This window comes from Lactuca sativa, chromosome 9, assembly GCF_002870075.4.
Source record: "Lactuca sativa cultivar Salinas chromosome 9, Lsat_Salinas_v11, whole genome shotgun sequence".
Classification (NCBI taxonomy): Eukaryota; Viridiplantae; Streptophyta; class Magnoliopsida; order Asterales; family Asteraceae; genus Lactuca; species Lactuca sativa.
Window position 1 is genome coordinate 213,417,925 of NC_056631.2, and position 144,179 is coordinate 213,562,103.

General features: G+C 34.7%; 9 protein-coding genes, 1 long non-coding RNA gene and 2 other non-coding genes across 12 annotated transcripts; 7 read left to right on the forward strand and 5 right to left on the reverse strand.

Annotated features, from left to right (window-relative positions):
* Nucleotides 1-36,493: 36,493 nt before the first annotated feature.
* LOC122196021 (uncharacterized) lies at nt 36,494-37,680 on the reverse strand. Its single transcript, XR_006187249.2, has 3 exons — nt 37,433-37,680; nt 37,203-37,276; nt 36,494-36,771 (listed from the first exon to the last, which is right to left on the reverse strand). It is a non-coding gene; the product is annotated as an uncharacterized LOC122196021 (long non-coding RNA).
* A 3,255-nt stretch (nt 37,681-40,935) lies between these two features.
* On the reverse strand, nt 40,936-45,890 carry LOC111899031 (outer envelope protein 64, mitochondrial). Its single transcript, XM_023894913.3, has 13 exons — nt 45,462-45,890; nt 44,788-44,940; nt 44,410-44,534; nt 44,162-44,287; nt 43,842-44,024; nt 43,276-43,420; nt 42,614-42,782; nt 42,418-42,552; nt 42,141-42,341; nt 41,944-42,071; nt 41,783-41,834; nt 41,596-41,665; nt 40,936-41,197 (listed from the first exon to the last, which is right to left on the reverse strand). The coding sequence occupies exons 1-13, from the start codon at nt 45,719-45,721 to the stop codon at nt 41,115-41,117; spliced, it is 1,830 nt and encodes a 609-aa protein (XP_023750681.1). The 5' UTR covers nt 45,722-45,890; the 3' UTR covers nt 40,936-41,114.
* Nucleotides 45,891-49,365: 3,475 nt separating this feature from the next.
* On the forward strand, nt 49,366-51,480 carry LOC111899030 (uncharacterized). Its single transcript, XM_023894912.3, has 6 exons — nt 49,366-49,596; nt 50,019-50,080; nt 50,227-50,282; nt 50,374-50,835; nt 50,913-51,090; nt 51,176-51,480. Exons 1-6 carry the CDS (start codon nt 49,458-49,460, stop codon nt 51,323-51,325), a joined length of 1,047 nt encoding a protein of 348 aa, XP_023750680.1. The 5' UTR covers nt 49,366-49,457; the 3' UTR covers nt 51,326-51,480.
* A 20,239-nt stretch (nt 51,481-71,719) lies between these two features.
* Nucleotides 71,720-74,024, forward strand: LOC111899029 (L-type lectin-domain containing receptor kinase IX.1). The gene has a single exon (XM_023894911.2). The coding sequence runs from the start codon at nt 71,861-71,863 to the stop codon at nt 73,880-73,882; it is 2,022 nt and encodes a 673-aa protein (XP_023750679.1). The 5' UTR covers nt 71,720-71,860; the 3' UTR covers nt 73,883-74,024.
* A 6,696-nt stretch (nt 74,025-80,720) lies between these two features.
* LOC111899028 (tobamovirus multiplication protein 1) lies at nt 80,721-84,575 on the forward strand. Its single transcript, XM_023894910.3, has 11 exons — nt 80,721-81,042; nt 81,750-81,840; nt 81,928-81,980; nt 82,106-82,198; nt 82,320-82,391; nt 82,684-82,750; nt 82,846-82,891; nt 83,000-83,063; nt 83,573-83,626; nt 83,731-83,808; nt 84,245-84,575. The coding sequence occupies exons 1-11, from the start codon at nt 80,872-80,874 to the stop codon at nt 84,335-84,337; spliced, it is 882 nt and encodes a 293-aa protein (XP_023750678.1). The 5' UTR covers nt 80,721-80,871; the 3' UTR covers nt 84,338-84,575.
* A 1,874-nt stretch (nt 84,576-86,449) lies between these two features.
* Nucleotides 86,450-86,523, forward strand: TRNAI-AAU (transfer RNA isoleucine (anticodon AAU)). Its single transcript has one exon. It is a non-coding gene; the product is annotated as a tRNA-Ile (tRNA).
* A 407-nt stretch (nt 86,524-86,930) lies between these two features.
* Nucleotides 86,931-87,004, forward strand: TRNAI-AAU (transfer RNA isoleucine (anticodon AAU)). Its single transcript has one exon. It is a non-coding gene; the product is annotated as a tRNA-Ile (tRNA).
* A 170-nt stretch (nt 87,005-87,174) lies between these two features.
* On the reverse strand, nt 87,175-89,643 carry LOC111899085 (sugar transport protein 5). The gene is made up of 4 exons (XM_023894969.3): nt 89,532-89,643; nt 89,092-89,417; nt 88,273-88,908; nt 87,175-87,824 (listed from the first exon to the last, which is right to left on the reverse strand). The coding sequence occupies exons 1-4, from the start codon at nt 89,641-89,643 to the stop codon at nt 87,411-87,413; spliced, it is 1,488 nt and encodes a 495-aa protein (XP_023750737.1). The 3' UTR covers nt 87,175-87,410.
* A 19,428-nt stretch (nt 89,644-109,071) lies between these two features.
* On the forward strand, nt 109,072-111,347 carry LOC111899027 (mitochondrial intermembrane space import and assembly protein 40 homolog). Its single transcript, XM_023894908.3, has 2 exons — nt 109,072-109,211; nt 110,516-111,347. Exon 2 carries the CDS (start codon nt 110,540-110,542, stop codon nt 111,008-111,010), a length of 471 nt encoding a protein of 156 aa, XP_023750676.1. The 5' UTR covers nt 109,072-109,211; nt 110,516-110,539; the 3' UTR covers nt 111,011-111,347.
* A 3,437-nt stretch (nt 111,348-114,784) lies between these two features.
* LOC111899026 (copper-transporting ATPase PAA1, chloroplastic) lies at nt 114,785-120,860 on the forward strand. Its single transcript, XM_023894907.3, has 17 exons — nt 114,785-115,422; nt 115,507-115,560; nt 115,643-115,796; nt 117,082-117,156; nt 117,236-117,513; nt 117,604-117,840; nt 117,933-118,031; nt 118,108-118,257; nt 118,319-118,465; nt 118,587-118,637; nt 118,718-118,890; nt 118,969-119,101; nt 119,185-119,282; nt 119,382-119,622; nt 119,704-119,910; nt 119,989-120,069; nt 120,464-120,860. Exons 1-17 carry the CDS (start codon nt 114,991-114,993, stop codon nt 120,695-120,697), a joined length of 2,844 nt encoding a protein of 947 aa, XP_023750675.1. The 5' UTR covers nt 114,785-114,990; the 3' UTR covers nt 120,698-120,860.
* A 547-nt stretch (nt 120,861-121,407) lies between these two features.
* Nucleotides 121,408-123,410, reverse strand: LOC111899059 (receptor-like protein kinase FERONIA). Its single transcript, XM_042898273.2, is given in 3 exon segments — nt 121,408-122,650; nt 122,653-122,755; nt 122,758-123,410. Coding segments are annotated over 3 exon segments (1,035 nt in total). The 5' UTR covers nt 123,268-123,410; the 3' UTR covers nt 121,408-122,228.
* Nucleotides 123,411-125,078: 1,668 nt separating this feature from the next.
* Nucleotides 125,079-130,874, reverse strand: LOC111899025 (potassium transporter 7). The gene is made up of 9 exons (XM_023894906.3): nt 130,370-130,874; nt 128,090-128,318; nt 127,728-127,976; nt 127,492-127,542; nt 127,111-127,371; nt 126,846-127,013; nt 126,495-126,749; nt 125,881-126,403; nt 125,079-125,801 (listed from the first exon to the last, which is right to left on the reverse strand). The coding sequence occupies exons 1-9, from the start codon at nt 130,655-130,657 to the stop codon at nt 125,279-125,281; spliced, it is 2,547 nt and encodes an 848-aa protein (XP_023750674.1). The 5' UTR covers nt 130,658-130,874; the 3' UTR covers nt 125,079-125,278.
* Nucleotides 130,875-144,179: the final 13,305 nt, after the last annotated feature.

Below are 144,179 nucleotides of genomic sequence, written 5' to 3' on the forward strand. Positions count from 1 at the left end.
TTTTGACAAGTTTCAAAACTTGCCCTCAAGTTTTGGAATTTGTAAAGTCTCACTAATGAAACTTTAATTCCAAACCCTAGAGTTTTAAAAGTTAAAATTTAACCCTCGTACTTTATAATATTATAAGTTTAGTAATGTGTATATATATATATATATATATATAAGACAAGTTAGTCTTACCGTTAGTAAGCCTCATTCACGAAGCCGGTCTATAAGGGGGTATAAGGTTACTGCCTATAAAATGGTGGTTTAATGGGTGTCCACTCTCACCCACCGCTTCCTTGACTGGTGGAGGGTCGTTAGCCGAATGGGTAGGATAGGACATCAATTCTCATTAAAAGTATAATGATAAATATAAAGTAACTAAACTTTTATTAAATTCCCAATCTTAGTTACTTTAGGAAAATGTGAAGATGGTGCTAATCCATGAAATTACACTTTACACCCTTGTTAAGTCGTTAGTGGAGCGTGTGTGGTTATCCGGCACACTAATCTGGGACTAAAAATGTGTGGCAAAGGGTAGTTTGATGTTAATCATAGATCAATGGAGCGTGTGTGGTTAACCGACACATTGATTAGGTGATTTGTAACATTGAGTGCACCAAGCTAGTTTGCATGGTTATTCACACCTTGTTTGTGATCCTCGACATCCCAATCACAAACTTGAAGGGAACAATCGGGATTTAAACATGCCATTGAAAAGTTCAATGAATCTCAAAGGATCTAGGAATTTCAATCCAATTAAAACTTAATAATCTATTTCGTTTTTCATGGTGGAAATTGGATAATCGTCATTTACCTACCTTCAAATATTTTACAATTAGATTACGACATCCCTTTTACCAATTGTAGAATATTGTGTTGGGTCCTATCCTTGATATTTCATTTGGGTGTAATATTAAGGATTATCATCTAACCTAAACTTTGTTATTCTTATTTTTCAGATGTCTATTCCAAACAATGCTTCAACTCCAATCCCTTCAGGCTCTTTCTCCCTCATGAACCTATGTGGGAGGGTCATTTTCGATGGCTCGAACTTCAATGACTGGATTCGAAACATCCGAACGACTATTCGTTATGAGGACAAAGAATATGTCCTAGATAAAGAGCTTAAGCCTTAAGGAGATTGATGTCACCATTGCTACTCCTAAACAAATCGCAGAACATGCTACTCATGAGAAGGATGTGACAAAGATGTCAAGTCTAATAATTGCTACCATGACTGCTGAGCTCCAGAAGTCTTATGAGGACTACTCTCCTTTTGAAATGTATCAAGATTTGATGGAAAGATACCATCAATGTGCTCGGCAGGAGAGGTATGAGATCATTGCCTCCATGATCACAACCAAGATGAAGGATGGAGAACCCATCACGACCCACTTGTAAAAGATGCAAAGATATGTGGACCGCTTGCTTAAACTGAATGTCATTTTTGATGATGAGTTGGCCATAGATATTATTATACACTCTTTACCTTCTTGTTATGATCAGTTTTTTATGAACTATCATATGAACAAGGAGGATGTCACTCTTAGCAAGCTTCAAGGTCTTCTAAGAACTACAAAAAGCAACTTGAAAGGCAAGTCGGTTGTGTCTACACCTACTACTACTACTTTTTCCCCTGTTCTAGCAATCAAACATGGGAAGGGAAAGAAGAGGAAGCCTTCCTACAAGAGCCGCAAGGGAAAATCTCTTGATGGATCCTCTTCAAGTGGGACCAAAGTTGGTTCTGCTAATCCCTCGACCAATCTGAAGGATGAAAAGTGCTTCCACTATCATGAAAAAGGGCACTGGAAACGAAGTTTCCCCAAGTACTTGCAGGACATAAAGGATGGCAAGATCAATCCCTCCTTTACAGGTATTTACACTATTCAATCTAATAAGTCATCACATGCTAATTCTTGGGTCCTTGATACAGGTTGTGGATTTCACATTTGTTCTTATTTGTAGGTACTAAAAAGAAGTAGGGATGTGGAGCTTGTGAAGATAAACTTAATCATGGGAAATAGGAAAGTGTCGCTTGTAACCAAGATTGGAGTTTATTCTTTATTGCTTAGTAATGGTTTAAATTTAGATTTGAGTAATTGTTGTTACTCGGCCGATATGGCGAGAAATATTATTTCGTTTCACAGTTTGTATAAACAAGGTTTTACCTTTTCCTTTAATAATGAAATTGGTGGTATTAATGCTTATTACAATGGTGTATTTTATTTTGAAGCATTACCTTGCAATGGTATATATGAAACTGTGATGGTTGTAGATAACTTAGGAAATAATGTGTTGCACGTTGATTCTTCCAATGATTTGGATAAGGCATGCTTGTGGCATTGTCGTCTTAGACATGTCAACAAGAAGCGCATAGCCCAACTCCAAAAGGATGGAGTCTTAGAGTCATTCGACTTGAGGTCGGATGATCTTGCAAATCTTGTTTACTTGGAAAGATGACCAAGTCACCCATCACTGGTTCTTGTGAAAGGGGTGAAGGTATATTGGATCTCATACACATTGATTTGTGTGGACCATTCAGAACCACCACAAGGGATGCTAACCGCTTCCATGTGACCTTCATTGATGATTACAGCAGATACGGCTATATCTACTTAATCAAGAATAAGTCAGAAACCTTTGAAAAGTTCAAAGAGTTTAAGAAAGAAGTGGATAATCAATTGGGCAGGAAGATAAAGATGTTGTGATCCAATCGAGGAGGAGAGTATCTTAGCATCGAGTTCCAAGACTATCTTAAGGAATGTGGAATTGTTTTGCAATAGACACCACCTAGGACACCACAGCTTAATGGTGTGGCTGAAAGGTGTAATCGATCCTTTCTTGACATGGTCTGTTCCATGATGAGTCGAGCTTCGCTACCTATCTGATTCTGGGGGTATGCCTTAGAGACTACTGCCCATATCCTTAATCTAGTCCCTACCCAAAAGGTTTCCAAAACACCTCATGAGATGTGGAAATGGAAGGTTCCCTCGTTAGACCACATCAAATTTTAGGGTTGCGAGGCTTTCGTGAGATGCGAGACTCATGACAAGCTCAAACCTCAGAGTGAGCGATGTATTTTCATCTGCTACCCACAGAAGTCCTTTGGATATCTCTTCTATAGACCGAGTGACAATGTTATCTTTGTTGCGAAGAGAGGAATCTTTCGTGAGAGAGAACTCATATGCCAAGGGGACACTGGGCGGCAAATTGACCTTAAAAAGCTTCAAGAGTCAAGCGGTGAAGGAACCTCAAACACTAGCAATCAACCTGAGGAGGAAACTCCTGTTGTGCCAATTGACGAATTCGTACCTCTGAGGCGTTCCAGTAAAGTTAGTGTTCCACCTGTGTTATATGGTTTTTATATAACAGCTGAAGGTGATACATTTATCAATGATAGCACACTGGTAAATTTGGATGAACCTAATAACTACAAGGAATCCATGGCATTCCCCTAATCTGCAAAATCAAAAGAGGCTATGGACAGTGAGATTCAGTCCATGTATGACAATCAAGTTTGGAACTTGGTTGACAAAGTACCGGGTCGTAAGACAGTCGGGGGCAATTGGATCTTCAAGAAGAAGACTGGAATGGATGGGAAAGTACACATATATAAGGCGCGACTGGTTGTGATGGGCTTTACTCAAACTCATGGAGTTGACTATTATGAGACCTTCTCACCAGTAGCGAATATCAAATCTATAAGGGTTATGCTAGCCATAGCTGCATTTCATGACTATGAAATATGGCAAATGGATGTCAAAACCGGTTTCCTTAATGGAAATTTGGCTAAAGATGTTTATATGAGTCAGCTAAAGGGTTTTGTCAATGAAAAGTACTCTAATAGAGTGTGTAAGCTTGAAAAATCCATTTATGGATTGAAACAAGCATCTCGCAGATGGAATCTTTGTTTTGATGAGAAAGTCAAAGAGTTTGGATTTTCAAGAAGCGGGGATGAGTATTGTGTATATGTCAAAGCTAGTGGGAGTATAGTGAGCTTTCTGGTATTGTATGTAGATCACATACGGCTCATAGGAAACGACATCCCAACCTTGCAGGAGGTTAAGTCCTTGCTTGGGAAGTGTTTCGCTATGAAGGACCTTGGGGAAGCTGCTTAAATCCTATAGATAAGGATACTGAGAATGATGAGTAAAAGACTAATAGGACTTAGTCAAAGTACCTACTTGGACAAGGTGTTGAAGTGTTTCAGCACGGAGAACTCCCAGAAAGGTGACTTACCTATCCAAGGCAATGTCAAACTGAGTAAGACTCGGAGCCCGAGTATAGAGGCTGAGATAGCAGAGATGAGTCAAATACCATATGCTTCCACAGTTGGCTCGATAATGTATGCTATGACTTGAACTCACCTTGAGTGATTTCTTAGGATGGATGATGAATAGAAGAAGTTTCCAAGTCAAGAACACTTGGGAGATACTTGAAGATTTGAAGATCCTAAGCACAAATATGGTGATATTTGTATAAGATATTCATGATTTGAGTGAAGGAGTGTAGAGTATACAAATGTAGGATGAATATACTTACCAAGACTGAAGTGAAAAGCTCAAGAGCAACCTTGAAATATCAAGTTCTAGTGAGGGTAAGAGAGAGTGAGAGGTGTTTGCTCTTTGGTGAGAGAATGAGTAAAGTGGAAGGAGAGAGGAGATTTTTAAGCTTTTGATGAACCTTTACAGCTGGAAGAGGGGTGTCAAAGGACAAATAGTTGACTGAGGGTTGTCCTATGAAGGTATAGGGAGGGGGGTTGCTTGTGTCATACACTAGATAAAGTCAACACTCTATCACAAAATCTAACTTAATAGATTTTATTATTGGACAAGGATTTCCCCCAAAATATGATTTAAAATGAATATTTAGGGTCTATTATGTTAAAATACGAGTTTGGGTGAAAATCCCGCATTAAAATCACAAAAAACGGGCTTAAAATGGAGTCGTGGTCGAAAACCGGGCAAAGAGGCGAAGTTTGCGAGGATCCGAGGTCAGCAGTGCAGGTTCGGTCCTAGAAGGCAGAGGACCGAAGGGAGGTTCGGTTGTAAGAGGACGACCGAAGGCGAAGTTGTCAGGAGCGAACTTGTCAGAAGCGAAGTTGGGCGAAGAGGAAACGAGAGCGAGATGGACCGAACCCAAAGGTAACTTCGGTTCTTAAGAGGCTTTGGTTCTAGGAGGAGTTTTGGTTCTTAAGTTAGTTTCGGTTCTAATGAGAGGTTCGGCTCCTTAAGAGGGTCCGGCTCCTTAAAGTTGTTTTTCGCATAAACTTCCATTTTCGAGCGGTTTTTGACTAAATCAAGGGTCGGGATGCCCCGAGTGATTATAAAAGTTGAGAGAGATTTTGAGAGAGATTTGGGAGAGATTTCACATATTAAGAGAGATTTGGGAGAGATTTCACATACTTAGAGAGATTTAGGATAGATTTCACATACTTGGAGAGATTTGGGGTAGCGAGAGATAGAGCGAGGGAAATTTGAGGGAGACTTCGTTTGAGACCTTTTTGGATGTTTAGCTTCGCTACGCAAGGTGTGTAAACCCCGTTAAGCCTTGTTAGGAATGGTATATGTGTGACATCCCCAGTTTCACGGCCAGAAAAGACCGATTTGTTTATGCTTTGTTTTTAAAATCAGAGTAATCGTTTAAAGAAAACTGTTGCGGAATTTGTTCCCAAAAACAAAAATATGATAACCATTTATCCAGACATTTCTCAAAGAGAATGTATTTTCATTAAATAATAAAACCTTGGGATGTCATGTTCGATACAGACCAAAAGCATAAACAATATAAAATAGACCTTACAGTAGTTATTTATAACTACTGATCTATAATCCAAAATCTCTCGTCAAGTCCGCCAACTTATACCCTTGTGCCATTACCTGTAATGAAAAGAAAACTGAGTGGGTCAGGCTTGGGAGCCTGGTGAGCATATAGGGTTTTCAACCCACAATAATATAATTATTATATTTAATCAGCAAACAATCAACCCAATTACCCATCCCCATTATCTTCTTAAGGTTTTACCCTAAGAACCAACTATCCTTCATTCATTTATTCGTAAGGAATTGGCACGAATTCCATTGCTGCCAAAGTTTATTTATCAAGTACTAAATCCATAGTTATCAGGCGCTAACTCCATAGTCACCAAGGTTCACTTAACAAGCACTAACTCCATAGTCGCCAAGGCTTACTCAACAAGCGCTAACTCCATAGTCGCCAAGGTTTACTCAACAAGCGCTAACTCCATAGTCGCTAAGGTTTACTCAACAAGCGCTAACTCCATAGTCGCCAAGGTTCATCAAATAGGCACGAAGTCACATCGTCGCCAAGGTTTATACAATAGACGCTAACTCCATAGTCACTAACTATTCCATCTACCTATGTTCTACCCAACAATTTTGTAGATATAAATACTTACACAGTTTAAATCATTTAACACTTGTATAAAACTCCAATTTCCATGCCCATCTCAAATAGACAAATAACATATAAACACATTGCATGTATTTCATAGCAAATACTTCATATTTATGTGTTAGAAGAAAGTAACTACACGCTCACACATATAAACAACAATATACTTAATACACTCAACCCATACTTGTATTATTATCGTGTTTATGAAAGGTAGTATACACTCACTTGATCAGAAGATGATCAGACAGCACTACGGCTTGCAGAAGTAGTATATCTTCGCAGATCTGGAAGATCTTCACAAAAATTGAACTTCTTGCGGGCAGAGCTTCGGCTCGGGAATCACGCTCTTCGGGATTCTCGGGGCTTCAGATCTTGCTTCGGGACTCGGGATTGATACCGGGGCTTCGGGACACTTCGGGCACGCAAAACGATGCAAAACGGGAGAGAGAAGAGAGAAAAAGAGCAATTGAGTCGGCTGCCCTCGCATCCTATTTATAGGAGGCTGGAGCCTCGGAGTACGCGGGGCGTACGCGTCTGAAATGTCATTGCATGCGTCATCCGAAGAACTCGAGTGCGAAGGTCGTCATGCTTCGCTGTACGCGGGGCGTACTTCGGATGAGTCCGATGACTCGTCTTCGGATAATACCGGGATTTAATAATTAAATTTAATTATTAATTATTTAATAAACTTCGAAAATTCATATCTTCTTCATACGAACTCCGTTTTCGACGTTCTTTATATTCACGCGTAGGTGAGACTACGCTCTACGACTTTCGTTTATACTCCGTCGGCTAATTTTGACTTTTATTTTTATTATTTATTTTTAATAGGTCGGGATAGAAAATTTCGTTATAAATTCATAACTTCTTCGTTTGACGTCCGTTCTTGCCTAACTTTTCGTCGTTTCGCTACTAACAACGAGATCTCCGATTCTCGTTTAGATCGCTAAGGCTAAATATCACTCTAACGTAAATTCACTTTTTACGTCATTCAGCGTTGTGCCGGTTCTGTCGCGAAACTTCAACAAGTCGTAACTTCTTCGTTATAACTCGGATTTTGGCGTTCTTTATATGCACGGAAACCTTGTAACATATACTACAACTTAGTTAGGACTATTCATCCTAAATAATCTTCTATCAAAAATTCATTTTTGACGCTTATCGTCTCTAAGTTGACTAGCCCTGATCTACGGGCGTTACAATATGCCCCCGAGGGGTATGGGAAAGTGTTTTACTAAGTAGTTTCATCACTTATCCTTATTAGGGTTTGAGAATCCTCAACATATGGATTTTTCAAGTGATAACTTCTTATTAAAATAGCGAGTTGTACAGTAGTAACATAATGTATACCCTAATATGTAAGGTTAATTGAGTTGACCGGTTTGACTTGATGACTTTATTTGACTTTGACTTGAGCAGAAATTGACGGTTGTCACATCATCCCCCCGTTAGATGGAATTTTGTCCTAAAATTAGCACTTTGATCGGGACTTTAAGAGTTGGGGAAAGATGCGGGTATTTTTGTTTCATCTAGTTTTCGCGTTCCCAGGTAAACTCGGGTCCTCGTTTTATGTTCCAACGGACCTTCACAACAGGTATGCGACTTTGATTTCGTTCTCTTGATCTAGATCCATGATTTCTACCGGTTCTTCCACAAAGTGGAGACTCTCATTGATTTTGATTTCGTCGGGAGGTATCACAAGAGTCTCGTTAGACATACATTTATTTAAATTTGACGTGTGGATGGTTGGATGTACGTTATTAAGTTCTTGTGGTAGTCGAAGCTTGTATGCCACTGGGCCAATCCTGACAAGGATTATGAATGGCCCGACGTACTCTGGATTTAGTTCTCCCATGTTTACCCAAAACGTATCATTCTTTTCCACTGTGAGACCTTCGGTAGAAACTTGGCCACCAACCTGGAAATTCCAAGGGTCTGCGTCGCTTATCTGCGTAGCTCTTTTGTCGATCTCAAGACACTTTCAGTCTTTCTCAAATTTGTATGATCTTTTTCGTTGTCTCCCTTATGATTTCAGGGCCAACGAGGGTGCTGTTAGGGACTTGCCTCTTGGATAGATGTATATCTCTCACTTCAGCCCAGCGCAGTGGTGATCTGCCCTTGCGGCTATAGAGATCTTCGAACGGAGTGAACTTGATATTATGGTGATAGTTGTAGTTGTGTGAAAATTCAAGGAGCGGTAAGTGGGTTTCCCACTCTTTTATCGAAGCCAATCACACAAGCTCTTGCCTTCTAGGTTCTTATGATCGGTGAAGATTGTACATTTTGTGTCATGGAGATAGTGCCTCCAGATCTCTATGGCGAATGTTACTGCTCCTAGTTCGAGGTCATATGTGACCTAGCCGACCCAGTACATCTTTAGTCGTCTTAAGTCATAAGTAATAACTTCTCCTCGGATCGCTGCATAGGGCATGCTGTAGTGTTTCTCGTTTTTCGATTGGATCAGTAGGGAGCATGTGGGTTCTTTTACGCGACTAGATTAATTCGAATGGTAGAACTTCTACTCGCACCTCTGGGCAGCCTTGTCCCGAAGCTCCTGGTAGGACTCGTACCTGGTCCATCTATCATCAACTCGCGCATATAGGTCGTATGTAATTAGGGTTAGTAAGAAAGTTGGATGGGTGACTCTGACCCAAGTCCACAACCAGACGAGGAACAGGAAATAGGGCGGAAACACACATCCAATGTCCGTAGAATCTTAGTTATACACCACACTTCGCATATACACATGGCAGTCATAGGTTAACCGTACTTGTCCCATGTCTCTAGGCTTGACCTTAGTATGCTATACGAGTGATATTCTCGAAGGGTTTATTAGGAATACTTTGAAAAGGTTACAGAAGGTATAACACACCTCCAGAGAGTGTTTCGGGGTTTCGCAATGAAGGATGACCCGAGGGTTAGAGTCAGATTTAGGGTTATGAGGGATGAGGGTTTCGATATCCATCTGGTTAGGTAGAGGGTCTTCTCGTAACATATGTAATTGATAGGGTGATGACCCAAACCAATCCACATCAAATGTCGACATCGTATTTTCTCGATGACACATGCATTAAGTCGTATTTCGTAAGAGGTATTCGTTAGAGTGATAGCGCATCATGTGTTTCTTTTTAGTGTGTTCCGTTTTGATCGATGTTATTGTTATTGCAAACGATTCACACCACAGCAACTAGTATTGGTAGTAAGGGTGTTCTGATAGCTAGTGATGATACTTTATATCATGATCCCCGACCGATCATTCTATGATCGATCGGTATATGTAAGTCGTATGTCTTTTGATATCGATGAAACCGACGAGTGAATGGCTCTACCCTAATCCCATTACTAGACATGGAACAAGAATTAGGATGGAATTATTCACTTTAAGTCTGTGATATTTTAATTATAAGTAACCCTAATGAATACATTAGGTCATCACAGCTCACCGGTAATGATCCTAAGGTCATATATGAGTGTCTTTGATTTGATCGAATGAGAGAGTATTTTAACTACCTTTTGAAAGATGGTAATTTTAGAAAACATATCAATTTCATTAGAAGCATATGGTACTTAAACGTTTTTGTTGTTGGAAATACTACAAAAGTCCTAATAAGATTCATGTTGCTCCTGATGGTTTGTTTGTCACACTCCTCCTGCTCCCCCGTCATTCCTCTCAGTTGGACAGTCTCTCTTGAAGTGTCCCATTTCACCACATAGGTGGCATACTGGACTTACACTGGTATTGGTGATTGAAGCGATGCGTTGGGTCTGGGTCCTGCAGAAGCGAGTAGTATGTTCGTTCTTGTTGCAGTTTTTACAGTGCGGCACTCAGCAAACCCCATTGTGATGGTAGCTACACTTTGGAAGTGTCCCCATATATTGTATGTCCGGTGCTTGGGTGACAGATGTTGTGGCTGATGTCGAGGCATGTGTTGTGACTCCTGTCGTAATTACAGGGGCAGCCACGGATTATTGTCTTCCAGCGAGTTTTTGAGATGGGTTGCGCTTCTTTTTGTCCCAAATTAAGCTTCCGTTTCTTGCCCTTAGGTTTGTGGTCAAATGCATTTTCATTGGTAGATGCCCGTTGGTGTTCTTGATTGTTATTGCAGTTAGTATTCTCGGCACCGCCTTCACCTCTGCTGGCGTTGTTAGCATTGAGTTGCGCCATGACAGCTGTCACGGTTGTCGTGACCGCAGCTTGAAAAGTAGCAGAGTCTATCTGCAAGATTTCTGCCTTGCTTATTGGCTGGTTACCTTCTTGTGAAGACATAACCCTGTTGCATGGGGAGAAACGATGTCGTGAGTGGGGATGATTATCTCTAGTTATATCCTTACCATTTATATACACATATATATAAATTTCGCACTTTACTGAACTAATCTCGATTTTTCTGCTAACGTTCCTGTGACAGATTTATGGTAGTGGGTAGAAATAGATTTTGTATGGGTGTTAAGTTTTACCCATCCTAGGATTATGTTTGTCCAAATACGCTTAGTTGAGGAGTTCTGATGGAATCCGGTGCATTAGTGTTGGTATGATTTCACCCTATATGCCTACGAAAAAGGCACCTCTCAACCATGAGGTTTAAAAAAGTGAGATGATAATGAGTCTTGAACAAGGATTTATACGTCGTGAGTTATCTAACTAACTTTATCTTAGTTATGCGGGTATCGTGTTCCAATTTTTATGGTGTTCTGAAAACAATTCATATTGAGAGTCTAAATATAATAAACTTATGAATTCTTAGTAGTATTGCTCCAAATGGAATAATACGCATGCCCATTTCATTTGTATGATTCTAGAATATTTAGCTTTTAGTGAAAGGTTTTGAGCCTGATGCAGGTCTGCAACACATCATTGCAAGGAAAAGTTTGGACCGCAACTAATTCTCTCGACTAGTGTATTCACTAACTCGTAGGGTCGGGCCTACAAATGGAGGGGAGTAGCACCAACGCATACTCATAGACCTAATCTACAAGGTCTTGTGAGTAAAATGATCTCTGCTCATGACAATACGTCCCTGGTGGTGCTTGAAACGAAGTCGATGCGTCCTGTAGTTCTGCTAACCTATGATCGGCTTCGACCACTCTCTCTTCGAGTGTCGAGTGTCTATCCTGATGCTCTCTTACCTTCGCCCGAGTGGCGACAAGTTCCTTAATGAGTTGGTCTCTGAAATAGTAGTCTCTTACCAAGTCTCGAGTTTGTGAGATGATAGCATCTGTAACAGCACGTAGTTCCCTAACTCGAGGTTTGTGATCTGTTGGGTCATCACTGGGAGGGTTCTATCAACCGGTCCCCCATGGTTGAGGTCATTGCAACTTCGTTGGTCTCCAAATGGCGATTGTTGTTGCTGATGGCAACTCCACCCCTAGATCAATGCTGCCCAACGGGGCACAGGTTCGATATAGTCGAAACGGTTCGTGAGAGCCCTGGCTGTAAGGAGAGTTGTCGACCTCTGGCTCCACTTCCGACTCTTTTCCTAATCACCCGCTAACTCTCCAGGTTCGGAAAGTATGGGTCTCCTGGTAAGTAAAATCTTGCCATGATGTCCGTGCGAGAATAGGGGTGATGTAAGAGGCATATAATAATCATATTCCTAGAAATACTTATAGGGGTTTGATCCTCCTTAGTTACTTCTATAATGACATGGTGCACACCAGTTACATATAAAAAAAGATATGATAGACCTTCGAATAAGTGATCATACTTCAAAACCACAATCAAACAAGGAACAGGAAGTAAAGCAATGATCACAAATTCAAAATCTATGATATCCAAGTTATATGTAACTTTAGCGTATCCACTTAGTGATTGTAGATCTACTAGCAAGAATCTGTTTAGTTTTCACAAAATACTCCTATATTATTTTAAATGTTATATTTGGTTCTTAATGATTTTCTTGTATGGGAAGTTTTTAGGCTTGTTGCTCACTACGACCATTCCCCGGCATACATCAATCACACCTCGGATAAATATAGTTGATCAGGCTATATTCGTCCCAAGTCTGATTACATATCCCAAGGCTTACTCATAGTGTCCAACTCCTCATTTTACTTTTGTGTTTTCCTTAGACGTGACACTAAACAGATATGCATGTATGTACTTATACTTTTAACAAGAAAATATTTGTTTCTAAAAGTATAGTTATTTGAATATTTGTTTCTAAAAGTATAGTTATTTGAACATGTTTAAATCAAAGACTTTAGTCCCAATGCATTTATAGTTTGTATATCTTATGTGGTTCGATATATTTAGTTCACTATAAACAATGCTCTGATACCAACCTGTCACACCCCCAAACCAAGGATGGCAAAAACGCCCGGGGTGGCGGACTTCATGTGTAGTATCATAACAACGAGTATAATAGTGCTCAAAGTAAATACAACCATCATAAATATAATTGAAAAGTTACAATGTAGCATATGTTCACATATTTCAAAATCAATTACATTATGATGACAAAATGAAATGTTTGACGTCTGAGCGTCCCATCCACAAAAGCTGTTGTTTATCTGGTTCACTGAATTCCTGAGAATACAAGTAGTTTCGAAAAAGTGACAACAATTATGTTGGTGAGTTCATAAGCTTTTGAAGGTGATGCTAAAATCCTTTTCTTTGTGGAAGTGATGTTTGTTCAAGAAAAATCCAATATTTTCCTTATGAAATGCATTGTAGTCTTAAAAGTCAAGACTGACATGTACAAGTATTTTTTCCATACTTAAAGTAATTTATGCAAGTTTAAATCGACATAAACTCGTTTAATTTAGAAGTAAAACCCGTAAATCTTATGTTTTTTTAATACCCCATGTGAGTTATTATAACCATACTATAACTCAGACGGCCTCGTAATACGATGTGACAACCGTCAAATCCTAGTCAAGTCAAAGTCAAATAAAGTCAACAAGTCAAACCGGTCAACTCAACTAACCCTTGTATACTAGGGTTTACGTTATGTGATTGTTGTACGACTCGGTATTTTAATAAAAATTCATCACTTGAAAAGTCCGTATGTTTAGGATTCTTGAACCCTAATCGGGGTAAGTGATGTAGCAATACGATAAAACACTATTACATACCCTTCGGGGGTGTGTAAGATCCTTAAACATGGATTAACGAGGTTTACGGACCTTGCGTTACGAAGCCAAACACTTAAAAAGGTCACAAACAAAGCCTACTTCAATCTCTTTTTATTAATACAAATCTCTCCCAAATCTCTCTCAAATCCCTTTAAACTTTTTATAAGCATCCGGGTCATCCCGACCCTTAACCGAGTCAAAAACCACCTGCAACGGGAAGATTTCTTGAAAAATAGCCTATTAGGACCGAAGCCTCTCTAGAACCGAACCCCTCCTAAGGAACCGAACCTCTTAGGACCGAGGGTGCTAGGAACCGAACTACGACGGACCGAACCCGAAGCTGCCTGGGAGCCAAACCCGAAGGTCCCTTCAGACCGAACCTCCCCCTTCACCTTTGCTCCTTATACCTTCGCTCCATTTCGGCCTTGTTCGCCTTTGGGCCCAACAACAGCAGGGACCGAACCTTCGGCCCTATCCGAGCAACTTCGCTGTAAAGCCCTTTCTTCCCGGTTTTCGACCACTACATTGTTTTAGGCCCGTTTTTCATGATTTTAACGCGGGATTTTCACCCAAACTTATATTTTGACATATAAGACCCCGTATTTCCATAATCTAATCACATTTTGAGGGTAATCATTATCTAAGATTAAAATATAGTAGGTAAGATATTTAGGTGGAGTGTTGACTTATCCGTTGGGCAAAGACACAAGTTACCTCCCATACTCACTCCATGACCATTCCAAGTCACTATTCACCTATCCCTAGTCAATCCTTGTCCTTTTTACACTCATTTCTAGCCATAATTTTGATCAAAGGCTAGAAGGATCTCACTCACTTTTCACCAAAAAGAAAAACCCATTCTCTCTCACTTCCTCTCACTAAGAATTCGAGATTCAAGGCTGATCTTAAGCTCTTCACACACCTTTGGTAAGTAAATCTCTCCCCACACTTGATTACTTTACACTCCTTCACTCAAATCATGAGTTCCTTACACAAATATCATCATATTTGTGTTAGATCTTCGAATCTTCAAGCATCATCTAAAGTGTTCTTGAGTTGAACACTTCCTTTCTTCATCATCCATTCACTGAAACCACACAAGTTGAGTTCATACCCTTATTTTTCACATTTTTCTTAAGTTTTAAGGGGGGAATACAAGTTAAAACACCAAAAACACAACTAAACTCATCCAACAGCTTTCATCAGAAAATTTTAACTCCATTCGCGGACTATTTTGGTCAACTTAAACATTTTAGTTTTCAAAACTGTATTAGGTGCCAATATTTCAGGTTCATACCTTTAAAATGACTACTTGCACATCTCCATACGATTTTTTATACAATTTATGGTGATTTTTACAAAATTGTCTATCATTTCAAGAACAAATCCGGACCAGTCTGTGAATATGGACTTTTTCACACAAGTTGGAGGTCACTAAAAATCATAATAAAATTTATGAACAAACTAGACACATTTTCCAAACTCTCAGAATTTATGAATTCTGATTTGGATCTTTGATGATTTTTCTATAAATCTTCTAAGAACAGGAATAGAAATGTTAACACCAGAAAAATGTTATCAACTTCATTTACACCTTGTAACTTGTTGAGCAAGGAGTGTATCATTATGAGAATATATGTTATGACATTATATGTCATTTCGTCTTGATATATACACATACATCAGAAAACAAATGGATTTTTACCTTCATAAGTCTGGTAATTAATTAATGGTTATAAACAAAGTTTACATCCATTGTATACAAACATTTGATAAACTATGGTAGTATAGTTTATGTTTCTTTTACATTATAAACGATTATGATAAACTAGAATAGGTATAGTTTATGTTTCATTTACATTTCAAAATCATTACCTAAGGTTTTCAGTTCACGTAAATCTGTTAATGAATAAATTTGTGAGATATTCGCTTCGCGTTACTTCCAAAGTAACGAAATCAAAAGTCCTGTAAATTGTAACCAGAGTCTCTTGTAGGGAGAACGTGATAGTTGTGTGTAGATCTATATTGGGTTTGACAACCCCACACTTGAGTTGCATGCAACGGCTAGACCGGCAGGTCTGGGGTGACAAGTGTCATTTAACTTGCGACGCCTGAAGAACGTCGTATTACGAGGCCGTTTGAGTCATGGTATGGTTATAATAACTCACATGGGGTATTAAAAAAACATAAGATTTATGGGTTTTACTTCTAAATTTAACGAGTTTATGTCGATTTAAACTTGCATAAATTTCTTTAAGCATGGTAAAATACTTGTACATTTCGGTCTTGACTTTTAAGACTACAATGCATTACATAAGGAAAATATTGGATTTTTTTTTAACAAACATCACTTTTACAAGAAAAGGATTTTAGCATCACCTTCAAAAGCTTATGAACTCACCAACTTAATTGTTGACACTTTTTCAAAACTACTTGTATTCTCAAGGAATCAATAAGCAGGTAATCGGCCGCTTTTGAGGATGGAACGCTAAGGCGTCAAACATTGTATTTTTGTTAACATGATGTAATTGATTCAGAAACATGTAAACATATGCTATGATGTAACTTTTTCAATTATATTTATGTTGGTTGTCTATACTCTGAGCACTATTATATTCGTTGTTATGATACTATACATGAAGTCCTCCACCCCCGGATGTTTCCGCCATCCTAGGTTTGGGGGAGTGACATACGAAGTTCTTCAGGCGTCGCAAGTTAAATGACACTTGTCACCCCAGTCCTGTCAGTCTAGCTGTTGCATGCAGCTCAAGTGTGGGTTTGTCAGACCCAATATAGATCTATACAAAACTATCACACTCTCCCTACAAGAGACTCTGGTTACAATTTACAGGACTTTTGATTTTGTTACTTTGGAAGTAACGCGAAGCGAATGTCTCACAAATTTATTCATTAACAGATTTACACGAACTGAAAACCCCTTTTTGTATAAACCCAGTACTTTGTATTCGCACCCCGTTTATATGAACTGAAAACCTTTGGTAATGAGTTTGAAATGCAAATGAAGCATAAACTATACCTATTATAGTTTAACATAATTGTTTATAACGTATATGAAACATAAACTATACTTACCATAGTTTATCATAAGTGTTTGTAATGTAAAAGAACCCTTTTCTATGTAACTCGAATGTATAGCAAAAATATAATTATGTTTATCATGCCTTGTCTTGTACTATTGATAATGATGGGGGATTCTTACAAATCAATGAGTATTTTTTGTTATATAATTATACCACACAAGAAACACATGAACAATATAAAATTCTCAAATATTAACACTTTGCTCAACATGTTACAAAGTGTGATGAAAGTTATAAGTTGTTAAGTTGTTTCTAACATTCCTACACTGTTTTGGAAAAATCACAGAGAAATCATACGAAGTCGAAAACTAAGTTCGTAAACTCTGAGAGTTTAGAAAATGTGTCTAGTTTGTTCATTAATTTTATTATGATTTTTAGAAGTCTCTAAGTGGTGTGAAAACGTTTATATTCACAGACTGGTCCAAATTCGTAGCTACAGTGATAAGCAGTTTTGTAAAAATCACCATAAATTGTAGAAAAATCGTATGGAGATGTGTAAGTATTCATTTTAAAGATATGACCCTGAAATATTTTTACCTAAAACAGTTTCGAAAAATAAAAAGTTTAAGTTTCCCAAAAGAGTCCGTGAATGGAGTTAAACTTTTCTGATGAAAGCTAATGGATGAGTTTAGTTGTGTTCTTGGTGTTTTAACTTGTACCCCCCCCCCCCCCCTTAAAACTTAAGAAAAACATGAAAATATATGGTTATGAACTCACCTTGAGTGATTTCTTAGGATATCTGATGAATAGAAGAAGTTTCCAAGTCAAGAACACTTGGGAGACACTTGAAGATTCGAAGATCCTAAGCACAAATATGATGATATCTGTATAAGAGATTCATGATTTGAGTGAAGGAGTGTAGAGTATTCAAATGTAGGATGAGTATACTTACCAGTACTGAAGTGAAAATCTCAAGAGCAACCTTGAAATCTCGAGTTCTAGTGAGGGTAAGAAAGAGTGAGAGGTGTTTGCTCTGTGGTGAGAGAGTGAGTAAAGTGGAAGGAGAGAGGAGATTTTTAAGCTTTTGATGAACCTTTACAGCTGGAGGAGGGGTGTCAAAGGAAAAATAGTTGACTGAGGGTTGTCCTATGAAGGTATGGGGAGGGGGTTGCTTGTGTCATACACTAGATAAAGTCAACACTTTATCACAAAATCTAACTTAATAGATTTTATTATTGGACAAGGATTTCCCCCAAAATATGATTAAAAAATGAATATTTAGGGTCTATTATGTTAAAATACGAGTTTGGGTGAAAATCCTACGTTAAAATCACAAAAAACGAGCTTAAAATGGAGTCGTGGTCGATAACCGGGCAAAGAGGCGAAGTTTGCGAGGATCCGAGGTCAGCAGTGCAGGTTCGGTCCTAGAAGGCCGAGGACCGAAGGGAGGTTCGGTTGTAAGAGGACGAACGAAGGCGAAGTTGTCAGGAGCGAAGTTGTCAGAAGCGAAGTTGGGCGAGGAGGAACTGAGAGCGAGATGGATCGAACCCAAAGGTGACTTCGGTTCTTAAGAGGCTTCGGTTCTAGGAGGAGTTTCGGTTCTTAATTTAGGTTCGGCTCCTTAAAACTGTTTTTCGCATAAACTTCCGTTTTCGAGCAGGTTTTGACTAAATCAAGGGTTGGGATGCCCAGGGTGATTATAAAAAGTTGAGAGAGATTTTTAGAGAGATTTGGGAGAGATTTCACATATTAAGAAAGATTTGGGAGAGATTTCACATATTTAGAGAGATTTGGGAGAGATTTCACATACTTGGAGAGATTTGGGGTAGCGAGAGATAGAGCGAGAGAGAATTGAGGGAGACTTCGTTTGAGACCTTTTTGGTTGTTTAGCTTCGCTACGCAAGGTGTGTAAACCCCGTTAAGCCTTGTTAGGAATGGTGTATGCCCCCGAGGGGTATGGGATAGTGTTTTACTAAGTAGTTTCATCACTTATCCTGATTAGGGTTTGAGAATTCTCAATGTATTGACTTTTCAAGTGATAACTTCTTATTAAAATAGCGAGTTGTACAGTAGTAACATAATGTATACCCTAATATGTAAGGTTAATTGAGTTGACCGGTTTGACTTTTTGACTTTATTTGACTTTGACTTGACCAGAAATTGACGGTTGTCACAGTATTGATTGTGTAAATCAATGATCCTAAGTAATATGAAAGGTCATTAGGGTTTACAAATATGTAACCCTAGCACTATAAAAGGAACCCATCAAGACCAAAATCGGTTACACACATACACACCATCATTCTTAGAAGTTTGATATTGATTTTGTGCTAAGTAACTTATGCTCTCAAGACCCCTCTTGCATATTGGTGTTTGTGAACCATTAGAGGCCTCACACTTGAGGTGCTCAAGCTTTCAAAGGTCAAGAACTACAAATCCTTCTAAGAGGTAATTTATCTTAATAGTTGTATTGCTTAATTGTCAATTTGTATGCTAGTTAGGATGTATGCTTTTGAAAATTGAAAATATGCATGTATAATTAGAGAAAACATAGATCAAAAGCATTTAGGGTTGCATGTGCACCATAGGAGTGTTATAGTGCTCAAAACCCAACAGTTCACACATTAGATGTCATCCACATTTTAACCTATATATAGTAGTAAACAAAGAGAGTAAGAATGTACTAAAATGAAAAAGTCATAATGCAACAAACAACCCAGAAAATCCAAATCAAGAGAACAATATTAGTTCAAGTGGATTAGGACTAACATATCAAATAGTAATCAACCACGTGCAATGAAAATACCAAGCAAAATAGTAAATCAGATAAACACAAAGACTTAAGTGGAAAACCCAAGTATAGAAAAAACCACGGGCAAAGGAATCCAAAAACCAATCCACTTAAACATTACAGTGTTTACAGAGCTTGATCAGAGAGATTACAGTGAGCTAATGATTTTGTGATATAGGGTTAAAACCTAAAAAAGGTCGATCCAAAGGGGGAGAAAAGAACTCTCTTAACTTTTTTTCTTCTAATCTCTCTCATAAAAATCTTGCATTTAATTTAGGCTAAAAGAGTAATAGTTTTGTCACTTTGGCAAAATAGGCCCATCAACAATGAAGCTAATACATTTCAGGAACAAATCCTTTTTAGACTAAAAACATCCATTTTAGATTTGGTTCCCTTTTTAGACCTGAAATACCCATTTTAGAGTGCATTGCTTAAAACACAATATAGCCCGTGAACTAAGCAGAAGTTGTCTATTTTGGAAGCCATATTTCCCCATATATATAATAGTTTTATATTTTGAATGAACAAAATTTATTTAAATACAACTAACGAATAGGTTAATTATACTATCTGTAACGCCCGCAAATCTGGGCTAGTCAAATTTGAGGCAATAGGGGTCGAAAACGACTTTTCGACAAAAGATTATTTAGAATAAATAATCTTAACCAAGTTGTAGAGTATGTTACAAGGTTTTCGTACATATAAAGAACGCCGAAAACCGAGTTATAACGAAGAAGTTATGACCCGTTGAAGTTTCGCGACGGAACCGGCACGATACCGGGAAACGTAAATAGTGAATTTATGATAGAGCGAGATTTAGCCTTAGCGATCTAAAAGAAAGTCATAGAATATGTTAAACTAAGAACATCAATAAAAAGAACGCCCAAATCTGACTTCGTATGAGGAAGTTATGATTTTTCTAAGATTTAGCATAGCAGTGCACAGCCCGAAATCTGAATTTTAGATCGGTCGATTTTTAGCCGACGGGATCTAAATGAAAGTTGTAGTACTCGTAAATACCAACGCGTGGATATAAAGAACGTCGATAATAGAGCTCGTATGCAAAAGTTATGGATGAAGCTTAGTCCCTACTTTTCGAGCGCGGCGAATTCGATACAGTTTCATAAATACGAGATAGAATGAGAATTAGCCAACGAGGTCTAAATGAGAGTTGAAGATCTCGTTAATAGGAACTCAACGGTAAAAATACAGACAAAAATGGAGCTTGTATGCGAAAGTTATGGACGAAGCTTAGTCCCTACTTTTCGAGCGCGGCGAATTCGATACAGTTTTGTAAATCCGAGATAGAATGAGAATTAGCCAACGAGGTCTAAATGAAAGTTGAAGATCTCATTAATAGGAACTCAACGGTAAAAAGACAGACAAAAACGGAGCTCGTATGCAAAAGTTACGGACGAAGCTTAGAGACTACTTTACTATAAAACTCCTATAAATACAAGGGTGAACTCCTCATATTTTCTTCACACCATAAGCCTCTCTTTCTCTCTCTAACTTCTCTCTAGCCTCCCTAAACCCCTCCCAAGTCTACGGAACCTCCCTAGCACGAGAAGAAAGCCCCGGAGCGCCCGACGGCTCCGAGAAGAAAAGCTTTCGGCTTGGAAACGCTGCTCCAGCGAAGACCGGTTTTTAATAAAAACTCGCTGTAAGTGAGCTACGCCTATACTATATTTAATATAGATTTTATTTAATTATAGTAACATTATTAGGACCTTAAAATAATTATTTGGGCTATTATTATGAGTTATATTGAGTGTTATTTAACGCTTATATAATAGTAATAATAGCTAGACTATTAATTAGTCGTGGTTAACGTTAAAAACTAAACCCTAGTGGTATTGATACTAGGTTTTGTCGAGGAAAATTGTTTTGAGATAACGAAGTGCTGTCTGAGTTCGGAATCACCACCTAATCAGGTGAGTGCATAGTTACTTTCATCTTACACATAGATATGAAGTATTTTATTATAAATTTACGTGCTATGTGTGCATATTGTCTAAATACTTGTTGTCTATGCTGGTGAAAGATTTTTATACATGTTTTAAAAGATGTAAACTGTATAAAGTATTTTATATCTACAAAATATGTTGGGTAAAACATGGGTAGATGAATGATGATGGATAAAAGCTGAAATAGAGGAACATTAGTAGTACGGACCTAGTGCCCTATAGGTATACATTGGCAGCAGTGGACCTAGTATCCTATAGATGAGCACTGGCAGCTGCGCCACAACCCGTAGATGATTTAGATCTACGGTAAACGTCCTAGCAGCTGCGCTATAAGGATAGTATCGGCAGCTGCGCCTAATAGGGAGCCTTATGACCATGACAGTAGTGTTTAAAGGTCAATACCGGCAGAAGCGCCTCATAGAAAATGTCCTAATTCTGGCAGCTGAGCCTAAGTGACAATATTAGCAGCTGCGCTTGACCAATGTGTCATTGGCAACAATGGACTTCATGTTGTTTCCTTAGGATGATCCTTAGGAATGAATGAATGAGAAATAGCTGATTCTTAGGGTAGATCCTTAAGAATAAAGAAGATAATGGGGATGGGTAATTGGGTTGATTGTTTGATTGTTTAAACATAATAATTATATTATTGTGGGTTGAAAACCCTATGTACTCACCAGGTTTCCCAACCTGACCCACTCAGTTTATTTATATCACAGGTGTTGATATGAAGTGACATTACACTGAGAGATTTAAAGAGATGTAGATCACTAGTGTAAATAATTGTAAGTTCTGTTTATGCTTATGTTTATGTATTAACGATGACATCCCAAACGTTTTAAAATGAAATAAATACGTTTCTTCGAAAATGTTTTAATAACGTATTTACCATGTTTTTCTGGGAACAAATTCCGCAACATTTTTATAAAATGAAGTACTCTGATTTTTATAAAGCATAAACAACATCGGTCTTTTTTGGCCGTGAAAATGGGGATGTCACAGTTGGTATCAGAGCATTAGTTTAAGCGAACTAGGAATATGGATTTATTTCTAGACTTAAACTTAGAATGCTAAGCGATGATTGTGAGGTGTGAGCACTAGCTTATTTTAGGAATTATGCCTAAAATGCTTTTATGTGCTAAATGCTTTATGCCTTATATGCTGTTATTTATTCGGATCTATGGTCTGTTGCCGACCGGATCTGGAAACCTTATATGTTTAGGATTCTAAACGTACGACTACGATATTAGAACTAGCATGTAAATGTTTCGGAGTGATAAGGATGATTTAAACGTCAATCCTAAGTAAAGGTCTAGATTCACCTTATTCGGTGTATAGATCAAGATGGCAAGGACCCGTAGCGGAAACGTGAATGCAAATGAGAATAGGAACCAACCCCTAGTGGTTCAGCAAATACCTGTTGTAGAAGAAGTTGCACCTGAGCCAGTCACGATGGCTAGAGTTCAAGCCATGATTCGGGCTATGCGAACTAAATAAAGGGAAGAAATGAGGAGGATGTCGAATAGGGACGAACCTATTATGCCCAATGAGCAACCCGAGCTGATTCCCGAGCAATCGGAGGAAGGGAACTACAGTCGCCAAGTGAGTCAAGTGGGGACTCAAGATGGCCTGGAGAGGAGAAACGACAAGGATGGGCGAATGTACAAGAATTTCTTGGGTGCGAAACCACCAAGTCTCTCAGGAAGCCCAAAGCCTGTGGAGATTATGGATTGGATCTCCGAGATGGAAATGGTGTTTGAGAGCTGCGACTGTAGCGAGAAACAGAAGAATGTCTTCGCCGTAAGACAACTGAAAACTGGAGTCTTGAGCTGGTGGAAGCTATTGACAGATACGATGCCACGAGGAGAAGCCTTAAGGATGTCATGGGAAGAGTTCTTGGAACAGTTGAAAATGCAGTACTGCTCGGAGATAGATCTGATAGACCTAAACAACGAGTTTCAGAACCTGAAGAAAGGGAAGATGAGTGTTGATGAGTATGCCACCGCATTCACCAAGAGGATGAAGCTATTCCCCTACTTGGTGCCTTCTAAACTCTCCAAGATTGATAGGTTTGCTAACGGACTGCCCACTGACTTTGGCCCAATGGTCAAAATGGCAACTACCTTGAAAACAGCTGTTAGGGCAGCTAAGAACGTAGAGGCCCAGGTAAGAGAAAATGGTCTAGAAAAAGATAAGTCAGGAGAGAAGCGGAAGTTTGAAGGATCTTCAAGGTCCAAAAAGGAAAGCAAGACTACCAAAGAGAGAGGGGGCTACAAAGCCATATGTGCCGCCAAAGCAAAAGGCGAGAACATTTCAAATGATTCTTGACGAAGCAGATGACAATGCGAAGATTCAGGAGTTAACGCTTGACATCCAAGGATCTAGTTATGGAGTAATCGTGTAGATAGTACCTCGCGATGTAGCCTGTTAGGGGCATAGTTTAGGGTGAACTTGAACACCTATGTAAACATTTTAAGGAATAATATAAAACCTTCGTTTTGATATTTTATGTGTTAAACTGTTATGTGATTTTCTTGTATGGTGACTTGGAAAACTGCGAGACAATACTTGGGACGGGTATGAGTAGGTGTGGATGGTAGTAGAGGCCTATACTACCGGAAGCACAGGACTCACACTTGGATCAGGGAAAGTCACAAGGTTACCAAGAAGCTAGTAATTGATTTCGTTTTATTCAAGTGTGTTGTTACCATCGTTTCGGTAATGACTAAGAAGATTGTTGATATTCCGACCCTAGTGGTCATATCGAATCGAGTCCGACTACGATGAGTATGTTGTGTGGTTCAGAGAACCAAGTTTGATGTAGCGTCCGACTTAAACCAAACGGTTGAAATCAAAGCGATCAATAGAAGTATCGCACTCGTTGTTAAAGAAGTTGGTGGCTAGAAATGCCTAATGTTAAAGTGTGATTATATCACATTAGAACATGAAGGAAGGCATAGTCTGTTTTAGAATTTAACTCTAAGAGACCTAAGTCTAAGTGTTGCAACATACGATGATAGGTCATTAGAATATGACACATCGATCTATAGTAGTAATAAAAGAACTTATCTCAAGTCCGTATCCAGCAAGGATCGAGATTGTGACTTGAAGGTCATAATTTGGAGTCTAACCTGAGGTAGAGAGCAGGTGCACGATCGAGTACTCTTACAGTCAATGAGTTTAAGAGATAGAATTGAAGGAATGTAGAAGTTATAATTATTACCTAGGATGAAGAGATGACGTATGGAGTCATTATACGACCCTGTTTCATTGATGATTCCGGGACGTAATCATCCTAAGGGGGAGATAATTGTAACGCCCGCAAATCTGGGCTAGTCAAATTTGAGGCAATAGGGGTCGAAAACGACTTTTCGACAAAAGATTATTTAGAATAAATAATCTTAACCAAGTTGTAGAGTATGTTACAAGGTTTTCGTACATATAAAGAACGCCGAAAACCGAGTTATAACGAAGAAGTTATGACCCGTTGAAGTTTCGCGACGGAACCGGCACGATACCGGGAAACGTAAATAGTGAATTTATGATAGAGCGAGATTTAGCCTTAGCGATCTAAACGAAAGTCGTAGAATATGTTAAACTAAGAACATCAATAAAAAGAACGCCCAAATCTGACTTCGTATGAGGAAGTTATGATTTTTCTAAGATTTAGCATAGCAGTGCACAGCCCGAAATCTGAATTTTAGATCGGTCGATTTTTAGCCGACGGGATCTAAATGAAAGTTGTAGTACTCGTAAATACCAACGCGTGGATATAAAGAACGTCGATAATAGAGCTCGTATGCAAAAGTTATGGATGAAGCTTAGTCCCTACTTTTTGAGCGCGACGAATTCGATACAGTTTCATAAATACGAGATAGAATGAGAATTAGCCAACGAGGTCTAAATGAGAGTTGAAGATCTCGTTAATAGGAACTCAACGGTAAAAAGACAGACAAAAATGGAGCTCGTATGCGAAAGTTATGGACGAAGCTTAGTCCCTACTTTTCGAGCGCGGCGAATTCGATACAGTTTTGTAAATCCGAGATAGAATGAGAATTAGCCAACGAGGTCTAAATGAAAGTTGAAGATCTCATTAATAGGAACTCAACGGTAAAAAGACAGACAAAAACGGAGCTTGTATGCAAAAGTTACGGACGAAGCTTAGAGACTACTTTACTATAAAACTCCTATAAATACAAGGGTGAACTCCTCATATTTTCTTCACACCATAAGCCTCTCTTTCTCTCTCTAACTTCTCTCTAGCCTCCCTAAACCCCTCCCAAGTCTACGGAACCTCCCTAGCACGAGAAGAAAGCCCCGGAGCGCCCGACGGCTCCGAGAAGAAAAGCTTTCGGCTTGGAAACGCTGCTCCAGCGAAGACCGGTTTTTAATAAAAACTCGCTGTAAGTGAGCTACGCCTATACTATATTTAATATAGATTTTATTTAATTATAGTAACATTATTAGGACCTTAAAATAATTATTTGGGCTATTATTATGAGTTATATTGAGTGTTATTTAACGCTTATATAATAGTAATAATAGCTAGACTATTAATTAGTCGTGGTTAACGTTAAAAACTAAACCCTAGTGGTATTGATACTAGGTTTTGTCGAGGAAAATTGTTTTGAGATAACGAAGTGCTGTCTGAGTTCGGAATCACCACCTAATCAGGTGAGTGCATAGTTACTTTCATCTTACACATAGATATGAAGTATTTTATTACAAATTTACGTGCTATGTGTGCATATTGTCTAAATACTTGTTGTCTATGCTGGTGAAAGATTTTTATACATGTTTTAAAAGATGTAAACTATATAAAGTATTTTATATCTACAAAATATGTTGGGTAAAACATGGGTAGATGAATGATGATGGATAAAAGCTAAAATAGAGGAACATTAGTAGTACGGACCTAGTGCCCTATAGGTATACATTGGCAGCAGTGGACCTAGTATCCTATAGATGAGCACTGGCAGCTGCGCCACAACCCGTAGATGATTTAGATCTACGGTAAACGTCCTAGCAGCTGCGCTATAAGGATAGTATCGGCAGCTGCGCCTAATAGGGAGCCTTATAACCATGACAGTAGTGTTTAAAGGTCAATACCGGCAGAAGCGCCTCATAGAAAATGTCCTAATTCTGGCAGCTGAGCCTAAGTGACAATATTAGCAGCTGCGCTTGACCAATGTGTCATTGGCAACAATGGACTTCATGTTGTTTCCTTAGGATGATCCTTAGGAATGAATGAATGAGAAATAGCTGATTCTTAGGGTAGATCCTTAAGAATAAAGAAGATAATGGGGATGGGTAATTGGGTTGATTGTTTGATTGTTTAAACATAATAATTATATTATTGTGGGTTGAAAACCCTATGTACTCACCAGGTTTCCCAACCTGACCCACTCAGTTTATTTATATCACAGGTGTTGATATGAAGTGACATTACACTGAGAGATTTAAAGAGATGTAGATCACTAGTGTAAATAATTGTAAGTTCTGTTTATGCTTATGTTTATGTATTAACGATGACATCCCAAACGTTTTAAAATGAAATAAATACGTTTCTTCGAAAATGTTTTAATAACGTATTTACCATGTTTTTCTGGGAACAAATTCCGCAACATTTTTATAAAATGAAGTACTCTGATTTTTATAAAGCATAAACAACATCGGTCTTTTTTGGCCGTGAAAATGGGGATGTCACACTATCAACCAACCAAACCCATTTGTGGATTAATTAAGAAAAAAAGGTGATTTAGGCATAAAGGGTATTTTGGGAAAGTTACATATTTGCGGCCATTGTCTTAGAATTATGATTATTTTCCAGGTAGTATAAATAAGGAAAAATGTTCCCTATTTTGTATTTAGTTTTCATTTCAATTTCTCAGTAAATAACCTTGTATTCCCCATGTCATGATGAACAAAAGAAATAAGCTTCATTCAGACTCTATTACCCTCTATTACCCCATGCTTACTAGAAGCAACCATGTCGTATGGGCAGTAAAGATGAATATTGTTTTTATGAAAGATTAATAAGTATGGGAAGCAATTGAATTAAAGAACCACCAGAAGATGTAAGTGTGAAGAAGAATAAGATGGTATTGACATCCATCTACCTACCTATTCTCAAGGAGAAGTAGAGAGAAAAGGAATATTGGAATATTAAAACCATATACATGGGTGTCGATCATGTAAAGATGGATAATGTACAAACCCTAAAGTCAAAGTTTGAGAGCTTTACAATAAAAGAGTCGAAGATTATGAATGATTTTTCTAAGAAAATCACAAACATAGTTAGTTAGTAATATTAAAACCTTGGAACACACTCATATACATGGGTATCAATCGTGTAAAGATAGATATGGTACAAACCCTAAATTTAGCGTTTGAGACCTAGACAATAAAGGAGTCGAAGAATGTCAATGATTTTTCTACGAAAATCACAAAAATAGTTGGTAATATTCAAACCTTGGTATACATCATGGAAGAATCGTATGTAGTTAAGAAAATAATACAGGCAATACCATCTAAGTTTGTGCAGATTGTCTCAAATATTGAGCAGTTTAGATGAAGAGGTTTTTCAGGAGAAAGAAAGTGCTCGAAGGAAGAGTAGAGCAAGGTGGATCCAAAGAGAAGAAGCTACTTCTTACACACTAAGAGTGGAGTGAAAGAAGTTAGAATAAAACTCAAGAGCAATCTTGATCTTTCAAAAAAAATGTGGTAATTCCAACAACTCTCGTTGTTGTGGAAGAGGTAGTGTTTTAGGATATCATGGAGGCCAACAAAGAGGCATAAATTAATAATGAGACAACAAAAGAAAGACATAAAAAAATAATGATAAGAGTAAGGTGCAACTTTATAATTCCAATAATATGGACATTACACAATTGAATGGAAAAATTCATGACATGAAAGTAAACATGAAGAAAACCCAACTCAAAAAAACAACATGACAATGAACTAGCCTTGCTATTGTCTGCATTACATGATGATCAAGAAACAAAAGAAGTCTTACTAAATGAATAAAAATAAGTCCTAAACTAAGAATAGCAAGTGATAATGTAAACAAATCAAATATATGGTATCTTGATAAGAGGTCTGGTGACCACATGACAAGTGACTACATAACAGATGGAAAACCAAAGTTTTATGACCTAAATGATACTAACACAAGAATTTGTCAAATTCAGAGACATATCTAATGCACGCATCAAATGAAGAGTCCTTATTGAATTTATATGCAAGAATGGTGAATGGTGAGTAATCCCTAAGCTATATTACATGCCAATATAATGAAGTAACATAATAAGCCTTGGAAAAATAGTTGAGAAGGGTGACCGAATTATGATGAATTACTTATTTCTATGGATTGACAGTGGAAAAGGAAGATTACTCATAAAGGTAAAAAATCTTAAAATCATCTTCACAAAATTATGTTGAACTAAATCGAAGCTATTTGTTTACTTGGAAGGAACTCTAATCAAACATGGAGGTGGCATGAACGAATGAGTCATGCCAACTTTACAACCCCCAAAAAAGTATGTCATATAAGAACATGATTCATGGGCTTCCAAAAATTGAAAATCTGATACAACTTTGTGAAGGTAGCTTAATATGAAAAAAAATCACAGTTATATTTGACTCCAGCAAGATTCAAGATTCAGGGTCCTGCAAAGACTTATGTTAGTACATGGTATCCTATGTGCTCCAATCTCGCCACGACACCAGGTAACATGTATTGTAACCAACTAGTATATGACTATAGTACAGTAATGTGGTGTTATTTGTTAAAAACCAAAGATTAAGAATTTCATGTTTTGAAAAAATTTCAAATAAAAGTAAAAACCAAAATAGGTGAGAACTTAAAAAATTTACACAATAACAATGGGGGGGGGAATTCATTTTAGTGGAATTCATCAATTTTGCAAAGAAACAGGATTGAATTGGAATTACACGACACCATACTCTCCAAAACAGAATGGGGTTGTAAAGAGACAATCTTATGATAATGAAGTTGGTAAGAAGTAATCTTAAAAATATCAATATACAAGAAGTACTGAGGGGAAAGGCGGTTTGTCATGTCGTCTATATGTTAAATCGTGTGAGTACTAAATCCCTTGAAGAATCGAATCCATACGAAGCTTGGACTGATGGGTTTTTTAGGTTATATAAAATACATGTAAGTGGAAAAACTTTTAACCCTTAAGTTCACATGCTACCTAGAATGTATCTATGTTCTCTCTAATGATAGCAATTATCTATGAACATCAAGCAACCCTAAGGGAAGGCTATGAAAATCAAAATTCATATAAATTTAGAGTTATATACCTTTTGATAATTGTAGTACATAATCACACACAAAATCTTCGTGAAGCTCCTTTGAAAGAAAGCACCAAAAGCTTAGTGCCTCTAATGGCTTGTACCCAAAACCCTAGTAACTAGAAGACTTGAGGAGAGAGGAGGCAAGAGAAAAATTTCGGCTCTATGAGAGTCAAGAGAAATGGGCAAAAACAATAGGCCATGAGAGTCTCTTTATAGCTAATACAGGAAGCCTTGGATAACCCTAATTTGAATATAATAATAATATCTTGAATTAGGTAATTATCAACTCCTTATTTATCTGTAAGGATTATTCCAGAAACCCTAATTATCCCCTCAATACCGTCTAGGGCTAGGAACATTCTAGAATTTGTTCGTGTTCAACTATTGAACAATTACAACTTAAGTCATTGCACTTCCAATTAAATCTAATTAACTCGGAATTAATTCTAATTAATTTTTTATTAACTCTAAATTAATTATTACTATTTCAAATTAATATATTAACAAACCATTTTTTTATTTCCAATTAATTTATTAATCATATAATAAATTAACAAATCTGCCGCTCTCTCCAAAATTCACTCTATTTAGTTACTATTTATGAGGGCAATCAAAAAAGGACTTTGCTTCTAATTCAAGAATATATCAATTTAGTTACTGCCTTAAACACCTTAATCTAACAGTCTCCCACTTGGATAAGTATGTAACTACAATTGGAAGTATAGACATTGAACTAAACAATAAAGTGTGCTTTCCAAAGCCACTGTCAAACTCTTATTCAAATCAGACATTGGCCCTAAGATAAGTGATCAACTATTCATTCATTCTTCATGATATGGTATGGGCACAAATACTCTAGAGTATTTTATTAGAATGCCCTTACTTTGCATGGAGTACTTAAAGGAGTGCCTTGCATGATTTTTGAGCTAATTTTTTACTCATTCTACCTCATGGCCGAAACTTGTTTTCTTCATACACTTCTCTCTCTTTTGAAGTTAGTTTAGTGACTTAAAGTCTTCTTGAGTTGTCTCTTTTAGTGCTTATTTGATTTAAGCACTTAAAGGCTCAAGGCAATCAAGAATACATGAAGGAACTAGTATTCCAAGTGTCTTACTCCTGATGATGGATACACATAGAGAAAATCATGTTCTTTGACTTTTTGCTATCTTCATCAACACCCTAAAACCAAGTGGGTTCAAAGGATTCAAAGGTTGTCATTCTAAAAACTCTTTGATTGTTTTTATTTCATTTTAAACTCTATAAATGGATCCTTAATGGTTTGGTTTTGTTATAAACTAAAAATAAACTTGTTATTTTTTTAAGACTTTTGTTGTAGTTTTTGTAAAAACAAACTTTTATTTTGTATCAAAACTCATCGGTGGTATCAGAGTCATCTTTTATATGTTAGAATGATTTTTTATGCTTGATAATTTTTGGTATTTGGAAAATAAGCACGAATTATTTTTTTTTTGGTTAAGAAAAATCTATATTTGTCTTCTTGGCAACTTCTTGGTTAAAATTGTTTATTATTATATATAACCATTTTTCATGTATTTTGGTTATATATAAGTTGCGTTAGAAAAAACAAAGAGTTGTTTGTTTTTATATTTGATATATGTATAATGTACATAAACTTGCCATGGACCATTGTGTTTGTTGTATTGGTTGTTTTTTGTTAAAAATGGTTGTAATATTTATTTACTCATATGGTATGTAATAAAGTAAATAGATTAGTTTTCTTGGTTTATTTTGTAAGGTAATCGATTAGTTTTTAGAAATAAATTATTTGTACAAAAATATAACAAGAAATGAAGATGGATTCACTTCTTGAAGACCAAAAGGTAATTTTCGGCCTTAATAAGTGAACAACAATGTTCGTGATAGTTTTTTGAAAAGTGTCGCTAAAACTATCACTAAAAGCTGTTACAAAAGGGTTGTTGGTCCTGATGCAACACTTTCTGCAACCTTTTCTGAAAAGTGTTGCATGCTGCTGAATTATTTACCTTTCAAGAAGCTTTTCTATCTTTGTAATCAATGGATGTTTCATCAAGTGGGAGCTTCAACAACAATATTACAAGAAAAAAATTCCCTTTAAATGTCCCTTAGTAATGGACTTGGCATTTTATGTTGGCTCACAAAATGTCACTAGAATTGGTTGGTTTATGCACATATATTTTAATGCATGTTTGTGATGTTTATTTTATGTTCTTGTATGTTATGTTTGATGTATGAAAATTGCTTTTACATGTTAAATAACATTTATCATAAGTTAATATCACTTCAATTTTGAATAAAAAATATTTAAAGATAACATATGATGCTTATAAATGGATATTTATAAAAACAGTTTTACCGGTTACCAGTTAAAAATCAATTTTTTGTTGAAAGTTGTTTTATTGTAAAACTTACAAATAACCAACTTTAAAATATTTGAAATGGTTTAAAAGGTGTTTAAACATTATATAAACTCCATGTCTTTATAATAAATTAGAACACTCTTTGTCATTTGTAAAATCTTTTCTAAAAATGCAATACATGAATTGTTAGATGAATGCAATATTCATGAGACCATGTTTTATAAACTATAGTTGTAAAACATATATAAAACATTCTCTAAAAATGCAATACATTGTCGTCCTTTTGAAGAACACTCTTTGTCATTTGTATGGTCTTAGTGTCACAGGGTCACCTGGTCATTAGGATTGTCTTATCATGTTGGGGGTAGTTTCGTTGTTTCTTGTTTCTAAAGGGTCACCTTGTCACTGGTTAGTTACAATACTACAAGTTGTTTCAAGTAGGATGACTTGATTGGAATCTTGTGTGATAAAGTTCACCTAAGCATGAGAGGTCTGATGTATAGATGGAATAAACATGCCAAGTTAAGCAATAGTTGTTTAGGATCCCATAATCTAGGAGTTACATATTGTATGCAATTGGTAATCGCTGCCTATCGAGTTTGATTAAGTTTATGGAATAAAGGTCACCTAACCATTTACTTGTTTCGTTACTTGGATCATATACTTTAATAAATTAATGTTTTAAGAAACAATAAAAGGTATCAATTTTTAAAGACTAAATGTTGAAAATACTAAATAAAACTTTGTTAAATTCTGTTAATAACTGTTAATACTCTTTCGCCCTTCAAAACCTCACTCTTGTTGAGTTTCAAGAGACAGTAGCATTTGATGATTATAATTTCTATAACTGGTATAATATCTTGAGGTTCTACCTTAAGGATAAATAGAAATTACATATACTGGAAGATCCCAAAACTGAATAGCCTCTTCAAACCAGTCAGTCTGATCATGATACTTTGATGGAAGTATTATTGTGATGATATTGATGTATCTCACATCATTCTGGAGTAATTAACTTTGATTTGCTGAAAGTCTTAGATAATTATAAAATATATCAGATGTCTCATCAAGTAAACCAGATATTCAATCAGAACACTAGAAAGTGTTTCAAGTCTGTTCAAGCATTGAATAAAGGAAGTCTAAGAGATTCTGTACTCAAATAGACTTATAATTCAGTTAACGGAATACATCATAAACCTAGAAATCAAGAAAGGATTTAAATGATTAGTGTTGTTTCTGTTGTGGAAGAAACTAGACACTAAAAGAGGAATTGCTCATCTAATCTCGTCAAGCTGAAGAAGTCTGACTTGGACAAGACTTATAATATCTATATGATAGAACTATTTATTTTTCCATCATTCAATTGAGTATGTATACTTCAGGTGACACTAATAATTGATATTATGTGTTGATGATTGGAAGAAATAATCAACTGGTTACATACGAATGGTATTTCATGCAGAAGATATAACAAGTGCTATTATAGTCTTTATTTAAACAATAGATGTTTTGTACCTATTCTTATAGGAACATGTAATAGCTGAAATTTATGACTAAATCCAAATAGCTTAACCACTCTAGCATCTACAAATTGCATTTATGTAGACTATCCTAAATGATTGTTTAAGATGAAGTATCTACTAATCCCACTAAATTGTCATTCCAGAAGACAAGTGTTTAGAAAGTTCTTTTTCTAAGTGGGAGCAATTTGGAACTTTAAGAGCTAATGATCCATAAGATAAATGCATCATAATTTGGAACTAGCATTTTTCAACTGTTGTTGAATATGCTTAATAGTTGATTAGAAAACAACGAAACACATAGAGATGCATTCGTGTATGAACTACATTATGTTACTTTACAAACATTAGTTGATATTCTAAATAAATCATCATGGTTGAAATTAGACAAAAAAAAAAGGAAACAAAAATTTATGTGAAATATCTCACCTATTAATAATGTGAGTAGTTTTCGTTTCTAATTTAATGGAATTACATCCGAAGTGTGGAACAAGATATATAATTCCCATCCCATTCAGCAAAATTACGAACATACCCCTACAAGATTTCAACAAAAGAATATTAATAAAAGCACAAAGGGTAGTAAGTCAAAATATTCAAAGAGTAAAGTAAAAAAAATTGGTTCTTATTTTAATGTTTCATAATGATTTAAGTCCCTGTATCGTAAATTCCAACAATTTACTAGTTAGTTTTTTAAATGATCATTTTGCCTTTGGACAAAACCTGGCTAAAACTTATAATTATCTCTTGACTTACAAATTACATTTATTTAAGACATTAGTAATTTAGTGTTTACAATATTGAAAACATAAACAAAAATTATGGATGACCAATGGACCAAGGACCAAATGGTCATTTTAAATGTAAAATAATCCAAAAACTTTTAACTTTTATAATATTGTAAAACAAAATACATCATAATTTCAGAAGTAGTTTGATAAATATTTAAGGAAAAATTAAAAAATCGGTCCCTATAATATATTAATTTTCAGTTCAAACAAAAAAGTAACTCGTCAGTTTGATTTAACGATCAAAAGACCAAAATTGTTATGAAAGATTAACAAAAGAAATAAAAAAAAATGATAAGAAAACATAGAGAATGGTAAAGAAAGAATAAAAAATCATTTTATGAAGTCGATTTATAGAACCTGGAATAATTAGGAACCAATGAGTTTATATATACACAAAGTTGGCTCTTGTCCCTCTTTAGTTCCCCATAACAACAAAACTTTTATCAATTGCAATATGAATGGAAGATATAAAGAGGATTTGGTCATCAGAAAGTAAGACAGAAGTTTTTGAATCCAGATATTAGAGGAATTCCATACCATTGGAACAAAAATTGATAAATAGAAAGTGAAAAAAACAAAGGGCTTGACCTAGAAGTAAGAAATTTCAACAATCTGTTGATAAGCAAAAGAATCGAAGAAAATACTATGAATCGGCATAAATGCCAACACATGGGAAAGATTTGATTCCATAAGTCTTTCCTACAATAACAATAAGATAAAATCTTATCCATAAAATCAAACCAACCAATTGAACAGTTATGGTTCACACAAAGCTTTAAGGGGTAACATACTTCTGATTAGATGATTGTAGTTGTTTTTAGGTTTGGATTAGGTCAAGTTCGTGAATAAAATCACGAAGGAAAGAAGGAAAAATTACCTGAAATAATTTAATTTGGTACATGTGGTTGTGATGGTGATCTGTATACGCATAGGCGTAGCCCTGACTTCGACGTCGGAGTAACCGTCCTCCGCCAGTTGTCTGCTAAGGAATGTGGATGACTAAGCACAATAAGGTCAACTAAAAAAAGAGGTGGATAACTCAGCAAGCATGTCCGAAGTAGTCAAATAATTGGCCTTATGGCTAAAAGTGTTAAACTGGGCAAAAAAGTGTGGCAAAAGTCTGTAACATAACAAGTTTACTATTTATAAGTTCAATGGAAATTAATTAATTAATTATATATATATATATATATATATATATATATATATATATATATATACACACACACACATATATATATATATATATATATATATATATATATATAATAAGACCGTGAGACGCAATCCTAGCCATTCATTTGGTAGATAAAACAAAAAACATTTTTAAAATGCAAAATAGTTGAAATTTTTCGAATTTTTTTTTTCAAATATTATTTTCGGAATTTATATTTTCCAAAAAAATAAAAAAATACCAAAAAATATACAAAAAAACAATACTTTTTTTTACATATTCTAGTAGAATAAATAGAATATTCTATATATCTGAAAAATCTAGTATAATATTCTAAAATTCTAAAAATCACATTAGAATATCTACAATGTAATATTCTATTAGAATATTTCACGTATTCTTCAAAAAAAAACGGTAATTTTTTTTATTTGTTTTAGGTAATTAAAGTTCCGAAATAATAATTAAAAAAAGAATTTTTGGATTTTTCCTTTTATTTTGCATTTTAAAATTATTTTTATATTTGATCTCACGGTCTCACAAAATTAGCATAGTGTTAAATGAACATGAACCTCTCTCTCTCTCTCTCTTTCTCTCTCTCTCTCTCTCTCTCTCTCTCTCTCTCTATATATATATATATATATATATATATATATATATATATATATATATATATATATATATATAGGGTTAGGTTATTTTGTTTTTACTAACTATTGTGTGCCAGAATGCACAGATCTGGACCATCGGATGGAATATAATTAAATGTCATGATTTGAGGGTCTATGGTAGTAGAATAGGATAGCATGTACCATATAATCACACAAATTTCAGCATAAGGGCATTTTAGTCAATTAACCTATATTAAAAAAGGAAATTTTCGGATTTTTAGGGATGATTAATTCCTTTATTTTTTAAAAATCTGAATATTTTAAATTAATTCAAATTCAAAAATCCGATTTTATTCGGTCAGAATGATAGAATGTCAACCATAAACTAGTAAATGTATTTTTCGATTTTATTCTGTCAGAATGGTAGTATGCCAAACATAAACTAGTAAATACATTCTGAAAGAATACACAAAATCGATTCTTGAACTAATAATATATCAAAAAATTACATTGTATAATTGTGATTCATTGAATAATAACAAACATTCTGAAAGAATAAACAAGTATAATTCTTAAAAAATAACAACATTCTTAAAAAATGAGTGCGATCATTCTTTAATTCATTCTTCAACCCTTTCCCATCAGGTCTTCAAGCCATTCTTGAAGCCTTTTCTACCATAAATTCATTGCCAAGTAATTTGTAGTGATACACTTGTAAAACCTGCACATTAAACATAAAAATAATTAATTACAATTTTATCAGAATACAACAAATAATATTCTTACAAAATAAACTATTCTGCAAGAATATTTTTTAAGAATTTGTATTATCAAGAATATACCCAACAAACAAAATAAGGAACTAGCATCAACCTATTCTGACAGAATAAGGAACTAACATTCTTTGGGTTTCATGTGTTTCTTCTCGATATGTTCAATGTATTTAACTGCAAATTCTGACAGAATAAGGAACTAGCATCAACCTATTGTTATGAAAATGGCATCCAACCCAACCTAAATTGAGTTATATAGCTCTGAAAAGAATAAGGAACAAAGTGAAGTAAAAACATTAATGATTTTTAACTATTTTTTCATTGAGGCATTTTATCGAACACATGGAGGCCATGACAGAATGTTGTTTCAAGAAATTACCTAAAAATGGCATCCAACCCAAACATCCAAATTTACATGGATTCAAATCAAAATAAGATGAAGAAGAAGATCACCTGTTGGCCATGGAAACAATAAAGAAGATCAAAAACTGCAAACTTTATGAAATTGAATGTCCCATTCGAATGAAAAAGCAACTTCAATTCATAACAAATTAACTTTTTTTATCAATTAATTGAAAGAAACAATAAAGAACATCAAAAAATACATACCTAACGATGATAAACAAGACTTCAAAGTTCAAACGATAAATGCTTTATACAAAATCTCGGATAGATCTCGATGATGATGAAGGTCGATCAACAATTTGATGGTGGTGGAATAGCCACTTGTTGTGGATTTGGTCGACAATGAAGACCACCAAGCATAAAGAAGTTGGAACAATGGTGGTCGGCGGACTATGAGGTGGAGATTGCGACGATCCAGACGTACTGGCGGTGGTCGAAGGTGTTGGTGATGTACGTCTCTGGAAAAAACGGTGGTGTAGGGTTTTAATAGGTAAATAAAAATTGATCCCTTAAATAAAGGGATATCAATTGTTAATTTTGGATATTCATTAATATATATATGTAATATTACTAATTTACCCTTATTTATTTATTTAATTAATTAATTATTTGCTAATTTCTGATTGGTGCATTTAGGCACACAATATTTGCTAAAATTATTTGAACCTCTCTCTCTCTCTCTCTCTCTCTCTCTCTCTCTCTCTCTCTCTCTCTCTCTCTCTCTCTCTCTCTCTCTCTATATATATATATATATATATATATATATATATATATATATATATATATATATATATATATATATATATATATAAGATAAGTATTTTCATTAACATGTATTTAACAAAAGTTTAACTATTTTGTGACACGCGCATATATCTTATGAAATGGGAAGTGATTCGTACATAATAATTTTTTGTCATACACAACAATTTATGCATTATAGAGTTGTACAATACAACACTTTAAAACACAAATTGTTGTGTACGGAGAAAAAGTGTTGTGACATTCATTTTTTTATCAAAAAATATGCTAAGTATGTAAGTTCGATTCTGATGCTTGAAAACAGGAAATATTTGAGGCATCAAATTCCTCAAATAAATCAAACTACAATAAAAGCATAAAACTCATTCCTTTTGTAACATTTACGTATTCCTTAGTACAACTAATTTATCGTTAAAGTGATGATTCGTGGTATGAAAAACTCAATAACTAAATATGTTATTGAGTATCTTTTATTTCAATTTTTATGATTTATAAATTACAAAATAAAAAAGGTTAAACTTACATATATTTTTTTATTAAATATAAATTCAGTTTTGCTATTTCATAATTATTTATAAATGGAAAACATACAACAAGCTACATTGTTAAACTTTTTTTTATGATAAATTCAGTTCTTTTGAAAATCACATCCATAGATCTATGAAACATAACATTTTTATGCATTATCCATTGTATTATATTAAGAAGTTTCACCGCCTCCGGCACGAAGAAACCAAAAGTATCAAACGTAAATGGTATGAATATGTGTTGGTTTTCTACGCACAATTTCTCATATTTTGTGACTTTGCATGTAGCAAGTTTTAGAGCTATCTATTCCGCGTTGAAACTCCCAGCTCTCAAGCCCACGATACCCCTGTAAGGTCCATACAAGCGTGTTTCCATCCAACCCATCAAAAAACCAAAGCGTCAGCCAGTCTAAGGGTTGACATCCTTCTATCGGGTCAGTTAAGAAATTCACAAGACTCTCTTTTTTTATAAAATCATATTTATAGAAAAAAAAAAAAAAAAAAAAAAAAAAAAAAAAAAAAACATATCTTCACCTAGAAAACCTTCTTCTTTCTATATCAAAAGCTTTTTTTTACAAAACATTTTTGTTAAAATAAAAAGTTTTTATAAATATATTTTTTGTATAAATTTGGTCCAAAAGGTTTTTCGCATAGAAGGTGTTTTTATGTGAAAATATGTTGTGTATACAAAAAAAAAAAACATAATTTCACATAAAAAAAACCTTTTTTAAAATTAAAAGAAAAAAAACATTTTTTACGTTAAAAACATATTTTTGTTTGTGCACATATATAATTCGAAAACAAATAACATGTCTAATAGTATTTTCACACAGGATGAAAAAATTATTTTCACATAGGATGAAAAAATTATTCTTGTTTGTGCATCTATATAATTCGAAAACGAATAACATGTCAAAAAATCATTTTTTTAAATATCTTGGTTTTTTATATGAAAATATGTTTTTAGTTTTTAAGCAAAATCTAGTATGCATAACCAATTCAATGTTTTTTATTTTAATATAAACCAATAAATTGTAACACCAATTTTCATTTATAAAAGTTAATAAATAAAAATCTTTGTTTATAAAAATGAAAGTAAAAATATATTGTTTTTTTTTTGCTAAAATAATCAACATGAAAGTAAAAATATATATGTTTTAATATATTTTTTTCACATATAAAAAACCCATTTTAAAAACAATGTTTTTTTAAAAAAATAATATATAGAAAAAAAAAAGGTTTTTTATATGAAAATATTATTTTTGTATAAATATGATTTTATAAAGCAAAAAAGCTATAGGAAACTAAATTTTGAAAAAAAATATATGTAAAAATACTACATTTAGGATAAATTTGTAATAAAATTTTAAAATCTAAGGCAAAAGTATAAATTTTGGAACAAATTTATAATAAAATTTAAAATATGGATCAAATTGTAAATTTAGAAAGCCGGTAATATTTCATATATACAAATTAGGGACAGATCAAGAACAAAAATCAATGGATCCTTCAAACATAAAAGATTAAACAAAAAAAAATATAAAACTTGAGACTTTTTAGTCTTTTTAAGCAAAAACTAATACATAACTGGGGACTTTTGGCAAAAGGTGATACTAAAAGGGGCTATTTCATCAATATATACATATTTGGTGTTTCTTTAGTAAATTTGTAGGATTTTTTTGTTGTAACTCGTACGGATAAAAAGGCTCAAAGTGAATATATATATATATTTTGAATATATATATTTAGATCAGAAATATATATATATATATATATATATATATATATATATATATATATATATATATATATATATATATATATATATATATATATATATATATATATATATATATATATATATATAGACTTAATTGAATATGATGTCAAAATATAAGGACTTTATAGTAAATTTCCCACGTATAAGACTAATTGTGGTTTTAATGATTTCCGATACAAACTGGTGACAGAAACTATTATGTTTTAAGATGTTCAATGGGACAAATCGAGTTATAACTGATGCGCAGTTTATTAGAAATCTCATCTCCTTGAGCGTCTTTGCCAAGAAGGGTAATAAATATTCAGGTGGAGATGGTGTTGGGTTGTGATTAAAACTAATTTTAAGAAAACTAATAGTATTTAGTTATTGAGAAATTAAATAGTCTCTTATTTTTGTTCCAAGAAAATAGATGGTGACCTAGCTATGTTAAATGGCGACAAATGTCATTAAATTTAATTTAAATTTGATTGAGATTTTAAATTCATACACTTGTCATAGTCTTAAATAGGTAGGAAGAAAAGTAGAAATAAAAGATAGGAGGATATTTAATTTCTCTTAGTTATTTACTATGTTATCTTTTGAAGGCCATTGAATGTTGATGGTTGTTTTTGCTTAAAAAATCAATCTCTACAAGCATATTTTATAACAATAGTAAAAATATGATATTCCACAAAATCAATTATAGTATTCATAAATTCACAAAAGGCCAGTTAGACACTACTATTAATATTACAAAAAGTAAAATTTTAAATCTCTCTTTTTCCCGTGAATGTGTTTATCAATTATTTATCAAAATCCAAGAAAGACCAAAAACAGATCAACTTACTAGCTTCCTTAGCCTCTTCTCAGCCCCTTTTGCAACCTTATTTTGTGGTTCTAATACCAGCGCATGCTTAAAATCTGGAAATATTAAATAAATAAATAAATAAATAACATAAGAGTAATTTACATTTTTGGTCCCTAAGACTTTTGCAGTTTTAGTCTCAAAAAGTTCTCTTCAAATTTTGGTCCTTATTTAAGGTTCTTATAACGGTCTTGCAACTTTAGACCCAAAAAATTAATTGGAAAAGTGACCAAAAACATACAAAAATTGAAAGAGAAAACTTTTTGAGACAATAACTGAAATAATAAGTTATACTGAGGGACCAAGAATGTAACTTAGTCAAAATACAGCGATTGGGGGAACCATTCTACTAATTTTACTGATTTAGCCACTTAACTACTAATATAACAATTATAAAAATGAAAAATAATAATAAATAATAGTTCAATCTAACAGAAAAGAAAAAGCTACGCACCTTGAAGAGCCTCTTTGTAATAAAGAACTGATTCTCTAGCAGTTCCTCTCCTTAAATATGCCTTCACATTCTGCAAATAAAAAAAAAAGATACAAATCAATATTATTATAAAAGAATATATGAATTTAATTTAAGTGATTAGCAGCAAACAGCACATATATGATGAGAGTGGAATACACATCATTACCTTCTTATCAAGAGATATTGCTTTGCTACAATCCTCCTCAGCTTGTTGAAAGCTGTGATATAAATATAACCACCATCAACTCAGTAACAAAATATATATATATAACATTTTTTATATAAAAATAAATTAAATTCAAAAAACTTCAAAGTCTAAAAACATACCATCCTAATTCTAAATATGCAGCTGCTCTGTTACAGTAAAAAGTAGCATTGGACTCATCCAACTTAATAGCTTCAGTGTAATAGCTCACAGCTTTATTCCATTGTTTTCCTTTATATGCAGCATTTCCCTAAAACAAACCAAAACAAAATTACTTCTTTCATAGGGTAAAAGGGTAAAAGGGTAAAATGGTAAAAACCTTTTCCTTCAACAATTCAGAAGCATCCATATTCCCATTCAAGTCTAGAGAAGGTGGCAAACTTGTAACAGCATTAACTTGTCCTTGTAAAGATTGATGCATATCCAAAACAGTATCAAGTAGAAATTTATCTGATCCATGAAACGCAATAAACGAAACCCCAATACAAGAATCTTCATGCTTTCCAAAAGGAATGCTGACCTGGAAATTGTTTGTAACATATATTAAATTTTTAATTTTTACAGAGTTGATTTAAGTATATAAAATTATAAATTACCTGACAGCAGCCAGACATAGTAGCAATGCTTAATAGAGCAAATAGCCTCTCATTATATTCAGTCAACAAACCTTTCTTTGAATCAAGTTTTAAAGGGGTATCAGCCACTGTAGGAATAACCAGAATTCCATCATCCTGTAAATACAGAAATAAGTACCTTTAAAGGGTATTTAAGTAAATAATGTATGTAAAGTACCTTTAAGAGACTGCGTAGAGCTGCTCTCATTTCTGTTCTGACTTTATAGTAAGCTTTGATATTTTCATGTGTAGCTGAAATTGCTGCATGAATATGATCAGATACATCAGATCCTAGCCTGGGCTTCACTGTTTTAATCCATTCTTCATGATTGGTTTTGAATTCATATCTGAAAAATCAAAATCATGTTATTATTAGAGTAAATTACACGAATGGTCCCTATGGTTTGGGGTAATTTGCATGTTTGGTCCCTAACTTATTTTTTTAACTCGGAAGGTCCCTATTGTTTGCTTTTATTACGTGTTTTGGTCCCTACTGTTTGTTGTTGTTACGCACTTGGTCCCTATCTTACCTAAAAGTACTATTATTTAAATAGGAAAAAATGGTGGGATAGGTAAGGTAAGGTGAAGGGGGTGGGGTTGGGAGTGTGTTTATCTAAATAAATTAAAAAATCAAGGGCAAAATAGTCTTTTTAGCTAAGATAGGGACCAAACGCGTAACAAAAACAAACAGTACGGACCTTCCGAGTTAAAAAAATAAGTTAGGGACCAAACACGCAAATTATACTAAACCATAGGGACCATTCGTGTAATTTACTCTTATTATTATAAATTATCAGAGCGATTAACTCATTAAAATTCATACATACATATTATACATACCTTTGTAATAACAGCATTGCTGATGAAAGAGCCTTCAAAGCATTTGTTCCATTTTGGAGATTTGATTCCTCATTATGAAAATATTTTAAGCCTGGAACATTTGAACAAATATACTGACCAATATTCATATGCTTTGGTTGTTGATCTGCAAAAAGAACATCATCAAGTTAGTATTTTACTCATTTCATTCCCTCAGTTTGTGGATCCATATAGCAGAAGCAAAAAGCTTCATAAGTTATAATAGAGTAAATTACAAAAATAGTCCCTGTACTTCACCAGAAATCGCAAGCTAAGTTCATTTTTTGAAATCTTCCAAAAGTCATCCTTGACTTCCGAAAGTTTTTTATTATTTGTTTAGAAAACTAAGACAAATAATAGAAAATTCACATAAGAGTAAAAAAAAAAGTCATTTTAGATAAATGAAAAAAGGGTATAAAAGTTGGGGATGAATTTGGAAAGAACTTCAAAAAATGGACAAAACTTGCAATTTTGGGATTTTGGGTAAAGTACATAGACCATTCTTGTAATTTACTCTATGTTAAACAATCTAGGACATAGGAACTTACAACCAGATAACTTTTCAGTTACTTTGCTAACAATATATACAGTTTTCTGCTGAGGGACTTTGGATAACTGAAATAAATCATCAGCCACAACTATTCGCCTTGTCCTTCTAGGCTCAACAGGGTTCAATCTAAGAAGAACATGCCCAACACGATGCAAAACAGAAGGATCACGAGCAAATATTCCTGAAAGAATTTCATCATCAAACACATGAAATATAAAGAAAAAGCAACAAAACTGAAGACTTCTACTGACATGTAGTTTCACAAAAACCAAAAAAGACTACATGAAAATAAACATAGGACATACCAAGACTACATACCAACAGTGTCTAAACTCTGTGAATTAGGGAGAACCCCAATTGTGGATACAACTCCATGTGAAGGCCGGAATCCAAGGATGCCACAAAATGAGGCTGGGATTCTAACTCCTCCAATTGTATCAGTACCTTAGAATTTAACAAAAGACATATGGAAAAGTTAATAGAAGGCATAAAGAGAACAGAAAGAAAGCCTGTTGTAAGATTGCTATAAGTGCTCTTTTGCATTTTTACATATGAAAGAAGAATACCAATTGCAAAGTCAACAAGCTCTGCTGCAACTGCAACAGCTGAACCACTAGAGGATCCACCAGGAACATAGGATGGCATTGCAGGGTTTGTTGGGGTCCCATAATGTGAATTTTCTCCAGTTGTCCTGAAATCATAATCCATAACTCACTTTCAAGCTCCATTGTTTTTACATTTAACTGATGAAAATGCCTGACTAACTAGTTGTAGGAAACATGTTTACATAAGACAAAAGAAGGGGAGATTTAACACATGAAAACACATGGTGTAATAAACGAACAAACAATCCTTGTGTAACTTCTTGTCTTTATGACAAGTTAGATGTTAATAATGTGGTTGTCTTGAATCTTGATAATGAAGATGAATGAAAAAAGGAGTACCCAAAAGATAACTCGTCCATGACAGTTTTTCCAACACAAGTAGCCCCATCCTTCAACAATGCAGTAACAACAATTGCAGTCTTTCCAGCTTCCTCGTGTGTTCTTTTCCAATCTGGGTTCCCGAATCCACTAACATACTCTTTCACATCAAAGCTACAACATAACAGCAGAATTCAACAACAATTACTCTTTTGTTTTTGCGTAATGTCATATGTAGCAGACTTCAAGTGCAAAACTAAGATGAATTTTAATTCAGAGTTGGAAAGGATAAAAGCTTAGTTGTTCTGCTTATATTTCTTGATTGATGTATATAGCTCCCTTTCTACATGAAACACGTTTTGAGTAAAATGGTACTCCATTTAAACACTATCATCATTGTCCTAATGTTTTTTTTTTGAAAGATTCATTCAAAATTTATTTATTTGCCCAATAGACGGTCAAACATTGTGATCCTTTCGGCGTAGCTCTCTTTTACAAATGATACGTATTGCATAAATTAGATACGCTGCAAAGAGAGTACACTCGAGTGCATAACAGCATCATGATACATATCACAAATATAAACGGTAAACTATCATTACCAATGTATCATCATCCAGTGATCCACTTGCGTATAAAAACAATTCAAAAATGCATAGAAATAGACATTAATAGAAGAATAGATATAAACTAACACATCGCTGACGGCAAAATTCAGGCCAGAGAGAGGTTGTTTTGCAGCGGGAGGAGGCGGCTGAGGAAACGGAAGCAGCTCGAAACGCTCTATAAAAGCACCATAATCTTCTCTTATCACATACCTACCTTTTAATCGACGCCTCCGAGTCTCTGCGGTGAGGATCAATATGCCGGCGACGCTGACGCCGATCACGATCCATACTTTTGGGTTTGAGACATTGTTTTTCACTCTCTCCAGATTTATAGCTTTCAACGACATCGATTGATAATCGATTCACCGATTATAAGGTGATTTCTAATGATATAATATTTGATTCAGTGAAGCCGGCGAAGGAGATTCAACGAATTCCGTTTTCAGGGTTTTATGGGAGAGCAAGGGTTTTAGACCGAGAGAAAGCTATATCACGTTATCGTGCGCTCCACGCAGACGGACGGTATAAGTCTATTGCTATTGTGCGCATGTCGCCAAGTGCCCATTGGTGGGTATACGTATATTCGTGAATTATTTGAGTACAATTTTGGTAAATCACAAATATTTATTGTTCACTTTAGTTATCATTTACTTTCTTCATCAATTCATTTTTTTTCTCTTTTTCTCAAAAAATAATTATCAAAAATCTCAAAAACAATAAACAAAAATACAAATATATTGTTTACAAAAAACAATAAGAATAACAATGTCTCCCATAAAAACGGGTAAGAAGAAGGTAAGATGATACTTAGTTTATATTTTTTCCAAATCTGTTATTAAAAAAAAACAAAAAACAAAAAAAAAATAGAAAAATAAATTAAAATCAATTTATAACATTTTCCCACTTTGAATGATCACATGCATATAATCCCTTACCCATTTATAAATCGTCACCGTAAGGGGCGATGGCCCGGAACCTTCAAAATTTCATGGCTCATTTTTATGTATATATTTATATCCGGGAAAATGACTTATGTTTTAAAATTGTTCAAAAACTACCATTCAAGTTCGGTGTGTTCAAAAAACACCATCCAAGTAAACATTTATATAAAAAAACACCAACGAAGTATATTCTTTGTTCAAATTTAGCCATGTGGTAACCGGCAATTATCGGTAAAAAATAAATAAAGGAAAAAAAACAAGAGGAAATGACTCAAAGAGGTAACTATGTTTCAAAATCGTTCAAAAAACACCATCCAAGTTTTGTATGTTCAAAAAACACCATCCAAGTTTTGTATGTTCAAAAAACACCATCCAAGTAAACTTTTTGTACAAAAAACACCAACAAACTATATGTTTTGTTCAAATATTACCCACTAGTAACTGGCTCTTACATGTTAAATGATGACTTTGTTTAACTATTATGACATGACATAATAATTATTATAAATGATATATTCCTCCTTTAAAACTCGATTTAGGGTTTCTTCATGAACAAATGACTTCTTCTTCTCCTATGACTGCTCTTCTTCTTCTAAAGTGATGATCTCGAACTCAAGTCCAAAACCCTAATTCTTGACTTAAGACAAAAAGGGTTCTTTTACCCCTGCCTTAATGGGTCTCTCTACCCCTAAGGCCCAAACTCATAAAAAGCCCCAAAAGGTATCCAAGCCCAACTATAAGGCCTCTAAGGCCCAATATGGCCTAAGAACCCCCAACATGGCCTTAAGCCCAAAAAATGACTTGCTACGATTAGGTGGGCCTGAGGCCTAACTTAAACAAGTCCATGCATACGCCTAACATATGTTGAAGCCTCTACGATTTGGATGTCAAGCTAGTACGCCCGTTGTACTCCTAGCGTACTCGACTAGGGTCAAGAACCGCTAATCTTCCAAAGGACATAACTTCTTCATTCTAAGCCCGATTTCATCCTTCTTTATATCCACGAGAGCTAATTTAGGCATCAGATAACCATACCGAGGGTCTAAAGAATGACGAAATCGGACTTGGAATGAAGAAGTTATGGCCTTCGGAAGATTGGTGGTTCTTGACCCTAGCAGAGTATGTTGGGGGTACGCTAGGAGTACGTCAGGCATACTGGCTTGAAATCCGTATCTCAGAGGCTTCAACATATGTTGGGTGTATGCATGGACTTGTTTAAGTTGGTTCTTAGGTCCACCTGATTGTAGCAGGTCATTTTTTGGGCTTAAGGGCATGTTGGGGGTTCTTGGGCCATATTGGGCCTTAGAGGCCTTATAGTTGGGCTTGGATGCCCTTTGGGGCTTTTTATGGATTTGAGCCTTAGGGGGGGGGGGGAGGCCCATTAAGGGAGGGGTAAAGGAGCCCTTTTTGCCTTTAGTCAAGAATTAGGTTTTGGACTTAAGTTCGAAATCATCACTTTAGAAGAAGAAGAGCAATCATAGGAGAAGAAGAAGTCATTCGTTCATGAAGAAACCCTAAATCGAGTTTTAAAGGAGGAATATATCAGTTACTGTTTTGTCAATAATTATTATGTCATGTCATAATAGTTAAGCCAAGTCATCATTTATCATGTAAGAGCCAGTTACCGGTGGGTAATATTTGAACAAAACATATAGTTTGTTGGTGTTTGTTGTACAAAAAGTTTACTTGGATGGTGTTTTTTGAACATACAAAACTTGGATGGTGTTTTTTGAACGATTTTGAAACATAGTTACATCTTTGAATCATTTCCTCTTGTTTTTTTTCCTTTATTTATTTTTTTACCGGTAGTTGTCGGTTACACAAGGTCAAATTTGAACAAAGAATGTACTTCGTTGGTGTTTTTGTACAGATTGTTTACTTGGATGGTGTTTTTTGGACACACCAAACTTGAATGGTATTTTTTGAACGATTTTGAAACATAATTACCCATATAAGTCATTATCCCTTTATATTATTATAGAAGAAAAAACGAGTATTAAATTGTTGCAGATTCACAGGCAGCGACAAAAAAAGATAAACAAGATTGGAGCCAAAATTAATGGAGAAGACAAAGAGATGTCAATGGATCTTTCACGAGTCTAAGCAATTAAGTGATTGCCTCAATTGGCCTGTCACTAAAGGACCAATGGTCTAGCGGTATGGAGTGACCCTCTCATTTGAGAGGTCATGGGTTCAAGTCTCGGTGGAGACATAGGTGGTTATTTAGGAGTAGATTAGTTAAAAAATAAAAAATAACCCCAACATTACAACATAATTTTTGAATTTTTATTTGCTTTAATTATTAAATTGAAATTGATTTCTGAAAACATTCTTGATTCCGATTTTGATTTGTTAGTAGTGAATTGAAGACGTTCTTGATTCTGATATCTAAAAAATGAATTTAAAAAATATCTATTGGAAAAAGATGTTTGATTTTTTTTTTTTCTGAAAAACAATTTCTACTTTCTACTGATTATGGGGAAAACGATTTTGGGAAAAAAAGAATTTTGGAAAATGATATCCAAACCCTCTTCTACTTATAAATAAATAAAAAAATAAACAAAAAAAATTAAAAAATTAAAAAAAAAAAAAAAAAAAAAAAAACTAATATTAAGGGTCTCATTTTTATTTTTATTTTTTTGTAAGGGGCCTCAAATCTTTTTGAGTCGATCATACATAAAGTTATATAAATAGATATTGTTTATCACTTTGTTGTCTTCATTAAATATTTGTATTTCATATAAAATTATATTCACATGATACATTGTATGGCCTCCACATAAGCATTAAGAATACTAAAACCATACATACAAGTAAAATAAAGACATGTTATTGGCTAAGTGTGTTGCTATTTGTGTAATTTGTCTTTTCTATTTTAGTTTTAAACAAAGCATTGATGAAGTTTGTGTCGGTGGACTACAATTGTAAATAAAAGTGAAGTAGAGGGGCTGTTTTGTAGTTACTCTAAATTGATGAACAAATAAGAAAAAATGTCTCCAACGGTCGAAAAACAGTAACGTAAAAATCCCCTCATAACCCTCGTCCTTTCCATAATGTTTCAGGTCTCTCTTTCTCTTTACTCAGATCACTCACACAAACCGCATTTTCTTCTTCTTTCTCTCTTTCTCTCTCCAATCCATCAATGGATGTAGCTGTGATCGATTGGAAAGATTCGAAGTTCGAAAAGGACATACTTTATGAAGACATTAACGCTCCTCAATGGATTGATTTCTCCAATCATGATCCTCCTGTTGATGATGAAGCTTGGTTCTGCCGCCCTGGTGATTTTTTGTTCTTTTGTTCTTATACATGCTAACTGTTTAGTGATTTTCATATGCAATGGATTGTTTTTTTTCAGATTTTTTTTTTGGTAATGTTATATCAACTTATGATTATCACATGTTTTCGTGTGAGATCTTAGAAAGCACTACAATTTTGAAGGTTTCCTGGTGATTTGTTATTGTTATACAATCAAACTGTTTGCTAAGTTCGATTGTAGTAATTTTGATATGCAATCGATTCGATTACTTTTGATGATTTTTTACTGTAACTTGTAATTGTCAAAGTTTTCGGGATAGGTTTAAGAATTTACGATGACTGTGAACTTGTAACTGTAACTGCTACGTTATTCGAACTTCAAAAGTCAAAATTACATCGGTTTTTATTGATTTATGTTGTTATTGTTCATGATTGTGGTTTACAGATTGTGATCATCCAAAGACGGTGGAAGATTTCTTCAGGCAAAGAACCCCCAATTCAGCAAAGGTTCTAATTCTCAGATCTTGTTTGATTTCCGTTTCATTTTACTCTTAATCAAATCCTTTTCACGAGATCTACTTATGTTTGATTTGATCAAATGTGTATTAATAGTCTAGATAACCAACTGATCTTCCATTTATCTTTCCATGTAGCTTCCTAGATCGGTTAGCGTTTCTGAGATCCCTGAATTTAGTGATCGAAATCGCAGGTATGAATATACAAACTCTGTTTATAACAATGAATTCCGATCGAATCCATGGTTTATGAACCCTAAATCACATTTATATTTCTGTTCATAGAGATGCAGCGTTGAAGAAGAGGGGCTTCCCATTGAACAAAGACTCAAAAACTACAAAATGCATTCAAGATAGTGAGAATCAGAACCCCAATTTCTCAACCCCTCCTATTCACAAACCCAAATCCATAAAAGAAATGATCAAATCAAGCTCAGAGAAGATCAATGTCGAGAACGATTTCTTACTAAAAGAAGAACCCCAACCCCCAAGGCTTCTGAAACACACATTGTCTGCACGAAATCTATTTGCTGGAAGAGATATACTGAATCAGGTCACTGAGTTTTGCAACGAGTTGAAGCGATTGGCAACAAGAACAAAAGATTATGGTGAAAAAGAGATTGTAAATAAGAGTGTGGTGCCTTCAAAGAAACAGGAAATGGGAGTTTTGCAGGAAAGTAAAACTGAAAGGAAGCCATTGTTAGAGAATCATGAAGAAAATGTGAAGGAGAAGCTCACTAGGAAAAAGTAAGTTGTAAATTCCGTGATTTTTTGTGCAAAAGTCATTCTTGCCCTTCTTATGTGGACTAAATTTGTTTATGCAGGATGAATGGTGATTTAGAGAACACCCCGATTGCATTAAATATGAAAACCATAAGGGGCAAAGATGAGGAAAGATTGTTGCAGATTCGAACAAATCCTCCATCGCCTCAATGCTTTTCTGCTAACCGTGGGACCCCCAAACCCACCCCACCTCCTAAGGCATCCCGTCTCAGAACTAAGGTATGTTCCATTTTTATGAAACTTTTTTTTTTTTTTTTTTTTTTTTGGATACTTGAAACCAATTATGCAAATTTAAATTATATAGGAGAGAGGGATACTAGAAGAAATCAGTATAAAGGAGGTGAAGAAGGAAGTCAAAGTCAATACAAATCAAGCTGCTCCTCTTTTAACACAGAATGAAGCAAAAGGGTTGGATGTTTTCTGGTTGTTTAAACCCTGCACACTTTCTAGCTAAATTTTATTTATAAAAAAATAATAATATGAGTTCCTCTTTTCATTATGTTTCCAATTTATTAATTCTTTTTTTCATGATAGCAAAGTTGTGTAATTAAAGAACCCAAAAAGGGTCAATAAATAAATATGTCAATTTTATAGAGTAGAATTATTCTCTATTCTCTTATGTCCTATATTTTATTGGTAATTTATTCAAATTTATGTTTTCATTTTGGCAAAAAGGACCATATAATTTGATGGGTTACAAAAACAATTGATTCAAGATTTAAACAAAAATGATCGTACAAATGGAAGTCACAACTAGGGATTCAAACATTCTAAGCACTACTTTGATGATTGGAATTCTAATTCTTCAAGAGATAATTGAACTTGCTACACTTCTCTCTCTCAAGCCTTCAAAAATCGCCATATTCTTCCTCACTAGCTCTCAAGACCATTTTTCCAAATGAAGAGAATAGTGAAGGTAGGTTTTTGTTTATTCACTTTGACCGCTACACTTTTAAGTTTTCCCCTTCAATTCTCTTTATAGCTTCTAATTCACTTTCTAGTCATTAACTTCCCAAAATAACCTTAGAATGTTAAGTTCATAAAATTATGACACAATTACAAAAATGGTCCTTATGGTTTGCCAAAAGTCACAGAGTCAGTCCCTGTTAATTTTTTTTTTGACGAACATGGTCCCTGTGGCTTCCAAAACTTGCATCAATGGCCCTTTTTGCTGACGCCGTTATTGTTCATCCGTTAGTTTAAGGGTATTTTGGTATTTTCAAGTAGCAGGGACTGGGTTTGTGACTATGGGTAAACCATAGGGACCATTTATGTATTTTTTTATATTTTATGTTTATGAATTTGTGACTTTTCCACCCATTTACTTTTTAAAATATCACTTTGAACCCTTCACTTTGAACTTTGAAAAATGTTACTTTCACCCCTCTATTTTCTAAATTTTCGTGTTTAACCCCGTATTATATATAATTTGTTTTTTATTAATAACTTTTGTTCACTAACCTAAAAAAACTATTTTTATGTGTTTATTTTCATATATTTGTCGGTATAATTCAAGGTGATCAACGTTTCGACTATAATTTAGAACTTTCTTTCGTTATTTTTTTAAAGTTACACGTTTTTTTTTTATAAAATTGTCGGTTTAAATTCGAGCTTATTTCTCGACGTAGTTTTTTTTTTATAACTTTATGTACGTTTCCTACGTATGAGACGGGTCATATATAATAACTTTCGTTTGTTAATTTTAAAAAATATATTATATTCGAGATTGTCGATGTTTTCATGTATTTTTTATACATTTTGTGCTTAATTTTATATACATTCCTACGTATCATTCGGGTCATATATAATAACTTTTGTTTGTTAGCTTAAAAAAATGTAGTATATTCGAGTTTGTCTATGCTTAGACTTAACTTTTGTTTCATGTTTTTTACGTATCAATATAGATAGATTCAAGCTCGTCTATATTTCGACTTAATTTTTTTTATGTTTCGTGCTTATTTTTATGTACGTGTTTTTTTCATTCATGTTTTGTTACGTCGAAATGCAACTTTTATGACTATAATCACCAAAATTCAACTTACAAAGTTCAAGCTTATAATTACGCTTTTATCTATTATATGAGAACAAACTTATAGGTAGAAACATACATAAAATAAGCACCAAAACGTTTTGCGAAACATATTTTTTTAACGTTTTCGTGGTTTATTTTCTGTACGTTTCCTACTTATGACTAGGGTCACATATTATATACTTTTTATTATTTAAACTTTCGTTCGTTAACTTAAAAAAATGTTACTTATTTTTATGCACGTGCTGATATAAATTTGAGTTTTTCTTTTTCTTTATTTTTTATGTTTTGATTTAATTTTTTTTGTACATTTTGGTGCTTATTTTATGTATATTCCTACGTATGTTCACATATAATAGATAAAAGCGTAATTATAAGCTTGAATTTTGTAAGTTGAATTTTGGTGATTATAGTCATAAAAGTTGCATTTCGACGTAAAAAAACATAAATGAAAAAAACACGTACATAAAAATAAGCACGAAACATAAAAAAAATTACGTCGAAATATAAACGAACTCGAATCTATATTGATACGTAAAAAACATGAAACAAAAGTTAGGTTGAAACATAGACAAACTCGAATATACTACATTTTTTAAAGCTAACAAACGAAAGTTATTAAAGTATATATGACCCGAATAATAAGTATGAATGTATATAAAATTAAGCACAAAATGTATAAAAAATACATCAAAACATCGACAATCTCGAATATAATATATTTTTTAAAATTAACAAACGAAAGTTATTATATATGACCCGTCTCATACGTAGGAAACGTACATAAAGTTATAAAAAAAACTACGTCGAGAAATAAGCTCGAATTTAAACCGACAATTTTATTAAAAAAAAAAAAAAAAAAAAAAAAAAAAAAAAAAAACGTGTAACTTTAAAAAAATAACGAAAGAAAGTTTTAAATTATAGTCGAAACATTGATCACCTTGAATTATACCGACAAATATATGAAAATAAACACGTAAAAATAGTTTTTTTAGGTTAGCGAACAAAAGTTATTAATAAAAAACAAATTATATATAATACGGGGTTAAACACGAAAATTTAGAAAATAGAGGGGTGAAAGTAACATTTTTCAAAGTTCAAAGTGAAGGGTTCAAAGTGATATTTTAAAAAGTAAATGGGTGGAAAAGTTACAAACTTATAAACATAAAATATAGAAAAAAAATACATAAATGGTCCCTATGGTTTACCCATAGTCACAAACTCAGTCTCTGCTACTTGAAAAGACCAAAATACCCTTACACTAACGGATGAACAGTAACGGCGTCAGCAAAAAGGGCCATTGATGCAAGTTTTGGAAACCACAGGGACCATGTTCGTCAAAAAAATTAGCAGGGACTGACTCTGTGACTTTTGGCAAACCATAGTGACCATTTTTGTAATTTTGTCTAAAATTATTGGTCCAAATTAAACCTATGTTTCTAAATTTGGCAAGTTTAGTCCATCAAACTTAAATTTCTGTTTGATCTAATAACTTACCTTTGTTTCCTTTAAAAAAAATAAAAATCCAATTTTACTAAAAATGACAAAAGTTCTAGCCTAAAAATATAGGTGTTAAAATCGATGGCTGATTAACATTAGAAGATGATTGATGAAGGTCCAATTGAATAAAATTTGACAAAAATTCCAGCCTAAAATATGGATGTTACAATCGATAGTCGATTAGTGTTACCTAAATGGTTGATGAAGATCTAAATAAGTGGATATTACTAGTAAGATATGATCTAAATTTAGGTATGTTGTTATTGTTTCCTCTTTTGTTTTAACTAGAAAATATCCCTCCCTGCTTCACTTCACTGGGGATGCATACAATGTTTTGCTTATAAAATAACAAGGACTGACTTTTGGAAAAAGAAAAAAAAAAAACTCACAGGGACCATTTTCGTAATTCATTTTCTACGTGGGGATAAAAACTCACTTTTTAAAATTTGCTATTAAGAACTATATATTTTTTTAACATATACACCATTCCTATAAATATAATTATGCACAAGGACCTATTATGTAAATTACAAGGACCATTTTTGTAATTTATTTTTTACGTAGGAACCAAGCATGTTAAACCTACAAACTGCGAAGATACGAAAGGTAAGAGATGAAAATATCAGTGTTCAAAAATAAATGGGTAAAAGTGATATTTTAAAAAATAGGGGATAGAAAGTGGCATTCGACAAAGCAAGTGGTAGAAAGTATGAACGTTTGAAAGTTTACGGATCAAATATGCCAAAATAAGAAAAGTTTGCAACTAACCTCTAAGCTAAAAAACTTCATGGCTAAAATTTTAGATTATTTATGCCCAAGTTTTAATATAACAAATTTTTGGGTTAAAAATGTAAAACTGTAAAACTATGCATTACGACCAAAATATAAAATAAAACTTTAGTGGCAAAGTTTGAAAACATAAACTTTATTATTCATATCAACTTTTGTTTTAAAATTATTTGTGGTCTAACAAAATTTTAGCCCAAAAGGGTAATATTTAGAAACGAAACAAGAAAGTGAATGAGAATTTTTTCAAGAATGTCGATATTTTTTTTTCAAGAGATTTTAATAATGAATGTAATTTATGTTCATAGTTGTATTCTTTAAGAATGAATATTTTAATAATGAATGAATATAATTTATGTTCATAGTTGTATTCTTTAAGAATGAATGTAATTACTTATTCTAAACTTTTAAACTTCGTCTTATATAAAAGGGATAATGTCATAAAAACCCTTAAGTTTTTCAGGAATTTGCGGTTTTACCCTTTGGAAGAATTTTAGTTCGTTAATACCGCAAACTTGCAATTTTTTTCGGTTTTACCCTTTTAAGGGGTTCAGCCGGTCACCCGTACACGTGGCGTGCCACGCGTGTGCTAAGTGGACGGTTTCTGCTGACTTGTCAGCCATGTGGGCGTAGTCGATGACGTGGTTGTCTATGGCTTTACTCCTCTATAAAACTTACAAGCAAAATGGAGTAAAGGGGTTTCGAACCACCACATCCAGCTCATAAAGCAAAGACGCTACCACCAAGTTGAATCGCTTTGATGTTCTATTATTCGAAAAACTAATATATATTGTATAATAATAATAAGTGTATATATGTATCAAAATTTGCTTTATTATTATTATTATTATTTGCTTTTTTTTTATAAATGTATACATATATCTTTAATTACAATTTAAAGGTATAATTATATTTATAAAGGTACAAAATACGTTTTTAAAGATATAAAATATATAGATACATTTTAAATTATGTTTTTAAATTACAATTCTAAAGGTATAAATATATTTATAAATATAAAAAAAATATGCTTTAAAGGTTAAAATACATTTTTGTAAAAGTATTTATACACTTAAAAATGTATGTATGCCTTTAAAAACGTAGTTTTATGATTGAAATATGTATTTGAAGACTTAAAATGATTTTTTTAATATATAAATGCCTTTCAAATTGTATTTCTTTTTTAAAATTACTAATAATACGTATTTGTATTAATAATAATAAAAAAAATATATTTATACAGAAAATAGAAAAAAAAAATCCACATTAACACCAAAAATGTATTTTTACGTTTTTGGAAGTTTAAAAGATATGTACCTATATATTATATACTTTCAAAATCGTAAACATATATAAACATATATTTATATATTGAAAAATATGAATACGCTTTAAAAAAATGTATGTTTTTAAGTCTATAAATACGATTTCGATGTAAAAATATGTTTTTAAAGATCTACATACTCTTTCAAAAATATATATACCTTGTAAATGTTTTTTTAATCTTTAAAAACGTATTTTATATCTTTATAAATATAATTATACCTTTGAAAATGTAATTAAAAAAATATACACTAATAAAAAAACGCCAATAATAATAATAATAATAATAATAATAATAATTATTATTATTATTATTATTATTATTATTATTATTTAAGTAATATAAATATATATTAGTTTTTCAGAATATGGAAAATGAATGTGATGCAGCTTAGTGGTAGCATTCTTGCTTTATAAGCTGCAGGTTATGGGTTCGAAACCTCTTTACTTCATTTTGCTTGTTAGTTTTATAAAGGAAGCCAGGTGACCGGCTGAACCCCTTAAAAGGGTAAAACCGAAAAAAAAATTGCAAATTTGCGGTATTAATGAACTAAAATTCTTCCAAAGGATAAAACCGCAAATTCCTGAAAAACTTAATGGTTTTTATGACATTATCCCTATATAAAAGTTGTATTCATTAAAATTTATTCGTCTTGATAATATGTGTTTATAATATTATGTTCATAGTTGTATACCATTCTGACAGAATTACAGATTATAATTCTAACAAAATGACATTCTGATAGAATACAATCGGTTTATACTTACAAATTACGTTTGAAATTGAATTAATTTGAAAAAAATCATTTAAAATTACTCTAATTCGTCCCCGACGACGGATTAGTCGACATTTTTCACAAATTTTACGAACAGAAGCTCTTATTTTCATATTTCCCACTCCTTACTTTAATTTTGAATCCACTTTTTGGAAGAAAATAAGGACTTTATGCGTAGGCAGGCCCAGCGGTATCCAATCAATGTAGTCGGCGGAACAAAGGAAAGTCTATTCCCGACTTGAAATCCATAACGGACTTTAAGAGAGGATGAACATTCCCGTTCTATAGGTAGCACTGCCCCTATTAGATTAGAGAAGAGTGAGGGCCCACTTCCTTCTGATCTGCTAGCACTGTGAATTACCTTAGACCTACGCAGCAGGAACGAGATGGAGCACCTACTCTACTGGTCGTCTGCTCTCTCGAGGTCGTCCTTATCTAGGTACAAAAAGGACATTACGGGATATCTCCAAAATTCGATGTAGCATAAATCTCAGCTTCGTTATCGGCCGCTATTTCGGCTCTAAACGTAGCCAATGATTCACTGCTCGAGGAAGACTCCAAAGCCGGAAGACTACTTTCATTTCCACTTTCGGAAGATACTTGCCAAATGCAAGCGCTTGTCATTCCTGCCAGCAGAGAAAAACACAAATATCTAGCAAAAGTACAGAATACGTAAATTAGAATGAGAATGACGAAGAAAAGAAAAGAACTCTTCTTCCCTTTGGAAACTCAAATTATATAAACCAGTATTAAAGTGACCAAAAGTAATAATAAAGCGATGACGGTGGAAATTATGGGGCAGCTGTCCGTTCCTATAAAACGTCCGACAAAGAAAGCCGACCACAAAGCGATTAAAATCTCTTTTCCATAGGCGCTAACTCTTACTTAAACAGCTTCGCTTCCTTCCCCAGATGCATGAGATGAAGGAAAGCGAGGGCGAAAGGAAGGCTTTGACTAACTCCTTCTAGGGTGTAATTCCAAGCTCTCGTATGGCTATGAGACTCACAATCAGGCGTCTCTATTGATTTAGGAGTTGTTGCAACACTGGTTGTTGACGGTTGTTAGCGAGGTACGAGCAGGAGAGTGGCTAATGTCCCTCAGCCCTTGAAAGCCATTAACTAACCTTAAGAGCAATTATGGCTGGTCTCTCTCTTGGGTTAGCCCGCTTCTCTCTTTTAGGAGGAGGGAGACGACTCTGCTAATTCTTTATCAGTATGCTTAGGAAGCAGCGGCGTACGTACAAGGCTGTTCGGACTCCCCCCCCTCTTGTATGAGGTGCGTTGCCATCGTCTCTTTCCCCTTTGCCAGGTTACGCGACATGGATTCGCCGATTGACGAATCGGATCTTGGCTCGCTGTCCCACGTCAAAATCATTAATTATCCCATAAATCTCGATTTTTTCCTTTTTCCTTTTTTAAATTTGTCTCAATTGACTAAAATGCCCTTATACTGAAATTTGTGTAATTATATGGTACATGTTACCATATTCTAATATCGTAGACCCTCAAATCATGACATTTGATTCTATTCCGTTCGGTGGTCCAGATTTGTGCATTCTGGTACACAATAGTTAGTAAAAACAAAATACCTAAGCCATATATATATATATATATATATATATATATATATATATATATAACGTCCCAAAATTTAATACCAAAAATTTTATTTTTATAATAATAAAATCATCATCCAAAACGTATTCATAAAATCATAAAAGAAATAGGCGGAGTTGGTAGGAAGCACGGTTGGCGATAAGTTGGTACAAGTTTCATTCTTTCCATTCAATAAATATTTGTTCCCGTAAATCCCAATAATCATCTAAATACATCAAATCAACAGAGTGTGGAACAACATGGTGTGTGCGATGTGATCATCCCAAACCTTTCCCCTTCGATCCGGAAGTACCTGAAACATAAACTGAAAATTGTAAGCACGAAGCTTAATGATTTCCCCAAGATACCTTCTACCATACATATAAATCATACAATGGGCCATGCCCAAAACCCATCAGCCCCGCCCGACATCAGGTCCTGCCTGACATCGAGCCCCGCTCGGAACAAATCTGTCAAAAACATGAGATGAACCCCGCCTCATCACATTCATCAGATCCCGCCCGACATTCATAAATACACATAAAACACATGCAAAAATCACTAAGATAATTAGCATACAGTACACTCATCAAGCCCCGCCTGACATCGGACCCCGCCCGGTATACATATCACATGTCGTACATGCAAGAGTGACACAGACAACTAGCATCCTAATCATAGTAAATCGTAGATCGGCATTGGTGCCTTGACCCGCCAAGCACAGTGAGGTGGCTCACCTCAAACTGCTGAAAATCAGATAAATATTCGGACTGTTGATCTAGAAAGTCCATGCGCTAATCAATCAAATAAAGCCCACTTAATAATTGGGCCACAAACCATAACTTTGAATCTTATTCATTTGTCTAAATCCCAAGGTACAAGACCATTTTACCTACTCCTCACTAGGACCAATAACCAAGGCCCGACCCAAAAGCTCCAAAAGTCATATATGGCCCAAAATCCTAAATGGCACCCAAAGCCCATTATGGGCTCAATCCAAGAAGGCCCAATGCCAAACACTAGCCCAAAGTCCATAAATGATCTAATACTAAAAAAGGTTAGGGTCCAAGCCCAATCAAAACAAAGCCCAAATAATCAAAGCCCACAAACTTCATCGGCCCACTGATTAGCGTACGCTCGACGTACCTGGCTTGTACACCTTGTGTATGTGACTGATCCGGAATCAAGGCTCACTGTAACATCCGGGAATTTCCAGGTATTTAATATTGTTATCCTAATTGTTTAGTTTGGGCTTAACCTTTGGGCCCTTACAAGTGGGTTGAGGAAACATCGTACGCGCGACGTACATTGCCATGTACGCTTAGCGTACTCATGAGAATGGACCGCGGAAGCCATACACGTACGTCCAATGTACCAGGAGTACGCACAGCGTACGTGTGCAGATCCTTAAACCCTAAAATTTAGGGTAGTCTCCCTATATAAAGAACATTACCCCTGTTTGCTTAGTCTCCATTCACCCATAGACAACCACCACGAAAACCCTAGCTCATATTTGAGTGTCCCTTGTGATTTGGAAGCCATTTAAGAGTGTTTGTGTGTTGTGTTAGTGAGAAAGGGAAGAAAGGAGCTTGAAAAATAAGCAAGGATCCACCAAGAGCTTGTAGATCCAGGAGATTGGCATCACTTATGACTCTTTTGAGGTATCAAGTTCCATACTTGGCCATTGTATGCTTAGATTTGTTTATGGGGGTGTTTAAGGTCACTTTTAGACTCCATTATTGAGGATTCTTGACTATTGATAGTTTCAGAGCATAAGAGTTGTCCTTTTGGACTCTTAGAAGCACTTATGGTCACAAAAATCGGACCTTGATGATTAAGCCACAACCATGCAAGTGCTGGTTGGTCTTAAAGATTGTTAAATGGACCAAAATCATTTTTTGACCCCACCCATGCATGCATGAACATAAATTTTGTCACTTTATGGTTTAGGAGGTCTTAAAGGACATGTATCTACAGTTTGGATGAAAGGACTTATTGGATTAAGTCATAAATGAAGTCCCAAGGAAGCTGCCCAGTATGATGGGCGTACTCCCTGGTACACCGCGCGTACTGGGTCAACTCCCCGTTTTGGTCAAGGACATCATATGTTGGGCGTACATGCCAGGTATGTCGCACGTACGCATGCAGAGTGGATATATTGGGCTTTTGGGCCTTAAGGGAATAGGCCTAGACTATTGGGCCCTGTGACCTACTGTGAAGTATAATTTTGGACCTGGGAATCTGGAACTAGAGGGAATTATTATATTTGGACTTGGAACTCTTTGGTCCCATTTGGGGGATAAGGCCCAATTTAGAAATAGGGCAATTAGTGGGCCCTTAGGGAGTCTTTGTTGGGCCATAGGAGGGTTGGGTTTAATAAGTTAGAATTGGGTCTTATGAATGTTCCAATTGGACCAAGGGGTAAAATGGTTATTTTACCCTAAGTGGTGTTATAGACTCTGATTGAGTGTTAATGTAATTATGATAGCCGGGAGTCATCGGAGCAACTGTTAAAGACTACTTTCCGCAAGATTCGACACACAATTTTACGAGGTGAGTTACCTTCCAGTAGAAGTAGGTCTAAGTCACCATTCCCAGACACCAAATCCTCTAAACCCTAAATCTTCGTCCTTATAGTTGGAGAGTGCATTTAGGAGCTTGCGAGTATATCTTTGTGATCTTGAGGTGGAAAAAAAGCTTGGAGGAGAAAGAGTGAGAGCCCAGGAGGTTGGATTTGAGCTTAGCTGCGTGAAAGGCTTCCTAAAAAGGTATAAAGCTTCGAGCTTTCTTATCCTTTGCTTTGGTTCATTCATTTGGTGTATTTAGGGTGTTAGTCCCAAAAGGTGGAGACTTTATGAGTAAATGAGCTCCAGAGACCTTGATCTACCCCTTTTCAATGTATATTGTGACATAGAGTCATAAAAATCCAATCTTGGACGTTAGGAGTGAGCCATGCATGAGTTGTGAGCTTCTTAAGGAAAGGGATTGTGTGTTTTGAGTGTTGGTGACCTTTTCAGCAATGCAAATGCTTAAAGCCACTGACTTTATGGATTAAGAGACATTAGGGTGACCAGATCTGAGATATGAGCCCATGTCTTAACTAATTAAGACCAAAATCATGAGGAGTGTGAAACTGGGGCATACGTTGGGCGTAACCCCAGTACGCGCAACGTAGGGGTCGAGCATCCCCGATTTATGTATAGTAGCCGAGTACGCCCAACGTAGGGAGGTGGTACACGCAGCGTAATCCCTATCGTTGTCTTTTGTTGACTTTTAGGGTTTGGTCAAAATTGAGGACTATTAAGACTATGGAGGGGTAAAATGGTCTTTTACCCTTCTGTGAGTTGTAGAAGGGTTAGTCTAGCTTCTTGAGGACCAATATTAATTAGGGATAATTATTATGTGTTAGGTGGAGGCTAGACCGGTGGGTAGAGTTCGAGATCCAGAGTACGATATTTTCATTCGCTAGCTTACGAGGTGAGTCTTCTAACTATACTTACCTTGAGTGGTAACTTATGTATGACCATAGGGTGTTATGTGCATGTGCTATGTATTGAGATATCCTGTTATTTGTTTTGTGATATGTTTACTGTGTACTATATTGAGTTGCTGAGTTGAAGGACTAGAGGGTCCACCTGAGTTGTGGGACTGGAGGGTCCCACTAAGACACATTGACCAGAGGGTCCTATAGAGTTATAGCCTTGAGTGGCTAATGTGTGATATGTGGTATTTTGGGGAACTCACTAAGCTTTATGCTTACCGTGTTATGTGTTATGTGTTTCAGGTAGTTCCGAGGATCACGGCAAGGCACCAACATGATTGTACACACTGGTGAAAGATTGTTTTTATGATTATGGGATTTGTGTTTTAGTTGTTGACATTTGAGACATATGTGATTTTGAGAATTATTAAATGAGTTATATTATGCTTTAAATGAGAAAAATTGTTTGAAAATTTACGTCGTTACAATATAGGACTCTGAGAGAGTTATCTTGTCAAAAACCACATGACATGATTTTGAGCAAAGTCCTAGTGCAAATGTTTTTGAACTAGATAATATGATTGTATTCCATATGTTGATGCAATTGGATTAATCCTATGTGTCATGGTTATGCATGAAGACCACATAAGTCGTATGCTTAGAGCATGCCGAATGATACCAGTATAATCCGAGAACAAGTCATTGTGTGACTTATAGGAACATTCTAAAGTACTTGCAAAAACTAGAGAAATAATCCTAATATGCGAAATATTTGAAAGAAAGCTATGTTTAAAATTGTTACACATGTGCTAAATTTTCAAATAGATTGAGATGACTCTCAATCACGATCGGGCGTGTCCTCATTATGAATGAAGAGGTAGTTACATGGATAGTGGTTCCATGTAAATTTTAATTACAGTTACACATCAGAGTTAAAGTACATTGTGGTTTGAAGAACCATGTAAATATGCTTAATGTATAGTTCATTGTGACTATAAGTAATCCCTTTACGCAAGTGTTGGTATCTAAGTCATATGTAAGCATCTAATTCATTCTCAATAGTTTTTCTTTATACCTGAGTTATATATAAAACCGAAAATGATCGTATTCACAAAGTTTAAGCAAATCAAGTTTGTCAAATCTACTTAACAAAGCCTCTAAATTAGCTAAAGCATGAAAGTCAAGCTGGTGCTATAGGGCATTGTTGATATAAGTAGATGTATTTTATTGAAATTTAGTATATGGATATTGGAACAATAAAAACAACACATACTGTAATAAGTTGAGATATTGGATATGAGTTATTCATTGAATAATTGTTGTGTTCTATATTAGCATGTTTAAATCCTTGAATAACTAGGTTATTCTAAATGTCCATAGTCGTTCATAGTTGTGGAAACATCTATGAAGTAAGACTAATATGAATGGATTGGTGGATTCTCATGGAGATGAAAATAGCAAGAGTTGCTACCAACTTCATAGATACTTGATTAGGAGAATAAGTATTGGACTTGACACGCATCAAAACCACTTTATGGATCGTAGTCAAGAGTGATGTTTTGATCAAGGTTGTATCTTTGTATTCTTAGATCTGAGATACATATTTTGGACTTAAAAGTGTAGGAATTGTTGTGCTTTAACATGGTTTAATATTGTTTCGTAAAAGGCAGTCATAAGGTCCATCGTTAGGTATGACATGAACTACATTGATGGGCATATGTAGTCGAGATGGGATTTGTCCCTCTTATTCGTTGAGAGCTAGACATCTAAGGCCTTAGTTAAAGTTGAACAGTAAATGAGATTGATGACAATCCATATCTCATGTTCCACATGATATTTGAGACAAAGGAATAATTGATACCACACCTTTAGTAACAATTGTAGCTTAGAGCTCCTGGAATTGGTTGTTGATGAGATGACACCCTACATATGTTGTTAGGGGTAATAGCCCGTTGCTAGACGTTAGCTACTGTCTATGTCAGTCTATAATGAATCTTGTGCAAGTGGGAGATTGTTGAATCTATATGCCCAAGAATCATTATGGAGTGATATTGGTAATAATATATAATCCTATAGGGTCACACATTTATCAAGTTGACACATTTTATATATTTATTATTAATGTGATTATTAATAAATAATATCGATTCTTGTATTTTAATTAGGGAATAATTATTGTTTTATGAAAATAATAATTGTAAGAGAGTATAACTAGTTATTATTTCATATGGTATGAATTAATAAGTCATGCACAATATTTTAGACTAGTTAGATTCTTTTTTCTTTTACCTAAAGACAAAGTTTATATTTTATAAACTTCAAGTTTATAAAAAATAAAGAATCATTCTCTTTTCAAGAGGTATGGCCTAAAATATTAAAATATAGGGGTTGCTTTTCAACTTCCATGCTTTGTCTCCTATGCTTCTAAAGACTACCATTACTTTAGATAATTTTAATGGTTAGACCTTACTTTGCATGGACTATATAAGAGATGCATGAGGCTTGCATTTTTGAAGTGTGAAACACTTATTCTTCTTCTCTTTTGCTCTCGAAAATCCCTGAGTTTTTCTACTCTCCCTGAAACATCCAAAAAATACGACCCGAAAATTTCATTTTTAAATATAACAAAGATCATAAAACTGAGTATCACATAATAAAATCATACGTAGCGTATCTCAAAACCATAATAAAATACTGTGAGAAAAACTGGGTCACAACTGTATCAAAACATATCGAAGAAACCGAATCAACTCCCAGGACAAAAACTGAAGCTGTGGTGTGTGCATGCCATCATCCCGAGCTCTTCCCTTTACTTGCGGAAGCACCTGAAACCAAAACTAAATCTGTAAGCACGAAGCTTAGTGAGCTCCCCCAAATTACCACATACCATACAAACATATAACAACTACTGGGCCTTGCCCACTGCATCGGACCGAAGTCCGGAAACTGCATCGGACCAAAGTCCATAACTAACCAGGGCCTTACCCTCTGCATCGGACCGAAGTTCAGAAACTGCATCGGACCGAAGTCCGGAACTAACCAGGGCCTTGCCCTCTGCATCGGACTGAAGTCCGAAACTACTGAGGCCTTGCCTCCTGCATCGGACCGAAATCCGGAACTAACTGCATCGGACCGAAGTCTGGAACTGACTGCATCGGACAGAAGTCCGGAACTACTGAACATAGCATAGTATAACATATCAACTAACTCAACAAAACATACTACATACTGCTTCGGGCCATAACCCGGAACACATAACACACAAACCTGTCTTAGCCACGAAGGCATCAAACATACTAACTACTGCATCGGACTGAGGTCCGGAAACTACTGCTATCTAATTGGGCCGGCATTGAGGCCTTAGACCCGTTCCTGCTAGAAGGAAACTCACCTCGTGAACTGGCTGCTGAGTGTAAGGCTCTGGAAGCTATCTGCTGCTGCTCCGGGATCTCCCCGTCTACAATTCCACAAACACACTCAATCAAATACTAATAACTTCTTTGGGGTAAAATGACTCTTTTACCCCTGGCTAAAGTCAACTCTCTCGGTCAACGTCAACTTACAGTTGACCTGACTCGCCGAGTTGGGCCGTCAACTCGCCGAGTCCCTACTCTCACTTCTCAACCCTGCTCGCTGCTACTCGTCGAGTATGGCATCAACTCGACGAGTTCCCTTTCGATTCTAGAACTCAGGCTATCTGCATCCGACTCGCCGAGTTGTTCTTGAATCTATGAAGATTGCCTTGGACTCGCCGAGTTGTATGAACAACTCGTCGAGTCCCTTCATTACTGAGTCTGACCTCCGGCTCACTGAGTCCATTCTACTACTCACTGGTCCTCACTCGGAATCACTCAAAAGGGGAAAAATCGGGGACTCGCGGCTCGACTCGCTGAGTCCGAAGAACGACTTGCCGAGTCGCATGCATGCAGTTACTAAAAACTCGATTCTGCTTGAATCCAGCGCATATAACTTGTAGATCTGGGCTTCTTATGCTCGATTAACACGTAAAGATTCTATCTTTACGTGCCCATAAGCATCCATGAAGATTAAAAGGCTCAAAAGGCATAGTAAGGCTAGATCTAGGGTTCTCATGCAAGACAACTTCGAAAAAGGCAATAGATCCGGGCTCTAAAACTCCTAAATGAGCAGATTTGGGGATATCTCGACCCAACAAGGCATCCATACAACTAATAAGCTTGGAAAATACATTAAACTAGCCTTAGAGGTTGTAACGCCCGTACATCAGGGCTAATCAATTTAGAGACGATAGGCGTCAAAAATGACTTTTTGATGGAAGATTGTCTAGAAGGATTAATCTTAACTAAGTTGTAGTATATGTCACAAGGTTTCCGTGCATATAAAGAACGCCAAAATCCGAGTTATAACGAAGAAGTTATGACCTGTCGAAGTTTCGCGACAGAACCGGCACGACACAGCGCAACGTAAAAAGTGAATCTAAGTTAGAGCGGTACTTAGCCTTAGCAATCTAAACGAGGATCGAAGGTCTCATTGTTCGTATCGAAGCGATAAAAAGTTAGGCGAGAACGGACGTCAAACGAAGAAGTTATGAATTTATAACGAAGTTTTTCTGTCGCGGCCTATTAAAAATAAATAATAAAAATAATGTCGAAATTAGCCGACGGAGTCTAAACGAAAGTTGTAGATCGTAGTCTCACCTACGCGTGGATATAAAGAACGTCGAAAACGGAGTTCGTATGAAGAAGATATGAATTTCCGAAGTTTATTAATTATTTTGGAATTAAATTAAATCATTAAATCGGAAGCATTATCCGAAGGACTCACCGGTCTGATCCGAGGTACGTGCCGCGTACTCGTGTACGCCCCGCATACTCCGAAGTGTCGACATTCGCAGAAAGTGGCTTCGAATGACGAACGCCATGACGCATTCGGACCAGTACGCCCCGCGTACTCCGAGGCTCCAGCCTCCTATAAATAGGATGCGAGGGCAGCCGAGTTCTTTTGCTATTTTCTCTCTTCTCTCTCCCGTTTTGCATCAATTTGCGTGCTAGAAATACCCCGAAGCCCCGATATCATACTCGAGCCCCGAGGCAAGTCCCGAGATCCCGAAGATCCCGAGAAGTGCGGTTCCCGAGCCGAAGCTCTGTCCGCGAGAAGTTCGATTTTTGAGGAGATCTTCCAGATCTGCTGAGGATTACTACCTCTGCAAGTCGTAGTGCTGTCCGATCATCTTCTGATCAAGTGAGTGTATACTACCTTTCATAAACACGATAATAATACAAGTATGGTTCGAGTGTATTAAATATAAAGTTGTTTATATGTGTGAGTGTATACTACCTTTCATAAACACGATAATAATACAAGTATGGTTCGAGTGTATTAAATATAAAGTTGTTTATATGTGTGAGTGTATACTACCTTTCATAAACACGATAATAATACAAGTATGGTTCGAGTGTATTAAATATAAAGTTGTTTATATGTGTGAGTGTATACTACCTTTCATAAACACGATAATAATACAAGTATGGTTCGAGTGTATTAAGTATATTGATGTTTATAGGTGTGAGTGTGTAGTTACTTTCTTCTAACACATAAATATGAAGTATTTGTTATAAAATACGTGCTATGTGTTTATATATTGTTGTTTATTTGAAATGAGTATGGAATGAATGTTTTTATATAGTTTTTAAATGAGTTAAACTGTATATGTATTCCATATCTACAAATATGTTGGGTAGAACATGGGTAGATGAGATAGTTGGTATATGATAAAATGGTGATGTATGAAGGATGATTAAGAATGATATTGGCAGATGCACCAACTAGAGAATGTCATAATGCTAGCAGATGCGCTCAAGCATAGTATTGGTAGATGCACCAAAGAGAAAGTGACATAATACTAGTAGATGCACTTAAGTATAGTATTGGTAGATGAAACTAAAGAGCATGCCATAATGCTAGCAGATGCGCTTGAGAATAATATTGGTAGATGCACCAAGTAGTGAATGTCGTGATCTTGGCAGATGCACCAAATAGAGATTGTCATAACAATAGCAGATGCGCTTATAGGATAATCTTGGCAGATGCGCTTATAGGATAATCTTGGCAGATGCGCTTATAAGATAATGTCGGCAGATGCGCCTAAAAGAGAATGTCATAAACCTGGCAGTCGCGCCTCATAATAGGGATGAGTAATTGAATTCCTAGGGTAATCCTTAGGAATGAAGGAATGAAGGAATGAAGGAATGACGAGTAGTTTAATTCCTAGGAATGAAGGAATGAAGGAATGAAGGATAATCTTGGCAGATGCGCTTAGGTCAATCCTTAGGAATGAAGGAATGACGAGTAGTTGAATTCCTAGGGTAAAATCCTAAGAAACATAATAGGGATGAGTAATTGAGCTGGTTGTTTGATGGTTGAATATAATAATTGTATTATTGTGGGTTGAAAACCCTATATGCTCACCAGGCTCCCAAGCCTGACCCACTCAGTTTTCTTTGCATTACAGGTAATGGCACAAGAGTATAAGTTGATGGACTTGACGAGAGATTTTGGATTATAGGCCATTAGTTATGAATAACTGTTGTAAGGTCTATTTATTATTGTTTATGCTTTTGGTCTGTATCGGAACATGACATCCCGAGGTTTTATTATTTAATGAAAATACATTCTCTTTGAGAAACGTTTTGATAAATGGTTATCATACTTTATTTTGGGAACAAATTCCGCAACCGTTTTCTTTAAAACGATCACTCTGATTTATAAAACAAAGCATAAACAAATCGGTCTTTTCTGGCCGTGAAAATGGGGATGTCACAGAGGTGTTCTAATGGAGATTTTAAGCATAAAACATAATAATTCCGAGACACACCTCAATGATCTCTGACTTGGCCTTGGATCTCTGCTCTACACTTCCTCTTTTGGGTCCTTTCTTCTTTCTCCTCTTCAATCCTTCAAGAATCCACACAAAAACACTTTAATCACACAAGGAATGATTTAGGGTTTCTCACAAGCTCTCTGAGGGTGAAGGAGGCGAGTTGGGGCACATAACATTGCTTAAATAGTGAGCAAACCCGGGGATTTAGGGTTTCTTCCTGGCAGGCGGACTCGCCGAGTCCCGAATATGGACTCGTCGAGTTGCCGATTTACATGTGCTTGAAATCCCGTCTCTACTCGACGAGTCGGGCTATAGACTCGCCGAGTCTCTCATTAAAACTTCTAAATAAATAACATGGAAACAACATACCATAGACGGGTCGTTACACTCCCTCCTCTCTTTATTTTGAAGTTAGTTTGATGGTTTAGAAGCTCTATTGAGTTGTATCCTTTAGTACTTATTTGAGGTAAGCACTTAAAGGCTTTAGATACTCAAGAATACAAGAAGGAACTAGCATTCCAAGTGCCTTACTCTTGATGGTGGATACTTGTAGAGAAATCATATTCTTTGATTTTTGCTATCTTCATCAACACCCCAAAATCAAGTGAGTTCAAAGATTTCAAATGTTATCTCTAAAACATCCTATAGTTGTTTTTTTATTTCACTCTAACCTCTATAAATGGATCCATGATGGTTTGGTTTTGTTATGAACTAAAAATAAACTTGTTATTTCTAAAGTCTTCCGTTGCCGGTTTTTGTGAAAAAACAAACTTTTATTTCGTATCAAAAACCAACATTTTTTCTACATCATCTATCACTTTTTCCTGTATATTATCAACAACTTCCTCTTTTTCTTCATCGAACCATTTCTGCATGTTAGTATTACCAAAATTGTCTACGTACAATAGGAGTTCAACACCACATTCAAAAGCAATTGCTATATATTCAGCATAATCCATCTCATTCCTAATCAAGGTTAAACCTTTTGGAAAATTAATATCAGGTTGACAGTAATAGAGCTTCTCATATTTTTCTTTAGTGAACTTTTCGATGAACGCACAACACTCATCCTTTTTCCATGCTTGCGAAATCAATGCTCACTGATTAATCCCGTCGGCGAAGATTCTTTGGTAGTGCAAATCCAAACCGATGTATACAACAACCATGTTTGAGGTTTGAGGAGAAGAAACAAAGGGTTTAGTCGAAGAGATGGAACTAGGTAAACAGTGTTCGTCGATGAATCTATTCTTAAACCATAAAAAACACACTACAAATGTTATGTGACATTAATAAATGAGGTGACAATCAACAAATGACACAATCAACACCTTATGTAGTGTCGTTAAATGAGGTGACAAAATTATGACCGACTTACCCCTTCAAAACTGAAAATATTACTTAATCGATCCGACAAATACTAGTTCGTTCCCTCATAAAGACACAAAATTAATTTAGGGACTTAAAGGACCAACTCTAGAAAGTTCATAGGTTACTTATGTCATTTCTTTTAAAAAAAATTAATGACTAAATATCCTCCTTAATAAATGAATGTTTTTTTGCCACATGTCAATCTCTCATGAGTTTTGACACTTATCATTTTGTGGTATTTTTGAAGTAAATATTATCCATTTATCAATTTTTGGTTTGTTACAATTTTTAAAATTAAAGTCATATACTTATATATGTAAAGTATTAAATATCATATATATATATATATATATATATATATATATATATATATATATATAAACGTATATACGTTTATTTACAATTTGCAATAAATACGTTTATTCCATTCTTATTTTAAAACTAGGGGTGAGACTCATGTATTACATGGGTTTATTTAAAAAATAATAAATATGAAATTTTAACAATTTAAAAAATTTGAATTTATAAGAAAAATGAGAATTTTTTTTGAATTATTAAAATTAATGAGGCTTTAATATATTGAATACATTACATATATACACTATTTTTAATAAATACCTTCCATGTATATCACCTTACATATTAAATGTGAAATTTTAATTTAATAAAATGACAAGTAAAAAATAAAAAATTTAAAAATTCTACAAAATGCCATGTATCCAAATGAATGAGAAGATGACATATGACAAAAAAACTTTTATTTATTAGAATAGATTGTACATTAAAAAATATTTTCTATTTACACTTTAATTTAATGTTTAATTATTTTTTAAATCAGTCCGTATAATACACGGGTGTCACACCTAATATACGATTACAAAAAATATTTCATATACTTTCAAGTCATTCAAATCATTAACGGTATATATAATATATACGCATGACAAATGCATAGATCTATGTATATATATAATATGTGTCACATGTCTTCATCGATGTTCAAACAAGAATGTCTCATATAATAATAATATAACATGTGATACAATTCACACTAAAGAAAGATGTGGAGCATGTGACAATGCCCCCCGTCATATAGTCTAAAAATGTGACAAAGACTTATCTACTTAATTGCTGTCCTCATAACCAGAGATGACCCAGAGATGACTAAGAGTAAAACAGCGTAAAGATGATGTAAATAGTGATTTTTAGATAGCCCTAACTGTCTAGAAGAAGATCCTAATTTGCAAGTGTCTGTACCAAAATTCCCAAATCATGGTCATCTCATTCTCATCATACTTCCTTCTTCTCTTCTTCATCCCTTACGCAGCTTCAATCACCTTTAATTTGACAAAAATCGTTCAACAAAACCAGTACAGGGACATAAACACAACAGGTTCTGCATACATCACCAATGACGGAATCCAGGTGACCCCAAACGAGATCGATTCAAATCGGAATCAGACAGCAGGACGAGCGACATACGTCAAACCACTTCATCTCTGGGATAATACCACTGGTGAGTTAGCAAGCTTCACTACTGATTTCTCCTTCGTCATCGATTCAAGATCGTTCCCAGATTACGGTGATGGGCTCACATTTTTTCTGACCGAGGAAAATTCAGTGATAATAAATGGTTCGTCGATGGGGCTTCCCATCGATGGCTATACAAATACCACCTTCAATCCATTTGTTGCAGTGGAGTTCGATACATTTCCAAACTCGCTCTGGGATCCGAAAAACTCCAGCGGTAATTTCGTAGGCACTCATGTCGGTATCGACATTAACTCACTTGCTTCTGTTGCGTCTCAGAAATGGCAACACGGTATACGTACTGGGAATGTCTCTCATGCTTGGATTGCTTATGATTCTGTTTCCAAAAATCTAAGTGTTTCCGTAACTGGTTTTAGAAATAACACTATTGTAATTCAGTCAATTAATCACGTAATCGATCTCAGGAGTGTGTTGCCTGAGTGGGTTGCGTTTGGGTTTTCTGCTGCAACCGGAGCTTTCTTCGAGAAAAACATGGTGATTTCTTGGGCTTTCAATAGTTCCGAATTAAAGAGTCATGAAAACAACCCCTCGCCAGATACTGTGAAGAAAAAGAAAAGCACAGGACTTGTGGTGAAATTAATCATTGGATTATCTGTTTCGATTACATTTACAGCTGCGATTGTGATCGCTATTTGTGTGTGGAAGAAGAAGACGATGAACAAAAGAAGGGAAGAGGAAGCAGGATTTCATATTGGGATGAACAGTGAATTCGAAATGGGAACAGGGCCAAGAAGATTCTCTTACAGACAATTAGCTCGGTCAACCAATGGGTTTTCAGAAAACAAGAAACTTGGTGAGGGAGGATTCGGTGGTGTTTACAAAGGTTTCTTGAAAGAATTAAACATGAATGTTGCAGTCAAAAGGGTTTCCAAGACTTCAAAACAAGGGATCAAAGAATATGCTTCAGAAGTCATGATCATAAGCAAATTGAGACACAGAAATCTTGTTCAACTAACAGGTTGGTGTCACGAAAAAGGCGAATTACTTCTTGTTTATGAGTACATGGAGAACGGAAGCTTAGATATGCATCTCTTCAATGGAAAAAGCTTGTTGACATGGGGAACAAGGTATAGAATTGCTACTGGATTAGCTTCTGCTTTGTTATATCTACATGAAGAATGGGAGCAATGTGTTTTGCATAGAGATATCAAATCGAGTAACGTAATGTTAGATTCAAATTTCAATGCAAAGCTTGGTGATTTTGGGTTAGCTAAGTTGGTTGACCATGATAAAGGCGCACATACAACTACATTGGCTGGAACCAGGGGTTACATGGCTCCTGAATATGCAGTAAATGGTAGGGCAAGCAAAGAATCTGATGTGTTTAGCTTTGGTGTTGTGTTATTGGAAATAACTTGTGGGAGAAAGCCGATTTTGCACAAACTTCAAGAAAATGAAATGCAATTAGTAGAATGGGTTTGGGACAAATATGGGAGTGGGACCCTACTAGAAGTAGTGGACCCACATTTAGGTTTAGATTATGATGAAGAAGAGATTAAGCGGTTGATGATCATTGGGCTATGGTGTGTGCACCCTGACTCAAGTCATAGGCCATCGATGAGGCAAGTTATTCAAGTACTCAACTTTGAAGCTTCATTGCCCATACTACCCTCAAAGATGCCTGTGGCCACTTACTTGTTTTCAGACTTTTCTTCCGTGTCTTCTTCGTTATATGGTGATACTACTTATTCCTCCATTAATTACCCATCGTCAAGTAATGCATCTAATGTGGGTCGTTTATGAATACAAAAAGTGTAGTTGATAGTTTGTATTGATTCCACATTTGTATCATGGTTTAAGGGTGAGCACGGTTTGGATTAGTTAGTTTGTTTCGGTTCCATTTTTGTATAAAACCAATAAACAAATTGTAAGATTTCATTCGTTAGCCCCAAGTGTACATATTCGGTTTTTTTTAAGTTTCATCTTTGTGGTTTGGTTTTATTTTCGGTTTTTCATCTTTCAGTTTCATAAAGAAATAAAAATATTGATTGAATAAGTGAACTTGTTGACATCAAAATCCATTAAGGCATACAAAAGAGATTAGTTGAATTTCGTAATATATGATAGCAATGAAAATTAGAACCATCTTAAAATTTTGGTTATGTAACAAACTAATAGGTTATGATCACGACGTCGTAATAGCATACAACTAGATTCAATTTTGTTTTCGGTACAAAAAACTGAACTAATCCAAAGATTTTGGATTCTCTAGAAATGAAAAACCTAACTATCGGTTTCTCAACCGGTTACTATTTTTGATTTTTTTTTTTTTGTATTAAATTATAGTGTTGAGTTGTGGATTATGATTGCTTTTTGACCTTGTTGCCTCTAATACGATTTGGAGGCTATTTGGGAAGATGTTAATATAAAGTTGGCCTCCAAAAGTTGATATCCATAAGGCGGATTCTAGATGGTAATCATTATATTCGAAATGGTGGTTTGGTTTGTCTTAGGAAGTTCTAAGAAATGAAAAAGTCGTGGGACTTTTTACCAAAGAACGTCGAAGGAGTGTCACACCTTCTGGAATGGTCTGACCATTGGTTGTTTATGGGTTATGAAACATTAGTGAGACTGTTCACCAAATAACGTCGGAGGAATATCATGCTTTCTAGAAGTCCATGTTATCTCCCTGATCATTAAATGGCACTTCTAGATTGCTAATAATTTAAATACATATCAAAATAATATATTAGGCTTAGGAAGCCTATCTAGTGAGGGAAAAGGGGGGGGGGGGGTGTTAGATAATCATAGACACTATATAAAAGAAAAAGTTTATATATAATTTCATAACACATTCCATACTCATAAGCTTAATAAAAAATGCTTAAAACTCACATTTGAGGGAAAAAGTTGCAAAAGGACTAGTACATTGTTATAAACACCTAGCTTAAATAAACATCATAAAATAAACAAGAGTTTATAAAATGTATTGTATTATTCGGAATGTAGTTCCAGAAGGTACGTGAGCTTGGATCATATAATGAATTACATTGAGTGCATGAAAGTATGTTTCTAGCATTAAAGTGTGTTTAAAGTTGGAAAGATGTTTAAATCAAAGGTTCTAGCAAATGCTTGATATACATATACTTTGTATCAAAAACTATGTGTCTTACTAAACATTTTTGTCTTACATATTTTATTTTTAGTGACATGTATTCCAGGTCTACATCTAAAGAAATAGACTAATAGAGGACCTTAAGGGTGATTGGAAATACTTTTTGAAATATATTATTGACCCGTTGACTTTTTCAAAAGGCCAATAAATTTAACAAAATATTTCGATATAAGAAAAAGTGTTTTTGAATAACTTTTATGAATGCTTAAAAAGTAGGTTTTGATAAGTAAGAGGAATTTTGAATAGTTTTTGTCATTTTAAAACTAAAATGACCTATATACCCTCAAAACACACTTATAATGCTTGCTTGTTCACATAAGACACAACACACAAATCTCTCTCTCTCTCTCTCTCATACTTTTAACATTTACCATAGTTGCTGCGAAGGCTTCTCCAATCTCCAACATCGAATACCCTCCATCTCTCCAAACCACCGTTGTAGGCGCCGACTACTGTTACTTTCCCCATAGAAAACTTTAATTTGAGAGAGAGAGAGAGAGAGAGAGAGAGAGAGAAGTAGAGAGAATATTTCTCATTCCTAGACATGACTTTTGTGATAGCCATAAGGATGGATATTTAGGGGATGAACATATAGAGAAGCATAAGATATTAAATTTGAATTTTAACGTGTAGTACATTTTGATGTTTCTTGGTGGATAGTGAGGATAGTTGTAACCTTCATTTCAAATTATGTAGGGTATGTTTAATGGTTCACGTGTTACCTAGCATAAGATGTTTGACAACCACTAACTCTTTAAGTAGGATTTGTTCTAACTCTTATAACATGCTTCTTGTAACCATCATCCTTTATAAAACCAAGGGCGAATAATGTAAAAGATAAATGCGAAAAGATGACTTTGGGAATTTGGTATAAGAGTTCAAAAAATCCATTGCATCATTTACACTACACTATTGTTATATAAATTCATTTTTTTTTTATTACAATGTTTAAGCTTTAAATGTAATATCTTATTTAAAGAGTTTTATGATAGTTATAGATGAAACGGGTTGTTTTTCAATATAAAATTTTGTGTTCATTTACATATCTATTTTTGAGATGTCAAATCCACGAGTGCCTCATTAATCGGGCTTTTCGAGATAACATACTATTTGACTAGTGCCAATGTGATATGTAAGCAAATTGGTGTAAGACATGAGAGAGATAAGAGTAATTACTTGAAAATTTGAGAATATTACTTTGAGTTTGGCATAGATGAGAGTTTGGCATAGATGAGACTTTATAATTATTACTTTGGTCTGTGCATTAGTTGTTAATTACCCTCATATACTTTTGAATAACTATCTATTTTAAAATTTTATATTTCAATAGATGGGGAAAGATTTCCGTAATCTAAAAAAATGATGTTTTAAATTCCTCTTTCAAAATAACTTACACGATGGGTGTTTCAATTTGATACAAAACACAAGTTTAAACGAACTATGTACTTAGAATCTCCCTATACTAATAAAAGAGTAGTTTTTTTGTCATGTGTCACCATGTTAGGCATTGTAATAAATATTATGACACTTGTCAATCTATTGGCACTTGTAATTAATATCATGACATTTATCAATCTATTAATTCTCCATTTCAAATTTCAAATTTCAAAATTTAAATCACATTTTAATTACATTAAATTAATAATATTAGAATAAAAATAAAATAAAATTTATACAAATTATAATAAAATAAAATTTATACAAATTATAAGATGATATATTTTACGTATTTATTTGAATCAACGATTAATAATTTTGAGTCTTTACTTAGAAAGTTTAATTAATTTTCTAACTGTGGTTCCCACGGGTTATAAACTAGTAATTCTTATACTTAACCACAATGCTTAGCGTATGATTTGAAAGTGTCTAGTAGCATGCCTTGAGGTCTCTAAACCTAGCATTTCCTACTAGTATACCATGTGCTTTATGATCTAGAAATTTTGAGTTTTATATATGTTCAACTCTTAATTATGTAAAGAAACTGTGGTGAGTCCAAAAAGCAATATGCTTCAACAAGATGAGCAACATGCTAGTGTAACACTTACTCTTAGGGACAATATTCTAGTTTAGGAGAACATCAAAATCCAATATAAACTAAACATTCTCATGGGAATTCCATCAATGATAAAGAGAATTCTTTTCCATCAAGATGATAAAATGCTTCATTTAATGACTCAACACGAAGAGGATGCTAAAAGAGTGATATAAAGGAGATGACCAATGTTGAATGATGTTAGTAATGAAATCCATACCAAAAACTGAAAAAAAAAATGAATTGTTATGAAAGCTCAACGTTCAAGTTTTTGGTTTTAGAAATATCGATTGCTTTGTTTAGTTTGGTTTTTATTATTATTATTATTATTATATATATATATATATATATATATATATATATATATATATATATATATATATATATATAGAGAGAGAGAGAGAGAGAGCTAGGTTCAAATGTTTTTAGCAACTATTGTGTGTCTAAATGCACCAATGAGAATTCAAGAAATAATAAATAATTAAATAAATCATTAAAGGGTATTTTGGACCTTTTGTACTTTTATTTAAGGAAATTATTTAATTTAAATCATTCAATTAAGGAATTAAACTAAATATATTTGACCTAGACATGCTTGCGGCCGAACACTTCATCATCGACATCAACACCATCACCATCACCGATTCTACTTCTTCTTCTACAATCGATGGATCCAAAGGGGAGCACATACTCTCGTCTCGCAATCGATGATGGATTCTAGGGTCGATGAGGGTGAAGAAGGGGATGCGGAGGAGCAGTGGCGCTGTTGTGGGGTCTATGAACACGAATGAGAAGCGAGGAGCAAACAGTGAGGAAATCCCGACGATTGCAGGTACTTGGATGGAGGTATCCTCCGGCAGCCTCCTGTTCTTCTTTCTTTGGTCCGGTAATCCAACAACTAGGGGATATAACTGGAAATTATTTACCTCAATCGAGATTGATTTTATCTCGATTTTTTTCAAGATCGAGATTGTGTTCATCATCTTATTAAATTCGATTTCTCCAATGGTTTATTTCTGTTCGATTGAAGAAATATTCTGATACAACTTGCACTTCACAGTCATAAGTTGGATTTTGTTTCGAAAAAGTCAAAATTGGTGTTCATATTTCTAAATCGATAATGTAAATGTGTGTTTGTTTCTTGAATTAATGACTGGGAATGAATGCATATGTGTGTTGATGATTCAATCACAACTATTGAATTCTATATACAATCACAGCTCTTGAATTATGTAATGTATTCTATTAGAATGTTTGAGAATAATTGTCAACAACAAGTACATTCTGTCAGAATTTATAGTTTTTATTCTCTTAGAATGCATTGAATTTTTTAATTTTTGAATCTTGATTATGTTTTCTTTGTGGATTTAGGTTTTGAAGAGGCTAACATTGATGTGGAGAAGGAAGAAAACATAGAGAATGAAAGTGTATTATACCATAATGTGTTATGTTACAATGTATAAAATGTTGCTAAAAAATAATATTCTATCAGAATAGATTAGTGTTTTTGTTAGATTGTGGTGTTTTTTTTTCTTTTTTCTTTCAGAATGTTGTTATTATTCAATGAATCACAATCATACAATGTAATTATTTGGTATATTGTTAGTTCAAGAATTGATTTTGTGTATTCTTTTTAGAATGTATTTACTAGTTTATGGTTGTCATTCTATCATTCTGACAGAATAAAATCGAAAAATATATTTAATAGTTTATGGTTAACATTCTAACATTCTGACAGAATAAAACCGAATTTTTAATTTTGAATTAATTTAAAATATTCAGATTTTTAAAAATAAAGGAATTAATTATCCTTAAAAATCTGAAAATTTCCTTTTTTAATATAGGTTAATTGACTAAAATGCCCTTATGCTGAAATTTGTGTGATTATATGGTATATGTTATCCTATTCTACTATCATAGACCCTCAGATCATGACCTTTGATTATATTCCATCCGATGGTCCAGATATGTGCATTCTGACACACAATAGTTACTAGAAACAAAATAACCTAACCCCATATATATATATATATATATATATATATATATATATATATATATATATATATATATATATATGTGTGTGTGTGTGTGTGTGTGTGTATAAACTGAAAAAATCGAACCGAACCAAAAACATGTTAAATATTATGTCGTTTTCATGCATATATTCTATTGATTAAGTATATTAAAAGTTAAAATAACTCTCATGTATTTATGGATTCTATTGAAATATAAAATGTTAAACATGTTTTGGCCTCTCTTTTATTATATTTTAGAAATTACATGTTTTCTATTTTTAGTAACCTTCTTATTCTAATAAAAAAATCGATTTTTGTCACATGTCTTTTTCGCCTCTCATTCAATCTAAAAGTTAAATTACCAACTTACCATTATCTTCCTAATTAATGGGGATATATTATATAGTATTTATTATACCTCTAATTGAGAAGATGGTTATAATATTCAATTTACAATCCTTTCCATTTCATATTCAATTTCAAATCCCTTTTTAATATAATGTAATTTTGTTTTGAGGGCACTTATTATTAGAAATTGTATCTTATTATTTTTTTAAGTAGACGAAAGAAATAAATGATTTCTTATTTTATATCAATATATTCTTATATAACCATTTAATACAATTGTGGATAACTTGAAGAGTTTAATAATTAAAAATAAATCAAATCTTTAGAATAAATAAGAAAACAGATAAAATTATTTTTTTTATAAATATTATAGGATGTGAAAAAACAAATTGAAAATATATGACTAATTGAAAATGAATTCTTGGTTATATGTTTTGCATAAAAAAATTGTTTAAATTTAAAATATAAAAATTGAATCAAAACTAAGAAGACAATTATTTTAAAATATGTTTTATTTCAAGAAGATAGTTTAAAAAAAAAAAACAAAAGATTTGAGGTATATATCTATAATTAGGTAAATTTTTCATACTACAATGTTATAATGTGAATAATAAAAGTAGGACGCTATAAAAGAAAATAAATTTTAATTTATTATTTTTATATCGGTCAAACCAGCTATTAAAAGGTGTTACATTAGTATTGTTATAAAACCAACATATAAAAGTGAAAAACAAAAGCTTAAAACCCTAAATGAAAAAAAAAAAAAAACAAAACAAAAGCAAGGTTTTGAAAAGTAAAAAACAAAAATTTTCAATTTGTTTCGGTTTTAAAAAAAAATGATTTATATTTATCTCTAATGATTAAACTTACGTTCGATTGTTAGAAAGTAAATTTTAATTTTTAATATTACTAAAGATTTTCTGTAGAAAAACAAATACCACATTTGACATTTTCAAATGAATGTTGAAAATGTGAGTTCTTTTAATAAAATTTTCCAATTAAATAACAATTATTTTTTGAAAGTGAAAAAAAGTATAAATGAAAGAAACATGTAAAATAAATAAATATATAGAGAGAGAGTTGAATCTCTCACATGTCACGCCCACTCCTTCGCCACCTGCACCAATCTCTAGTTTCATTGTTGTTGGAGAGCTGAAATTTGATCCTCTTCTTCTTCTTCTTCTTCTCTTCTTCTTAATTGAGTTTGTGTCAATTGATAATGGCGTCGTCGGCGCTGGGAACGAGGCGTTTCGCCGCTTTCGAATATAAATCAGTGGGTGGAAGCTTGTTGCTGCAATGGTGGGATGAGATCGACGAATCGCCACTATGGCAGGAAGGAGTTTTTTACGCTCTCTGTGCTGCTTATGCACTCGTGGCTCTAATTGCGCTGGTATGTTCATGATTTGGATCTTATGAGGGAATACGGTTGAAATTTGTTTAACCTAAAGTGGATTTCAGTTTGGGGTTTTGAAATTAGAGTGCGTTTTAACCTTTATTATTCGAGTAAATCGTTTGATTGCATATGTGTTTGTTTCAATTTTCCGGGAAATGTTTAGTACCAATTGTAATTAACTCAAAATTTTGGATTTCGAAAATTACTGATCATAGAAGTTAGCAGCTTTGTTATGATTTAATGGTGTTTGTCTTCAAGGTTAGTTATTGACCTCAAGTAGTGCAATATGAAACAGGGCTATTACTTGTTAAATATTTGGATTCTCTCAGGGTAGTAACAGTTCTTCATCTCTCCAAAAAGCTACTTTCTGACTTTATGTTCCAATCATCTTGGGGTTCTAGACTTTTGGAGGAATTATGTTATTTTCATCTTCACTTAAAGTTCAAATTGTTTGACCTAACATGGTTTTATTTGTTCTCATAGATTCAGATTACAACATTGATAATAGATAAGATATTTGACATTAATCATCAAACATGTTAATAACACAAGTAATGATGACTATCTCATTGATACCAATGAAACAAACCATGATTCCTCACGTGAATGACTTTTTAAATTAATTTTCAGATTGAAATATAGTTTATGATTTGTGGTTGCTTGAGTGTATAAGACTATAATCATCTCTGAATACACACACACAGGTGCAACTTATTCGCATTCAATTGAGAGTGCCAGAATACGGATGGACAACACAAAAAGTTTTCCACTTGATGAATTTTGTGGTCAATGGATGTAAGGTTGCTACTCATTTTCATAATTTCTTTACCTTTTTATCTCCCTGTATATTTGATTCTTGTACATTCATATGCCTTTCCACAGTAAGAGCTCTTCAATTTGGATTTTACTGGTTTGTTTTTCACAACGAGCCAAAAGTAAGTTACCCTTTTGCATCTTCTACTTCTATAATAATGACAAAACAAGAAACTATTATTACATCATTACTCATTTGTTATTTAGTTATGCTAAATAGCTGTTACTCTTACTCTTGACACTGTAGGTATTAGATATAATACTTCTTGATTTTCCTGGTCTTCTATTTTTCTCAACATACACACTACTTGTGTTATTCTGGGCTGAGATATACCATCAGGTATTCACAATCAAGAAACTCTGTAATCTTTTCTTTTTATCATCTTTACTCACAATACTGTAATGTTTTTGTTGATATAATCATATAAATAATAAATGTGGTTCTTGTCTCTGAATATCAGGCAAGAAGTCTCCCAGCTGATAAACTCAGACCTGCATATTTCATTGTCAATGGAGCTGTATACTTCCTTCAGGTAATACAAAAACTCACAGCCAAACTACAGAAAATTATAAAAAGAATAAGAATTCAGTGGATAAATCGATAAAATGGTGAAACTATGTTGTGTTTTTTCAATAGTTAATAAGAGTATAATGTTTTAACCACAAAGAAAAATAGGTAAGTGGCTAAATCGATAACAATGATGAAAGTACAAGTGCTTATATATATATATATATATATATATATATATATATATATATATATATATATATATATATATATATATATTGTCATTGAACTATATTCTAATTGCATTTGAACACTAGATTTGTATCTGGATATATATGAGATTCAGCCCTGTTGGTGTGGAGATTGCTGAACTCTTCTTTTCAGGTAAAAAAATGATATAATTTCATCCAGAAATGTGATTATTTTGCTTTTAAGATTTGAAATTTCATCATCAGTTAATATTTTTATTGTTTATGCAGTTATTTCATTCTGTGCTGCTCTGGGATTCATTATATATGGTGGGAGGTATCTATCCATCTAATGCTATGAAACTATGACCCCCCTCAAAATAAATAAATAAATAAATAACTGTTTTTCTTATTTGTACATAATGAATTTCTTTTATTCTTGAAGGTTGTTTGTGATGCTTAGGCGCTTTCCAATTGAATCAAGAGGTCGCCAAAAAAAACTGCATGAGGTAAAAATGGTTATTTTCATAAAAGACCTTACATATTGTGTTTTTTCCATATTAAACCTCAACTTTATTTTTTTCTGAAAAGACCTTGCATTTTTTCTCTTTCGTATTTTTTTTTTCCATTTTTCCCTTTTAGCAGTTCTTTTCTGGAAAAACTTGTCAAATGTGAGGGATTTTTTGGGAAAAAAGCAAAACTTTGAGGGGTTTTTCGGAAAAAAATTAAAAGGTTGAGGGTTTTATCTGAAAAAAAAGTTGAGGGGTTAATAAATTTTATAAATTGCAATACCATAATAAGTAAAATGTTGAAAATACAATGTTGTGATAGAAAGAAATGAAAGTAGTATGTTGTTATAGTATTACACAAATAAATGAAACTACATTACCATATCTTGCATTTATCCAAATATAAAATATGTTTCATCTTCTTAACAATTTTATGCAACAATGTCACTTTTTATTTTACCAATTTATGCTACAATGTTTCACTTTCACTTTTTTTTTTTTTCTCATAGGTGGGATTTGTGACAGGAATTTGCTGCACATGTTTCTTAATAAGATGTGTAATGGTAAGCAAGAATTATCTGTGCAAAAGACGTAAATGCCCTCCTCATTCCAACTTCCATTACTTTTGCTTACAAATTACAATAACTGAAATTATTTTGTAAAATAGGTTGCCATATCTGCATTTTATGAGGAAGCCGATATTCATGTTCTGGATCATCCCATTCTTGATTTTATCTACTACATGGTAATTTCAAAATTCATTATTTTAATCAGAAATCAATATTTTATTTATTTACTTTTTGTTGGTTTTGTTCACATTAAGTGTTTGTCTTGATAAAGTGTTACATACATTAGGTCGTTTTTTTTTTTAATAAATCGTCTGAATGAGTTGCTAAATGACCACTTTACCCTTATATTCCAAAAAACAAGTTTTATATTAATTACAAATTTTAATATGAGAGGAGTTGGGTGGTAAAACAGAAGGGCAAATATGTAAATAGTTTAGTGTCTTAATACACTAAGCCTGTTTTTTTCTTGGCTTGACACATTAAATAAAAAAGAAACAGTCAGAAGTTAAGGTCATGTCTCTTTTTATTTTTCCCATTAATGTGAATAAAAAAAATAAATGACCATTTTGCCCTTGTAACACCATATTTTATTGTTTTCTCTTGTTGATCCAGATCGTAGAGATCATACCATCTGCTTTGGTGCTTTTCATTCTCAGAAAACTTCCACCAAGACGCATGTCGGATCATTATCATCCAATCAAATGATGCCACCTGGCATCACCCTTTTTTTTTCCTGTATATCAAGTTTCAGTGTTTCACAGCTTATGGTGCGAATATGTTTGTTTTATTATTCATGTTTTGTTGAGAATAAGATTTTAAAAAATCATCAGCTGTATGTCTTGCTTGCTAACAGCATGACCAACATAGAAGACATTTTTTTCAGGTATTTTTGTAATTCCAGAGTATTTTTGGGCCGGGATTCTTAAAATTGATTTTTTTTATTTGTCGGTTGATGTGAAAAGTAAGTTATGTTAGAAATGAAAAAAAGTCAAAGTAGCGAATCATTAGAAGTTGATTTTAGTTTACTTTCATGGGACGACTCTATATACTTTAATAGTATTGTGTTTGTTTTATAAAATTGAACTATTTAGTGCTGAACGATTTTGATCTCGTAATGGTTAGAGAAGGTAGGGTTCGGTCGTTGAAGGTCATTTAGAGGTTGTATGAAAAACATGACTAATTTAAGCTGTGTTTGGTGCGTCACAATTAGCTGATAAGCTCATTCATTTTTTGAGCTTTTTTAAATTGTTATGTTTGAGAAGCCAAAAACTTTTTGTGAACTTGAGCTAAAATGAAATAATCGGGATTTTTATGTTAAACTAAATATTGGGACTAAACGGGTCATATTTGAGTTGAAATTTTCAACTCTAATTTTACCCGTCTAATTTTCATGTCGTGTCGTATCAATCCATTTATTTAAACAATTTGAAAAATCTTATCAAAACTCGTTTATTTTGTGCTGGGTTTTATGTCGTGTCAATTTTTACCACCTCTAGATGTGGGGTGTGGTGGGTGGAGTAGTAATGGGGTGGTGGGACGCATCCAGTTTTAATATTTAATTAAATCTTTTTCACATTTAATTAATATTTTATAATTAATTGATAATTTAAAAAAATATAAAAGAAAATAATAAGGATAAATCAGTCTTTTTAGAAAGGATAGGGATCAAACGTGCAACAAATATATAAAATAAGGACATTCTGAGTTAAAAAAAAAGTTGTTAGGGATCAAACACGTAGATTGCTCTAAATCATAGAGATCATCCGTATAATTTACCCTATTGATATTACGGGTGAAAAGTAAAGTATGTTGTTATTTTGATAGCTTGCAGGAAGCAGAAAAAATGGTGAAAATAAAAAAGGCACAATACATATTAGTGATCCATTTAAAACGATTCAAATACATGGAACATCTTGGAAGATACAAAAAGTTATCATATCTTATCGTCTTTCCATTGGAGTTAAAACTAACAAACACAAACACAAAACAACATCTAATTCTGAATATTCTTTATTTGTGGTGGTTGTCCATGTTGGTAGTGGGCCCAACAATGGGCATTACGTGAGTCAGTGGTTCAGACGTTGTTCGGGTCAGCCCAAGAGTATGACAGTAATACGGATCATGGGTATATACTTTTTTTTTATCAGAGCACGGATGATAAATAGTTTTGAATTTTGAAACTTGATTGCTATTGTTAGACGAGTAGTGATTGTAGTCTGGCTTAAGATACTTAGGAGTTAGATGTGTACATTTTGGTTTTGGTTTGTGTTTCTTTTGTAATGACTTGTTAAATCCTAGTTTTGAATTGCAGGATTTTGCATTTGACAGGTGATGTGTGTGTTTTTATAGGATAAATTATAAATAAAATGGTAAAATAATTATATTCTAAAGACAAAATATTCGTTCACCCAAACCTTACATTACCATAAAGAAAGAGAATAAAACGAAAATGCTATTTCTTACTTATTGACTTAAGTTGTGATTGGTTTTTTAACTTCAAATATTTCAAAAGTACAACTAGTTTTAATGTTTTTTTTTATGATCTTATGAAACTTTTCTACATGTAAAATTTCCAAATATACCACATTTAAGTAATAACTACTTATATAAACGTATAGTATTTTATAAATGAGTAATTTGGCAAAAAAAAAATAGTAAAATAAAAAAGAAAATAAAAAAAGAGGATCTAAATCTGAAAGAAATATTTATTAATTCTTAATTACAAACAAGTCTAAAGTATTGGTGTTATTCGGGTAAAATCATTAAAACCCCTTGAGATATGTATTTGTAGCGGATATGTGCTAAAGAAACAAATTCGGCCCATTAGCTCAGTTGGTTAGAGCGTCGTGCTAATAACGCGAAGGTCGCAGGTTCGAAACCTGCATGGGCCACATTAATCTATTTTGATTATCTTTCATTTTGTTTTTACTTTTTACAAATTATACAAAGTACAAACATCTATCTTCTTTCCTTCAAAACACAGGACCATTTGAAACAAACATTTTAAATCCTTTCAAAACAATCGACCACATACTTCATCTCGTACTATGCTAATTTACCACTACAAGAAAATTTTGAAAAGACTACAAAGTTTTGCTAAAAAAATCAAAATCTGTAGCTGTTCTCCCATGGAGTTTCGCTACACAATAATTGTCCCAATCAATTTCATGACGGAATTTGCTAAGAAACTGTAGTCGGCTGCTAATTTTGGAGGGAATCATTCAAGATGCAAAGCCAAGATATATAGCTATTTAATGTATAGCTATTTAATGTATTTCGATTAAATATAGTCAGATTCGGCCTATTAGCTCAGCTGGTTAGAGCGTCGTGCTAATAACGCGAAGGTCGCAGGTTCGAGATCTGCATGGGCCATCTTTAACGATTCTTTTTGTTAATCTTTCTAATATTGATTTCCATATTACAGAACATTTCTTTAAATCCTTTCATCGCTTAAAAACATTCTAAATCCTTTCAAAACAACTGCAACATATTTCATCTCATTCTATGTTGATTTAACTCTACAAGAAAATTCCAAACAGCTACAAAACTTTCCTAGTAATTCTGACATGTAGTGATTGTCTATTTGTCCATAGCAATGTTGTATCCCTTTGCTAAATTCGGAGGGAAAGCATCACATAGAAAGATGCTGTGGAGTTCGTTGCAGAATGATTACCCATCACAATTGTCTCATAATTTGCTACCAAACCGTTTTCGTTGCTAAGTTTGGAGGGATCTAAAATTTGGAGGGAAATTCAACATTAAACATTTGCAAAAGAATCTAACTAGAAAGAACCCATTTCCAAAACCAATGCTCATTCCATACACTCTCCATCGATTCAAGTGGGACCCCTTTGGTTTCGGGCAAAAAGACACCGATAACCATAGTCATAAGCAAAGTCGTGGCACCATAAAACAAAAACAACCCAAATTTCATATAACATAACATCGCCATCGATAACTGAGCCAGGATAAAAGTGATTAACAGATTTGTTGCAACGCTTATGCCGGTTCCTGCTGCACGGACCTCGATTGGTAGAATTTCACTCGGTACGAGCCATGTAAGCGGGCCCCATGACCATCCGAATGCCGATGAGATGAGACACATTAGGACTAGGACCACCACCCCGTAGTTTTTTGGAAACCCCTCGATCACGATTTGTGATTGAATGGCTAGTGTGCATGCGATAAATACCTTCATTTGATTTTTTTTTTATAAGTAAGTTCTTCAATTTGATTTGTTTCAATAGTTTGAATAACATATATGAGCATGGCTTGATTTGATTGAGTTTTTTTTTATATTGTTTGGATTTCTCAATGAATGGTTTAACTTAACAGTGTATCTATTTCATCCATGTGAAATTACCGGTCTGTCCTTGTATGTTCCAGTTTCTTCGTCTCTTTTTCAAGAGACGAGAGAAATCTGGGTTTTTCATATGGATTTAAACAACGGGAGGATTTAACATACTTAGTGAAATTATGAGAGGGTTTTAATTGTCACAAAATTAATAAAAAGGTTTTTCTTATAAATTTTCTACAAACAAAAACTAATAAGCAGGTTGGTTTTTTGAGTTTTCATTTAGTATTTGTTTTAGTTTTTTTTTTTTTTTTTTTTTTTTTTTTTTTCATAATGAGAAACAAACCTGAGAGAAAATGATTTGTATACCGCCACCTATAAACAAAAACCGTCTTCCGATCTTATCAACCATACAAGTTGACATGAGTACCGACACCAAATTCACAAACCCAATCACCACCGCAGCTAACAACGACTCTTCCGTCCCCATCCCGATAGTCCTCATCACCACCGGTGCATAAAGCGCCACCATACCCACCCCAGTCAACTGCTGAAAACCCGCAATCGCCACGGTCAATATCAGTTGTGGACGGTACCGCAGCTCCAATATCTTTAGATATGGATTCTGGGTATTCAATTTGATGGCCTCGGTGGAGCTAACCAGGTCTTTTAGCTCCGCCTCGGCTTCGGCCTTAGTTGACCGCACTCTAGACAGTGTGGTCAACGCCTCGTCCAGCTTGTCCCGTTGGATCAAACTGGACGGGGTGTCGGGGATAAATATAGCCCCAATAATTAAGAGGGTGGCTGGCAGGCTCGCGTATCCCAACGCAAGCCGCCAGCCAAGATTGGTGTTTGAGTGGCTTGCACCGAAATTGATTATGCTCGCGAGTACACTCCCGCAACATACAAAGAATTGAAAAGCCGTGTTGAGCGTTCCTCGCCATTTTGATGGTGCCATTTCTGTTATGTAAACCGGAGCAGCCTTGTAGAAAACAGATTATAAGTAATTGAAAATAAAACTTTTTGAATTTTATTTTTATTGAAATCTCATGTGTTTATTTAATCATATATATTTTTAATTACCATAATAAAAAAATATATAAAAAATTATTTAATTTGTTATGCGAATTCCTAAGGGAACTTACATGATATAAAAAGTGCACACCTGATTAGCGAAGCCAACTCCAAACCCTACGAAGAGGCGGCCGGCGATAAGCATAGCGAGGTTCTGTGCGAAAACTTCAAGGCCATTTCCGGTCAAGAACAGGATTCCGCTCGTAATCAAGCTAAGCTTTCGTCCGATCAAACTCGTCACACGACCAGCTAACAACGACGATACCAATCCAGCGATGAACATCGACGAGATAAACGCCGTTAATCTATGGCTATTGAATCTACAATATTGGTCTTGTTTCATATCGTTATCTATCATCTTCAACAGAATCGCCGGGAAGAATTTTTTCAGAAATGGCTTCATCATCATTACACCTCCTACAAATACGATCGATCACAAGGTCAGGTTAGGTTTAATATAATATTCTACAACTATTTTGATGTAATTCTGCGAATTGCATCTATAAATTGATAGAAATTAAGAAGTTGTACCTGAAACCGCGGTATCGTATCCATACATTAAACCAGCAGAACCTGCAATTATACAAATGTAGACGACGGTATCTGTCAATGGCGTTTTTTCGACTTCTTCATTTTCTTCCATACTTGTTGACCTGATTATGCACGTACGTAATTTGATAGATAGATGTTATCGAGTAAATTTCCTTGATTTCTATGTTCTTCCTTCTGGAAAATGATTTTGGATGAAGATGTTAGATTAGATGTTTGCGAAATGGCGTTGAAAATTGTGGTGATAGATATGCCGCGGATTTTTTTTTTTTTCAAATGTTTCATATAAAAATTTGAAGGAATTTAGAAAATGATAGGTAAGGAAAAATGAGATAATCATTTATGTTTATTGTTTACGACATGTTTTTCCTATTGAGTTATAATAATATTTTGATTTTTATGATTTGACTTTAATATTATAAGCATTTACTTATTTTATATTGGGAAAAACCATAAAACAAACGGAAATCAATATAAAATACAATCAACGATGAGAAAAAATCATCAACAATTCAATAAATATAGATGAATTCAAAATCAAGTTTCGCTCAATCATTTGCTAATTCAATGACAAATTTGCATCTTTTAATTCAACAGATTCACAATGGGAGATCCACAACTAACCAAACTAGATTAAAATTTTTTAATTTGTTTCTCAAAGTTTTGACATGGATTTAATTTGACACATAGCATGACATATTTTATGAGTAAACAAAAAATGTGGCGATGGGTTTATATGATCATGGAAAATTTTAAAGGAGATGTTATTACCGATTGAACTCGTAAAAAGCGATTGGATCCGTCAGTCTAATAATTAATAAGTTGGATTGAGATTTTCTGCAACATTATTTTATTATTTCAACTCGTCAATCGGTTTAGAATATTATATCTTATTTTCATTTATTATTTATTATATATTAATAGTCAACGATCAATATTTTAATTATTTATCTTTGTGTATATGTCTGTGGTTGTATTTTTTCAAACTTAAACGATTATTGAAGTTTGTAACTTTTTTATCTAGTTTTTTTTAACAATTATTAGAGTATGCAACATAGTTAATTAGGTGTTTATTTGTTTAAAAAAATTAAGTGGGATAAACCTGAGTTCATTTCATTATTAAAAATGTTGGGCTTTAAAAAATATACATGTCCATATAATTTTAATTCATTTAATATACATATTAAGTTGGATTGAGAATTCTCAACTTGTTTATTTAATTATGCAAGTTAGAGTTGGTTAAAATCTTCAAAGTTAAATATGTCAACCCCATAGTGACAACTTGACTCATTATCACTCCAAAACAGACAAATTTGATGTATATGTTGCTACAATCAAGATTTTTAATAAAAGAAAATATTATTTATATAAGTCTGTGTAACTTCTTGATGTTTCTCATTAACCAATGGTGTAATAATAATAATAATAATAATAATAATAATAATAATAATAATAATAATAATAATAATCCTGTTAATGGAAATAGCAACCTAATCTAATAATAATACCAATAAACGAAACTTGTATAACAAGGAAACACATTTGTGTACCAAGCAAACATGTGTAAAATAAATAAATAAACATGACTAGGTAAGGTATATCTAAAGGTCCCTCACATTTGAAGTTGTAAGCGACCAAATATTGAGACTGTTGCAGAAATCATCGAATAAAACTCTAGGCAACCCTTTGGTGAAAATATAAGTTAAATGACACCATGACGGGACATGATCTAATGGGTATCGGAGTAGAGTATTGCCTAGACACAACATTATCTGACAAATTTGGTCATAGTAACGGTTAGACATAATATTATTCTAAAGATTTGGAAAGAATAACTATCATACATAGTATTATTCTAAATATTTGTGCAATATAACACTAAGCATAATATTATGCATGACATTTAGGCAGAGTGACTATGAGTCATAAATATTATCCCGATGAGTACATCAATGTTGCATGAAAAATTATGATATAATATCTAATGATAATTTTAGAAATCAATAATTTATTAATTAACATGTATTCCCTATGGAAAACTTTTGAAAATGTAAAAGTGGGATCGTGAACTCATCCTATTAGCGTGCTTTTCAGGGGCTCGTGATTGTCGCGTTGAGACTCGGGGTCACTCAAGAGGTCGCGAGGCTCAAGGATCGAGAGAGAGGATTTGAGAGGTGTGAAGAAATGTTCTAACCTGCTATTTATAGCAAGTCTTGAGACACGTGTCATGTATTTATAAGGGTGTGCGTTGTGCGCGTATGCGTTGGCTCCACCCGGGCACGAACACGTGTCTCTCTTGGGCCACGTCACTCGTATCATCGCGAATCTGGTGTCCCGTTTTATGGATTTTGAAAATTCTGTAACTCCCGTGTACGAGTCTCATTTTCGACGTTCTTTATACTCACGTGATGGTCTGGACGAGTACTACAACTTTCAGTTAGTTTATTTTAGTTGATCCCAAAATAATTTTATAAAAAGCATAACATTTCCTCATACGAGCTCTGTTTTTTGTCTTCTTCGTCTCAAAAATCTTATCTCAAGGAGTATTACGATTCTCCTTTTTATGACTTTAGGTAAAAATCAACTGATCTCTGTAACTTTATCGACACAAAGTTTTTACGTGCAGTTGATTTTTATATTTTATAAAATTCATATTTCCTTCATATGAAGTTTGATTTTTACAAACTTTATATTTTTGGACTCACCCTAACACGTGCTTTCCAAATATGTCATTATATATATATATATATATATATATATATATATATATATATATATATATATATATATATATATATATATATAGGGTAAAGTGAATATACCTAACAACCTTATATAAGCTTAGGTACCTAACTCCATAATACTACATTGGTTTGTATCATATTTACATTGTAATTGCCTAAGGTTCTTAAACTTCAACCAAATAACTTGATTACTTCCATAATCTTTGGACTTTCGTCAATATCTTTCTTTTAAATCACGTCTTTCTATCGAATACCACCTGATGGGCTTCATATCCTACCGCTACAAACGAAAGGATGTAGGAGAAATAAAATGATGAATTCCTAAAATTTTTTTGAAGTAAATCAAGTTTAGTGATGAAGTTTAAGAACCTTGGATGATTGCAATTAAAATTTAATGCAAAATGACGTAGTTTGATGAGGTTAGGTACCTAAGCTTATATAAGGTTGTTAGTTATATTCACTTTACCCATATATATATATATATATATATATATATATATATATATATATATATATATATATATATATATATATATATATATATATATATATATATGGTTAGGTTATTTTGTTTCACTATCTATTGTGTGTATGTATGATTGATTCTGGACCAATCATTTTAGTTATTTTAAAAAAGTAATTAATACATATTACATATTGAAGAAAGATATAATGGATATTAATTACATATTCAACATTTAATATGCATTAATCAACTGATCTCTCTGTAACTTTATCGATGCAAGTTTTTACGTGCATTTGATTTTTTATATTTTATAAAATTTATATTTGTCACACCCCCGAACCAGACGGCGGAAACGTCCGGGGGCTGTCGTGACTCAATTGAATACCATAACATTGAATATATATGAAACATAACAACATTCGTCACCATGCATTAATATAATACAACCAGTAGCGTTTACATGAAATACATTGTTTAAATATTACATTCTCAAAAGTAATTGTTCGTTACTAATTAAGCAACAGCGAAACGTCATAGAGTACAATTCATCCTTCACTTAATCTGTTACCTGAGAATACAAGTATTTTGAAAAACGTCAACATATAGAATGTTGGTGAGTTCATAAGCGGTATTTGAAGAAAAACAATGTTCGTATCGTTTGAAAACCACCAGAAAATCCGATATTTTCTGAAAAGAGAAGCTTTCGAAAATGTTTGTGAAGATCCATAGGTATGCTTGTTTGTTTCTATACTTGTGACAAAAATGTTCATTGAAGATGTATGCATTTCAAATCGGTATGTATTAAAAACCCTAGGAAAACCCGATGTTCCCCTAGTTCCTTTGAAATCCATTAAGTTGCGTTGAAACCATTACAAAGATAGAAGTGTCAGTCCCAGGCGACGTTGGAAGGTTCTCGAGCAGGATTATTTACTACAAACCCGCGTTACACAAACGCCCAGTTCATAGTTATACTAACGATTCCCGAAGGCGTCGTCAATACTAATCACGTTATCCAATCGCCCTGACTAGGTGTCGTCCCACATCCGAAGAGAAAGAGGACACGAAGGCCTCGATGACTCTATTAATCGGTTGGGGATAATATGCGTGCGAGGGGTCCCCGACCCGCCTCGTAAAATATGCAGACTCTTCTAGCAATACCAAGGACCCTTGGGGACCAGTGGTACAAGCCATTGAAAGTCACTCTACGTTGTGCCAAGTCGGTGAAACTCAACACCTCGTAGAAAAATATGCGTCTTCGGGCCTTAAGATCAGGTCATTGGGCTAGCTAGGCCCAACAAGCAAGATTTTACACTTTTGGGGCCCGAAGATGGTGCGTAGACGTCTGTGCACACTCGTATGTAAGCTAAGTTCCCAAACGTATGTATATGGACCGTAGTGTCGTAGAGTTAGTAGTTGTAGATTTCTATTGGCTCGAGACCGAGCCAATTCGTTTAACAACGACTTTTGGTATTGTAATGTGTTGTATTTCGTCGATAGTCGCGATGCTATTATTTAATCAAATTGTGTATATTGAATTAGCCTTGAATTATTTCTGTTTTCAACCCCTCATTATTTGTAAAATTTACATTTTCAACCCTTTTTACTAAATACTTCCCGGTTTGGTCCTTAAACTATTTTTCTTGACATTTTAACACCAAAAATTATTGAAATTAATATTTTTCAGCATATTTTTCATAGAAAACAGTTTAAGTCCCTGAAAATGCAATTTTCTCGGTTTTAACCCTTCTTTTCGCAATTTTGACAATTTTGGCCCAAATTGGAAAATTTTTGCAACTTTGGTCCTTTTTAAATTTAAAAAGCATTTTAAACCTTTGAAAAGGTTTTGGGACACTTATAGTCCACTGTTTTACAGAAATTCACAGTTTTGGCCCTCCAAAACAGAAAAATTCGCATAATGGGCCTCATTGGGCCGAAAATGTCATTTTTAGCCCATTAAGCTTGAAATTTATGTTTTTAATCCTCTAATTGAGTATAATTCCAGAAATAATTTTATGGAAACTGTTTTGGCACACTTCATCCATCAGAATCTGTGAAATGTCAATTTGGGCCCTTAATTTTGTATTTTTCACATTTTTGGCCCAAAATTTGTGTTTTTAACCCAAAGAAAATTATTACTAAACCACTTAGCCATTTTTCTTGAAACACTTTGTGTGTAGAAAAATATTTGAAGCTAAGATCATAAAACATAAGTTATATCTCGGTTTGAGGGGTTTTAAGGCTAGATCCAACATAAAAACACATAAAAGCATACATATAAGCATGGAAATCATACAAGGCATACAAAACACATATAGATCTACACTTTCACTTGTATTCCCCCCCCCCCCCACAAAACTCATAAAAACAGAAAATAGGGGGTATGAAGCTCACCTTGGGTGTGGTTTCGGTTTTGGAGAGAAGATAGAAGAAAAATGAAGTGATTTTTGGCCTTAGCACCCTTCCTTGGTAGATCTCGAGTTTGGTATGCTTCTAAGAGGTAAGATCACGATTTTTGCATGGATTAGGAAAGGATTTTGATAACAAAAAGAATTTAAGTCATAGATCCAAACATAATCTTACCTTAGATGAAGAATTTTGTGGAAATTTCCTCTTGAATGCTTCCTAAACTCGAGGTTTTTTGAGTGGAGAGGGAGGGATGTTCTTGAGTGTTCTTGAGAGGGTTTTGAGAGATTTTTGTGGTGTGTGTGTGTGCTTGTGGCCGAGAGTGAGAGAGAAGAGGAGAAGAAATGACTTTTGAGGTGATGCTTGCTTGGAAACATGAGTTATGTGCATGGAAGTCCTATGGATAAAAATGAGGTGGCAACCCAAGTCAACTCTCTTCCTTATCTTCTTGGATTTGGGCCTTGGGCCGAGAATTTGAAAGGGTAAAGAAAAATTTGGGCTTTTTCCCTTAAGCCCAAAATTAGAGTTAGTTAGGGTGTGCTTTATACCTAAAAGAATGTAGTATGATTTTTTTTTCCATTTTTGTTGGACTAGTTTAGGGTATTCATGGCTCAAAGTTTTTAATTCATTTCATTCTAGGCCCAACATGGCCCAAAATGTTGAAATAAATTAGTGTGGGTCCAATTAGAGCCCAATTAGGGTTCTAAGCCCACGATAGTCTAATTGGAAGTTTTTGAAGTCATAATCATAGGTGTCAATCATGTTCTTAAGTTGTTGATTCACCTTAGCTTGAATGTATAGATTACATGACACCAAATTTCCAGTTGTGACATCATCCCCCCGTTAGAGGGAATTTCGTCCCGAAATTCTTTCGAATGGTATGATCATGAATGAGAGGATAGGTACTTCATTTGATCTTCGCGCTTCTCATGTGAATTTCGGTCCACGCTTAGTGTTCCACCGAGCCTTCACAATGAAAATGTGGCTTTGCTTTGTATGCTCTACTTCCCTATCTCGAACACCTCGACTAGTTCTTTGACGAACATGAGATTCTTGTTTATTTCGATCCCTTATAAAGGAATGATAAGAGTTTTTCCTGATAGGCATTTTTCAGATTTAAGACTCAGAACACAGGGTTCACGTTGCTGAGCTCTACACGCAGTTACAGTCTATATGTCTTTGGACCAATTTGAGCAAGAATCTCGAACAGTCCAGCGCATCGTGGGTTTAGTTTTCTCGTTTCCTAAAGCGAATCATTCCTTTCCAAGGAGATTCCTTTAATAGCACGCGATCCCTGACCTGACATCCTAATGGCTTGCACCGCTTGTCGGAATAGCTCTACTGTCGGTCTCGCGATGCTTGAAGTCAAGCTTTGATTTGGATTATCTTCTCTGTTGTTTCGCAAATGGTTTCTGCTCTCATGAGAGTACTAGCGAGTGATATGCATTTATGACTATAAAGAGTTTCGAAACGAGCAATCTTGTCGCTCGTGCGATAACTGTTATTGTATGAGAATTTTGTCAAGGGAAACCGGGTATCCCCTGACTTGTGGAACTCACACACCTAGACTTGTAGCATGAATTTGAGTGGTCGAATGGTTCGTTCACTTTGGCTATTGGTTTGAAGGTGGTAAGCAACGCTTATGTCTAGTTACGTTCCCATAGCCCTCTGAAGTGACTGCCATAGTCTTGAAGAAAGTCTGTTATCTCTATTCGAGATAGTAGGTACCGATATTTCATGGAGTCTTATGATCTCCTGGATATAGACCCAAACTAATTCTTCCATCTTGTTTGATTTCTGTATTGGCAGGAAATGGGCAGATTGGGTTAACCTATCGACGATCACCCAGATAATGCCCAATTCAACTCAAAAAAAGGTTTCGTCTTTCGACTTCGAGAGTTGTATCCATCCATGCAGTGCTTTCATCGCGACATTCCCAGCCTTGATGCTTTCTAGGCTGGTCGTAGATGATGGTAGTGTTTTGTTCTTGCCTCGAGAGTAGATGAGTATGTTATTGATGAAAATAATGAAAAGGACGACTAGGAATGGTTGGGAAAACTCGGTTTGTAGGGTCCATGAATACCGTGGGAGTATTCGTTGGACTGAGGGGTATCATAATGAATTTGAAATGGTCGCGACGAGTTCGGAATGCAGTTTTGGAATGTCGCCTTCTCGGACTCAAAGTTGATGATGCCCGATTCTTAGATCTATTTTAAAGAAGTAACGAGCTTCTTGGAGCTGGCCAAATAGATCGACAGTCCGTGGCAGTAGGTATCGACTTTTAATAGGGAGATTGTCCAATTTCCTAAAATCAATGTACCTTCGGAAGGATCTGTCTTCTTGAAAAACAAGACCGGAGCTCTCTAGGATGAGGAGCTTGGTCTAATGAATCCCTTGCGCAACAATTCTACTCAGTTGACAGGATAACTTGTGAATTTTTGGCGGGAGTCAACCTATAGGGTGAATTGGCAATTGATGTGGTTACCGATATGAGGTTGATTCGAAATTCAACCCGTCTCTCTGGGGTATTCCCGAAAGTTTCTTAGAAAACACATTTAGGAAGATCACAAGCTACTGGAATGCTCTGTATGCCTACCTCTTCTTTGATCTTGTCCACATCATGAGTGAGGAAAACGTAGTTCTTCTGGTGCAGGCACTTCTGTGCCTTAATGCACGAGATAGGAAGAGGATTAGCGCCAGGTTTATCACCATGGGTTATTAGAGTTTTCGTGATTAGGAAGGTGAAGGCAAACGGCCTTCTCGCGGCACATAGTAGCAGCACGGTGGGGGCTTACCCAACCATGACGATTATCACATTACAACTCCTAATATTTACTAGCATGAAATCTATTTGTAATGAATGGTCGTTTAGTGTTAAGGCGTACTCCACATGAGTACCCTAGATTAAATCATTTTTCCCTTTTGGCCATGTTCATTGAAAAGGCTTAGCTTAGCTTTGGGGATGTTGTTTTAGTAAGTGTTTGAAGTTGTTGCTAACCAAAACTTCACTCGGATTTACCATTGAATAAGAGGTAAGCGAAAGAGTTGTCAAGTGGGAACGTACCAGTAACAATCGTTGGATTTTGGGATTGCTTCGCCTTGACCCAAGGTTAGGACCATTTCTGATCCTTCTGCTCCTCGGTTGTTATCCCTAGGGCAATTGCTCCTGATGTGACCAGTTCCTCCACACCTAAAGCAGGTGCGACTGGTCTCATCATTGGTGTTGTTGTTAGGGTTGTTGCGATTGTTGTCATTTTCATTTGGCTGATGATTCTGGCATGGATAAGTTCTACAGAATTTGGCGCTGTGATTCTTTCGGTTGCATTTGTTACAATGCATCTCCCTGCAGGCTCCATTATGATGGAATTTGCACTGGTTGCATTTTGGAAGGTTTCCAGCATAGGGTCTCCTGGTTGCTGGTGTAATAGGGGTCGTGGTCGCATGAACAACACGTTGCTCCCTTGAGAACCCTTGAGTGTGTTGTCCCTTTCTCTTACCTTCAGACCTCAGCTTCCTGCTCTTAAGCTTGGGGTTTGGAGTTCCATGACAGGTTGTCACTTGTTGGTTTCCATGTTTGTTCCTTTGGCTGGAGTTGTCAATGCTATTCCTGCTTCCATTTGGGTTGTTTGCATTGATCTGTGCCATGGCAGCGGTTACTGCTGCCATTACAGCAGCTTGAAATGTAGCAGGGTCCATCTGCAGGAGTGGTGTCTCGCGGTTGCGCTTGTTATTCTTGCGGGGTGGCATTTTCCTGATGCACATTGATAACCCAGGTCGTAAGTAATGATCGTCATTTCTGGTTGTACTCTATAAATTTTCGCATCTTGTCGTATACTTCTTACTGCCTCCATCTACATCCCTATGATGTATTTGCGGTAATAGGTAATCACGGATTTGGCACGATTGTTACGTCTATCCTTAGATTATATGGGTTGTTTTAGTTTCGAGATCCTTAAGTATCTAGTGGTTCCGAGGGTTCGCTTGTGCATATAATTGAGTCTTTGCAGTAATATGAAATAAATATAACACATAATCGTTTCAGGGGTATGTACCATCTTAGTACACGAAAGAGAGTCATGTCGGATAGTAGGGGAAATTAGAAAAGGCTGATCCTAGTCGTGGTGAGAAGTGTCTGGTGGTGATGTTGATGAAGTGGATGCACCTCGGAGACGAGCTACTTGTTGCTCGGTATCTCGTAGGCGTGCCTCCCAAACTAACTGTCTCGCTCGAGAGTCTCCATTCACTTCCCGTGTTTTCCTTTCATCCCTCTTAATAACAAACCACATTGGTTTCGTTTGATTTGGGGTGTCCTGAGCTTGGTTATTGATACCTCGAGTGCGTCGCACCACGACTGGGAGGGCCTGGTCAGCTGGTCCTCTGTGGCTAAAATTAAAGAGACCTCAGCTCTTACCGTGGTGTGGTAGTATTCCTTACTGGTGACTTTATCCCCAAATATCGGGTGCCCGAGGGGGGCATGGGGTCACCGGGGCCCACACTATAAGTCGGTGCCCTGGATTTACATGGAGGATTGATGTCATTGGATTCTACATCCGTGTCGTCATCGTCATTGCCCTCCGGCTCTTCCTCTACGAGGTCCACTACTGACTCAGCGGGTTCAGCTGCGAGTTCTACTTCGTGTCCCTCCTAGGGTTCTTCCTCTGGGTCGAGCCACCCGACTATTCCTTGACTAGGGTGATAGGGTTTCCTGGCTAATGATACTCGTCTATAGCGTATTGCACGATGGGTTATGAATACTAGAAATAAATAGCATACCAATTACTCCTATAGCTCTACGGCTATTGCATAGATTCAGTTGAGGTTCTCTTCTTGGAGATTAAAGGGTATGATTTTAGGTTCCTAGTTATCACGATCTCTTCACGACATGTGATGGTTGTACCTTGGAGGGAATGTAGTTGATCAGGCTACATCCGCTCCTTGATACAACTAAGAACAGTCCTGAATTAACCGAGATACTAGAATTATCTTGTTTGGTTCGGCGTTAGGTTCCTATTCCTAATGCAAGCAAGGGTGTTTTGTTCAGAGTTATGTTAGTCCCTCTTTTTGGTTTATAGTTGCACATCAATGTATGGCTCGACATGCTAGTTCACTATAAACAAAGCTCTGATACCAACCTGTCACATCCCCGAACCAGACGGCGGAAACGTCCGGGGGCTGTCGTGACTCAATTGAATACCATAACATTGAATATATATGAAACATAACAACATTCGTCACCATGCATTAATATAATACAACCAGTAGCGTTTACATGAAATACATTGTTTAAATATTACATTCTCAAAAGTAATTGTCCGTTACTAATTAAGCAACAGCGAAACGTCATAGAGTACAATTCATCCTTCACTTAATCTGTTACCTGAGAATACAAGTATTTTGAAAAACGTCAACATATAGAATGTTGGTGAGTTCATAAGCGGTATTTGAAGAAAAACAATGTTCGTATCGTTTGAAAACCACCAGAAAATCCGATATTTTCTGAAAAGAGAAGCTTTCGAAAATGTTTGTGAAGATCCATAGGTATGCTTGTTTGTTTCTATACTTGTGACAAAAATGTTCATTGAAGATGTATGCATTTCAAATCGGTATGTATTAAAAACCCTAGGAAAACCCGATGTTCCCCTAGTTCCTTTGAAATCCATTAAGTTGCGTTGAAACCATTACAAAGATAGAAGTGTCAGTCCCAGGCGACGTTGGAAGGTTCTCGAGCAGGATTATTTACTACAAACCCGCGTTACACAAACGCCCAGTTCATAGTTATACTAACGATTCCCGAAGGCGTCGTCAATACTAATCACGTTATCCAATCGCCCTGACTAGGTGTCGTCCCACATCCGAAGAGAAAGAGGACACGAAGGCCTCGATGACTCTATTAATCGGTTGGGGATAATATGCGTGCGAGGGGTCCCCGACCCGCCTCGTAAAATATGCAGACTCTTCTAGCAATACCAAGGACCCTTGGGGACCAGTGGTACAAGCCATTGAAAGTCACTCTACGTTGTGCCAAGTCGGTGAAACTCAACACCTCGTAGAAAAATATGCGTCTTCGGGCCTTAAGATCAGGTCATTGGGCTAGCTAGGCCCAACAAGCAAGATTTTACACTTTTGGGGCCCGAAGATGGTGCGTAGACGTCTGTGCACACTCGTATGTAAGCTAAGTTCCCAAACGTATGTATATGGACCGTAGTGTCGTAGAGTTAGTAGTTGTAGATTTCTATTGGCTCGAGACCGAGCCAATTCGTTTAACAACGACTTTTGGTATTGTAATGTGTTGTATTTCGTCGATAGTCGCGATGCTATTATTTAATCAAATTGTGTATATTGAATTAGCCTTGAATTATTTCTGTTTTCAACCCCTCATTATTTGTAAAATTTACATTTTCAACCCTTTTTACTAAATACTTCCCGGTTTGGTCCTTAAACTATTTTTCTTGACATTTTAACACCAAAAATTATTGAAATTAATATTTTTCAGCATATTTTTCATAGAAAACAGTTTAAGTCCCTGAAAATGCAATTTTCTCGGTTTTAACCCTTCTTTTCGCAATTTTGACAATTTTGGCCCAAATTGGAAAATTTTTGCAACTTTGGTCCTTTTTAAATTTAAAAAGCATTTTAAACCTTTGAAAAGGTTTTGGGACACTTATAGTCCACTGTTTTACAGAAATTCACAGTTTTGGCCCTCCAAAACAGAAAAATTCGCATAATGGGCCTCATTGGGCCGAAAATGTCATTTTTAGCCCATTAAGCTTGAAATTTATGTTTTTAATCCTCTAATTGAGTATAATTCCAGAAATAATTTTATGGAAACTGTTTTGGCACACTTCATCCATCAGAATCTGTGAAATGTCAATTTGGGCCCTTAATTTTGTATTTTTCACATTTTTGGCCCAAAATTTGTGTTTTTAACCCAAAGAAAATTATTACTAAACCACTTAGCCATTTTTCTTGAAACACTTTGTGTGTAGAAAAATATTTGAAGCTAAGATCATAAAACATAAGTTATATCTCGGTTTGAGGGGTTTTAAGGCTAGATCCAACATAAAAACACATAAAAGCATACATATAAGCATGGAAATCATACAAGGCATACAAAACACATATAGATCTACACTTTCACTTGTATTCCCCCCCCCCCCCCCCCCACAAAACTCATAAAAACAGAAAATAGGGGGTATGAAGCTCACCTTGGGTGTGGTTTCGGTTTTGGAGAGAAGATAGAAGAAAAATGAAGTGATTTTTGGCCTTAGCACCCTTCCTTGGTAGATCTCGAGTTTGGTATGCTTCTAAGAGGTAAGATCACGATTTTTGCATGGATTAGGAAAGGATTTTGATAACAAAAAGAATTTAAGTCATAGATCCAAACATAATCTTACCTTAGATGAAGAATTTTGTGGAAATTTCCTCTTGAATGCTTCCTAAACTCGAGGTTTTTTGAGTGGAGAGGGAGGGATGTTCTTGAGTGTTCTTGAGAGGGTTTTGAGAGATTTTTGTGGTGTGTGTGTGTGCTTGTGGCCGAGAGTGAGAGAGAAGAGGAGAAGAAATGACTTTTGAGGTGATGCTTGCTTGGAAACATGAGTTATGTGCATGGAAGTCCTATGGATAAAAATGAGGTGGCAACCCAAGTCAACTCTCTTCCTTATCTTCTTGGATTTGGGCCTTGGCCGAGAATTTGAAAGGGTAAAGAAAAATTTGGGCTTTTTCCCTTAAGCCCAAAATTAGAGTTAGTTAGGGTGTGCTTTATACCTAAAAGAATGTAGTATGATTTTTTTTTCCATTTTTGTTGGACTAGTTTAGGGTATTCATGGCTCAAAGTTTTTAATTCATTTCATTCTAGGCCCAACATGGCCCAAAATGTTGAAATAAATTAGTGTGGGTCCAATTAGAGCCCAATTAGGGTTCTAAGCCCACGATAGTCTAATTGGAAGTTTTTGAAGTCATAATCATAGGTGTCAATCATGTTCTTAAGTTTTTGATTCACCTTAGCTTGAATGTATAGATTACATGACACCAAATTTCCAGTTGTGACAATATTTCCTTCATATGAAGTTTGTTTTTTACAAACTTTATATTTTTGGACTCACGCTAACATGTGCTTTCCAAATATGTCATAATATATATATATATATATATATATATATATATATATATATATATATATATATATATATATAGGGTTAGGTTATTTTGTTTTCACTATCTATTGTGTGCATGTATGATTGATTCTGGACCATGCACACAATAGATAGTGAAAACATTTGAACACACACACACACACACACACACACACACATATATATATATATATATATATATATATATATATATACTAGCCGTTTACCCGCGCAAAGCGGCGGGCGACAAATAGGTTGTTTCAACAATTAATTTTTTTCGATAGAGAATGATTATTTTCAATTCAATCATTAGTTAGTTTTAAGAAACATGTCATATTAAAAATAAAGAAAATTCATGAAATGACCAAATTATAGGGTGTTGAGTATTTATTTAGATGAAAAAATATCTGGTCAAAACCTTGGAAGAGAAGATTTATAGGAGTTTGTTTAAATTTTAATATTATTTTATTAATGATTAGTTGTACAATTAGCTTAATGATTTGGACGTCTTAAAAAAATATTATTATTTTATTCAATCTATTTTTAGAAATAGTGAGATTTATTTTATAAGATAGTATATATATATATATATATATATATATATATATATATATATATATATATATATATATATATATATATATATATATATATATATATATGGTAACCGAACTTTTTGCGCATTCGATTTCCAGTTTATTGGTTTAACAAGCCATATTTTTACGAATATGTAAGGACGTAATCACATATTTTATTAATATTAAACAAATTTAACTTCCTTAATCTATTACATTTGTTTATTTCTACTATTTCTAATAACGGTTGATGATGTTTTTTCTTTAATTGTCACAGTTATGGGAGGTCGTTGACGACTTCGTTTCTTACGAAAGAAGCAACTAAGAAAGAAAGAGAGGGAGAATGGCCGACTTATTTAGTTGCTTTAGGAATTCGTCTTTTGAGAAATGAAAAATCAAGATCAATTAGAGTATAATACCATGTTAGATTTTGTAATTGATTGAGGTTTCTTGTTGACTAACGGTGTAATATGTACACAATAGTAATCATATTTATGGAAATTGGCAACCTATCGAATAATACTACTATGATTAATAAGAAGAAACTTGTGTACTACAAAACAAACTTGTGTATCAAGGAAAATTGTATATAAACGATATATCTAATAATTTCTGTATTTAATTAATCCTATACTTTTAGATAAATTTGTAAAATGGATTTGAGTAAACTACAAAACAAACTTGTGAATCAAGTCTTGTTTTTTCTTTTGTGATTCTAACTTGGACTGTCCTTGACAAAAAAAAAATATGTTATTTATTTATCCTATGGGTTTGACGCCATCTATTTTGGATCGTTAAAACCATGTGAAATCACTATTTGACTTTTGTTATTATATGTAAGTGTTATTTTTTGTATACAAGAAAAATAAATACCCACCCACCTATCCTTTCCTTTCCTATGTCTTTTTTTCCCATTGTTTTCATCCTATATACCTTCATCCATTCCACTACTAAACATAAACCTTTTAAAAACCTATAACTTAAAAGAAAGAGATTTTCATCCGTTTCACGGGAGAGTTGACCGAGAATGAGAAGGGGCCAAAAGCTATGGCAATAGGAGATACAACGAGGGCTCGAAGGGTGGTGGAAGGTCCATGTGTTTTTCGTATGCGGATGGAGGAGGGAGGAAGTTGGTGTTATATTACAAACTTGATAGATAAACAATGGGCGTGTTCGAAAAACTAGTTGGTAGCGGGTAGCTTGTAGTTTGTAGCGTTTTGTTAAACGCTACATGAAGTAACTTTTGGATTTGTAGTGTTTTGATTAAACTAAACGCTAGAAGCTTGTAGTGTCAAACGAGACTTTTTGTTTTAAACGGAGCGTTTTGTTAAACGCTAGAAGCGAGAAGCTCCCAAACGCTCTGTGCCGAACACGCTCAATATGATGATCAATATTGTGAACTAATTTTTACTTGTCAGTAAAATCCAAAGTAAACGAAGTGACAAATGATATTGAGAATTATATGTTTATTGGTCACAAATAATAATTTCAATTATTATTATTTGTTTGCCAAGTTTCATCCATAAATCTGTTTGATCCTTTGCGTTCATGTTTAATTTATAGAAGTATATTGTCCTATTGTTAGGTGAATTAAAAGATAATGCATAAATTAAAAACCAACCTGAAGATTGCAAATTTTGTCTGGTAACAACACAAAATTACTATTGTACTTAAATGTTTTTACACGCTCCAATGGATGTAAGTTAAATCGTAGTGTTGGAAATAATGTCTACAATTACAACAGTTGGTAACGTTACTATTAATAGCATGATCATTTTGATTTACACACAAAGACAATTTAAGTAATAACTGAAAAAACAGAATATTAGTGATCTAGTTTGTAACTTATTTGTATTTTAAAAAATTAATAGAAACTTATAGAACCTAAAAGGGTTAAAAAGTGTAAAGATTTAAAAGTCAAATCTTAGAGATATCTACTTAATGACCAATAAGGATTCTAGACCCTCCCTTGTGGTGCCCAAACTGGAATTCAAAATGATTATCAACTGTGACAACCCGATATTTCAAATCTATGTAATGACCTAAAAAGTCAAGTATTATAACCACTTTTGATATAATGAAACTAACTTCGAAAATAAAAAGTCCAAAAAGTCTCTAAATAATTACCTACAATGTTTGATGTCATTAAGCCGTGATCATACGTAAAAAGAACGCTCAAATCTGACTTCGTATGATGAAGTTATGATTTTTCCAAGTTCGACTTAGCGACAGACAACTAAAAACTCGAAACGGAGATCGAACGACTTTTGGCCGGAATGACCTAAACGAGAATCGAAGGTCTCGACAATGGTATTTCAACGGTAAAAAGTCTGGCAAAATCAGACGTCAGATAAAGAAGTTATGAATTTCTAACAAATTTTTCTTACCGCGATCTTTTAAAAACAAAAAATAAAAATAACTTCAAAATTTGCCGATGTAATCTAAATGAAAGTTGTAGAGCGTAGTCTCACCTTCGCGTGGATATAAAGAACGTCAAAAACGGAGTTCGTATGAAGAAGATATAAATTATTGAAGTTTATTAAATAATTAATATATAAATTTTATTAATAAACCTTGGTATTATCCGAAGGAGGAGTCATCAGATCGGGCCGAGTTACACCCAACGTACTCGAGGCCTAGGCCTCGGATCGTCCACGTCGCGCCCTATGCGAAGCTAGGCCGTCCCATCCAAACTCCGAGGCAGTCGAGGATCCGGTCACGCGTGACGCACGAGTACGCCCAGCGTACCGAGGCGGTTCCCAGCCCCTATAAAAGGGATGCGAGGGTTCCGAAGAAAGGGCTCAATTTCTCCCAACTTTCTTACGTTCTTGCCTCGTTTTCCTTGCCCGTGCTAACCCGAAGCCCCGGTCACCTTGCTCAAGTCCCGAAGGTCGTTTGTGCTCCTGAGATTCCCGAGAATCCTGAGAAAATCCGCTTTCTCGAGTCGAAGTTCTGCTCGGTTTTCATCTCGCCTTTTTTCGATCTTTCAAGTGAGTTCATACCCCTTAATTAACCTTTTAAATGTTCTATAAATGTTTTTATATGTTTTCAAGGGGGGGGGGGGGGGGGGGGGGGAATACAAGTAAAACACACGATTATTATCGTGTGTTATATAAAGTTTCATTATACACTTTTTATCAATAGAATCATATGTGATTTATAACCTTTATAGGAAAACTTTCGTATGCAAATTGCAAAATATATCACGATAACATTATATCTTTTGAAATGAAAAATGTTGTTATATATGTATAAATCAAACACTCTGCTTAGACTACATGTATATGTGTCCAACTTAGACACTATAAAAATTTATACTTTCATAACAAGTGATTCATTTTCTAGGGATTTTTAAACAAACGAGACACGCTTTTAGAAAACTATAATAGGTATAGTTTTACGATAACATTACTAAATTTTACATACTAGAAACACTATTTTCAAGAAGTCACTTTCACATACAAGAACAAACGAACATTTTAACACGTAAATCTGTTTTTATACTAAGTTTTGTGAGACATTAACTTCACGTACGTTCGAGTACACATTTCAAGTCCTGTATTATATACCAGAATCCCTTGGAGGGGGAGCCTGGTGTTTGTGTATAGATCTATACGGGCTTGACAACCACACGCCCTGACTGTTAGCTACAATACACCATTTGGGGTGACAAACGTCAAAACATTCCAACGCCTGAAGAACGTTGTGTATAGGCAATCCGAGTCAATAGCATCGTTATAAAACTCACATGGGGTATTAAAAATACATTGATTTACGGGGTTTTCCAGACGTATTGGAAATTTTATACGTACACACATTTTCTAGAAACAAACATTGGTCTTGATAGAAGGCTACATTTATGCTAGTAGAAAATATGGGATTTTCTAGGAACAAACAAACAAAAACAAAACATTTCATTTCATACAAACATTTTCATTTAATACTTATGAAACTCACCAGCTTAAATACTAATCTACTCTTTCAAAACTACTTGTATGTCCCAGGGATTCAGTAATTACAGGTAACAAACAGCTTTTGAAGAAGGGACGTTGCGGCGCCAGTTTAAATTCATATTTTGGCATCATATTGTAATTGGTTTTGAACATGTACCTTTTAACGATGTAAACTTTCAATTATATATATGATGGTTGTATTGCTTTCTTTATTATGTATTCATTTGTTACGCTACCACATGAAGTCATCCGCCCCCGAACGTTTCCGCCGTTCCGGTTTGGGGATGTGACATCAACCCTACATTCCGCTTCCCTCTCCTATTCTCTAAAATCCCGATCTACCTTTCGTCACGACACAACCCTTCTCGAGTTCACGACGTGTCTGATGATGAGAATACTTATTCGATTAGGATTTTTGGTGTTCAAGTGTGTTTATCAGCAAGGGATCTATCAAGTAATCATTTTGTTGCTCGTTGGGTGTGACTACGAAAGAGAAATCTACTTTGCATTCTATACATCCGCTCTGCTGGCTAAAACAAGTAAATCAAAGGATGCAAGTTTATGTGATCTTTAAAACCCTATGTATTATTTAATTACATTAGATCTGGTTTAACTTTTGAAGAGATTTAGTTGCTCTATGAACCATACATAAGGTAAGGGGTAAATAGGACCTACATAATAGAAAAAATACAATTGATATAACAAGAAGAGCATAAAGGTAATTTTATATTAGTTTAACAACAAAGTTGTAATGATGTTCCTTAGATATTTGACAAATGAATATTTCAGGTAGGGATGAGCAAAAGAACCGACCCGGCTGGACCCAACCCGGAACGGACCCGAACCGAAAACCGAAGTCGGCCGAAATTAAGAACCGAACCGGACCGTCGGTTCTATCGGTTGTTATCGTGTCTTCAATGTTGGAACCGATCATCGAGAAATAGCAACATATGGTTCCGGTTTTTGCCGATTCTACCGATTTTTGTCGGTTCTACTGGACCCGGTTCGTTCCAAAAATCCACAAGAATATTGTCCCAGTCCCGGCCCGACCGGTTCCATCGAGTTCAGGTTCCGGTACCAGTTTCGGCCGGTTCCCCGGTCCAAATGCTCATCCCTAATTTCAGAGTTACACTAAAAACATGGAGTTGATTTAAAAAATCGTATAACCATAAGGACCAAATTTGTAATTTACTCAAAAGATTAAATACAAAACGTATATATAAAACTTTTCTCTACGTATTATGAAAAACGTATAACCACAAATCCCTAAATCCCTAAAACCCTTCCTCCCTGCACAATCCCAAATTCCCCAGCTTTTTTGGTATTATTTTCTCCGAGGTTCGGATTTTCTCATCGATACAACTTCCAAAATCCGCCGTCAAGAAACAGGTATTTCTTCTTCCCTCTGTCGCTCTCGATCTTTCTGGGTTTCGATCACTGATCCCTTCGCTGCTCGGAAAGAAAATAAGAAAAGAAAACTAGTTATGTTTTTTTATGTCCAACGGAATACCTGTGAAATTGATTTAGATCTTGTTTCCAAAAAGTTGTAAATCAATATACATGCTAGATCCGAATGCAATATAACTGTTAGATTATATTTGGTAAGAACTTAAAAAGATTAGTTACAAATCATGAAAACGATAGAGTTGACTAAATTTTTTTATGTGTTTTTGAGATATCTACAAACACAACTTAAACAAAACAGTTTACCAAGTTACAGAACTTGTGTATTCGTATATTAGACTAATAAAGTAAGAGATTTCTTTTGTCTTTTGCATCAACAAAGTCATCTTTAATTCACACAATGTAGAACATAAACAGCGGATTGCAGTGTTATATTTTGAAATGGGCTTAGATATGCTTTAAAATCAAAGATTTGAAAGATTTTAATCCATATAAGGAGGACTTTTGCTTTTTTAGTGGATCAAACTTCAAAACCCACAATTGTTTTTTTTTTCTTCAGAAAAATGATACTGTTGTTTGACTTCTATTAGCTATCTAGTTGGACTTTGAACAACCATTTGAATCTTTTCATATCACGCATGCTTACAAGGAAGTGGTGACAAGTGATATGGACCTTAGGCATGTTTCTATTATCTTCCCATAAAGGCCATGTTTGGCACATTAGCTGAAAAGCTAGTTGGTAGCTGATAAACTAGCTTATGAATTAATAGTATTCGGTAAAAAGTAGATTATAAGCTAGATTGTATTGTAAAATGACTTAAATGGACATATATATATATATATATATATATATATATATATATATATATATATATATATATATATATATATATATATATATATATATATATATATAAGAAAAAAGAATAGATATAATTAAGGGCATATTTGGAATATTTTGAAAAAGTGTCATAAGATTATCAAAAGCCATCTCAAAGTAGTTTCTCAAAAGCTAGTTCATAAGCTAAATTAAGCTATTTTTGTGGTTTTAAATTACAATAAGCTATCTTATTTTTACCAAACGGGGCTTAATAATATTTAAAAATATTATTGAGAAAATAAATACACAATTGTGGAAATGGAAGTAAAAAATAAATGAAGGTAAATTTGTAAGAAGTTAGGAATTTTAAAAGGGAAATCTCATTCCCCTTTGTTAGGTCGTTCCTTCTGTATTAAGTAAAAAAGAAACACCCTAATATAGTTTACCAAGACATATCTCTAATTTTCAGTTTTTTTCTCTACGCTAATACAAAATGGGCCAAGATCAAAGCAAGTCCATTGAGTCCCCCGAACCCAATCCAAAAAGGGAGGAATCAGAACCGGAATCAGGATCGGAATCGGAATCATCTTCTCCCCCTTCAATGGAATCATTACTTGCGGAAGCCGCGGCATTTGGGAATGAGGATGAAAGTTTGTCTATGGAAGCCAAAGCTCAAAAAGCACTAGAATGCCCTTGTATTCAAAACCTTAGGAGTGGGCCATGTGGGTCCCAGTTTTCGGATGCCTTTTTATGTTTTTTGAAGAGCACGGCTGAAGAGAAAGGGTCGGATTGTGTGATTCCCTTTGTGGCATTACAAAGGTGTATTAAGACCAATCCGAATGCGTTTCCAAAAGACGTATTGGAAAATGATGAGGTGGAGAAAGAGAAGAAACCAGTGGAAGATTATAAAATTATTCCTCCGAGATGGTCGATGGAACCATCAAGGCCAAAAAATAAGCTTTAGTATGATGGAATTGGGAAAGGAACGGAATGGTTGATTCCATTCTTTGTTTTGCAGAATGGAATGGGTTATTCCATTGGAATAAAAAAGCTGTTGTTTGTTTTGGATGATGGAATGGAAAACGACCATTCTTGAAGGAATTTTATTCCTGTACCTTTTTTTTTTTTTTTTTTTTTTTCATGCAGATGGAATCTGATGAGAAGTTGTAATTTAACTCGTATTGTTATTTATGATTTACGACTCAAATGTTCAAAAAGGAAATATATGATTCTAGTTAAATTGTAATTTTTTTTTGACTCTGTCATCGCCATAAAGTAAACATGATTTGATATGTTTTTTAGTGATTATAGCAACATAATTTCTTATTGGTTCTTTTTAAATCTTTTGACTTTAGTTTTAAATTTTGTGGGTGGACTCATTTATCACGACTATCATAATAAATGAACTGATACAAATTTATTTTTCTTGCTTTAGTTTCTTAAAAACGAAATAATATGAATATGTATGGATTCTTTGTAGCTGGGGTAGTGTTTTCATTTGTATTGATAGTGAAAATGTAATATTTTAATGTTTAGAATAAGACGATTAGGTGCAATAAGATGGGTGTATGAGATTGTGCTTGGATGTGTTTTTTATTCTATTAAGTTCTAGTAATTGGATAATCATTGGTGAGTATTTGATGAATTTTGATTTTATTTTTCTTAAATAAAATGTGTTAACTAATAAAAGGTCATGCTCTTCCTCTTCCTCCCATCGCCTCATCCTACTTCACATCAAGACACTGCAATACCCCTCTATGATATTTAGTTTAGAACCATCTGATATATCTATCACTAACACAAATACGGTAGGATGTCATGTCACTGTCATCTCATCATCATACTGCTATCACATAAGCTTGGTATACTCGTCACTCCACATCACTATATTCCTTCTATTATTTTGATTATTTAAATAAAAAATAGTTTTTTAATTAATTAAAAGGTTGAGATGGACAAAGAGAGAAAGAAAATGATTAATTGTGGTTATTTGTGGTGGTGACCACATTCCACCGCACCATAGCCCACTACATTGCATCGTGCAGTTTTCACAAATGTGGTGAGTTGCCTCTTCGTCACCATGAATGACTTGTGGTGCCCATTTCTGGAAGGCGTAACTACGTAAAGGTGAAAAGAAGGTTTCCCTCCAATCTCTCTCATCAGTGTCACGTCAATTTTTCTTTTTTATCTCATCACATCTCACACTCATCCTTCAACCATGAAATGGTCTCCCACACATCATTAAAAAGATATCATGGAAATGACCATTATGAGGAAAGAGCAGAGAGGAGAGAGAAATATGGGTGGTGAGTATCCATCACATTTATTTGATTTTTATTCCACACCGCAAGCATGTGAACTCACACTACAGCTCCCGCCGCACCTCCACTCCCATTTTGTTTACTCTAAGGCTGTAGGGAGTGGTAACACTTTTAACACCTTGCCACATCATCTTTTTGAATGTCATGTCATTTTTTTTTCTCTTAGCACTTAATTCTTAGCATTTGGTAGGGATTGGTAACATTTATAACATTTTTTTTCTTTTTTTTTAAATTTAATTAATTTATATTTTTTTAAACACAAACAAAATAATATTAAATAAATTTTATTTTATAAAATCACAAACAATTAAATTTAAGCATATTAGATTAATTTATTTAAAGCTTAGATAAATTATATTTTTATAAAGAAAAAATATTTAATATTAAATAAAAAAGTTACATTGTATTAAAACTTAAAATACTAAAACATAACTTAATAAATACATAAAACTTTATATTTTGTTTTTTTATTTATACTTAAAAAACAAGTTTGAAGATTGCATGTACAAATTCCGCTGAGTTGAGTGTTTATATCGACAAATTACTCCAAAAGTTGAATGACTAGACATGTAAAATTCTCCTAAAGTTTAAACACCAAAGTCAACAACCCACTTAATTCTTTCTCTCTCTTCTCGTTAGGTGCATGGCGAGTGTTTTCGAGCGATAAATTTATAAAGTGTGTTTACAACAAGATTTGAGAGTTTTTAACTTAAACTAAAGATTTATTTTTTGTTTGATAGTATAGGTTTAAAACTTTTAATTTTTCAAAAAAACTCGTAAGATCAAACAGTATACATGTCTTTTTCCCTTGCAGTTTGCTGACTATGACGGAAAACTGTATTCAGGAACACCATATGTGGGAATAGATTTTTCCTCTCTCTCTCTCTCTCTCTCATTAGCCAACAACTTTTTTCGTTTTTATTAAATTATATATATACTAAAAATTTATTAAGAAAAATATATTAAAATTTTTGTTTTTTCATTCCCTACAAAAATAATATAATATTTGTTTAAAAGATATTTTAAAAATAAAATAAAAAATAAGGGATTTTGAAGAGTGAAATGATATTGAAGGGAAAATGAGATGATGCTGAATAAAAAGTGAACAGTGGATAGATCCTTAGGTTTATTCAGAAAGCTTTTCAAAAATTTATCTTCTAGGTTCTATGTTTCAATTTGAAATTTTATTCAAATTTATTTCTATTCAAATTTCATATTATGTAGTTATATATCTTAAAAAACCTACAACTATTTTTATTAAACATCTTTTTACTATTAAAAACTATGCAACTTTCATTTTTTTTCACACATACATATAGTCTAGTATTTTAAGCATATGAACATATTATTACCATTTTATGTTATAATTATTAGATATTCAGGAAATATCATAAAAAAACCTTATGGTCGTATGTCAATGGAAGTAAGTTGCCATTTTTATTGTTTTGTAAAGATCAATTTTATTATAGTACTTGAAGTCATCATAAGTTTAATTGGTTTGTTGATAAATAGTAAAAGTATAAAAAAATATATTTTAATAATTAATGAGTAGAATTTATTGTGTAAGTGAAAAAATAATATTTAAAAAGAAAATAGTTTACAATCGATTACCTATAACATAAAATATAAAAATCTTAACAAGTTAGAAAAAAAAAATCGGCTAGCAATGAAATCTTATGACCAATACTATATTTGATAGTAAAGATAGGATTGGTAGTGTTTTTCTTTTAATACCTATCCTCCCTAACAAATAAAGATCTTTTTGCCACATGTCACATTGTCATTTATTTTGCCACATGTAATTTTATGGTTATTTTAAATTAATTTTTATTTCACATGTCATTTTATGAGTTTTTATTTTATTAAATTCTAAATAATATTTAAATGCAATAATAAATACATATCAATTTCATTGATGAACTTTCCTTTTAGTTTCAAAATTATTAAATTAAAGATTCATTAATTTTCTTTATTTATTTATCTAAATTATTTGTTTAAATTTACAAGAGAAAAAAAAAACATTTTAATTTTTATAATTCAATATTTTCTCATTTTTTTTATAAATCCATACTTCTCAAATGTTTAGAATTTTGTATTTATTTTTTCTTTTAAATTAACCCATGTAATACATGGGTCTCACACCTAGTTTATTTGATAGTAATATATTTATTAGAACGTGTTTTAATATCTATAGTTTTTAATTTCCTATAAATAAAATATAATTTTCATATTTAATTTTTGTGATGTCTTTCAAACGGAAACCTAACCATCAACAACAAACCGTTTAATCAATGGGAAGTCTTGCTTAACTGCTTCGCTTATGTTTGGATCCAATGAGCGTGGTAGGTAGGTTGTGATATACAGAATTTAAAAAGGACACGTGTAAAACATGGATCAAACTTGTACAATTACCATTACTAGTCTACTACTATATATATTGCATCCAGCCTGTTTGAGATTGCTCTGAATTCAAGGTTCTTATCAATTTGAATAAATTAGTTGCAGCAGATAACGTTGCAGTAATTACTAAATTGCTAGGGTTTTCAAAGACCCTGTGGTAGGTGTGTACAAGAGATGCTCGTTTCTCTTTGATTCTTCCCTCAATCCAACCAACATCGAACCAATGGAGTCAACATTGTCAGCGACTACAGCCACCGCTGTATTCGGTTTATCCAAAACCCTAAATCACTCTGTTACCGGTGCTCAAACGCTCAGAAGTCAGCTCGCACTTTTCCATATTCGACGGACTACAATTGCCACCAAAGCTGAGTTCCGGAGATCATCGAGTAAGTTTGCTTCTGCATACCCGTTGTTTGGCTTGAGGAATGTTGGCGGTGGAGTGCCTTTGTTGAGGTATCGTGTGGAGTGTGTTTCGAGCTCTGCCTCTGCTGGTTCTTTCGCTTCACTTTCCGGCGGTGGGGGAATTGGAGGAGGTGCGCATAGTGAAGGAGGAGGAGGCGGCGGCGGAGGTGGTGATGGTGGGGAGGCTAAAGTGAATCCGATCGTTACTGATGCTTCTGGTGTTTCGTCTGATGTGATCATTCTAGATGTTTTTGTAAGCATTTATTATCCCTTTAGCATTCATTTTGCTTACTGTTGTTATTGATCATGATAATTGATAATGCATCTTCTCTGTCAGGGTATGACCTGTGGAGGGTGTGCTGCAAGTGTAAAAAGAATTTTGGAGAGTCAAGTAAGCATTTTTACTGTTCTACATGCCTTTCATGCTTATGATTTTTTATTTGTGTGCTTAAAAATACTTCATATTTTCACAGCCATTGGTATCTTCTGCAAGTGTGAATCTTACAACAGAGACAGCAATTGTATGGCCTGTATCTGAAGCCAAGGATTCACCAAACTGGCAAAAAGTCTTGGGAGAAGAACTTGCAAAACATTTGACAACTTGTGGATTTAAGTCTAACCTTAGAGGTCAGTATCTTCTTCACTGTAACTTTTAAATTCATTGTGGTATTACATATTTTGTATCCCTTCAGGAATTGGGAATTAGGAATTCGTTCAAAAGTATATGCAGAATTTTATGCTTACAATGATGCTTTATACCTTTCTTGCCTTCTTTTCCCCTTGTTTCTCTTTTGCTTGTTTTTTTGTTTTCCCCTTTTTTGTTTTTGGTCAAGTTTAAGGCTACAGGGATCCATTTGGGCTTGGTTGTCTTACAAGAATCTTTGCATTGTCGTTAGAGTGATCACATTAGTTTCAATGGAAAAAAATGGATTTTTTTCATAGCTAGAACCATTACATTCAAACATTTTAACCCCAATTGACAATTTAATTATATAGTTGAAGTTTTTGACAAATGGTGGGTAACTGGCAGGTGAGGCTGAAACTGAAGGAGTGCCATCTTAATAATGCAAAGGATTCTTGTAAGAGCAACTATTTTCCTGCGTGGTATGTCCTTGTCACCTAGACTTTTTAATATTTTCAATAAGTTTCCTTCATAAGAAAATTTCAAAAATCTATCTTTGAAAAGGTAGTTCAATTTCTGAGTCAATTTTAATTTAGTTTTTCTGTCCATAGGCGAGTCTTGTTTGCAAGGAGGAAAATCTACTGCGGGAGCACCCTTACATTTTGGATGGTTTACTTAGTCAGACTTCCTCATTTTTTTTTTTTTCATTTTAAGTAGTAGAAACTAGAAAATCTCACTTCTTCAAAAGTGTTATTACACATTTGTACCACATGATGATCATTGTTTTATGGTCATCGAATTGTATCACTTTTTCTAGCTTGAAATAAGATATACCAATTACCATTTGTCTCCTTGTGGTGCTACAAAATTTTGATGTTCTCATATATAATGGATCGTATCTTATCTTAGCACTGGTTTTGTTATATTCTTGTTTGGTAAATTGTTAGAGCATTGAATTGAAATGTTTGCTCCAAAATTACAGGAGTGCTCTGCCCAAAATCTAAGGAATTCTCATTCTCCCTCCTTCTGTTTCATACCCTCATGATATTAGCTTCTAATCCTTTAAAGTTAAATCCTAATTAGCATCATTTCTGCATTACATGTTTGTGATTCGTTTCTTTGACAATTACGTTGCGTTTTACTTCCATCAAGCAGACAATTGTATACCTTTTTGGTCTCAACCAAAGCTAAAAGTCTTTTGTAATATGTGATAATGACGATTTTACCCTTGTTATCAATTGATGACATGCAATGGTTCTTTAACTATCCTTTTTTTCCTACTATTTGCAGATTCCAAGAAAGAGAGCGCCTTCCAAGTATTTCAAAAAAAGGTGGAAGAAAAGCGGAAGCAATTAAAAGAAAGTGGTATGTTCTTAGATAGCACCCTCATTATAATTTTTAATCATTTAGGAAATATTTAGATTAAATATTTTTCTTTTTACAGGTAGAGGACTTGCAGTATCTTGGGCTTTATGTGCTGTATGTCTGTTTGGACATGTCTCCCATTTCATTGGAGCCAAAGCTTGGTGGATCCATGCAATGCATTCCACTGGTTTCCACTTATCATTATCTTTATTCACATTACTAGTTCCAGGACGCCAGCTTATAATTGATGGTATGAAAAGTCTCATGAGGGGCACTCCAAACATGAACACATTAGTCGGTCTAGGGGCAATCTCGTCATTTACCGTTAGCACATTCGCAGCTTTAATACCCAAACTGGTAATCACTATCATCTGTTGAAAAAAATCTCAAGTCTTGACCTTTCTTGAAAGCATGAATCTTGATTTATTTTTATTTTTTTTTGTATAGGGTTGGAAAGTGTTTTTTGAAGAACCGATTATGTTGATAGCATTTGTTTTATTGGGAAGGAATCTTGAACAAAGAGCTAAGATTAAGGCAACTAGTGATATGACAGGGCTTCTTAGTGTTCTTCCACCAAAAGCTCGTCTTTTAGTGGATGGTGATGATGTTGAAAAGTCAACCTCAACAGTCGATGTTCCTTGTGACAGTCTTTCTGTTGGAGATAAAATTGTTGTGCTACCTGGAGTAAGTAAAAAAAGTTATTAATTTCTTTAATATAAAATACTTTAATTCATTTACAAAATCTTATGTTTATTATTATTATTATTATTATTCAGGATCGTGTTCCTGCTGATGGTATAGTGACAGCTGGCAGAAGCACAGTGGACGAGTCAAGTTTCACTGGGGAGCCACTCCCTGTAACTAAGCTTCCAGGGGTAATGATAGATGGTTTCATCCTCAAAGAATATATAATAATAATAATAGTGATTTTGATTTGATGTGTGTTTTTAGGCTGAAGTGTCAGCAGGAAGTATAAACCTTAATGGAGCACTAACAGTTGAAGTAAAAAGGCCTGGAGGTGAGACATTCATGGGTGACATTGTTAGATTGGTGGAAGAAGCTCAGAGTAGAGAAGCTCCTGTTCAACGTCTTGCTGACAAGGTCATTATCGTAATTTTCATTTCTTTTTATCATATTCATAAATAACAATCTCTATTAATAGGTTGCTGGACACTTTACTTATGGTGTAATGGCAATCTCTGCTGCAACATTTATGTTCTGGAGCACTTTTGGTGCGCGTATTTTACCAGCCACTCTTCACCATGGAAGTGCCATGTCATTAGCTTTGCAGCTCTCTTGTAGTGTTTTGGTATTTATTATTATCCTTCTATTAATTTAAAAATAAAAATTTGCTTTGTTTTAATTCTATAATAATCATCTAATGGAAGTCCAACTCCAACTTAACTTGTCTTGTTTGTAACTGTATGCAGGTTATTGCTTGTCCATGTGCTTTGGGTTTAGCAACACCAACAGCTGTGCTGGTAAACCCTTTTGTCCAATGTATTTCCTTTCTTTTTGTTAAAAGACCCAAATGCCCTCGATATTTATAAATATTGTGTAGGTGGGAACTTCACTTGGTGCTACAAGAGGATTACTTTTACGTGGTGGAAGTATTTTAGAAAAATTCTCTCAAGTCAACACAATTGTTTTTGACAAAACAGGGACATTAACAATCGGTAAACCCGTTGTCACAAAAATACTTACAAAAACACCCCAAGAATATTCCGAATTACAGTTAAGTTCTAATCTTTTAGCTTCTGTGTCTAAATTATAATTTTATAGTTAAGTTCAATATAAACAACTATAATGCAGGCTAAGTTCAACAGAAACATGGTCTGAAAACGAAGTTCTGAAGTTAGCTGCTGCTGTTGAATCTAATACAATACATCCAATTGGAAAAGCTATTCGGGAAGCTGCTAAGGTTGCTAAATGTCCCAATGTAAAGGTACCTTATAAAAATTACTTTTTCGCCCTTACTGAAATCAAATCACTATTTTTTTTTTTAATAAATATGTTAATGGTATGCAGGCTGATGATGGAACTTATATGGAGGAACCTGGTTCTGGTGCAGTAGCTTCAATTGGGAAGAAGATAGTTTCTGTTGGAACATTGGAATGGGTTAGAAGGTATAATAATAAGAAAAGAAAAAAAAAAAAAAAGGAAATATTATGGTGTAAATAATAGGAAGAAATGATGAAAGTAGGTTGCTATTTGTGATATGACAGGCATGGAGTTGATGAAAACCCATTTGTGGAAACGGAAGAGTTCAAAAACCAATCAGTGGTGTATGTAGGAATAGATGGTGTTCTTGCAGGTCTTATTTATGTTGAAGATCAAATCAGAGAAGATGCTGCACATGTTATTCAATCTTTGACCAGTCAAGGCATCAATGTATACTTACTTTCTGGTGATAAAAAAAGTTCAGCTCAATATGTCGCATCAGTAGTCGGAATCCCTAAACAACAGGTAATAATACAACAATAATAATAACACAACAATTTTTAATCAATTTAAAAAAAAATCATGATAATATTATTTCATGAATAGGTGTTGTATGGAGTTAAACCGGATGAGAAAAGTAAGTTTATAAGCCGGCTCCAGAAGGACAATCGGAATGTTGTTTCCATGGTTGGGGACGGAATCAATGATGCCGCCGCGTTGGCGGAATCACATGTCGGAGTTGCCATAGGTGGTGGTGTCGGGGCTGCTAGTGAGGTCGCCTCGATTGTGCTCATGGGTAACAAAATATCACAGGTAAAGGTTTTTTTTCACTTTTGTTGGTAAAAAATAGCATAGCATGGCAAATGACGTAAATGCCCCTTAATTTTGCAGTTGATTGATGCATTGGAGCTTAGTAGACAAACGATGAAGACTGTGAAGCAAAATCTTTGGTGGGCTTTTGGGTACAATATTGTAAGTTATATAGTTTATTCATTGCAAATCTCTCCCTCCTTTTTTCTTTTTTCCTTGATATTCAAACTAAATACCCGGAATTATATTTTGACTGTAAGAAAAGAGTAGTTTACTTTTTTGGTCTTTGGCTATAGCTGATTTTTCTACTTTGGACCCAAAAAGTTTCCTTTTGCAATATTGGTCCTTATTTGAGGTTTTTGTAACGTTTTGGTTCATGTTCAAAGTAAAATGACTATATATTTGGGAGCAAAATTGCAAAAACCAGCTATCTCAGGGACCAGAAACGTAAATTACTCGTTAAAAAAGTATAATGGTTTATTTTAATCACTGCAAAAGATAAAATGTGAAAAGTAGTATTTGGCCCTAATATGATGATTATGAACTTTTTATTTAGGTTGGGATTCCAATTGCTGCGGGAACTTTGTTGCCATTGACAGGGGTGATGCTTACTCCCTCAATTGCTGGGGCCCTCATGGGTTTGAGCTCAATCGGTGTCATGACTAATTCATTGCTTCTTAGGTTAAGATTTACTTCACAATCACAATCACAACAAAACAAAATTATTGGAGCTTCACCTTATGTGGTTCAACATGACATCGAAGCACCAAAACCAAAAACCCTCACGTAGATTTTTTTTGTTCTTATGATTATCATGTTCAAACACGGTATGTCATACAATACACTATGTGAGGCTACATTTGTTTGGACCTTTGGATCATCATGTTCCAAAAGATGTCATATAAAACACTATGTGAAGCTACATTTGTTATCATATGAACTTTTTAGGGTTATTTTCGACGATGAAAGATGAAGAAGGGATTTATGTGCTTCACAAAATGTCTCACCTTGTGCAAATACAATTAGAATCATGTTGGTAGTATGCATTTGTGTTGAAACGTCTACATGAGAATTGGCCAAAAATGCAATGTTTAAATGGGAAGAATGAGCCTTGCCTTTTTGGTTTTGGAATTTGTAATTCAAAAGGATTAGGAAGGAGTGTAGGTTAAGTATGAGTAGAGAAGTAGTCATTGTTGGGAAAATGGTCATAAAGATCCCTAACAACCCTTTCAATTACAATAACAGAAAAATCATAAGAACACAAAACATGAGGAAACTTTAAAATCAGAAAAAATCACAGCCTTGGAGAGAAGAGAGAAATATCTATTATACGATAAATTATTACAATCACATAGACTAATCTTTTAAGCCTCTCAAAAAACAAACATCATCTTTCAAAGTGTTAACAAACAATTTCTACATTTTAAAATAAGATAAAAAAAGAAAAAACAAACACTTCAATGTATTTTGGTGGAGTACTTTAAAACCAAAGTCTTGGACTTCTTTTATAAGTTTGGAACCCATCCAAAAATGTAGGATGGAGACACTAAGACATGGCTACTAGATGGAATTCAAATTGTTGAATTTTAAAAGTTTTTTTTGTGATAATTCCTTGATATTCTTGCAGACCAAGGTTAAGTCGTCTCAATTTCTATAGAGTAGTGGCGAGTACTCCATCTTTTATGCAATATGTTAATTGTTTTAAAAGAAGTATCAACTTTTTTATTGGCTATTTGGATAGTCACTTAGTGGAAATTTGTCAGAAAAGTTCTAATATTTTCAAAAAAGTTTTACTTTAGTCCAAAAAAAAATATGAACAGAAAAGTCTCGATTATTTGATTTTACACGATAATATGTCATTTCCTGTTAAAAGAAAAAAAAATGTGAATTTGAGTCAAAATGAAATAATTGGGACTTTTATGTTAAAAAAAAATTGGGAATAAAATGAAACTTTTTTAAAAATATTAGGATTTTTCTGACAATTTCTTGTCGCTTAGTTCTCGATCAAATTTATTTAATGGTAATGAATTACGAGATGACATGTTTTCTTATATGATTAGCCACGAAAGAAAATTAATTAAAAAAAGATTTTTACAGAGACGTGGGCCCTGGGCGGTCACCCAGGTTGCCCACCATTTGGACCGGCCCTGGGTGGCTGATGCACAAAGACAATTTCTTGTAAATGACCGTGAAGAAAGACATTATTCATGTCAACCTTGTGAATCTAGGGGTGAGTATAGGCGGATACCCTGCCAAAATCTTCCAGGACCAAAGGAGATTGACTTTGAGGTATTTTGATTTGTATTCTTCCTATTGCAGCATCAAGTTGAATCAAAGCAGATTGTACCTTTGAAAATAGATCTTAGCTTCTTAATGATTCCCTCTTCATCAATAACAGAATTGTCCCTTTTGCTTTTTAATTCTTGTGAAAGAATAGACTTGAGCTTCATGACAACCTCCGTCATGGTAGGGTGGTTTTTCGGTTGCGTGTGCAAACAATGGCCTGCTAAGCTTGCAAACTCCTTCAAGCACTTTTTGGAGATTTGCCCCATCAGTCTCGGATCAATAATACGATCGAGTTTTCCCTTTCCCTTTCCCTGTTTGATTTGCTCTTGAGCCCAACCTGCTAAACTCCATTGCTCTTCATCATCAAGGCTTCTGTCCACCGCTTTTCTCCCTGACAAAACTTGAAACAGCACAACCCCAAACGCGTAAACATCAGATTCTCTCGTCAATTTTCCATATACCCAAATGTCCCTTTCGCAGCGGTGCTCACGTGAGTTCGATCTATTGAACAAGTTTTAGCCAATCCAAAGTCGGAAATCTTAGCATTAAAGTTTGCATCTAATACAATAAAATATTGGATGACTTCACATCCCTGTGTATGACTCCAGTTGATGTAACCCAGTGAAGGTAGTCTAAACCCTTAGCTGCTTCTATGCATATCTCAAGTCGTTGTAACCAGGATAAACAACAATCAGGTTTGCGAAGATGATCTTCAAGTGTCCCATTCGGCATCAACTCATAAACCAGGATCATCTCTTTTTCTTCATTGCAGTAACCAATTAGGGATACGAGGCTACCATGGCTGAGCTTAGAAAGGACTGCAACTTCTGCTTCGAACTCATGGGCTCCTTGGGTGGACGTGGCATCCAATCGTTTAATTGCAACTTCACCTTCTGACAAGTTATTGGTGGAAGATTTATACACCTTGCCGAATCCTCCACGACCAATAACTAAAGTCTCGTCGAAGTTGTTGGTTGCCGATTGAATCTCTGCGAGAGTAAAAAGTTGACATCTTGACCATAGAATCTGGTCAACGTAGTCACCAAACGCATCAACATAAATATTAAACACCATCGCAGGACCTTTGATTCGAGCTTCAGTGAATGGATGATATCGTCTGCTTCTCGTGTTGTGTCTACTTATTCCTTACTAAACTCCTCCAAAATAATTTAAATTACAGGCTTCGTGAAAAGCCGATCAATAAGGACTTTTTTCAAAAAAATCCCAAACACGCTCTAAACACCATTTTTTCTCTTTTTTAACACTATCCATGAGTCATCTAGAAAGTCTCTATTCCTAGTCTTTTTTAATAATATATTTAAAAATATATTAAAATAACAAAAATATATTAATAATTGAATAAGATTTTTATTACTAAATTTTTTAAAAATATTATATTTCATTAGTAAATTAAAATTTCAAGACTAAAATAGAAGAGCTGAAGAGAACCTTAAATCTAAAACATCAAATAAAAAATTGTAGGGGACATTGGGAGTATCAAGAAGTAAGATCTTCATCCATTGTTGAAACTTGACTACCATAATTTTTTTTTAGTAATTTTATGTTTAAGGCCCCGTTTGATACGCATCTTTCTAGGTCCAAACAAATCTTTCTGGCTGAATGGACCGGAAAGACTGTTTGATTTGTACAAAAGAAAGAGTCTTTCCCGGTAAGATATGTCGTTCCCAGAAAGCCCCAAAATCATATCTTTTTGGTTGATTGGGCTGGAAATATAAACCAAACCCGCCTCTTTCTTTCTTTATTGGATTATTAATTTTTTTAAATAACTTTGTTTAAATTTATTTTTTATTGAATTATTACTTTTTTTTCATCATTCAACACAGTCAATCAGATGTACAATCAAACAGCATGGTTTCTTTCCCAGTCAGAAAACTTTCCCAGACAGCACTTTTCGAGACAGAAACTTTCAAACGGGACCTAAATCTTATCTCGGATGTAAACCAAAAAACCATGTTATTTATATAAATATCACCAACTTGTGACCGTGAGCATACTTCTAACACACATTTCCTCTCCCACTCCCATCAGCACACCCTCCTATCCCACACCACATGAGCATCACATCAATTTTTCTCTCTTACCACTGCATCATACACCAATCCAACACCTATCCCTCAACCATGGAAATGGCCTCCCTCCAATCCCACACCTTTCTTATTAAAAAAGTGTGGAAACAGTGAAGCACCCAAAAGGCCAAAACTCTCACCTATATTAAGACTTACATCACAATCACAACAAAAGAAAATCAATGGAGCTTCTTTATCATCTTATGTTCAAGAAGACATTGAAGCACCCAAATGGCCAAAACCCTCACCTAGATTATTCTGTATTATTATTATTCAACACCGTTGATTTTATTAGTTTTTGGACGGTTGGATTGCAATATGTTCAAACACAGATGTCTCATGTTTTTAGGTTTTTTTTTTGAGATAGTGTTGTGGGCCATATAAAGTATTTAAACATTTATTGAATATGTTGAGTCTTAAAATGGTAAACGAAAAGTGAAATGACTTACTAATACATCCTTAATTACAATTGATGATGATGATGATGATAGTAGTATTAAGTGAATTACATCTCAAAATTTGATGATGGTCAGAACTAGGATTCATATGGCTTTGAGGGGAAGTGTTTATAGAGGAATAAATGCTCCATATCATATTTTGGTGATAAACCAAGTCGTGGGTCTTTCTGTGTAAAGGGGTGAGACTAGACGTGTACAACATAAGACTGCAATTCATTTCAAAGGAATCCAACAAACAAAAACCAATTATTCCTATTATGCCCTTATGCTTTAAAAATTAGAAGCAAATACGTATAACTTGAGTAGAGTAGTAATAAGCAAAATGTATAAAAAAAATCCATAATTAATTCGGACACTATATTCATCATTCATGATTCATGTGTATATGCCCATCAATAATAAAAATAACTACAACTCCCCAAAAGATCAAAATCGGCACAAACAAGCGTGCCAAACAAACACTAATAATAATAATAATAAATAATAATAATAACAAGTGAAGCAACTTATTTTCTGACGAAAATACCCAAAGTCAACAAGTCAAACCATATAAGTCATGGCGACCTGAATCAAGTGCGTATGCGGCACACTCAAAGTCGCAATACCCCTCCTGCAATTCTTCCTCATAAACGCGTAAAAATAATTAATAACCAACTTCTTAATAAACCAAGATTCCTTTTTTGCCCTTATGTCCCCATGTCCCATAAGGTAAACCACCCCCGACTCCTTGGCCTTATGCAAAAACGCCAACTCATTCTCTAAACTTAGTTCCGGATCCGTGTGCCCACTTGCCTCCGAAGTTGTTGCTTCCATCGGTGGTGGTTGTTGGGGGAGGTGGTACTGGTTAATTACGTTTCCGCCCTCCGGGACACCGAAATACACACTACCGTTGGGGCCCACAAGTACCCTCGACGGGTCATTTTCAAAATCAGAATCGTCATCGTCCCCATCGCTTTCTAACTGTCTTTCTTGTGCTTCGCGCCTTATGAACTTTTCTAAACTTTCGATTAAAAGTTGCTCGAATATTTGGTGGTTTTCTTTTCTTACGTCTTTGTATCCATACCTGTCAAATTTTACCCAATTATAGCATCCTACTTTGAAAAATATTGTAAGTTTTTTTTTTAATATTTTGAAAAGTCTACCTGGCAATACAGCGAAAGATATGGTAGCCTTTAGAGCAAACTCTTCGAAAGAGAAAGCGTTCATTCTGAGGGACAACAGGAACAGGAACATATTTTATACACACAAAAATAATCATGGAATGGACAGCTGGAAGGGTGGTTAAAAAATGTCCGAAAATGGCAGGAACGCCCTTCACAAGTTCGTTATAAAGCAGCCCAATGCCAGGTGTCCTGACAGTTCCAAGGTTGCATCCCAGCTGGCGTAACACATCCATTGACATTTTTTTCTTCACCTCTGTTTCGTATTTCAGCTTGCTCCCGTAGTTCCAGATGCACATGATGAGGAACACGACTATCGAGAACAGCAGAATGATCCAGCTTCCGTCCCCGATTCCACTCAGGACAGAGGAAAGGAATAGCAATTCCATTCCGAGGAAGAAGAAGGAGAATATGATGACAGTGATTATGTTGATTTGCCATATCAGGAGCATTACTAAGGTTACTAAGAAGGTAGTCATCATCATCACTCCAATCTCAGCAATACCTAACAGTAATATGATTAATTAATTAAGTGGTTTAGGAGTTGAAGTTGAAGGGCATTTATGTCTTTTTTTTAAAAGAAGTAGTAGTGGTACCGTATGCATTCCCGATCTCATTGGTGCTTGCAATACAGCAAACAAGAAGTACAGCAGAGGCCATGAGAAACCAGTTGATGACAGGGATATAAATCTGACCCATAAACTTGCGAGAAGTATGAACGATTTTAAGCCTGGGAAAGCAACCAATGGCTGATGATTGTTTGATACAAGAGAAAGTTGCTGTTGTCATTGTTCTACTTGCAATCAATGCAGCAAAATTAGCAATCAGAAACACCCACCAAAAACCTCCATCTGCACACACACACACACACCATATAGCAGAATTAGACATTTGGTTTGGATGGAATCTTTTAAAGAAATTGTTCCTTCCAAAATGTAAAATCTCACCAGGAATTGAAGAAAAGAAAGCCTGTTGTGGGTCCCCATAATTATCCATCAGATATGCAGCTTGACCCATGTAGCCCAACATAAGGCACGGAAGTACAAGAAATACAAAAGTAATTTGTATTGTTCTCACTGGAAAATAACAAAGATCTGCAAACATCGCTTCTGAACCTATATATACAATAGAAAGAAAAAACCATTTAGAATATTATTAAAAAACAATGTACTTTTACTACTTAAAAGTTTGGAAATGAAGATAAAGATTTACCAGTTGCACAAAGAAGGCATCCACCCAAAGAGTACCAAGCTTTAGTTGGGTTCCTTTTGAAATAATAATAGATGTGAATGGGATTAAATGCCTTGACAACACTGCTATCATGTTTCACAAGATTGTAGATACCAATGCCACCAAGAGAGCAGAACCATATAAATAAAGCAGGCCCAATAACAAGCCCAACTTTACTTGTTCCATATTTTTGTACACTGAATAAGATAATAAGATACGCAACCGAAATCATCACCACATGATCTGCAACAAATAAATAAATAAATAAAGAAATTTTTTTAAAAGAATAAAGTGACTTTCTATTTAAAAAAAGAAATCAGCAATAAGGACACTAGCACAAAATTACATGTAGGATCATGTCACCTTGCTCAACTGCAGGAAATGCAACTTTTAAACCACGAACAGCAGATATTACTGCATCAAAGAAATTATAACTTATAAGTGAGTGCTAGCATTAGGAAAAGGACCAAATGCAAGAAACAGCAACTTACTTCCATTTAAATCAAACTTTTCAATTTCAACAATAAAAAGAATTGATCTTGATGTTATTCAAGGTTTTTTAAATCAAACTTTTTAATGGAGAGCAAAGAAAAAAGTACCTGACATTGCAGGTGTAACAACCCCATCAGCAATGACCATGGAGGTGCCAGCAAGGACCAACACTAAAACAAGCTTTTTCATTGTCAATGAATTCTCAAGATGCTCTTTTATTTTCAATGATCTTTCAAGTTCTGCAGATGGCACCTTCAATCTGAAGCTTGATATACGTGTATCAGAAGTAAGCTGATTTGGTAGAAGACTGATCTTAGCATGCCTACATATAAGTGAATATAAAGCAAATGTCCCACCTGCAACATGTAGTCATATACAAATAAAATGGCAATCAACATTATTTATAGATATATTACAAGGAACTTGTAGTATTAAAATATGGAATATCAGATATCTTAACAACAGTTACCTTCACCATCATCGTTTGCCAGAAGAACAATGAGAATGTACTTGATGAGTGGGATCAAAATCAATGTATATAAAACAAGAGATAGAGCCCCAATGATATCTGCATTTGTTTCTATTGGAGCCCTGCTGAACATCACACTAAAGGTATAGAGTGGACTTGTTCCAACATCCCCAAAAACAACACCAAGTGTCTGAAAAACCAGGAAAATACTCTTTCCAAGACTAGCATCCTGCAAAAGTACACTTCAAGCTTTACAAATAATCACATGTTGTATGAACACATGATACAATCAAATTAGAAATGGAAAACTTTATTCTTCAGGGATATGGTACACATTCATGGATTCCATACACCTTCATATGAATCATACGGGGATTCAGAACTCATAAGAGCTACTTTTGGAAGACATAGTGGAAGATAGGAAGATATTAGGAAATGTTGAGTTTGCATTCATCAAGACTCCCGATTATTCAACTAGAAAAACTCCATTTGAAATCTATTATGGTGTTAATTCTCTCACTCCCGTTGATTTGGCTCTTTTTGTGTTAAGCATAAAACTGGCATTGAAACAAAGACTAAGGCAAAGGAAATCAAAAGCTCCATGAGCAAGTCAAAGCAAGAATTGGGAAGCCAAATGAGACGTATAAGGCCAAGGCAAACAAGAACCGGAAGTAGTCTATATCTACACCACATGATCGAATATGAATTCACTCAATGGAGAGGATTTTGTCCCATAGAAAGAACAAGATGATGCCAAAGGTGGAGGGTCCTTCTACAATGTAACAATGCTTTTGTGACAATGCTCACCTCACATAGTAGACCTTCAGAGTTCTTTGTTTCTATCACCTTCAGTATTGGAGATCTCATGTCTTACCTAGAGGATGACTACTTTGAGGACTTGATGTCAAATCACTATTTAGAGGGGGAGGATGATGTGGGAGTATACAAAGGCCAAGCACCCAATAATAACAAAAGAAACTGAGCCAAGCAATGGTTGTGATCACATGAAAGCTTTTGGATGATTCTATTTACCACAAAGAATCCACCCTACAACAATAGATGGCTATACACATTCAACACACATCCTTAAGTGTCTAACATTTTTGTTTTTGGTGAACTAACTGAGTTATGCAATGTGATTTGTCTCAATTCTCAGCTAATTGTTGCCACAAAGATACATAAGGGTGCCAAAATCACTCTGTCAGCAAAAGAGTTGTATTGTGTGTGCTCTCAGTTTATTGGTTGAGCTTTTAGTGTTCATTTCCATTCCTGTAGTTCCAGATTTTGCTTTATTTTTGTCTAGAGGTTTTCAAGTCCTATCCCTGCATAAGTGGCCTAGCACTAAGAACATGAGAATCCATAAGAGGCCTCATTTGGACATTGTGACTTAGCCATGGGACCACCCAGAACCCTTGCATAAAGAAATCTTCATCCTACTCTAAAGATGTTTCATCTTGGTGGTGTAGATGTCCCCTTTCCTCTTAATCATGAATTTGTGATGGATTCTTTTTCCTTTACAGATTATAGTTGTGGGTACTTCACTAATTATTTTGCTTATAATATCTTATAAGTAACTTCTGTGTTTGCTGTCCAACAACCCAGCTTTCTTTTCTGTTCATCTCATGAGATATGATCAGTAACTTCCTTGTTTTCTGCCAGCAACATTGCTTTCTGTCCATCTTATACTTTCACATCACATCTCTACAAAAGGTAGTGCTGCAAATTCAGACTCAGCTAAATCCTTATCTCAAAGTGTTTGTCATAATCTAAAGAAAAACATGGAGAGAATAATCGCAACCACATATGGAAGTTTCCAAAAATTGCTAGAGCTAAATTAATACTACAAAAGGAAGTGGAGCGAATTCAGACTCAAATAATTCCTTATCTCAGAGTGTTTGTCGTAATCCAAGATAAAATGGAAAGAATAATCGCAACCACATAGAGTAATTTCAAATAACTGCTAAAGCTAAATCCATACTAGAATATTGTTTCCCTAGGTTATTCTAGATGTTCAATCCCTTTAGAAGCCCCGTTCAGAGCTTAAAAAACGTTTAGTAGGAGGATGATAGCTTGAACAGTGAAGTGCAACTTGAAGTTATGTATATTCTTAGTACCAAAGGTTGCGATTTCTAACATTTAACATCTAGTTAAGACAGTTTACCAATTTCTTCTCGAAATGAGAAGAATTTATATCCATCGTGGAGTTAGAATGTACTAATTTGGGTCAGTTAGAACGGCTAAAATCAATGGAGCTACTGACAGAAGATCGAGACAGCGTACCTCGTATTCACTCCTATGAGCGCCAGGGACCTCAAGGGCTTCGACGCCAAACGAATCAATCCTTGGCCCAGTCCGAATCAACTTCTGGTATAAACTATCTTCATCCTCCGAATCCATGTCATTTTGCAACGTAAAATCATCCCCGTCATCATCACCATTGTCCTCGTAATCGATCTCTGAATTCTCTTCGTCTTGAAACACCCATCGATGAGATTCCATTGAATCCATGGAACTTAACCCTCCGTTTCCCTTACTTGTACTCCCCCTGTCCGATCCGTCTTCCGCCATTTTTAAGCCTTCTTTTTCCGTTTCGCACTATCCAATCAACGATTATGCTCCAACTGTTGTTGATGCTCCATTTGGTGTAAAATTTTGTTGTGGAGAAATCGATCAAATCGAAACCCTAAAAAGAGATGTGAAAGAGAGTGAGATTTGTGAAGAAGGAAGTGGTGGTTGTTTCTCTTTCTGTAGCGGTTTTTTCCTTTCGTTCAATTCGCGAATTCGGCTGAAAGTGCCCATTTTTAATGTAGTGTTACGTAAAAATTAAATATCATAAAAATATTTTTTGAATAAAATAATGTTAGTTATGTATAACAATTACTATAATATTCTTTGAATGATATTTCAAATTAATATTATAAACTTTGAAAGGTATACTAATAAGTTCAATACAATTAATTTAACATGTATATTTATCTATAGTATGGTTATTAAATCAAGAGGTTCAAGCTAAATATTTATTGTTTACATTGATTGATGCGACCTAGTCCTCCTATTCATTAAAGTGGTAGCTCTACTCACTATAAAGTGGTTCTGACTGCTCTGGGAAGACTTGCGAGGTCACAACAGGGAGAAAGCGTAGCCGTTTTCTGGGAAGGGCTCCCGGGAAAATGCTTTGACGATCAAGTCAATGATTGAACAGAGAGTGTATGGTTTAAGCTTATAGAGAACAACTTACGGTTTTGAGGTGGCGGAGGCGGCATTTTATACTGAGACCTCCTGCGAGTCTGTATGTGGTACAAGGTCGTCAAATCCGACAGGATCCAACGCCTTGATTGGTTTATCGTATTCCTTATTGTGCAAGAGCTAACGATTGGTTTAGGTAGTAATGCTTTGAGCATACTCCTTGTCGCTTGGAGTCGTGGATTTATCGTGGAGTGGAAGGAGCCCGCTGAGGGTTGGGCCTTCCACACGAGCATCTGGCTTTGGAGGGACGCGAGCACGAGACTTCGTCGAGGTGGCTACGCTAGGAATAGCTTGGCCTAGCGGCTTGCCTTGAGGCACCTTTGGTGCGGCTAAGCACCGCTTCTAGCCCGTGCTAGGGGAACTTTATCATGTCCCCCAATCCATTAGTTATAGCGTTTACTAGGCTAACTATGATGTCCTGGACTTAATTACCTGTACACGCGTCAAGCTAGGGTTCGAGCGACGCTTCGATTTTTTCGGCGATGTGACTGCCCATTATGCCAGTCGATTACATCATTCGTCAGGGATTTTGAATATCCTGCGTTCTTTATCTCCTTATAAGGGAGGATCTTTTCCTTTTTTGCTTACACTTTCCATTTTACTCTTTCGTTCTCCCCTCTTTGACTTTCTCTTATTCTTTCCCTCTTCATCTTCATGGCGAATCAATCTGATATTGTTCCCTCTGCCGCAAAGTTCGAACTTCTACGAGACACTTATGGCTTCACTTTGGCAGATGGAGTGGAGTTTCCAGTTGTTGACTCTATGATCTTATCGCCTCCTCCTTGGAAGATCGGTGTTTATCTAAAGACCTTCGACGTCGGGCTTTACATTCCCTATCTGATTTCTAGAAAGAGTTGCTCCATAAGAACGGTTGTAGCATTCAAATGCTTACTCCGAACGCCATCAACAAGATGGTGACGTTTGAGATGATCTGTCAGGCCAATGGTATCCTTCCCAACTTCTTTGTCTTCAAGTTCTTCTTCTGATTCAGTGCCACCGGTGACATGTTCACCTTCTCTGCTCGTCATGTTGGCCATGTCTTGGTTCCTGATGGCAAAACTCCGAAGAATTAGCAGGGCAAATGGTTGTGGGTTAACCAGGAGTGAGTTTGTGGGGGGAATTACCGGGAGAACAACTTTTCTGACGTGACTCCTAAGTTGTTTCCACATAACTAGGCGACCACTGACCTTCTGAGGACAATCCAAGTTGTTCCTGATGAATATTCGGAGGTCCTTCTTGTTGGTGTCAGAACAAGTCCTAATTGGCGCTCTCGAGGGAAGATGCATGTCTTCTACACCATTGTCGACGGTAAGCGTTTCTACTCTTGTTCTTTTCTCATTCTCCTCCCCTCCCTTTTTTCTTTTAAACAAACTGCGACGGTCTCCCATTGTTTGGTCAGGTGCCGAGATCCCAGTGTCAATGGATTCTGTGTTGCAAAAGAGATCAGGGAAAACCAGAGCACCACGAAGCCAATCTCCATGATGTTCTCCCGGCTCCACGTCGTGCCGATCGCCTAGTCGTTCCTCCTACTATAGGGGTGCGGTCGTTGGATGGCTCGTCCACGACCAGTGGTGAGCAATCTTTTTATGCTCAACCGATCATTGTGGTCGTCCCACCTTCACCTACTGTAGTGGTAGAGGATAGCAAAAATGGGATAATCTTAAGCGCCCGGAGGGTCATGGCTAAGCGGAAAGCAGTCCTGGTTATGAGAGAGGCTTCCTCCGATGTTGGCACTGCCAACATTGGTGGACGCGTTCGACAGAGGCTGGGTCTCGCCCATCAGGTGGGTTCAATCTCCTCCGATCCGGAGGGAGTTGTGGTGCTCCCTGATGATGATGTGTACCATTCCGAGGGGAATCAAGGGGCGTTCAAGCAGCCCATCGTTCAAGCGAAAAGTGTTTCAAAACCTACCCCCAACCCTTCATCTTCGGGTGGTTTTTCGGCGGTCTCGCATCATTAGACTCCTCCATGGGAGGTTTCTCTGGGTCCATTGGGCCCTTTTGTGCCAAAGTGGAATATCTACAACGAATCTTGGTTATCCATTTGTGCCAACACTATAGAGTTTGCCCGTCACGCTTTTCCTCCAGTTGTTGTTGCTGATATGGATGCTATTGCTAATATTGCCTTTTCTCATAACATATCATATGCTATAGCTCAAGCCATGTTTTATCTGGTGGCTGGTTCTCGGTGCATTCAACGCCTTGGTGAGCTAGAGCGCGTCCACACTAATTTTGTTGCCCGTGAATCAAAATACAAACTTCAAATCACATAGCTCAAGAAGGAAATCCACGACTTCAACAAGAATTATGATCTTTTGGCTTCAAAGAAGGTGAAGCCCGCTGTTGAGCGGGGACCGTTGACGGGCGAGGCCCATTACTTGTTTGATATGTATTGCATGTGGTATTTTGGGGTACTCACTAAGCTTTATGCCTACGATTTATAGTTTATGTTTTAGGTACTTTTGTTCGAAAGAGAAGAGCTCGGGATGAGTGCAGTGCACACACCATATTGTTCTGTATTTTATAAAACTCTGATGTACTTGGATGTTTATTGACACACTCTGATTCACTATGGTTTTTATGCTACTATTTTGGATAATAGGTTTACTAATTTAAAAATCAGAATTTTTAGTCTTAACTTTTGGGACGTTACAATACTTCTATTCGTTTATTGTTGGGTTTGGTTGTTTCTAATGATTATGAATTAGAGCAAATTGATGTTACTACAACTTTTCTAAATGGTGAGCTTAAGGAAGAGATCTTTATGCAACAACCTGAAGAGTTTGTAGCTCCTTGCAAGGAGGATTATGTGCGTAAACTGAACAAATCTCTTGATGTCCTTAAGTAGTTTCCTAGATAATGGTATAAGAAAATTGATTCATTTATGATCAATCTTAAATTTAAAAGATGCACATGCGACAGTTGCATTTATTACAAAACAGTGATCATGGTTTGATGATCTACTTACTCTTATACGTGGATGACATGTTGATCGCAAAAAAAGATATGAAGGAAATTTAGAAGCTAAAAGATCATTTGAAAGCAAGTTTTGAAATGAATGAATTAGGAGCTGCCAAAAATATTTTAGGTATGGAAATTTTACGTGACATAAAATCTAGGATCTTGACACTTTCTCAGAAAAATTATATTGTGAAAGTCCTACGACGCTTCAATATGCATGAGGCAAAGCCTGTCAACACACCTTTTGCAGCTCACTTCAAGCTATCATCTACTTTAAGTCCTACTACTAAGATCGATATGGTGTATATGGCACGTGTACCATACTCTAATGTGGTTGGGTCTTTGATGTATGATATGATTTGTACATGCCCTGATTTCGCTTACGTTGTTAGCATGATTAGTAGATATATGGTAAACCCAGGGAAAGAACATTAGAAAGCAGTACATTGGATATTATGTTACTTGCATGGTACGTCTTCTATGTGTCTACATTTTGGTATATCTATGGCATCCTCAAATTTACGGTCATTTTAAAAATTTTATTTATGCTTATTTTAAGAACATTATTGCGGAATTTGTCCCAAAAAATATGATAAATATATTATCAAAGCATTTCCAAAGAAATATTTTTTTTTATTTATATTAAAACATTGAGATGTCATTGTCAATACGAAAACATAAGCATAAACAGACCTTACATTCATTTACACTAATGATTTACATCTCCTTTAATCTCTTAGTGTAATGTATATTCACATTGATACCTGTGATATGTATAAACTGAGTGGGTCAGGTTGGGAAACATGGTGAGTACATAGGGATTTCAATCCTACAATGTTGTATCATATATACATTTTAGAGCTCGCAATATACAATTTAACCTCATATAAGCAGTCTTACCCCCATCCCGTCGATCCTCACAATGACACGATCCAACTCTCGGATCTAAAATTAACATCTTTACCTAATCCATACCCCCGCATCAGAAATGAACAAATTTAACAAATCCATACTCCTGGATCAGGTGTCAACGACTTTACCTAATCCATACTCTCGGATCAAGTATAAACAACAACGTCTAATCCATTCTCTCAGATCAATGACAAATGACTATGCCCAATACATACTCTCGGACTAGGGACGAATGATTATGTCTAATCCATGCTCTCGGATCAGTGACAAATTTTAAAGTTCTACCCTCTGTGTATATCTCAATCATATCATAAGAAGACACTACCCAATATCCATCTTAATTAATTTAGGTTTATTTTGTACCCTAAATCATCATATATTATCATATATGCTCTTAACACGTATTTCAGGCAATATCAACTTGTAACATCCATAAAATTCATGAAAATTTAAAACTTTTTCAAGCATCCAAAAACCATTATTTATTAGAAAATGTTTTCAAAATAGTTTCACATCAGAGTATCCCAGTAATCAAAATCATAAAATGTGAAGAGGTGCACGATCAAGCCTTTGCCTTCCTTCGATCATCCGAAGTACCTGAAACAAAATCCAAAACTGTAAGCCCGAAGCTTAATGAGTTCCCCAAAATACCAACGCCATACAAACCATAACCATATCATAACAAACAACATGCATATAAAGTTTGTAGTATGACTGGACCGCCCTCACCGGGCCTTCAGTTTATCTGGCCCATTCTTAGAATCTTCAGCATGTCTGGTCCGGCCTCCCAGGCCTTCAACCTGTCTGGACTGTTCTCCGGGCCTTCGGCCTACCTGATACGCCCCGATGGGTCTGCAGTTTATCCGGACCGCCCTGGGTCTGTTGTCCTTCAGCACAAAGCAGGTCCGCCTCAACTCAACCCCAAACATATAATCAACATATATATATATATATATATATATATATATATATATATATATATATATCAAACACTAGATAGCATGTACAAACAGTCAAACCGATCTAACAAATCACTAATCATAGCATCATCCTATATACCAGGATACCGACCTAACAGGTCACTAACACAGCATCATCCTATATACCAGGATATCGACCTAATAGGTCACTAAGCATATCATCATGCAATAACCAGGATAACAATCCAAAAAAGGTTGGCATTGGTCCCTTCGACCCTGTTAATATAGTGAGGATAACTCACCTCACAATTAGCTGAACTAGACGGAAAGTCTCCGACCGTTGTCTCACCGAAAATCCCGAACTATCAAAAAATAACGAATACTAAGCCAACAATTGGGATATCAATCTTGACCAAGGGTCCCACATAGGGTAATAGTCCATTTTGCCTTTTCTATAATTTTGGCCAAGGCCCAATACCAAATCCATGATCCAAAAGTCCACATATACAAGGTCCATCTGATGGGTTTTAGGTAAAACAAATAAACTAGAAAAACAATTCATAAGTTCACATGCAACCTACTTTGGATCTATGTTTTAACTATTGAACATATAACTTTGAATTGCAAACAAGAACCCTAGAGGAGAGAGGCTAATTTCGAAATTAACAAACTAGGGTTTAGGAGTTACATACCTTTCAATTGTTATAGCAAACAATTGACAATCCTATTGATCTTGATCTTGATCTTCTTGGAAGCTTAGCACCACAAATGTAGTGCCCAAAATGTGAGCCAGGAGGCTCCTTATATAGCTGAGGGATCTAGGGTTTAGGGAAAAACCCTAATGCTCCTTGCTTAGGGCCTAAGCAAACCCAAGGGACTTATCCAATCCCCCATGGACGAAATCGTTAGGGTTTCCCCCTATTGATTTCGTCCACCCTCTTCCAAGGGGGTTCTGGAGCCTTCCACTCAACTATTAGATAATTGCAAACTAGTCCCTGCACTTTATAATTAATACAGTTAACCCCAAAATTAATTCTAATTAATTTCTGGCTAACTATTAATTATACATTATGATTTCTAATAAATATATCAATCTTTTAACATATTAATAAATCATTTATATTAATTTATTAATCTTATAATAAATCAATATCTCTCCTTTCATAATTTCCTTGTCCGGTTGCTAGGTTTGAGGGCAACCCAAAAGGACTGTGTTGCTATCAATTTAAGTACATACCAATTATAGTTATGGACCTAGACACCTAATCCAACAGTCTCCCACTTGGATAAGTCTGTAACTATAATTGCTAGTATGACTTCTAAATATGACCACCAATTGTAGCTTCCAAAAGCTGTTGTCGAACTCTGACCCAGTCAGTTACGTGTCCTAAGATAAGTGATCACATGACCCTTAGTTCTACTATATATCTCTAGACATAAGACATGGAATACAATCAATCTCTTTGTCCAAAATATATGTTTCCCGATTTTTGATTTGTGATGATATAGGACTTCTAATCGAACACATCAATTTAGTCCTGGCTGGGCCCAACACATAAGTCAACACCAAATCATCGAGGGGCCCACATATATCGCTTTTCCCGTTAGGGCAAAAGGAACGAACAAACATTGACTCATATGATTGTATCTTTTACTCACACTACTAGAAAAACCGCCTTTTACGACGCTCATTGCGCGTCGTAAAAGGCTCAGACGACGCGCAAATGCGCGTCAAGGAAGGCCCTGTCATAAAGAGAGACGACGCGCTTTTGCGCGTCGTCTATAGACGACGCGCATTTACAACGCGCAGTTACGACGCGCGTTTACGACACGCAATGCGTATCAAGGAAGGCCCTGGCATAAAGGAAAACGACACGCGTGTTAATGACACGCAATGCGTATCAAGAAATCCCCTGTCAAGAAAGGTCATGTCATAAATGAAGATGACACACATTTTTGCGTATCATATTTTCAAATGTTTTAAAAAAATATTATTTATAGATTTACTTATTTTCAAATTAAATTTGTATTTAATGTTTCATAATAGAAAATAAAATATCATATACAAAAAATAAAATCCATTTCATAAATTTAATGTCATACAATTCTATTTCTTATAATATATAAATTTGCATCTAATCTACTATGTACATCAAATTCCAACTAAGTAAAGTTGCATCTTGCATTTCATAATTCTTTAAGACTAATGCTCCAAACAGCTGACTATATGGATAAGCAGTTGTACATTGGCCCATCTCACACAATAATGACTTAGCCAAATTCAACTCCAAGTCTTTACTGCATCTTGCTGATAATGCTGCAAGATTTAAATCAAGTGGCTTCATATTCCTTTCTTCCATCAACTTTACTTGATGCACAAAATACACAAACAAAAAAACATTGTAGAGGAAGGGGTAATTTGGGAAAATGTGAGGGGTATAATATAATAAGATTTAAATCCTGACCTTATCTTTGACGATGTTGTTATAGGAATCCGTATTGATCCCGATCAGGGGCAATAAGAGCAAAGCAAATAAATTGATGTTTGTTTTTTAAATAATAAATTAAATTAGCCTTAATATAAATTGATACATTTAGGGGGAGTTTGTTTTTTTTAATTATTAACCACTTACTGGACTAAAATGTCTAACCTGGTGCCATAACTCTTACCAGTGACATAAATCCATGACTTCAAACAAAAATAAGAAATTTATATGTAATATTTCTTTTTTAATGTATTCGAATATTAACTAATTCATTCTGCATATGGAATACCTGCTGAGCTCAAGGCAACAAATTGCTGCTAAACTAGAGATGAGGCAACCCATTAGAAGCCTTCTTGAAAGTAAAACTTGATAATAGGAGTCGTGTGGCCACATTTTTTAATTGAACACTACTACCCATCCATGTTATTCTTCCACAAAAAAACCTGGAGTTCTATCCAAGAACTAAGAGGGATCTACAAAAAAAACAAAAGGAATTCATAATTCAAAAATTAAAACAATAATGATTTACGTTTACCTCAGTGATATTGGTTTTAACGCCAGTTCTGTCAACCCAAATAGGAGGAACTTCATCTACTCCTAGCCCACCTGTGAACTCCAATGTTCTAACCTGAAAAGTATTAGGTCCCTGTAATTTACTCTAATAAAAATGTATTCCTTATATATATATATATATATATATATATATATATATATATATATATATATATATATATATACATGTAGGCTATCTTTTTAGCTACCCAACCTTGAAGCAATTTGGTATACTAAGGGTAGAAACTTGCAAGACTGCACCTGAAAATACAAGTGACAGAACAAGACAGAACAACCTTAGTAGTACAGTGTGTTTTTGTTTGGTTCTGACAAATGTTGCAATTTTGTGTCAATCAAATTCAAATAAATGTGTTGGCCGGTGACAAAAATAGCCATACAAAACTTGTACAGTCAGTGAATTGTGATATGAGTACCTGTTCATAGTGAGCCCGAGATTTATCAGAAAGAGTGTTTGCAAGTGTCACTATTTCATTACCAACCTGTTGAAGCTTTGTCCATACCTATCAATCAAAATTCGTGATAACTTTAAGTTAAAACATGATACCCTTCCCATCTTGAACTACTATTCCTTCCTTCAAGATGATATATAAAATACATACAATTACAATTTTGGTTATATTAATCACAACACTTCTTTGGACTAAATAATATTCTTATAAGTTTCCCCTTCAAGATGATATATAAAATACATACAACCCAAGTATGTTAACCCACTAACAGTAACACCACTCAAATGAGTAAAATTAGAAAAATCCAATTTCAACAATTAATTGAAGTCTGAAGATGGTGATGGTCTATCACATCCATGAGCAACCTCATCACAAAGATTTGCTACTGCATCTATGACAACTCCTAAAGTACAACTTACCACATTAAATCCCAATTTTTTTAGAAATTGGCACTCGTTTATTTTCTTTCCATTTTCCCAAACTTGCATTGAATTTTCTCAAATATTTCTAAAACTTCATTTATCTAACAGTACTTTATACTTCCAACAAATTAGCATCAGAAGGCATGGACAATCGCGATGGACCTCCATCTACTAACACTCTAAATAATCCATCCTACAAAAAACAACAAACTTTTATAAATAAAGGGACCATGAAACATCTGAAGAAATAGAAATGAGACACACCAGTGATGCCTAAAGAAGACTTGTTACAATTCGATCTCTTAGTGGCTCCACAATCATATCACATAGTTGATTTGGTTCCTGTAAACACATTAAACATTTATTATTATCTAATAATATTTTTAAAAAAAAAGTGTTTATTAGATGATAGACATACCACATCAAGAGGCTCAATGAATGTTGTTTCCAACCTGGACTCTTAAACACTAGGTCTATATAGGTTTTCAATGAATGGCTCCCTTAGATCCCAGAAAATTATCTTAGTTCCTGTAAAATGTTAAAAATTATCATGGAAGAAAGTTAAACTCAGATCTTGGATATAACTAATACCTGACCATGATATGACAGATTTTGAAAAATGTTCTCACCTGTGAACTCACAAATCTGGTCAATGTCTACATTAATATTTTTCCTACTTCCATCAAAGTTTTCTTTTCTCAAGTTGTCATCTGTAGACCTCTCTGCGAAATACATCCTTAGATATGATTATGAATATTTCATTTTTAGATGGTATAAACATAATAATAATTTTTAAGTAAAATAATGTTCACTCTAAACTACACGTACTATTGGATTTCCCTTGCTTCTGCTTCCTTATCCAGCGTTCCCAAATGCTATCTTCCAGCTTGTTAAGATGACTAATGCCATACTATTGTAGAAAATGATAAAAGATTCAGTCAGCTTCTTAAGTCCTAACTTATTATAAATCTCAAATATTTATATTTTTTTAACATCATTTATGGAGACAACACTTAATGGGGGAAAGGAAACAGGAACTGACATAAAGGGTGTTTTTTTAACATCATATTTTTTTTAACATCATTTAGCTGCATGTTCATTCAAATTCACTATTATGAATCACATAAAAGGAAGAATCTTTTCTAGATTAAATATGCATACCCAAGTTGTCAGAAATCGACATACTAATTTCATAAATTGAACCCAGAATCGCGTTTTGAAACTACTGGATTGCAGAATGAAACTCGTTCCAGGTACCGATTTGGAACTATCTCGACTCCGTACCGATTTACGATCTGGGAATTGTTTGGAACGCTTTCGTACCCCGATTGGGTACGAATCGATTTGGTACGGGGTTCGTGGCCATCTGAGCGAATTTGAAACTATGGGAAAAACCCTAACTAACCTCAAATTAATCGGTTTTTACTGAAAAAAGGCAGAAATTGAGAGAGTTGGAGTTTACCTGTATAGGCGCTTGGTATGGTACCGCCGATCCACCGTCTTCTACTACCACCAGTGTTAGTAACCGGAACGTCGAGAAAGCATCGATACAGTAGAACTGTAGCCGATGGGGAAGAAACTGATGAATTGATGAAGGAGGTGTAATAGGTATTTGATATAAGAGACGGTGAGGGCAACATAATTTTTGATGGGAACTATGTGTGGTCGCGAAGGGGCTGAAATCAATCAGACACAAGAACACCACCACATCTTCCCCTTCGTTGCTCTCTTTTTCAGGGTCTAAGTAGATCATTCTCACTGGCAACGATGGAGGCGAGAATAGTGGTGGTCTGAAGATCCGATGACGGTGTGTTTGTGGAGACAAGGGATAAGAAGGTGGGGGTTTAAAAAATTGATCCATAATTTTAGTGTGAGGGTCGATTTGGAAGAAATCTCAAACCCTTAACCTTAAACATGATGTGAAGCAATTGATCCATAATTTGAGGCTAGTAGAGGAAATGAGAGGTGGAGACGAGGGAGAAGAAGGTGGGGGTTTAAAAAATTTGGGGATTTCATTTTCCCTCCGAGATGCGCGTTTCTTAAAAAAAATATAAAGCGACATTCACAGAGGACGCACAAGCGTCTTCTGTGTTTTTAATATTTTTACATGAGACACTAATTTAAGGGCACTCAGTAATGCGCGACCTAAATCCTTAAAATTATTGAAGAGGTGACACTTTTTTAACGTCGCTCTCTAATGCGTAACATAAATCAAAGAGCATCGTGTTTTGCACGTCGTAAAAGGGTCTTTTTCTTGTAGTGTCATCAAACCATACATGACAGTACATATTATAACACCAAGTTACTGATGCGTTTTCGTATCACCAATGTATAGCCGACTTGCAAATTACAACTCATATATCTTTGTTTCAAGATCATAGATATTATCGTCTCAACATTACTCGTGATGAATTCCATGAATTAATACTCTGAGCGTGGGTTTATCCAATACTCAAATCTCACTCTCTGAGTACTCATGAACATTACAACAATTCTATTGCTATGTCTATCCTTAGACAATCTGCAATCCAATTCATGACGGTCTTAATTCACTACTTACTTCCAAAAGTACGAGCGACTGTGGAGTTTGAATAATCTTATTATTCAGGAAGTCAAAACATGCAAAGTGAAACGCAATAATAATATTAATCCTATATGGCCCCAAAGTTTTGAGCGTAAATAAAAAACACTTTTATTTAAACACCATATTGATTACTCATTATTCATTGCTTACTGTTTCAGAAAATCAACTTATTACTCGAATTATAACCACAATTGTCCCATGCTCCAAGCATGCACACTTTGGTTTCCTATGGTCCATACTTTGTGAAATAGATCAACTGAAAAACTATTCATCTCACAATCCCCAATCCTTATTATTAGTATAAGAATACCAAATTCTTACCACTTCTAGAATATGTCAGATTCTAACATTTTATGCAATGATTCTTTCGTAATGTCATAACACAAAAGTCACCAAGACTCGACTAATGAAATTACAAGGTATTCTATCGGAAATTGTTACGAGACAATTCCACAGACTCTCAACATCCAACTCCTAATATGGAAACATTTCCATATTTGTCATATGACAACTTATTCTTAATAGAATCTTATCTATTCATAATAATGTCGATATGGTCCATCCAATACCATACTTCCAACTACTCACAATCGACCAATCCTCAGAGGACTTTGGATTGTCCTTTGATAGTTGCTTAATTATTTTAATCAAAACTAATGCTAGTTCTTTTTCCCTCTTAATGCGCTAGACATTTGGAAAAAATTAGAGTTGTCAAATATTATATCATTTGCAATCGATCCTATACCCGAAGCGTATGGGACACGATGCATAATGTCTTACATAAAGATATGATACTTTATCAATCTTCTGCCATAATATTTTATGTGTCACGTTCTCACAATTCGAACTATGAAGAGGGATGCCGTAATCATAATCGAATTTTGAGAATGCACTATGTATCCTTGACTAAATTTATTAACGTTTCTCGATCTAAGCTTTAGAATTTTGAAACGAAGTATAATATTCTCTCCCTTAATTATAGCAAAACAACTTTTCAACCATTGCAACTTTGAAAAGTGAATCTTTGTTTTCTATAATTAATATTGCTAACTTGCAATACTTACCATAACAATCATGCTCCCACTAACATGATGATTATTTTCTTACCAGCATAACACTTATGCTCCCACTAGCTTTGACATGTATTCAGAAAACAATTTAACTTCCAGAAAACAATGTTTATTGAATTCCTTAAGTTCATATTTCTAATACCTAATGCTTTGATAAGCCTATATCAAAGCTTCTTAAACTTATACACCTTTGCTTTAGGTAGCTCATATGTGTGCCTAAACGATTCAGAACTTATATCAATAAGTCTCAAATGTTAGACTAATTGCCAAATCTCACAATTCGAACTATGGAAAGGGATGTCGTAACCATAATTGAATTTGAGAATACAATTTCCACAATCGCTATCTTCTTAAAATCTCTCTTAGTGAAAGCATTTCCTCACAGTCATTTTCATGAAGGAGGGAATCTTATGACACTTAGATTTTGTGGTGTTTGAGTTCCTATCCATGTGAATTTGTCAAAACCAA

Bases quoted from the DNA above. Each gene is read 5' to 3' on its own strand.
- LOC111899031 (XM_023894913.3), bottom strand. From the start codon at position 45,721: ATGTCGTTGAAAGCTATAAATCTGGAGAGAGTGAAAAACAATGTCTCA. The intron at 43,421-43,841 runs GTAAGTTCCTAT...TTCTTTTTGCAG, and splicing joins AACTGAAAAGTTATCTGGTT to ATCAACAACCAAAGCATATG. The intron at 41,198-41,595 runs GTGCGTAGCTTT...TAATATTTCCAG, and splicing joins TTACAAAGAGGCTCTTCAAG to ATTTTAAGCATGCGCTGGTA.
- LOC111899030 (XM_023894912.3), top strand. From the start codon at position 49,458: ATGGATGTAGCTGTGATCGATTGGAAAGATTCGAAGTTCGAAAAGGAC. The intron at 49,597-50,018 runs GTGATTTTTTGT...TGTGGTTTACAG, and splicing joins AGCTTGGTTCTGCCGCCCTG to ATTGTGATCATCCAAAGACG. The intron at 51,091-51,175 runs GTATGTTCCATT...TAAATTATATAG, and splicing joins CATCCCGTCTCAGAACTAAG to GAGAGAGGGATACTAGAAGA.
- LOC111899029 (XM_023894911.2), top strand. From the start codon at position 71,861: ATGGTCATCTCATTCTCATCATACTTCCTTCTTCTCTTCTTCATCCCT.
- LOC111899028 (XM_023894910.3), top strand. From the start codon at position 80,872: ATGGCGTCGTCGGCGCTGGGAACGAGGCGTTTCGCCGCTTTCGAATAT. The intron at 82,751-82,845 runs GTAAAAAAATGA...TTGTTTATGCAG, and splicing joins TGCTGAACTCTTCTTTTCAG to TTATTTCATTCTGTGCTGCT. The intron at 83,627-83,730 runs GTAAGCAAGAAT...TTTGTAAAATAG, and splicing joins TCTTAATAAGATGTGTAATG to GTTGCCATATCTGCATTTTA.
- LOC111899085 (XM_023894969.3), bottom strand. From the start codon at position 89,643: ATGGAAGAAAATGAAGAAGTCGAAAAAACGCCATTGACAGATACCGTC. The intron at 89,418-89,531 runs GTACAACTTCTT...TCGTATTTGTAG, and splicing joins ATACGATACCGCGGTTTCAG to GAGGTGTAATGATGATGAAG. The intron at 87,825-88,272 runs GTTTGTTTCTCA...AATCAAATGAAG, and splicing joins TACAAATCATTTTCTCTCAG to GTATTTATCGCATGCACACT.
- LOC111899027 (XM_023894908.3), top strand. From the start codon at position 110,540: ATGGGCCAAGATCAAAGCAAGTCCATTGAGTCCCCCGAACCCAATCCA.
- LOC111899026 (XM_023894907.3), top strand. From the start codon at position 114,991: ATGGAGTCAACATTGTCAGCGACTACAGCCACCGCTGTATTCGGTTTA. The intron at 115,561-115,642 runs GTAAGCATTTTT...ATATTTTCACAG, and splicing joins AAAGAATTTTGGAGAGTCAA to CCATTGGTATCTTCTGCAAG. The intron at 118,032-118,107 runs GTAATGATAGAT...GTGTGTTTTTAG, and splicing joins CTGTAACTAAGCTTCCAGGG to GCTGAAGTGTCAGCAGGAAG.
- LOC111899025 (XM_023894906.3), bottom strand. From the start codon at position 130,657: ATGGCGGAAGACGGATCGGACAGGGGGAGTACAAGTAAGGGAAACGGA. The intron at 127,543-127,727 runs GTACTTTTTTCT...TCTTTGATGCAG, and splicing joins TGTTACACCTGCAATGTCAG to TAATATCTGCTGTTCGTGGT. The intron at 125,802-125,880 runs GTAGACTTTTCA...AAAATTTGACAG, and splicing joins ATCTTTCGCTGTATTGCCAG to GTATGGATACAAAGACGTAA.